Source organism: Macrotis lagotis, chromosome 1 (genome assembly GCF_037893015.1).
Source record: "Macrotis lagotis isolate mMagLag1 chromosome 1, bilby.v1.9.chrom.fasta, whole genome shotgun sequence".
Lineage (NCBI taxonomy): Eukaryota > Metazoa > Chordata > Mammalia > Peramelemorphia > Peramelidae > Macrotis > Macrotis lagotis.
The window spans coordinates 35,624,134-35,768,312 of record NC_133658.1 but is presented as its reverse complement, the minus strand read 5'-3'; the positions used below and the strand labels follow the sequence as shown (position 1 = coordinate 35,768,312).

At 39.2% G+C, this 144,179-nt stretch overlaps 1 protein-coding gene and 2 long non-coding RNA genes across 3 annotated transcripts; 1 reads left to right on the top strand and 2 right to left on the bottom strand.

The window, feature by feature from the left end:
* Positions 1 to 9,614: 9,614 nt before the first annotated feature.
* Positions 9,615 to 14,483, top strand: FOXI3 (forkhead box I3). The gene is made up of 2 exons (XM_074222580.1): positions 9,615 to 10,347; positions 13,799 to 14,483. Exons 1-2 carry the CDS (start codon positions 9,615 to 9,617, stop codon positions 14,464 to 14,466), a joined length of 1,401 nt encoding a protein of 466 aa, XP_074078681.1. The 3' UTR covers positions 14,467 to 14,483.
* Positions 14,484 to 93,280: 78,797 nt separating this feature from the next.
* Positions 93,281 to 111,263, bottom strand: LOC141513083 (uncharacterized). The gene is made up of 3 exons (XR_012475700.1): positions 111,240 to 111,263; positions 110,884 to 110,985; positions 93,281 to 94,061 (listed from the first exon to the last, which is right to left on the bottom strand). It is a non-coding gene; the product is annotated as an uncharacterized LOC141513083 (long non-coding RNA).
* Positions 111,264 to 120,522: 9,259 nt separating this feature from the next.
* Positions 120,523 to 121,008, bottom strand: LOC141513077 (uncharacterized). The gene is made up of 2 exons (XR_012475697.1): positions 120,957 to 121,008; positions 120,523 to 120,809 (listed from the first exon to the last, which is right to left on the bottom strand). It is a non-coding gene; the product is annotated as an uncharacterized LOC141513077 (long non-coding RNA).
* Positions 121,009 to 144,179: the final 23,171 nt, after the last annotated feature.

Sequence of the window (144,179 nt, the reverse complement as noted above, 5' to 3'; positions counted from 1 at the left end):
GGGAGTTCATTTATACCTTGTTCAATTTCTTTTTCTAAGATAGGGTTATTTAAATATTCTCTTTCTTCTTCTGTTAATATAAGCAATTTATATTTTTGTAAATATTTATTCATTTCACTTAGATTGTCGGTTTTACTGGCAACCAATCGGGCAAAATAACTCCTAATAATTGCTTAAATGTCATCTTCATTGGTGTTACATTCACATTTGTCAATTTTGATACTGGTAATTTATTTGTTTTTCTTTTTTAAAAAATCAAATTAACCAATGTTTTATCCATTATTACTTTCCCGTTCCCTCTCTTAAAACCAGACCCTACCTTTATTTATTAGTTCACCTATTTTTTAAACTTTCAAGTTTATTCATTTCTCTTTTGAGTTTCAGGATTTCCATTTTGGTGTCTAATTGGGGATTTTAAATTTGTTCTTTCCCCCTTTTTTTAAGTTGTATTCCCAATTCATTGACCTGTATTTTCTCTCTTTTCTTGATGCATTCATTTAGTGATATAAAATTTACCCTAAGTAATGCTTTGGCTGCAACTCACTCATTTTAGTATATTGTCCCATTGTTCTCATCCTCTTTTTTTTTAATTTTGGTTTTGGTTTTTTACAAGGTAATGGGGTTAAGTGATTTGCCCAGGGTCACACATCTAGGCAATTATTAAGTGTCTAAGGTCATATTAGAACTCAGGTCCTCCTGACTTCAGGGCTGATGCTCTATTCACTGTGCCACCTAGCTGCCTCTTGTTCTCATCCTTTTTAATGAAATTATTATTCCTTTGATTTGTTCTTTAATACATGCATTCTTTAGGGTTAAGTTATTTAGCTTCTGATTAATTTTTAATCTATACTTTCAAAGTCCTTTATTGGATGAAATTTTATTGCCTTATGTTCTGAAAAGGATGCATTTAATTTTTCTGCATTTGCTTATGAAATTTTTATGCCGTAAAACAGTGGTCAGTTATGTTGAAAGTATCATGTACAACTGAGGAAAACATATACTCCTTTCTATTTCCACTTGGTTTTCTCCAAATATTGTTATTCAGTCATTTCATGACTGAATTTGAGCTTATCTTGGATACTGGAGTAGTTTATCTTTTCCCTCTTCAAATCATTTTATAGATGAGGAAGTATAGAAGAAAATAGAGTTAAGTGACTTGCCCAACATCACCCAGCTAATGCCTGGGGTTGAATTTGAACTCAGGTCTCCCTAATTTCAGGTCTAACACTTTATCCACTTTACCACCCAGCATCCATTCTAATAATAAGAAAAATGCAAATTAAAACAGCTCTATTGTACTACTGTACACCTATCAGATTTACTAACATAAGAGGAAAGAAAAATCACTGCTGATGGGGATGTGGATGAACTGGGATGCTAATGCATCATTGATGAAACTGAGTCAGTCATTCTGGACAACAATTTGGAATTATGTCCAAAGGACTATAAAACTGTTACTAGATCTGTATCCCAAAGAGATCCACAAAAAAGGGGAAGGACTTATATAAACAAAAACTATTTATGGTAGTTCTTTTTTGTGGTATTAGAGATACACATTCTTGTAACTATTACTTGCTATAGTTCTAGAAATGCTAACAATAGCAATAAAAAGAGAAAGCAATGAAAGGCATAAAGGATAGGTAAAGAGCAGGGTACTAGATAACTAGAGTCAATTATTAAATTTTTAGTGTGAACATAGACATCTTGGAAGGAGGCAAGTTACTATAAATTAGATCCTGCTTGATCATTTTGTTAATTTCTGGATTTAAGAAAATAAGGCAGAAAATATTAATGATGTTGATTATACTTAAAAATATGTCATGTTTATATATATTTTTCTGGTTATCAAAAATTTGCCATCAAAGGTATAGCTAGGTGGCTCAGAGGATAGAGAATTCATGCTGGAGTCAAGAGAACCTGAGTTCAAATCCAGTTTCAGACAATTAATAACTTAGCTGTGTGATCCTGGACAAGTCACTTAACCCCATTGCCTTGCAAACTCTGAAAAATAAAAAAAATCAATAAGCTAGATAACCATTAAAAAAATTTTACCAGCATGCTTTTGAGTACAGAGGGATTAAAACTATTCTTATTTGCTGATGATACAACAGTTTGGAAAATTCCAGGGAAATCAGCAAAAATAATAATTAAGACAATAGCTTCAGCAAATTTGCAGGCTCAAAAATTAGAGGCATTTCTGTATGATTATAACAAAATCCAAGTGGTAATAATAAGAAAGGGAAATTGAATGAAAATAAATGCAAAATAAGATATTTGCTTATCCTATGTCTCTACAAAATACCAAAGCACACAAAAGATTGGAGAAGTGGTAGATCCTTCATTCAAGGAGGGCACCCAGGGCAGTCAAATTGTCATTTTCAATTTGATTAAGACTACCCTTTTTTGTACCCTATTATGCCCACAATAGACAAATTGCCTAATACTTCAGTTTCTTTAGCTTCTTTTTACGTGTGGTCTTCCCTCATTAGTTTGGGAGCTCATTGAAGGTAGGGACTACCTTCTGCCTTTCTTTATATCTCCAAAGTAGACCAGTGACAGGCATATGGAAGATACTTGATAACTGACATGGATACAATTGAATACTAATGTATTTTAAATAGTGATGAATATTATGAATATAAGAAAGTATGAAAAGCTTTACATGAGATGATATGGACTGAATAAGCAGAGGCAAGAAATTAATATACACAACTATAACAATGTAAAACAAAGAACCATAAAAAAAATCAAAAGGGAATGTTGCACAATTATAAAGAGCAAGCATGGTGTAATAAAAGAGATAGAAGACTGTACATAAGTGATATACATATTTTCAGACTTTTTCAATAGGTTGATTAATTATACTGAGTTGTATTCTTTTTTTGTCTTTAAATATACTATTTCTTATATTGGATAGTTATCTGAGAGGAGGAAGAGGCGTGATACTGGGGACGAGTATATTGCTTTAAAAATAATAAAAACCTTTAAAAAATAAGTCATTGGCTAAATGTTGCAACTGTCACAGCATCAATAAAAGGAGTAGTCTATTTTCTTGACCTTTGGGACTCTAATCCATAAGAAGATCTCATCTGACAGTGACCTTTGGATGGGAACTTGATGGGACCAGTGAGCTATATTTTGAGCCTAATTCCAACTTCTCTTCCCCCCAGACACTATATATATATATATATATATATATATATATATATATATATATATATATGTAGATATAGATATAGATATAGATATAGATATAGATATAGATAGATAGATAGATAGATAGATAGATATAGACACATATAGACATATAAAGACACATATAGACATATCTAGACATAGACATTGAGGGATTGTGAACCTGAGGTGTGAGAAAAATGTCTGGACTTTTGTTCTTGATATATTTTCCCAACTGAGTTTTATGGAAGTTAAATGATGTTAGATAGATAAATGGAACTGAGCACAAGTTCATTGGTGCCCCCTAATAATTTGGGGGTAATATAGCAATCAGACAGCAAAGCAGATAGCAAAGATATCTCAAATGGAGGTGTAACATGCGTGATCCAGAGAGAGAGGAACTAGATTACATATGTTACCTATTTAATTTACAGTAGGATTTGCCTTCCTGACAGAATTCTGCTAAAGCTCTTTAATATCAAACATTCTTCTCTCTTTCATGACAACCATGAGAATGAGACTGCAACATTAATGGGTCATATAGTCGCCTAACCATTCTCAAACTACCTTTAGAGAGTTTTGTGAACTTGTGACATAAGTGATCAAAGACTAAAACCCACGAGAATTTATTTGTGCATTACAATCTTCAGGTTCTATACATTTAACATAAATGTATTTAGATGTATATAACTTGAATTGACTATTCCATGTTTTGGGGGAGCTGGGGTTTCTATCTTCCTGGGGAGTAGGCTAAATGTTATTGCTGGACTGTGGTGGGATTGTGAACTAATTCAACTATTCTGGAGAACAGTATGGAACCATGACCAAAGAGCAATAAAACTGATCATACTATCTGACCCAGCAATAACAATTAGAGGTCTATATTCAAAAGTAATGTAAAAAAATGGGAAACGTTCCACATATTCAAAAATATTCATAGCACAGCTCTTTTTTTGTAGTGGCAAAGAATTGGAAATTGAAGGGATGCCCATCACTTGGGGAATGGCTGAACAAATTATGGTATATGAATGCTGTGGAGCACCACTGACCTATAAGAAAACATGAAAGGTCTGTCTTTAGAGAAGCATGGAAAGAATTATACTAACTGATGTTGACTGAAGGGAGCAGAGCCAAGAGAACATTGTACACATTCACAACAGCATTGTGAGTTGACCAGCTGGATGGATGTAGCTTTTCTCAGCAATTCAGAGATCTAAGATAACCCTGGAAGACCTATTATGGACAACACCATTGACATCCAGAGGAAAACAAGACAAAACAAAAAACCCCACAGAATCTGAATAGATACCGTGTTTACTTTTTCTAAAAAAACTTCTCTTATACTTTTACTTCTTGTCCTATGACTTTCTTTTCTATTAGTCCTAACTGCTCATATACAAAATGACTAACATGTAAACATATTAAACACAAATGAACATGTACAACTTTTACTGTGAGGGGAAGGGAATGAGAATGTAGGATGCTAGAAAAAGGTGTAATTTAAAATATTCAAGTGCATGAAAAACTTTCAAAACATGTTATTGGAAAAAATAAAATGTCAATCAAAAGTTATTGCTGGATGATCACTCCTTCACTCTCATTTCTAAGAAGGATGTTGGACATGAATTACATATTATATAACTGAACTCTAGGGATTTGATGCTCCTTTGAAGCTACTGAATAAAGCCAATTTTTTTGGTCCATAGGAAATATTTCCACCCAGAATGGGAGGGTAACAGCTTCATCTCTTGGTCAGTTTAGCTCCCCTTCCACCAATCACTTAGGGGAAAAAAATCAGAAAAAGCAAAAGTAAAATAATAATGGGAAAATTATAAAGATATTTTAGGTAAGAGAACACAAGAGAAGGAGGTGGGTGTTCTGTGAATTAAAAACAAGATGAAATCTCAGCTCAAATTAAAAAAGAACAATCTTTTGCTCAGCAAAAGGTGGGATACAGCTCTGGGAATACATGACTCCTCCCCACGAGTTAATGGCTCCAGGGCCTCTCAAATGCCCTAGTCTAGGCTTCCCCCTCTCTTTCCTTTGTCTTCTCTCCCTGATTTTCTCACCTCACTTTGGGGAATCATATTTCTCTTGCCAATACCATATACAGAGTCACAGTTATTCAGGAATTGGCCATACCTGCCCAGGGGCAGGGTTACACAACAACAAAAACTTAGAACCTATCCTATATTGTCACTATATTACCTTGACTGAGATCTCTCATCATTGGTTAACTCATAAATTTTTAGCAGGAAAATCCTAGGATAGGCAAAGTAGAAACTACTCTAAGAATGATCATTAGAAATCAGATTCCATGATTGCATTTGTGGTCCAGCTATTGATATAAATACTTTAACAAACACTCATGTGTTAATAATGTTGTGAAGTTGCTAGACTTCTTATGTACCACTTTCCAAATTATTTTCATGTGATACCAAGAGCTTCAATGGGAAACATAAATGAACTCTATAGTGAATCTTGATATTAGTGCTCACTCTGTCAGACACTGCCTAAACATTTCATAACCATTATCTCATTGGATCCTCATAACAACCTTGGGAGGTATGGGCTATTTTTATCAGCATTTTGAAGATGAGAGAACTGTCCAGAGTCACATAGTCAGGAAGTGTCTGAGGTCACATTTGAACTCTAGTCCTCTGGGTCCATTATCTGTCTTGCCACTTAGCTACAACTATTCGTTTAGAAAATAAATTCAATTGACTGACATTTCAAAGACAAAAAGAGTGCTAGTAAACAATAAAAAAAATGGGGCAGCTAGGTGGCACAGTGGATAAAGAACCGACCTTGGAGTCAGGAGTACCTGAGTAAAACCCCAAAACAAAACAAAACAATAAAAAAATGAAAGTAAATAGGTCACTAGAAGCAGCTATGAGCCATAATGGATAGAAACCTGGACCAAGAATCAAGAAAATATGGGTTAAAAACCCAACCTCAGAAATATGTTAATTGCATTAATCCTTATTAAACTTAATATCTAAAAGGAAAATGTGTGGCATGGAAGATTAGAGAAAGAATTGGAAAGTGTATTCCTAATTGTTTCAGTGACAGAATCAAGGATAGATTTTCTCCACTTAAATTTTACACTCATTGCTTAGCAAATTGCATGTTGTGAGAGTTTTTTTAAAAAAGAAATCTTTGTATTTAATTTCATTGAAAAATCTAGTAAATCTTTATTTGAGGGGAGGGAGTTCTTTCTTAATCATCTCCCACCCTGGGCAAGAAACTTCAACCCCTCTCTATACCTCAGTTTCCTTCTTTGTAATAGTACTTTCCTCCCAGGGTAGTTGTGAAAATCAATTGAGTTAAAATCTGTAGATCCCTAGATAAATGTTAGCTATTCTCATTGTCATTGAATTAATTATATATTAATTTTATAGACTTTCAAAAAGATTTTATCTCCTAATAATGATTCATTTTAGTCTGCATGAACAGAGATGCATTCTTTGATTTCCTTGTCATTTTTGTAAAAGGTTACTATAAGATTCAATTTAATTGTAAGCAATTTGCACATTTATACTTTCTACCAGTGAAATGATGGCACATAACATTCCAGTATACTTTTTTTTGCAGTTTCTTAAGCATTCTCCATTTGAGTTTTTTAAAAAGTGGGGTTTTTGTCAGAAATTAATTGAGCTTACATTAATTATAATTCGGAGCCTTTCATTCATTCATTTGTTACATTACAAGGGCAAGAGAGGAGTAGGTATCCATGGTATGAGAGAATGTCATGAGGCAAAGATACGCTAGGTGGCTCTGTTTTATTAAATGGAATTTCAGTATTGGGAAGAAAAAGATGCTATACAGAATATAAATTGATCATATAGAAGAATTAATCCTGTCTTAAACAGAAAAGACAACAATTGATAACCCCTTAAAATTACTTCCATTCATGTAGGTTGAAACACAATAATACCATTTTAAAATTACCCCCTTCTTTAACATTTGGGAGTTGTAGTAGTTCCTTTCTCCATAAAATACTCACACAAGACCATTTGCCATTCTTGAGTAAACTGTCAGCAACCCAAAATGGTTTGGAGATGATTAAACAAATAAATTCCCTTCCCTTAAAGGCAATATGCTGATCATTAAAACCAACCAGATTTTATAGATTTTAAATGCAGTTTTGTTATTCACACTGAATGCAATTGAGTAAGCAATTAATTACAAAAATTAAGCAAAGAAAAATATTTTTAATTTGATCACTGGAATTTTTAGGGAGATGCTTTCAATTCTTTAATCTGTCATGCCTCCAATTTTCCTTTTAAGACTTCTTCAATGTCTAATTAAAAAAACAATGATGAATTTGGAAAGCACCAACTTCAAATAGTCTTTCATTTGAATAAACTCAAAAGTTGTCAACCCCTTGGGAGATGTGGGAAACACATATGAAATTATTAAATCTTTTACGTAATTCCACCATATCTAATAGGTGATAGATAAAATGTTGGCAGGGATTTTAAAATTACAATGGTGCCCATCTAAATGAAGAATCCATCTTCATCTCATTCTATAAATCAAGTGCCACAAAAGACAATATAGGTCCCTTCCTTACTACACAACACATCTCATGCATAGTTTATTTAGTTTTGCTTTTCCAGAAAAAAAACACCTTATTATAAAGGTGTGCTTTTCACGTCTGCTGGCAAACTCTAAATTAGACAGTTACCTCTTTTTTCTTGATTTTGGTTTTGAATAGGTGAAATCTATTGATAAAGTCACTCATTTCAAAAGCTTACCCACACACATGTGAGAACAATTTTACTATTCAGGAATTTGGGAATATTTGAAATAATTAGACAGATTTTAAAGTTTACTGAACAGCCCGATTTCTTTCTTTGCAAACTTGAAAATGGTGAAAGGACAGAGTTTTGTCTCCCTCCAAATGAAAATGTGAAAAATGAATCCTGTCTTCTGGGTTCAGAAGGCACAACTTTTAAAACAATAGCAATTACCCTCGATTTTAAAGAGCAATGCACTCTCAGGAATCACAAGGGCCTAGGGACTTTTAGTAATGCCCTCTATGGCATTTATATCAGATGAGAAAGCGACGATTCATCAATGAGTAGAGAGGAATAAAGGGGACAGTCGTTCTGATCTCTTTTTGAAGGGGAGTATTTGCACAACTGACCTAGCAGCTGGTTTTCAAGTGTTAATCCTACCAGGAATTCGAAATAAGTGCTACATCTACTTCCACTATCAGTTGTTCAAAGGTCTCTAAAAGGACTTTCTTCTCTCTCTCTCTCTCTCTCTCTCTCTCTCTCTCTCCACTCTCTCCTCTCTTTTCTTTCTTCTCTCTTTTTTCTTTCTTTCCTTCACTTTCTTTTTTCTTTGCTTTCTTCTTTCTTTCTTTCTTTCCACTTTCCTTTTTTCTTTCTTTCCTTTGCTTTCCTTTCTCTTTTTTCTTTCTCTTTTTTTGTCTTTCTTTCCTTTGCTCTTTCTTCTTTCATCCTTTCTGTCCCCTTTCTTTCTCTTTTTCTCTTTTCTTCGCTTTTCTTTGCTCTTTCTTCTTCCTTCCTTTCCTCTTTCTTTCCTTCCTGCTTTCCTTTCTTTCTCTTTTTTCTCTTTCTTTCCTTCATTTTTCTTTCTTTTTTTCTTTCCTTTGCTCCTTCTTCCTTCCTTCCTTCCTTCCTTCCTTTCTTTTTTCTCTCTTTCCTTTGCTTTCCTTTCTTCTTTCTACCTTTCTTTCCCCTTTCTTCCTTTTTCTTTCTTTCTGTCTGTCTTTTTCTATCTTTCTTCTCTGTCTCTGTCTTCTCTGTCTCTTTCTTTGTGTCTTTCTTCTCTGTCTCTGTCTGTCTGTCTCTCTCCTCTCTCCATTTCTCTTTTCCTCTCTTTCTTACTTTCATTTTTTCTCCCTCTCTTTCCTCCTTCTTTCCTCTGTCTCTGTTTCTCTAAGGTGAAAGTGGGGGAGGGGGAATGAGAGAAGGAGAAAGCGACCCGAAGGCCCGTGGCACCTTTGTCCCCAGCACGGGGCCGGGCACACAAATTAATATCCAATTTTCCAGAACAACTTCAAGCCCTCTCCCACCGGACAGACTGCAGCCCCAGCCCCAACCCCAGCCCCAGCCCGCGAGAGCGGCAGCGGCGCGTTGCCCCCGGGCAGCCTCCGCGTCCCGAGGGGCAGGACTGGGTGCTGCTGGGGCGGTCGGGGCCGCCAGAGCCAGTCTTTCTCTCCGCGCCCCTCTGGCCCTGGGGCGGGGGGTGGGGGGGCTTCGCGGCGGAGCCCCGGGTCCCCGGGAGAGATCCGGGAGCCGCGGCCGTCTGGCGCCCAGCTCGGGGCGGGGCGGGGCGGGGCAGGGCGGGGGGCTCCGGGACCCCGCCCCCGGCCCCTCGCCGGAGGGGCGCGGCTGGGCCTGGCCCGCTATAAGGCGGCGGAGGGCGCCGGCCCGGGAGGAGCAGCGCAGCGCGCCCGTCGAGGGATGCTCTCTGCGGAGCGCCGAGGCCGGCCGCGCTCGCCCCTGGCCGCCGACATGGCCCTGTACTGCGGGGACAGCTTCAGCGTGTACCCCTCGGCGGCCGCCGCCTCCTCGGGCGCCCCGCAGGCCCCCAGGGCCCCCTACGGCCTGGCCGACTACGGGCCGCCCCCGCCGCCGCCCCCCGCCGCCGCCGCCGCCGCCGCCAACCCCTACCTCTGGCTCAACGGGGCCGCGGGCGTCGGGGGGTCCTCGGCCGCCGCCGCCGCCGCCGCCGCCGCCTACCTGAGCCCGGGGCCGCCGGCGCCGCCGCCGGGGCCCGCGTCGGGGGGCTCGGGGGGCCCCTTCCTGCCGGCGCCCCCCCCGGCCGCCGGGCCCTTCGGCTGCGCGCCCCCCCCGCGGCCCTTCGCGCCGGCCGCCGCCCCGCCGCCGCCCTCGGGCCCCGGGCCGGGCCCCGGCTCGCCGTCGGGGGCCGCGGCCGAGCTGGGCTGGCTGTCGCTGGCCGGCCAGGAGGAGCTGCTGAAGATCATGCGGCCGCCCTACTCGTACTCGGCGCTCATCGCCATGGCCATCCAGAACGCGCCCGAGCGCAAGCTGACGCTCAGCCACATCTACCAGTTCGTGGCCGAGAGCTTCCCCTTCTACAAGCGCAGCAAGGCCGGCTGGCAGAACTCCATCCGCCACAACCTCTCCCTCAACGACTGCTTCAAGAAGGTGCCCCGCGACGAGGACGACCCCGGTGGGTGCCTGGGGGGGGGCGAGGGGGCGTGGCGCCGGGCACAGGTGCCCAAGCACCTTGCGGGGGGCCGGGGCGCCCACTCCCGCGCCGGCCTCGGGGGAGGAGCGGAGGCGCCAGTGGCCTTGGAGGGGGGCAGGCTGCGGGACGAGGGGCTCCTGCGGGGGGCCGGGCGATGTGTGGGTGCCGGGGCTGCGGCCGGAGCCGCGGGGAACTCAGCATCCTGCCCCGGTAGGTGAGAAGGCGCAGGGCCTCGGAGTTGGAGCGTGCTGGGGACAAGGCTGGGGCAGTCCCTCGCCTCATCCTCTGAGCCGCCCGGCCCTGAGTGGGGGTGTTCGCTCAGAGAGGAGCTTGGAGAAGCCAGTGTTCTGGAGAGTCTGGGGGGGGGGGGGCAGGAAAAGAACCAGGGCTATTGTGGGCGGAGAGGGGCATGGAGAGGGCTCAGCTCTCCAGGGAAGGCAGAGAGGTCCACTGGCACCCAAGGGGGGGGGGGAGCCAGAGACTCAGGAAACTCAGCCTTTTTCTAGGTGAGAAGGCGAGGGCCTAGGAGTTGGAGGTGCTGGGAACAAGGCTGGGGCACCATCAGCCTCATCCTCTGGCAGACTCGTCTCTGAGTGGGGAGGCTGTACAGAAAGGAACCTGATGAAACCCCTATGTTAGGTTAAGAAATAGAAGAGGGGTTTTGAGAAAGGGAGAAAAAGATGAAGAGGCCTCTGCTCTCCAGGGAGTGGGAGAAAAGAGGGGAAGGAGCCCTTTCCAACTGGAGCTGGAAGAACGAGGAAACATTGACCACCTCACTTGCCACCCTCCCCCTAGTTTTTTTCAAAGGTAGATTAAGAAATCAACCTTGCTTAACTTTTCTAGAAGAAATAAGAAGAGAAGAGAAAAGAAATAAGGGAATATGACCTCCTCTTAACCAAGGAAAGGGGGGGGGGGAAGGCTACAGGCACCCAGTTTAAAAAAAAGTTAAAAGACGGCCCCCCCAATGCTCTTCCCATGAAGTAGGAGAGAGAAAAAAATGAGACCTCTTTTTTAATTAGAAAGAAAAGGAATCCGTTCATTGAGGAATAATGGGAATCCAGGGAATGTTATCCAGAGACTGAGTAGGGCACCTGAGGTCTCATCTAAGGGGACAGATTGGGGGGCTAGGAGTAAAACAAAGCTAGAGGTCAATACACATTAAAGGGAGAAGGGTTGGAAGAAGGGCTAGGGCTGCCATACATGGATGAAGCAGATTCTAGAGAACAGAAAAAAGCATCAACAAGGGAACTTTTTAGATATTGAATCTTGCAGGAAAAACTTTTTTTTTAAAGAAGTGATTCTGCTGAGAGGCAAAATGTGTACTGTGAAATGCTGGATTCTTGATTTAAGGCTCTGTAAATAAATTTGGCATTAGTTTTTATTGGTTATTAAGTTATTCCCCTAACATTTTGCTCAGCAAAAGTCTAGATCATAAGTCTATCCCATCCTGCCTTTTCTCCCACTCTTCCCCACCCTGAATCTACCTAAGTTTAAATTCTGTGCAGTCTGTATGAGTGCTTTCCTGATTTCTGAGCCCCAAAGAGTTAGGTGAGTTGAAGAAGCAAGTGGATGAAGGAGTTTGGAATGTTCAGAGATAAACTGCCTCCAGGAAATTGGGGAGTTTTTCTTTAATTGAATGTAAAGGGTACCTCTGACACTTAATTTTGTAATCCTGAGAATGGCACTTAATCCTATTTGCCTCAGTTTTCTCACTTGTAAACTGGAGAAAGAAATGGTAAATCTGTTCAATGTCTTTGCTAAGAAAATCCCAAATGGGACCCAAATCCCAAATGGGACCCAAAGAGTCAAATACAACCAAAAAAAATCCCCAAAAGGTACCCATGTGATTTAATCTGTGGTACCAACTTCCTGAGCATCTGAGTATAAAGACAATAAGGGAAGAGAGTGACAACTCTGGTCTCTTGGAAGACACTGGGAAAGGTGGAGTGGAAACTTGGAATAAGGGGTACTTGAGCTAATTAATTGAATCTTGAAAGAAGCTAGGGATGCTTAGAGATGGAGATGAGGAAGGGCTAGTCTAGAGGGCTAGATGGAGATTTTGGATGGAATTTTGGATGAGAGAGAGACAGAAAGTGGGGCGCTACGATTCAACCCAAAGATGCAGGATTTTGTTTAGGTACTCTGTAATTTAAGAAAGAAGTCAGCTAGCAGATCCATCTCTCTTTAGACATCAGCTGAGATTATCAGGTAGATTCCTGTGGACTTTATCTCACAGTGATTTTATGGTCCAGAATAACTGCTGGCGATCCAGTCGTAGCTGTGTGATGTGCTGTAGCTACTTTCTGTTAAAACACCTCAACACCTAAGGATTGACTCCTAGATAAAGATATAATAGGTAGCACGTTGTGTTAATATTTTGCAGAATGGGGGAAGAAAAGCACCTCAAAGCATTAGGCATATTGGAGAAGTCTTTTACACCCAGAAAATATTTATTATACACTTCTAAGCCACTAACTTAATTGATACTTCGTTTACTTATGATGGATACTGGCAAAAAAGAATTAGATGTAGGAATTGTGTATTGTCTTCATCCTTAGGAGTGAAGATTTCCATCCCTTATAACCTTGTCTGCCATAATTTCACATACTCAGAATTTAGGGGAAGAGGGAAGGATTATAGGATTTAGCAACAAATGCTGAAAATGGTTAGGAAAAACCGTAAAGAATAACATTCACTCGTCACAGAACTACTGCTTTTCGACTCCAGGCAAACTATTTCTGACCTAAATTTCAGGTCGATCATTCACAAAATGTAGATGATAAAGATTTATGTTACATCATGGGATTATTATGTGGCAAAGTGAAACAATTGTAACAGTGGAAAGAGCACTGATTTTGTAGACAGGATTTAGGTTCAAATCCTGTTTCCGGGATGAAAGTAATAATACTAACCTGCCCTGCTCAAAGGGTGGGGCCAAATTGTGTTTAGAGCAACCCCCCCCCCAGCAGGATCCTAAAGAAAGATTTTTTTTCTGAGCTGAAACTGTTCAAGAACTAGTTTGGCAAAGTTTAAAAGCATCCCAGCATCATATCTGGTGGCCAAGATGCCCAGATACCGCCTCATGGGGGCTAGAAGTATTAAAATATGGTCTGGGCTTTCAAGGAAGGAAACAGACACTGAACCTCCAATAGACTCATTCAGTCTTAGAGGAGTTCGTTCAGATTGCACATGGGAGTGCTTTATTAAAATTTATCTTAATTTGCACCTCATAATAACCTTGTGAAGTAGGGGCTGTTATTAACTCCATTTTACAGTGGAGGAAACTGAGGCAGAGGTTAAAGGGACCTAATAAGGCTCTTTCTACCTGTAGGTCTAGTGGGCCACCTCGTTCACCAATCTTGTTCGGAGGAGGTGGGGGTGCAGTGTGGGGAGAGGCTCCATCACTGACTTTTTTAATTCCTCGCTCCCACAGGGAAAGGCAACTATTGGACCCTTGATCCAAATTGTGAGAAGATGTTTGACAACGGAAACTTCAGGCGGAAGAGAAAGCGTCGTACAGAACTCAGTAGCAGCAGTAGCAGCAGTGCCTCAGTGGTGGGAGGGATCCCTAAGGCCGAAGAAGGAGGGGGCACCGTCCTGGTGAAGCCTGAAGCCGGAGACAGCCCTCCTTCGCTGCTGGGCCCCTCCCCTTCCACTCCAGAGTCTCCAGAGGAGCCCAAGAGCAGCGCCTCGCCCCCCAGCGGCCCCTTACTGTCCTCCACCCCCTGCCTCAAGTCCTTCTTCGGTGGCCTCAGTAGCGCCAGCGGCGCCGGGAGGGGCCCCCAAGCCAGACACTTGGGGCTCCCTGGCCTTCCAGCCGAGCTGTCTACGCGGGGCCTCCAGGGGGCGCAGCGGAGCGCGGTGCCAGGCTTCCCTCCGAGTTCGCTGTCCGACGTTCAGGCTGATGCCTTGCACCTGGGGAATGGCAACAGCAGCAGCGGTAGCAGTAGCATCAGCTGCAACATCAACAGCCCTCGGCCCTCCTCCTATTACAGCCCCTTCCCCAGCAGTGGGGGCCAGGGCAGCCACTTCAACCACCCATTCTACAACAGCTTCAGTGTCAACAGTCTCATTTATCCCCGAGAAGGCTCCGAGGTGTAAGTCCCTCCTTCTCTAGAGGCAAGGGGCCAAGGTAGAGGCGGGCGAGGGGGTCTTAGGTTTGTTGGGTGATGGGAGAAAAGGCTTTTAAACTTCTGAAATGTGCAATTAGAGCCAGGTGCTCTGCACAAACTGCTTCCTCTTTTCCTTCATCCCTAACAACCACTCAGCACAGGATAAGCAGGGGGCTTTGAAAATACACTGGATTAGTGACTGGAGATTTTCCTGCGGCAAAAAAGAAGACAGTCTAGAAGGAAATACTCCAACTTCCAAGACCAAAAATGAATGCATCCTGGGGGTGGGGAATAAGTAGTCCTGCCAATGTGGGTGACTTGGACTGCTGGTTGATAGGAATAACTGTTGAACGCCTTGGATCAAAAAAAAAAAAAGAATAAAGACAGGGGACTTTGTGGACTTTGTACAGTTTTATTTCTTTGAAAATGTTGCCTGAAAATCAATACCAAAGATATTACTGATTCTCAGGCTTCCTTCTGTGCTTTTATATGCTGGATTTTGAGCTTTTGTAAATATTATTTCTATATGCGATTTTATATTTGTAAATACAAGTTCTAATTTATCATTTGAACCGGGTAAATTTTATTTTTTCCTTAAAAAATAAAATGAAAATCGTTGACTACCCATGAAAGAACTTCTTCCTTTCTTTTTGTTGGATTTGCTTAGTCCTGAGTTGGGTGCTTTAGTTCTTGTAGAGATTTTAAATTCTACCAGCTTCCTTTTTCCTAGGAGTTTAGTATAGGGTAAGCACTATGAGAGTTTTGCTTTGTCTATGGTCAAGCTATCTTTATTCATCCAGTTCTTTCCCAGGAACTTAATCCAAAATTACTGGACTAAAGTTATAAACATTTTTTAACTTATTGCTAAGTAATATTTAGGTTTAGAATGCTCAATCTTACCTATTAATTATTTAAAGAAACTCAAGACCTATAAGGCAAAGTCAGTGTGGTCTGTCCCCTATATATATATATATATATATATATCCTTTTATCTCCAGGATCCTGGAGGGAGGAACTAAAGTTTTCTTCAACCATTTAAAAAGGCAGTGAGTAGAAACACATATGCTAGAAGGGAAAAGTGTTCACCTTCTGCTAAGTGGTTCTAATGACCAGCTCTGGTTCTTTTGGAATAAGAATTATATTGCATTTGTTTTTTGCAAGGCAATAGGGTTGAGTGGCTTGCCCAAGGCCACACAGCTAGGCAATTATTAAATATCTTAAGTGGGATTTGAACTCAGGTACTCCCAACTCCAGGACTGGTGCTCTATCCACTTTGCCATCTAACCGCCCCTACTATTGCATTCTTAATAAATTTATTTATACTCTGCAAAAGGCAAATAGAGATGAACATAGATAATTATATTGTTTTAGACCACCTTCATTGAAAATAGCCTTCCCATACTTCAAAAAAGCCTTTACTAAGCTCCCACTGTGTACCAGCTAAGATGCTGGGGGGGGGGGGGGGTACAAAGAAGGGTCAGAATCCCTGTCCTTAAGCTTCACACTCTAATCCTTCAGTTGGTGGACATCAATTTGTAGGTATCTACAGGATGCTTATGTTGAAGACATTACGATCATTTTCAAACTTTTGTTGATGGCTGTTCTAGCATTGGACTTTTCTTCTGGGTAATGGAGGTTCCTTTATAAGGGTCAACCTTTTAACCTCTCCCTGCCTCAATTCCCTCATTTATAAAATGAAGGAGTTGACCTGGAAGTTCATTTCCAGTTTTATCCCTGTTAATGGGAAAGGGTGGGAAAAGAGAAAATAAATCCCCTCAATCTAAAAAACTATCTGAAGTCACTAGGCTAGATGGTGAGTGGGTGGGTGACTTCTTTAGAAATCAGAACATTAAAAAGCCTTTGATCTTCAACAATGGATCTGTAGAGATTTGTCAGAATTCTGACATTTTCGTCTAAGGAACTCTGTGGGTCCAATTTAATTCTTTTCCACCCTCTCAACCCCAGCCAACCCTACCCTGTGTGATCATATAGGTGGTCACCAGATGATCACTTGGTCACATCACTTCGGGGAGCAGCCTGGGTGACTCGACTAGCCCCATCTCCTTGGTCTCCCTGCCCTTCTAGGGCACTTGGGGTCCAGGTAAGTAACCCAGGCCAACCCCCCCCATCCTGGAATTCTCTTTGCAATTCAAAGTGACTGCAGTGGGGCCAACAAAAAACTCCAAACTCAGAGTAATTTTAGAATTAAGTGGGGGGGGGGGCAATGGATGAAGGGGATGGGAACAAAAGAGCCAGGTTATCCTTTTTTTTTTTAAAAATACATACCACAGAATCTATAAATGTGGAAGTGAAAAAGAACTTAGAGGTAATTCCTGGGTTTTGCAAAGGAGGAAAATGAGGTCCAGAAAGGTTATTTGCTCAGGATCACTCAGCCATCAAGTGTCTGACACAGAATTTGAACACAGGTTTCCAGACTCTCCAATAAGCATCCTTATACCTAGGCTTTCTTTAGTACCCAAACCCAACAAAAGAAAATCAAGGGGCCAGAGAACTTAAAATCTCCAACTCAGTCTCACCTGGGGAACTGGGGTTTTTCTTTCAAACTTTTCTCCCTCTCCAAGGTTCTTAAGCCTTGTAAAAGGCACTCAGCCTCCTCTCCTTGGAGGTCAGGCTCCCTATCTTTAACAGTAGAACAGAACAGTAGGTTTCCTGCTAGTTCCTCTATTAGTCAACTGGCTTGGCCTGCAGCTGGAAGGCTCATATTTCTCTTTTCCTCTCCTCTCCAGCTTGAAATCCTTACCTGGCGGCAGGCTCTGCTTCCCTTTTGTCATGGAAAACTGCCCGACTCAAATACCTTAGAGTCCACCCTGAATGAATTCTTCAGGAATTGTGGGGGTTAGGGGGTCTCTACTACCTTGCCACCCCTCACCCAGAGGGGTTTGGCAGAGATGCCTTGGGTCCCTTCAGGGGTGGAATTGGGGGCATAAGACCTCCCCAGGAACCCTCAAAGATCTGACCCACCTGCTCTGACTAGAACTCTGGGACTAATTGAAGTATTTCATATTGATATATCACTTTATGGGTTACAGGCTATTTTCACACACATTATCTCATTTCTTTACAGCTGATGCTTTGAGGTTTGCAGAGAGTAGCTCCTTTGTTTCTTCAGATAGCTTTATTAGGAAACTGCTGTTTTTGTCATCATCATCCTCATTTTACATGTTAAAGAGCTGGAAACTTAGAAAGATGGATTCACCCAAAGACAGATTAGGAAGTGTCTGAGGTAGGATTCAAACTCTTCCAGGCTCAAAAGTAAAGTCTTCTAGAAAGCATTTTAATTTCCTATCTTTGCAGCCTCCTTATATCTTATGTCCCTCTTTTTACTCTGTGATCCTGCTACACAGGTTTACTCAAATCTGGAATGCTCTAATCCCTTGCCTCTGCCTCTTGACTTTCTTAGCCTCCTTCAATGTGATGTCCAGGCAGACTCTTTGTGACCCCTGGAGCACAGCACCTTAGACCTTTTAGACCTCCACTGTTTCTGGAAGTCTGTCCAAGCATACCGGCCAGGGGTTTTTCCTGACAAAGCTACAGGACTGGTTTACTATTTCCTTCTCCAGTGGGTCACCTTTTGTCACATCTCTCCATTATGACCCGTATATTTTTGGGTAACTGCGTGGCATACCTCATAGTTTTCTTGGTTTACAGCATTGGTTCAAGTGGATCAGCTCAAATGCCACCTTCTTGGGGAAAAAAAACCCCTTTCCTGTTCTATCTAGTAATGTTTATCTCTTTTAGATTTCTTTCATCTATTCATCTGTTTCCTTCATTAGAATGCAAGCTTCTTGAGGGCAGGCTATTTCTTCACATTTGTCTTTGTTGTAGTTTCGGTCCTTGTCACAGTGACTTTCACCTAGTAAACCTTTAATAAACGTTTATTCACTGACAGACTTCCCAAACGTTCTGTTCATTGACCTGTCTTCCTTATAGATCTCAGAAGCAAGTGTGTCAAATATCTCCTATTGTAGAGGAAGAAACAGATAAATGAACAAATATGGTAACAAATTAACCTTTTCTCATTCTCCTCAGCCTCCTGGATCCTATCTTCTGTTAGATACAGCTGTCTAACTATTATCACTTCGAATCTATTAGGTATGTGATAGAGTGATAAAGGAAGACTTGGAGCCTGAGGTGCCCTGACTTTGCAACTGGTTCTAAGTTTACTTTGGACAGGAGAGGGAAGCTGGTATAGAGAATGGAGGGCAGGTCTTGAATCAAGATCTGTATTCATATCTTGCCTGTTGAACAACTATTTGTGTGTCCATTCATATTCTCAGCACATAGTGAAGTGCCTGATATTTAGTAGGAACTTAATAAAGCTTGTTGATGACTTAATGGACATAATCCCTGAAGTAGTCCCTATCTCATAGGGATGTGGTGAAGATGCAAATGTTGTATTATTGAATGTTATTATCTTATTAATGAGCTCTCTGGGGGTGATTTCTATGACTTAGGGAGACTTTATATGGAGTATTTATTGAATATCTTCTAAGTTAGATAGAGAATGAGGGGGAAAGTTACCTTTCAACTCTCTCTTAATTTGGTTGTAAAATGTGCTAGGCACGTATTTTCAGGGAATAGATTGAGAGTGACTGTGGATATTTCTTGCTCAATAGGAAAATCATTCTAGAAGAATCACATAATCTCAGAATTGGAAACGCAGTCCATACCCAAAAAGAGTCCCTTCTCTAATATACCAGACAAACGACCATCCATCCTTGGCTTGGAGACTTCCCTCAATGAGGAAACCATTACATCCATTTCCACTTTTGTACAACTCTCAATCTTAGGACATTGTGATTTGAGAAGTTGAAAGGTTTCCATTTTGGCAAGAATGAGCTGTTATTTTGATATTGTAGTTGAAGAGAATTCTGATCTCATCCAACCCAACCAGGAACTCTTTCTTTTGGTTACAATCCTGGTGATCCTTCTACCCTTAGATCCCAAAGTTCTCACATTTGGCCTTTGTTCCTACAGTTCTGAACAATAATGGACTTATAAGGCAACCACAAACACTCTGTGACTGCAGAGGAGACAGCTTGAGATCCCTGCAGAGTGTGGCTTCTACACCAAGTTAGCTGGGCTAGGCTGACAATGATTCCTTTTGTTTGAACACATGAGTTTAAAACATGTTTTTTTCTTTCCATCTCCCACTACATCCTTTAGTTTCAAAGGTCTTAGCCAAGGGTCTAGTTCAAGAACAGACTTCAGGGGAGTCCATGAATTTTACAGAAAAAAATACATTTTTATTTTCACCAACTTCAAATGGATATTTAGCAGTTTTCTTTCATTTATGAACATTTATGCCAAACCCCTGCAGGATTAGCAGTACTATGACTTTATCATCAATAGAGATCACAGATGTTTTCATTTCCTTCTACAGTTGTGTTCATCATTTCTTTGAACTTAGACATTTTTGTACCTACTAGTACATTGAAACAAGTTCAAAGTCTTCTTGTCTACAGACTACATTTCAATATAGTTAAATTTCTCTTATTATCTTATGTATTTCACTTAATGCAAAAAGATTTTGAGAAGAGATGACAAAGGGCTCCATGAGAAAAAGAAAAAAAAAAGGTTAAAAATCCCTTTTGCCATCTAACTGGCTAAAAAAAAGCCTATCCCAAACCTCATTTCAGTCACTTCACAAAGGGCCTTCCAAATAAGCCAGAAGAATTCATTGATTTGCATTTCATTCCCTTCTCTTAAGGTCCCTCACCATAAGAAGTGGAACTCAGTCCATTTGAAGTGTGGCTCAGGGCCATATATATCTGGCTACAAGCTTTGGGTGGGGTGGATCTTTGCTTTGGATTAGCAATTTAATGTAGGGGAACTCTTTGGCAGAAGATATGGTGACAAGGAACAAGGTCATTTGAACAGTCTGTTTAGAGACAAAAAGCTATGAAGTGGCCCAATTCAGTAACTGCACATTTACCTTTATGAGGCTCATTCAAAGGTGCATACTGTGTTCGGTCAGTATATTTACAAAACACTAATCAGTTAATCTTGTGGAAGGGAGCAGGAGGAAAGCTTTTTAGTCAGTATGTTTTTTTAATAGTCAAAAGAAGGACTGAAGCAGGGTGGTAATGTGGATTCTCAACACCTTTCAGTGAATTGGGTGATTGTAAAGATGTGCTTCACTGTGGTATAATGCTTACCAAAACCTGTTTTCAAACAGCCTAAGAAAGGTTAACCTTGGGCAGCTAGGTGGTGCAGTGGATAGAGCACCAGCCCTGGAGTCAGGTGAACCTGAGTTCAAATCTGATCTCAGAAAATTAATGGTAGCTTAGCTGTGTGACCTTGGGCAAGTCACTTAACCCCACAGTCTTAAATAAAGTTGTTTTTGAAAAGGGTTAAACTTAATGCCTGCTTAGATTATCTTCATAAAAAAGTTTGTAGAGATGAAGTCAGATGACACATTGATATTTAATAAATATAATGATTTAAAAAATAATAAGGTTCACACGTTTCCATCCCTTTGGCATCCTTTCTTCTTTCAGAAACCTTGAGAATTCATCTTTAAATGCCTTCAAAATTATGGTACCTCTAATATGGTTCTCCCCTTGTACTTAGTTGCCTTTGCCCTTTTTTTTAAAAGTGTCATTTTTTCCTTCACTAGGTATCATATCTAGGTCTGGGATGATAGTGTCCAAAAAGGAAGCATTATATTGTTTTTGAGGTTAAAAAAAAGTCTTTTGCAAAAATCTTCATGAAATCTTATTTGTTTTGCCTGTATGTTGTCCTTCCAATTTCTTCCTCCAATGTTTTTGAGAGCTTTGCTTAGATCTCTGACTCATAAATCTTTTTAAAAAGAGTTTTGGATGATTTCTCATTGCTTTATAAGGCAACATTGCTCAGAATCTTTTACCCTCCTTCCACAAATGAGCATATATTCTAAACCAGAATTTCCCCTGTCTGTCATATCTCTGTGCTAGGCAGGAAAAGAAAGTATTTGTTGACTGAGGCAGTTCCTAGACTTTTGAGGGGATGGGGAGGGGGTTGCAGTGGCCTTGTTGTAGAAATAGACTTCTATTGGTTAAATTTTCTGCATGAAATTATAATAAGCAATATTGTCATTTCCTCCTTCCATTTCTCCATTTTCTCAATATAACTTAAATAGGTCAGACTGAAGTTATTTTCATTGTATAGCACATTGTCCCTCATTTTTACTCTTAATTTGTACTAACAAGATGGAACCAGCACACATGTTAAAACTATACAAGAATTTTCAAAAGATGTAACAGTAATTTTGATAACTATTCTTATGAAATGAGTTGTAAAACAGGAAAATTTATGCTGCCAAAGATATGTGCCAGTGTCATAGAGGAAGTCCAACACAGAAGTCAAGGACATCCAGATGATGAACTCAAAATATTTTTATTTTGTTGATTTTTCTTGTTTTTTGTTTTTGTTGATTTTTTTTGTTCCTTTTGTTGATTTATCAAGCACTGGAACATTACAATGTCTCCTAATTGAGATCGAGACTCACTTAAAAGAATTGTGCTCAACCATTCACAAGAAAAACCAAGTGGAGAAAATCCAGCAATATGGTATAATATGTCCAGGCAACATGTAGCTGGATAGACAACCTTGTCTGTCTCTCTGTGTGTCTATGTGTATGCACATGGTTATGTATATTTTGATATTTGTGTGATGTTTGTCCTTAGTTCTTTTGTTTTTTAGGGGTTTTTTTAGGTTTTTGTTTTTTTTTGCAAGGCAAATGGGGTTAAGTGGCTTGCCCAGGGCCACACAGCTAGGTAATTATTAAGTGTCTGAGACCAGATTTGAACCCAGGTACTCCTGACTCCAAGGCCGGTGCTTTATCCACTACACCACCTAGCCGCCCCTATCCTTAGTTCTTGAAGACCGTGACATCAGGGAGGTGATGCCATGACAAGCAAGTGAATTGGATTTGAATGAGGAGTTGCTGTGCTAAGTCACCAGCCTCACTTTCTCCTCCTGAGTCTTCTGGGTCCAGTGGCCAGATAGGAATCAGGACTGTTAGAGATGGAGGCCCTGGATGTGAGGCAATCAGGCTTAAGTGACTAACTTAAGATCTAGTAAGTGTTCAGTGTCTGAGGTTGGATTTGAACTCAAGTCTTCCTCACTTTAGAGCTGGTGTTCATCAACAACTGATGAACTATATCACCTGGCCACATACTATATAGAATGCATAGTATATATATCTGTATCTCTCTCTCTCTCTTATATACATATAAATATAAATATATTATATATATATATATATATATATAAAATATATATTACCATCTCTATCTAAATCTATTTACACCTTGGACAAACACTGCAAATGAGCCTTAGTTGGGCCCAGAATTGAAGAGTAAGAGAAGAATAAACTGAGAAATTGCCTAATACTTTTAATGACCACCGTCTTTTCCTTTAAAGAAGGGCCAATCTTTTGAATACCAACATTCTTCTGGTTGGGGCATCTAGTTGGCACAATGGATAGAATGTAGTGTCTGACCTGAAGTCCAGAAGGCTTATCTTCCTGAATACATAACTGGCTTCACGCACTAGCTGTGTCATTTCATTCTGTTTGCCTCAGTTTCCTCATCTATAAAATGAGCTAGAGAAGGAAATGGCAAATCAGTCTAGTATCTCTGTCAAGAAAACCCCACATGGGGTCATGAAGAGTTATAGACAACTGAAAGTGACTGAGCAGCAACAATATTCTTCTGGTCCTATGTGGTTGAAAAGTATGAAATGAAATTGTCTCTGGATGTTTGACGATGGCATCGCTCAAAAGGAAATGGAGAGAGATCTGTGACTGTGAACACACTGCTATACACTCCAGAAAAGGAATTTCACCAAAGAAGTGGTAGGAAGGATAGTATCAGAAAAATTCATATGAGCATAACCATGTGGAAGTCACTATGTGATAGACAATTGATAGCTATCCCTATTGGTCCATGGACAGCTACATGATTTCAAGAGAAATCAAAGAGGTACCTAGTACATTGACTAGTTGATATGATGAACTGATTGGAGGATATGACTGAAAGTTGTACAAGACAGGTTGAAATGTATGGGTTGTAATCTATCTTATAACACTTAGGGTGTTCTAAAAGTGATGTGATATTATTCTTTGCTAAGTCCTAATTGATGGGGTCCTCCTTCTTTCCTAATTTCCTTCCCAGACAATATTGGACTATTGTCAGGTTTGGATAAATTTTCCTGGAGTAGGGGTACTCCCATCCAGGCCCATATCCAGTTGCCCTGTACTATATTTGGCCACTGGACCCAGAAGACTCAGGAGGACAAAGTGAGGCTGGTGACTTAGCACAGCCCTCCCTCACTCAAATCCAATTCACTTGCTTGTCATGGCATCTCCTCCCTGATGTCACGGTCTTCGAGAACAAAGAACAAACATCACACAAACATCATGTTTACCCGTTTCCATATATCTGCTTCTTTGACCTATAAGTTTACTTTTTTCTGGAGAGTTTTCCCAGAACTCACAGTACTCTTCTTAATCTATTTCTTCCTCCACAATGAAAGTAAATGCTACATAAAGGGTTTTATTCTTTGTAATTTTTTGTTTTTCCCTACAAGCTGAGCTGTTTGAGACCTGGGGCTCTCTTCTCACCAAATTTAGTAGTCAGATTAAGAACTTAATTTAATATAGAAATGTGTTAAACATGATTGTACATATATAACCTATATCAGATTCCTTGCCATCATGGGGAAGGGGAAAGGAAGGCAGAGAGGCAGAAAAATGTGGAATTCAAAATATTACCAAAAAAAATCAATGTTGAAAACTATCTTTACATGTAACTGGAAAAATAAAAATAAAAATTTAAAATAGTTTATTGTTTAATTGAAATAGAGGTATTTTAATTCTTTTTTTAAATATTAGCTCTTCAAAATTTTTAAGATCAAATTTAAATGCTATTTTAAAAAAAAAGATCAATTCATCTCCCTTCTCAAGGTACAGAGAGAACAGGATAAATTAAATAATCAGTCTTTTCTCTTTCCGAAGATACACATTGTTAACTTGCCCTGAGCAGGATAGGCATAAAAGACACAGGTGGAGCCTTGAAGTCTGGAACTTTGAACCCTTAAATCTGTAAGGGATCATGTAGGCCACCCCCTCCCCCCTACACAAATGAGGAAACCAAATCCCAGAGACTAAAGCAACATGCTCGCAGTAACACAGCCGTAGTCAGTACCAAAGTGATGGCTGCTTCCAATACTTATTTCTCTACCCATCAATCAGATAATTAAAGCATGACTCCATTTGTGAATTCCAAAGGTAGACTCCATTTCAGAATGAGTTGAAAGGTTGAAAAACAGGTTATCTTTTTTAAACTCAATTTCCTATTTATTCCCAAGTAACAACCGAAGACTAATTATCATTGGCTTTTTCAGGTAGCACCCCAATCTGCACCCTTTACTCAGGGCTCCTAGAAAAACAAGTCTGAGCCCCTAGGGTAATCTTATGGAAAGAATTGACATACCCAGGGAAATTCAGGTTTAGCCAAATAGCTTCTCAGCAGGATTTTGCTTTGCCCAGGATAGAAAAAAAAAGCACCCTCTAATCACAAACTGTCGGAGCTGGAAGGAATCTTAGATATGATCTCGGGCTTTTCAGATGAGGAACCAGACCCAGAGGGAATAAACAGCCCATGTCTTCTTTCAAGTTTTCCTCTGAGAACCCACCTCCTCTGAGAAGCCCTCCTTTTCTAATATGCTCATCTGTTACTTCTCTTTCCATCCTCAGATGACCTTGAGTTTCTATAGAGACCTCTGACACCAAAGAGAACTTCTTTTTTGTTTTTCCATTGTCAGCACATATTGTTTAGTTAATTTTGCTCAATCAAATTAATTGAGCCAGGTAACCATAAATTCACAAATTTAGAGCAGGAAGGGATCTTAGATGAGAAAACTGAAGTGATTTGCAAGGGGGTCACCACGATAGTGTATGTTAGGGCTGGGATTTGAACTCTACTACTCAATAGAAGAGAATTCTTTTCAGTTGGAAGAAACATCATATGTCTCTCATAGTTATGATCTCATTTAATTCAATCATGTTTATTTTTTAAAATCACACGCAAAGGTAGTTTTCTACATATTTGAACTCAGGTTCTCCAATTTCCAGTCCACTCAACTAGAAGAGAAACAGATTATATGCTTTTCATTGGTATTTATAAGCTCATTCAATCCAATCATTTTTTAAAAATTATATGCAAAGATAGTTTTTTAAACACATTTGAATTCAGATCCTCAAATTTCCAGTCCAGCACTCAATTAGAAGAGAATTCTCTTCAATTAGGAAAAAAATTGACTTCAGTTAGAAGAGAAACAGATCATAAGTCTCTTATAGTTGTTTATGAGCTCATTTCATTCATTCATTTTTTCTTTCCTTTTTTTTTTAATAACATGCAAAGGTATTTTTCTACTTTTAGCCTTTTGCAAGCTTTTGAGTTCCACTTTTTTCTACCATCTTCCTTTCTTTTCTCCCTCCTCAGAGCAGTGAATAATCTGATTTAGGTTGTACATGGACATCATGTTTAACATATTTCCATATTAGTCATGTTGTGAAAGAGGAATTAGAACTAAAGGGGGAAAACATGAGGAAGAAAAAAATATAAAAGTGTTTTAAGGAGCGAGCATAGTATGCTTTGCTTCCCATTCAGATTCCATAGTATTCCCTTTGCTTGTGGATGGCATTATCCATAATTAATCTCTCAGGATTGTTCATGATCACTGAACTGCTGAGAGGCGTTGCATCGTCACATAATCCTGCTATCGATATGTACAATGTCCTCCTGGTTCTGTTCACTTCACTCAGCATCAGTTCATGCAAGTTTTTCAGGCTTTTCTAAAGTCTGTTGACTCATGTCAGTCATATTTATTGTGTCTACTGTATTCTAGGCAGTCCTACCGAGGGAATACAAGCAAAAGTCCAAGCAGTCTCTGCTTTCGAAGAGCTTACATTCTACAGAGAGAGAGATACAAGTCAACAATTGCCTGTAAGTAAAAAAAGGGATTTCCAGGGGTTGAAGGTGGGGTGAGAGAGCAGGGGGATTAATTTGGAAAGGCTTCCTATTTTTAGGACTTGACAGTTGAGATATGCTTTGAAGATACTAGGGAATTCTAATATGTAGCTACAAGGAGAGAATTTATTCCAGACATAATGGAGCATTTGTGGAAAGACACAGGTTGGGGATGGTATATCATGAATGAATGGGGGACCCCATTCAAATGTCCATGAAGAATGGATGGAGAAGAGTAATACAACATAAAACTGGAAAAAAAGTGGGGGGGGCAGTTATAGAGAACTTTTAAGGCCAAGATGGGGCTTTTCTATTTTATTATAGTCATAATAAGATATCCCTGAAGAGTTGTTGTGTTTTGTTTGTTTGTTTGTTTTTAGTTTTTGCAAGGCAGTGGGGTTAAGTGGCTTGCCCAAGGCCACACAGCTAATTATTATGTGTCTGAGGCCGAGTTTGAACTCAGGTACTTCTAAACTCCAGGACCTGTGTTCTATCCACTGTGCCACCTAGCCGCCCACCCCCCGAAGAATTTTTAAGAGAGAGAAAAGGTTTGTAAGTGGGATAGAAACTAGCAAGCAGTCATTAACCTTCTATTTGCCCAAAAGCAATTTCCTCCCCATGTTGGAGGATTTTTGCTGTCTTATGCCATGACCCTGCCCTCCAAGTCCAACATGAGGTAAAAGGAGCAAGACCTTTCACAAACCTTAGGCTTTCTATATCCTGCTGCTTGTGTCCTCTGAGGGAAGACTGTTAGAGGCCAGAAGAATGACTTCCATCTATGACTATTTTGATCTTTTGCTGCCAATCTGATCTTGCAACTTCAATATGGAGAACTTCCAGTACAAAGAAGAGTAACTTTCCCTTTGTCCTTAGACTTTCCATCTCTTGCTGAGGGAAGGGGAAAGGGAAAGTTAGTGGGTAACAGCACTGCCATTTCCTGCTGTAACCTTTCCTCTAGGAAGTGGAGTAGGGAAGCAGGTCTCCCATTTGACCATTTGATCTTGTGCCTTCCATCTTGTACAGTGCTTGTATGCCTAATAATATCTACCCTCTTCTGGCAAGCTCAATGGCGCTTTCCACTCAGTGATGATGATTCTGTCACCTGATCATACCTACACTTCTCAGTGATTCTGAAGTCATATAAGCCATCATCTAAGCCTCACTCCCTCCACTCCTTGGCCCCAAATGTCTCATTTCTATCTTCTCTCACTTCTCTAACTCTCCCATCTCAAAGTTCCAGTCAAATGTGACCAACATTTGGAATACCTATTCCTAGGCAAGAACTAGGAAAGCTCTATAAGGCAATGGCAGAAACTGCCTAGAGGGGAAAACCCAGAATGTATCCCTTGGAAGTTTTGATTACATGTAACATATGGAGAACAGAGAGAAACTAGATAATTATGATGATCACAAACCAGAGAATGAAGATCTCAAGTAGACAGAAAAGAGGATGGATAAGGAAGAGAGTAAGAGAAAGCCTCTGAAAGGAGGGAGTAAAAGAATGAAAAAGACTAGTTGAAGGGAAGGGGGAAAAAAGGAAAGTTACTTGTCTACAAAGAAATCAAGGGAGAAGAATTAAAAACCAAAATTAAAAATAGGAAAGCAAAATCCCAAGAGGAAAAGGGTGGCAAGGGAAGTGGGAGGAGGTGTTGAGAAGAGAGCCAAAGGGAATAGGACTGTCTTAAATATAAGATTAAACTAAAGGATTAAATTGAAGAATAAAATGGATTAAATTAAAGAATAAAAAGATTAAATTGAAGGAACAGGGGGCGGCTAGGTGGTGTAGTGGATAAAGCACCAGCCTTGGAGTCAGGAGTACCTGGGTTCAAATCTGGCCTCAGACACTTAATAATTACCTAGCTGTGTGGCCTTGGGCAAGCTACTTAACCCCATTTGCCTTGCAAAAACCTAAAAATAAATAAATAAATTGAAGGAACATAGTGCTTTGCAGCAGAAAAAGAGAAGCAATAAATTGGAAAAAAAATAATGCTGGAGACAAATGGAGGAAAACATAAACCTAACTCTCATAAATTTAAATATGAATACATTGAATGATCCAATAAAAAAACAGAAAAAAGTGGTAGATTGGATAGAAAGCCAGAATTCTACAATCTAGTGCTTACAAGGAATAATTTTTTTAAAAACATCAAAAACATACAAAATTAGACTAAAGGGATGGGAAAATTTTACTATGCACCAAGTGAATCAAAAAAAGTAGAAGATGCAATTATGCTATCTGACAAAAATATTGATAATATAAAAAGGAATAAACAAGAAAACTATAGTATGCTGAAAATAGCCATAGACAACAAACCAATATCTATAATAAACATATATTCTAAATCTAAGTTCACAAATGAAACATTATGAAACCTTCTATTCCTTTAATTTAATTTTATGTATCTATTCACATTTAAAGTTTAAGAGTTAGATTTATATGTAGGGATATAAACTGCTATTTGATATAAACTACTGGGAAGACTAGAAAGTGCTCACCCACATATGCTGTTCTACCTAGTTTCAACTTCATGAAATGAGATGTTTTTCTCAGGAGAAACTCATCATCTCTACCCTCAACACTATGATGCTGACTCAAGTCTTCACTGACACCACACTTTCCTCACTCTCCTTTCCCCTTTCATCAGAGGGCTGAAGGATGGAATGGATTGGCTAAACAAATTGTGGTACATGATTGTAATGAAATATTACTTTACTATATTATATTGTGATGAATACAGAGAAGTATGAAAGGATTCATATGAACTGATACAGATTGAAATATGCCAAATCAGGAAAACAATATACACTGTAAATGGAAAGAACAGCAACACACTAAAAAATGAAAGGTAAATGTAACAAAATTATAAAGATCAGTGGGATCCCAATGAAGAATTATGAGAGGGACTTCTGGCCAAGATGGTGGAGAGAAGACAGGCATAGTTCTAAAGTCTCCTGATCTTTCCCCATCTATCATATGAAACAAACCTCTTAAAAGAAATCTGACTCACAAAACCCAGAAAGAAAAGAAAGGAGAAAGAACATCTACCCCAGGATTTGTCTCTCTCAACAGCACTGGACAAATTTGAGCAGGTGAGTCTGGGCTCAGAGGGCAGATCAACCCTGGATTAGCCAGATTAGCAGCTGAATTGGAGCTGGGAGTCTGAGGGCCTGAGAGCCAGACCTGCTGGATCTGCGGTGGGGCTGGACAGCAGGGGCTTGAGTCAACTAGGGAGCAGGGGCGTGCTGACCCTCTGGAGCTTGCCAACAGAGCTGGGGGGAGAGTTCCCGTGCAGGATAGCTATGGACACCATCCCTGGGCTCCTCTGGTCTGAGGAACTCTGAGTCCACACCTCCATTGCCACTCTTCCGGGAACAAAGAATTACAGACTACTTTTGCCTCAGGCACAGGTATGTGAGAAGAACCAGCCCAGCTGACAATAGTCAGAGAGATGACCTCAGGCCAGGGCAAAGCCCACCATTGATTAAAGGGGAAAGGATTCAATAGCTCCAACTCCTCCCTTCAAGCTAAGGGAGAAGGCCTCAATCAAGGTCACAGACACTCCAGAGAAAGCAACCAGCACCTCCTACTGGCCAGCCAGAGAAATTGCACTCAGTGAGTAAAGCCTCTATTGATCCCAAGCCCCTGTGAACCAGCCCCTCCCCAACTCAAGTTCTAAGCAAAATGAAGAAAGGTCAGCAGAAAGGTGGATCCATAGAAAAATTCTTGGAAGGGAAAGACCCTAACTCAGAGAGACCTAGAACCTCTGAGGAGAATATGATCTGGTCTTCAACACAGAAAGACTTCCTTGAAGAAATAAGGAAGGAGTTTAAAAATCAACTGGAAAATTTGGGAGAGACAATTAATACCTGGCAACAAGAAAACAAATCCTTAAAAAATACAATTGGACAAATACAAAATGAGAATAATTTTCTCAGATCCTCAATTGGGCAAATGCAAAAAAGAAAATAATTCTCTCAAAACCTCAATTGGTCAAATGGAAAGCTCTTTCAAAAGTAGAATGGACCAGTTGGAAAAGGAGTTGCAAAAGGTTAATGAAGAAAACTCCTCTCTAAAAAAAAAGAATAGAGTCTGCAGAAACTAATGACTCCATGAGACAGCAAGAGCCAGTTAAACAAAACCAAAAAATAGGAAAAAATAGAAGAAAATGTAAAACACCTCATCAGCAAAACCCCTGACCTTGAGAATAGGTCGAGGAGGGGCAACCTGAAAATTATTGGACTTCCTGAAAACATTGAAGAGAAAAAAAGCCTGGACTTAATATTACAGGATCTAATGATGGAAAACTGCCCTGATATCATGGAACCAGAGGGCAAAGTAGTTATTGAAAGAATACATTGATCCCCTCCAGAAAAATATCCTAAAATGAAAACACCAAGGAATGTTGTGGCCAAATTCCAGAACTATCAGATAAAAGAGAAAATCCTGCAAGCAGCCAGAAAGAAACAATTTAAATATCAAGGAACCACAATAAGGATTACACAGGACCTGGCTGCATCAACATTAAGGCACCCAGGGGCCTGGAACAAAGAATTCCAAAAATTCCTGATGAAAAGACCAGAGCTAAATAGAAAATTTGGACATCAAACGGGAGGTTCAAGAGACACATGAAAAGGTTAAAAAGGTGGGGGGGGACAGTAAAAAAAAAATTGCTATACAATTCCAGCATGGGGAAAAAGATTCTTATAAATCTTGAAAATTGTAACTCTAACAGAGAGAATATACCTAGCCAGAAGTGATGGACATTCATGACCTATCCATGATACTGCTATCCAGTGGGATATAACTGGCTTTAACCCCACTTGGGAGAAAGACTCTAATAACTCTCAAGAATTTTAACTCTATTAGACAGAATGTACAAAGCTAGAAGTGACAGATACTCAGAATTCTCCATGACTCAGATAAAATGATCTAAAAAACACTACCTCCTTAAATAGGGGGACAGGAAGGAGACCGGAGGAGGGAGGGGATTGAATGGGGTAAATCTTTTTACACTAAGAGGTACAAAATACCTATGGTAATAGAGGGGAAGAAGGGAGGAGATGAGAAACACCTGAATCTTCTTCTCATCAGACTTGGCTTAAAGTCAACTTACACATACTTATTTAACTTAAAAAGCATCTAACCTTTCAAGGATTAAAAGGGGAAAAGGGGAGGGGGGATGGAGAAAGGGAGGGGTAGTGGGGAAAGAGGGGGAACTAACTAAGGGAAGGGAAGGGAAAAGGGGAAAAGAGAAAGGGGAAAGAAAGAGGAGGGGTGATATAGGAGGGAAAACACACTGAAGGGGGGGTATTCAGAAACAAAATACGGGGGAATATGGATAAAGGGAGGGAAGGGGGAAAAATACAAACAGAGGGAAGAAATTATGGAGGGCAATAAAGAATTAGTAATCATAACCTTGAATGTGAATGGGATGAACTCTCCCTTAAAACATAAGTGAATAGCAGAGTGGATTAAAAACCAGAATCCAACAATATGCTGCTTACAAGAAACTCATTTGAAGCAGAGAGATACATATAGAGCAAAGGTAAAAGGTTGGAGCAAAATATATTTTGCTTCAGCTGAAGTAAAAAAAGCAGGGGTAGCAATCCTTATCTTAGACAAAGTAGCAGCAAAAATAGATAGCATTAAAAGAGATAAGGAAGGAAATTTTATCCTCCTAAAAAGAATCATAGACAATAAAGTTATTTCAATACTGAATATATATGCATCTAATGGGACAGCATACAAATTCTTAGAGGAGAAGCTGAAAGACAGCAAAACTCTGCTAGTGGGAGACCTCAACCTCCCACTCTCAGATCTAGATAAATCAAATCATAAAATAAACAAGAAAGAAGTTAAGGAGGTAAACAAATTGTTAGAAAAACTACATATGGTAGACTTATGGAGGAAATTGAATGGGGATAGAGAGGAATATACCTTTTTCTCTGTAGTACATGGAACTTATACAAAAATTGACCATGTACTAGGACATAAAAACCTAATGATCAACTGCAGAAAGGCAGAAATAGTGAATACATCTTTCTCAGATCACAATGCAATAAAAGTCATATGCAATACTGGGCCAAGGAGATATAGACCCAGAACAAACTGGAAACTGAATAACCTCATTTTAAAGAATGAGTGGACCAAAAAACAAATTATAGAAAGAATTAACCATTTTATCCTAGATAATGATAATAATGAAACAACATACCAAAACCTATGGGATTCACTCAAAGCAGCTCTCAGGGGATATATTATAGCTTTAAATGCTTACATGAATAAATTGGAGAAAGAGGAAATCAATGAACTAAACACAACTAAAAAAATTAGAGAAAGAAGAAATTAAAAATTCCCAATTAAATACCCAATTAGAAATTCTAAAAATTAAAGGAGAAATTAATAAAATCAAAAGCAAAAAACTATTGAATTAATAAATAAAGCCAAAAGTTGGTATTATGAAAAAACTAATAAAATTGATAAACCCCTGGTCAATTTGATGAAAAAAAAGAAAGAAGAAAACCAAATTGCTAGTATTACAAATGAAAAAGGTGAACTCACCACCAATGAGGAGGAAATTAAAGTAATAATTTGAAATTATTTTGCCCAACTCTATGCCAATAAATTTGATAATCTAAGTGAAATGGATGAATATTTACAAAAATATAAGTTGCCCAGGTTAAATGAAGAGGAGATTAAATACCTAAACAACCCTATCTCAGAAAAAGAAATTCAACAAGCCATTATTGAACTCCCCAAGAAAAAATGTCCAGGGACTGATGGATTCACAGGTGAATTCTACCAAACATTTAAGGAACAACTGGTTCCAATTCTATATAAACTCTTTGGAAAAATAGGGAAAGATGGAATTCTGCCTCTTTTTATGAAACCAATATGGTGCTGATACCTAAACCAGGAAGAGTTAAAACAGAGAAAGAAAATTATAGACCTATCTCCCTGATGAATATAGACACAAAAATCTTAAATAAAATCTTAGCAAAACAATTACAACAAGTTATCACTAGAATAATACATTATGATCAAGTAGGATTTATCCCAGGAATGCAGGGTTGGCTCAATATTAGGAAAACTGTTAGTATACTCAATTATATCAACAACAAACCTATCAGAAATCATATGATCATATCAATAGATGCTGAAAAAACTTTTGACAAAATACAGCATCCATTCCTACTAAAAACACTAGAGAGTGTAGGAATAAATGGACTGTTCCTTAGAATAATTAGCAGTATCTATCTGAAACTATCAACAAGCATTATATTCAATGGGGTTAGGCTAGAGGCATTCCCAGTAAGATCAGGGGTGAAACAAGGGTGCCCATTATCACCACTACTATTCAATATTGTATTAGAAATGTTAACTTCAGCAATTAATTAGAGAAGAAAAAGAAATTGAAGGAATTAGAATTGGGAAGGAAGAGACAAAACTCTCACTCTTTGCAGAAGACATGATGGTCTACCTAGAGAAACCCAAGAAATCATCCAAAAAACTACTGGAAACAATTAGCAATTTTAGCAAAGTTGCAGGTTATAAAATAAGCCCTCATAAATCATCAACTTTTCTATATATGCCTAGCAAAATACAGCAGGAAGAGCTAGAAAGAGAAATCCCATTCAAAGTAACCTCAGACAATTAAAAAATACCTGGGAGTCTATTTGCCAAGACAGACTCAGAAACTTTTTGAAAACAATTATAAAACACTTCTCACACAAATTAAATCAGATTTAAATAACTGGGCAAATATGAACTGCTCATGGATAGGGAGAGCTAATATAATAAAAATGACAGTTCTACCAAAACTAAACTACCTGTTTAGTGCCCTACCAATCAAAATTCCAAAAAAATTACTTTAATGAGTTAGAAAAAATTGTAAGTAAATTCATATGGAGAAATAAAAAGTAAAGAATTCCCAGGAGCTTAATGAAAAAAAGTGCAAAAAAAGGTGGCTTAGCCCTACCTGATCTAAAATTATATTATAAAACATCAGTCATCCAAACTGTTTGGTACTGGCTAAGAAATAGAGTGGTGGGCCAGTGGAATATACTAGGTGCAAAAGCAGGAGACGATTATAGCAATCTGCTGTTTGATAAACCCAAAGAGTCCAGCTATTGGAATAAAAACTCCCTCTTTGATAAAAACTGCTGGGATAATTGGAGGTTAGTATGGCAGAAACTTAGATTCAACCAACACCTAACATCCTTTACCAAGATAAGATCCAAATGGTTACAGGACTTAGACATAAAAAACAATACTATAAGAAAATTAGAAGATCAAGGATTAGTTTACCTGTCAGATCTATAGAAAGGGGAGCAGTTTATAACTAAGGAAGAGTTGGAGAACATCACCAAAAACCAACTAGATGATTTTGATTACATTAAATTAAAATGCTTTTGCACAGATAAAACCACTGTAACCAAGATCAAAAGAAATGTAGTAAATTGGGAAACAATCTTTACAACTAATGATTCTGACAAAGGACTCATTTCTAAAATATACAGAGAACTGAGTCATATTTTTAAAACAAAAAGCCATTCCCCAATTGACAAATGGTCAAAAGATATGCAAAGGCAATTTACAGATGAGGAGATCAAAGCAATCCATAGCCTATGAAAAAAATGCTCTAAATTATTAATTATTAGAGAAATGCAAATTAAAGCTTCTCTGAGGTACCACCTCACACCTCTCAGATTGGCCAATATGACCAGAAAGGATAATGATCATTGTTGGAAGGGTTGTGGGAAATCTGGGACACTATTACACTGTTGGTGGAGCTGTGAACTCATCCAACCTTTCTGGAGAGCTATTTGGAACTACACCCAAAGGGCAACAAAAAACGAGCATACCCTTTGACCCAGCAATACCACTACTGCGTCTATACCCTGAAGAGATGATGAAAAAGGGTAAAAACTTCACTTGTACAAAAATATTTATAGCAGCCCTATTTTTGGTGGCAAAGAATTGGAAATCAAATAAATGTCCTTCAATTGGGAAATAGCTTAGCAAACTGTGGTATATGTATGTCATAGAACACTATTGTTCTATTAGACACCAGGAGGCGTGGGATTTCAGGGAAGCCTGGAGGGATTTGCATGAACTGATGCTGAATGAGATGAGCAGAACCAGAAAAACACTGTACACCCTAACAGCAACATGGGGGTGATGATCAACCTTGAAGGACTTGCTCATTCCATCAGTGCAACAATTGGGAACTATTTTGGGCTGTCTGCAAAGGAGAGTGCCATCTGTATCCAGATAAAGAGCCATGGAGTTTGAACAAAGCTCAAGGACTATTCCCTTTAATTTAGAAAAAAAATGATATCTTATTGTCTGATCTTGTTACCTCTTAGACTTCTTGTTTCTTCCTTAAGGTTATGATTTCTCTCTCATTACACTCAATTTGGATCATTGTACAACATGGAAACAAAGTAAAGACTGATAGATTGCTTTCCGTGGTGGGGTGGGGGGAGGGAAATAATATTGGGGGGAAAATGTAAAACTCAAATAATATCTTTAATAAAAAAACAATTAAAAAAGGAGTTATGAGAGAACATTTCCAATCCACTCCTTAGTGGAGGTGAGAGGTATTGTTCATGCTTTTGAACTTTTTGAATGTATCAATCTGTTGTGCTGATTTTTTTCCCTCTTTAAAAAATGCTACATGTCATATGGGATGGCTCTTAGGGTGATGGGGAAATACTGGAGTAACTATGATGATGTAAGAAATAATGTATCAATTACAACTTATTTAAAAAAAAGTTACTACTGTAATCCAAGTGAGAAATGATGAGGGCTGAACTAAGGTTGAGGTTATTTAGGTGAAGAGAGAACCAAGAAAGAGCTGTGCCATGGAAACTAGAGGGGGAGAAATGTCTAGGAGGAGGGCCTGCAATATTGTCAAAAACTGCAGAGATGCCAAGGCTGAGGATTGAGAAGAGGCTATTAGATTTGGAAGTAAAAATTTCTTGGTAGCACACCAATAGATATTATGGAAGCAAGGGTTCTTTACCTGGGAACTATGGATCCTCAAAGAATCTATGGTTAGATTTCAGGGGACCAATGAATTTGTATGGAATAGAAATTATAATTTTATTTCAATATTATTAGTTTTCCTTGTAAATCAGTATATTTTATCCACTTAAAAGTATTATTCTGGAAAGGGGTATACCCCTTATACATTGTCAAAGGAGTCCACGACACAAAACAAGTTAGGAACCCCTGTTAGATCATAGCAATAATAGACCTGAGGAAAAAAGGAGAGGAATTTATATTTGTCCATTTTTACAGGTAGGGAAACTAAGAAACAGGTTGCTTATTTCCCGAAGACAATTCTTAAATCTTTAATCTAGATGAGAACTCAGCCCTCACTATTCATAGGGATTTACTATTCATAGGATCATTTCCTATTCATAGGAAGCAACATCAGAAGTCACTGAGCCCAATTCCCTCACTTTACACCATGGGACCCACATGGTGGGGTAACTTGTTCAGGCAGGAAACTGTCAGTGGAAGAGTCAGGATTTGAATTCAAATCCGACGTCACTGTCAGCAGTTTTTCTACTGTATCACTCAGCTAATCTGGTCATTCATTTTACTTATACTCTCAGATAGATATAGATAGATAGATAGGTAGATAGGTAGATAGATAGATAGATAGATAGATAGATGAAGATGGTTCGATAGATGGATGAATGGATAGAAATAGAGATAAAAAGAAATAGTTTGATAGAGAAAAATATATAAATAGATATGAATATAGATAAATATGGAAATTGATGGATAGATATAGATACAGAGACAGATAGAGATAGAGATATAGAGAGATAATTTACTGTAGACAAATCTTTCAGACATGTCCCTTATTCTCTGAATATCAGTCTCTTGGTTGCCCTCTTTTTGTCCCCTTAGCATTGATTTTAATGAAAGGATTTTGTGTACTTTCTTTTTTACTTCTGTTTTGGTGAAATAAGACAGCAGGGGATGAGAACTAGGAGTGTCTAAGCAGCTTTCCAGAGCCATTGAGGTAGAGAAAAAGAGTTGCTGCTATAGTAAAGACCTTGGAGACCTGTGTTCTTTTGAAGAGATTAACTGCAGGCATCTGAGGGATGGATTGTTACAGCCAGAAATTATATAGCAAGTGAGGTGGAAAAATGCTCCATCTGAGACCTTGCTGAGTTGAGAACATTGCCATATGATCAGGTTGATCTGCTTGCTCACTAAATCTTAGCTTCAAAGGGTGAGGTCTGCACAGCTCCAGATCTGTCATTTTTATCCACAGTTCTTATATACTATAGAACATTCTATAGTACTTTCCTTGGAGGTCTACACTGAAGTAAGCCAGAATTTGAACCAGGGTCTTTTGATGTGAGAATCAGTCCTCTCCCCTGTATCACATTTCTTCCTCTATGTAAGATCAGTGTGATGTATCCATTTAGCATTTTACTTATTTTAGCAAGCATTTATTAAATGCCCACTATGTTCAAACCTTTGTACTAACTTCTTGAGTAAAAAGACAAAGCTGGAAGTTGTTGCTCTCAGAGAGATTATATTTTTTTTGAACCATAGGGTTTGTAGTTTATCAGTGAGGCAATAGGGAACCATTACTACTTTGTAAATAGGGGAAATGACATGCTTAGATGTATTCGTTAGATATATTCATTTGGAACTGTAGATAATAGCCAGAAGAAGGAAGAGACTAGAAGCAAGGATATCAAGTAGATAAGTTAATATAGTAGTTCAAGTGGGAGATGATTGGACCTAACTTAGGGCCAAAACTGGGAGAGTGGAGAAAAGGAAAGTATGGTCTGGTGGAAGATTCAATAAAACTGGGCAACTGATTGGATACTGAAGAAGGACAAGGTGAGACTGACTCTATGGTTATAAACCTGGGTCATTTGGAAGGATGGTGGTGCTATTGGCAGCAACTTTATAGAAAGAGGTATTTAGGGACAAGAGGATGAGTTCCATTTTGTTGAGTTTAAGATATCTAGAAAATACCAGAAGACAGCTGATGACATAATATTGGAACAATATAAACTCCTCTATCTAGTACCCAAAGTCCTTCACAATCTAACCCCAGTCTGTGTTACTAGACTGATGAAAAGAACTGATCCCATTCTTCATCTCATTTCCAGGCAAATCTGATACTCTTCTAAATTTGGAAATTTTATTCCTTATCTCTGAGCTTTTGTGTAAGCTGTCACTCATTACTAGAATGTAATTCCTTCCTATAACACTTATCTTCTTTCAAAACATAGTTCAACAGTAATGGCTCCATTTTACATTTTTTTTTGGCCCATAAAGGAAATTGTAAAATTTTTATTTAAATTTAAGTTAAACAAACATTTAAATGTTTATTTTCAGTTCCAAATTATCTGCTTCCTTCCACTCCCTCCCTCACCCATTAGGAAGGCAAGTACTATACTACAATAAGCAATAACTAAATGAAGTTGTTGAATATGCTTATATATACCACGTCCAGCCTTTCTTGAAGGCAGGGACTCTATGTCTCCATTACCAAGCAGCATCCTTGGTTATCTGTCTATCTATCTATCTATCTATCTATCTATCTATCTATCTATCTATCTTTCTATCATCTAGCTATCATCCATCTAGGTAGTTGGAGCTCAATAAATGCTTACTGGATTGAATTCAACTGGAACATTTGAGAGAGGAGAGCTGAATGTAGAGATCGGAAAGTCTTCTGCACAGAGATGATAATTGAGTATGGGAAACTGAAGATCTGGCCTTGAGAGAAGAGAGAGAGAGAGAGAGAGAGAGTATTCTTGGATATATTCAAATATATGGAGAGAGAATAGTTGAAGAACCAAGCAAAACCAACTTGGGAAATGCAGAAAAGAGTGAATATTCAGAAGGAAGAGACATCAGTGACAGATCCAAAGAGTTAAGGAAAGATTAGGACTAGAAAAGATCATTAGGTTGAACAAATAACCTCAGTTTTTCCAATGAAGAGATCATGGCTAACCCTAGAGAGAGCATTCAATAGAATAAGTCCAGACTTCACGGTGATGGTAAGGAAAAATGCAAAACAATGAGAATAGAGTCCTTTTCTAGGTATTTTATGAATATGGGATGATATTTCAAGGGGTTTATAAGGTAAGGTTTTTTTTTTAAGGATGAGAAGAGACCTCCTGTGGGAGAGGAAGTGTTGTTCCCTAGGAGAAGAGCCACCTCTTTCTAGAGATTGTAGCAAAGTAAAAGAGAAGATTTGGTGGGTGGAGTGATGCTGGAACAATCTGTCTATGTTCATCATTGACCTTTCTTTTTTCTTCTTGGGAAGATTCCAAAAGAGGACCTCTGCTGATGAAGAATAGACAGGAGAGGTTTGGAATAATTGTTCTTTAGAGAGTAGAAGGGGGAACCTAAAGGGATTACCTCCTTAAAACAAAAGGATCAATTTCAGAGGAGATTATATTATTTTATCAGATCTTGTCTGCAAACCAGATTAATGACATCCACTTGCACTAACACCCCAAGGAGCAGAAGCCTGCTGAAGGCTGAATTGGTTAACCACAATAGCTGGCACTTACATAGCTCTTTAAAGTTTACAAAGCACTTTACAAATATAGAAGTATTTTACAGATTTTACAGATAAGGAAACTGAGGTTAAGTCTCTTTGCCTAAAATCACAAAACTGAGTTGTCTGAGGTCAGATTTGGACTTCAGATCCAACTGAGTCATCTAGATGCTTTGTATTTAGTTTTTATATACTTCTATGTGTCCATATCAATTTTGTATAAAATGTAAAACTCTCGAGAGTAGGGACTTTCATTCTATGTATCTATCTTTCCAGTATTTAACACATAACATATAAGAAATGCTTAATAAATGTTAGTTGATTAATTAATTATATAATACTTCTTTAGGATATACAAATATGTTTATATTGATGTCTGTTTTCTTTCTCCAAATAAATATTTATTATTGGAAAACTATAAAAAATGTAAGCAATGCTATAAGAAATGATGAGCAGGTAGATTTCAGAAAAACGTGGAAAAACTTATATGAATTGCTGTTGACTGAAATGAGCAGAGTCAGGAGAATGTTGTACACAGTAATAGTAACACTTTGTGATGATCAACTATGAATGACTAAATTCTTTTCAACAATATAATGATCCAGGACAATTCCAAAAGACTCATGATGAAAAATGTATTTACAGTCAGAAAAATAACTGATGGGATCTGATTGAAGATCAAAGCATACTATTTTCATTATTCTAAAATGATTTTTCCCTTTTATTCTGTTTCTCCTTACATAATATGAGTAATATAGAAATGTTTTACATGATTGCACTTGTACAACCTCTATCAGATTGCTTGCCCTCTTTGAGAAGGGGAGGGGAAGGAGTAAGAAAAATCTTTCAAAGAAGGAATGTTGAAAATTATCTTTATATGTAGTTGAAAAAATATAATATTTTAAAAAGCAAATTTTTATTGATATAATTGTCTTTATATCACTTACATTTCCCCTTGTACTCCCTTCATTCTCCTTTGTTATAAAGAATAAAAAGAGGAAAAAACATTCAACAAAACTAATCAACATATTGAAAAAAAATTAACTTTTGAGGAGTCCTCTATCATGTAAGAAGGCAAGCAGATATTCCTTCTATCTCTTCTTTGGAATCAAGCTTTGTCATTTTAATTCTACAGCATTCAGTTTTGAGTCTGATTTTTTTTATATTTACATTATTATATTCATTGTACATGAAGATGGATTGATGGATTTACTTGGCAAAGAGGACTACTTCTTCATGCAAGACATAAGGGTGAAGGGGAGATAGTGGCAGAAGACATATGAATGATTTGAAATGAAGAGGAGGGGGGAGAAGAGGGAGTTTTCAACAAATAGTTGAAGTTTTTCCAATGAAATGTAAGGCAAATTCTCAGCTGAGAAACGAGAGAACCATGAAAGATTTGAGGAGTAATGAAAAGTTTTGAATGAGTTGCTTTGGTAAGTGAATAATCAATCAATTAGGGAGCTATAAATGATTCCCTCAATTTAGTGAGGAGCCAACTGAGATTGTTTAGTATAAATTTGTAGTAGACAACTTAATCCCATTGCTTTAAAGAAGTAGAATTTAAAAAACCCAAATAAAAATAATTTGTAGTGGACAAAGTTGGAACAGTTGCAGGACGTTCTCTGCTTGTATTTATTAAGGTAGGAGAGCAGGCAGTATGGTGGAACTGATCCAAGACTGAGGATTATCAGCAGGGAAAGCTCTTCAATAGGATAAAAGAACGAGGAATTCTAGAGAAGACAGTAGAAAGCTGAACCAGTTCATCAAAGAGTCAAGATGAACATGAGAAGAAGGTGTAGCTAGTACATGGGTGGAAGTCTAGGGGGGAACAGAGGGGACAAGGTTTGGGAGATCTTGTAGATGGAGAAGAATTTGGAATGTTGTATTTGTGAGTGATGGCAAGATAAGGGTATGATCACCTCTTTCTATGTGGCAGAGGCAAATGGAAGAGGAAGTCATAGAAAGTATGTCAAAGAGATGAGGGCAAGAACTGAAGAGGTGAGCTGGGCACTGGTCTCATTGAGGAAAGAACAGGAGTGTTCTGGAGATCATTAGACAACGTATGGGGACTGAGTGAATCTTAAAGCTGAAATGCTACTACTGAGTGATGGTGGTAGAAGGATAATTGACAACGGGGTATGGAATATTCCAATCCCTCCACCTCAAACAATGAATGAATCATGTTAGAAAAAGTTGCTGGAATGTGAACTTCTGTTATGAGTAGGGAGACAGGTCTCAGTGAGAGCCAGAAGATAGAGAGGGTAAGAAATAGTTTTAATATGAAAGCTAGTTTCAGAGGCCACAGTGGTAGTAGTGGGAATCTTTAGAGTGGGACATTTGGTTAGGACTATAAGGATAATGATAGTAAGAGATACAGACAATTAGGTTTAAATGATGATTTTAGGTATTCAGAATCACTTATGACCAGGGACTTTGCTAAGCATTGAGGATTGAGTGTTAGTAGGTTATCAATGAGAAGTTAGGAGGCACACTAGATAAAGGTTGTCAGTTCAAATTCATCCCCAGACACTAGTTATTTGACCTTGGGCATGTCATTTAACCTATTTGCTTCAATTTCTTCATGTGTAAAATGAGATGGAGATTGAGAAGGTGAACTACTCTAGTATCTTTGCCAAGAAAATCCCAAAAAGTGTTCACAAAGAGTTGGATATGATTAAAAAAGACTAAATAGCAGGTTATCAGTTTCTCTTAGAGTTTGACCTTAGGGTGAAATATTCTCAGGGACTTGGAAAGTTCAAGTCTCCCAAGGCAGGAGACCAGGTTAGAGACTTAATGGATATTTCTCTTCTTCCCTGGAAGGGAGGAGTAGGGTGCTATAAGGAATGCAGTTTCTCTCCTCTTCCACCAAAAGACAAGAGATCATGCAAAAAGATCTGACTGGATCAAATATGTCCTTTCTTGCCCCAAAGGCAAAAGACTGGTGATTGATAAGATAACATCCCTCCTTTTCCCTCTGAGGCTAGAGACAAGATAGGAGATGTCCCTCTCCCCTCTTAGTACTTGAAGAGGACCAAAATGACATCACTCTGTTGGGCTCAAGGTTGAGTGTGTCCAATTGTTACTTATCAGTCCAATATGAGACCAGAAACCTCTACCACAGGTTGGGCACAAATAATTCATATGAACATTTGTGATGGAAATCTCTCTAAATTTGTGCACCATTTATTTCTTTTTTGAGTTACTGCAATTTTGTTTTACTCATAAGCACAACACATTCGTTGATGTGGGCAAGTCTTCCTGGATAGTCTTATGTCAGTGTTTCCCATGTCTCACAATCAATTCCAAAATTTTCAGAGAGACCTTGAGAGTGTCAATGTATCATTTCTTCTGACCTCCCTATGGGCACTTCCCTTGTTCCAGCTTTCTTTTCTTTTTTTTTTTAAGTTTTATTTATTCAAGGCAATGGGGTTAAGTGACATGCCTAAGGTCACCCAGAGGTAATTAATTATTAAGTGTCTGAGGCCAAATTTGAATTCAGGTCTCACTGACTCCAGGGCTAGTGCTCTATCCACGGCACCACCTAGCTGCCCTTCTTGTTCTAATTTTCCATAAAATAGACTTTAAGGCAGATATGCATTTGGCATTTAAACAACATGGCCAGCCCATCAGAGTTGAGTTCTCTGCAGTAGAATTTCTCAGTGTCCATTATCTCTTCCTGCCAGGGGATCTTCAACATCCTCCTAAGATAGTTCGAATGGAAGCAGTTCAATTTTCTGACATGGCATTGATTTCGATGTCCAGGTTTCACAGGCATTCAATGAAGTCAGTGCAATGGCTTTGTAGACCTTCAGTTTGGTAGGCAGCCTAATAGCCCTTCTCTCCCACCCTTTTTTTTACAGCCTCCCAAACACGGTTAGCTCTGGCAATATATCCATCAATATCACCATCTATATGCACATGCCCAGAAAAGTATCAAGGGAAGTGAACTTACTCACAGCATTCAAAATTTCTTCATTTCCTGTAAATGGTTCCATGAATGGACACTGTGGTGCTTGCTGGTAGAGAATCTCTGTTTGATTGTCAGGTCAAAATTAGCAGAAACAGCAGAGAATCAACCCATAATCTGTTGCATCTCAGTTTCAGAAGCTTCAAGGAATGCAAAATCATCTGTGGATAAAAACTCAAAAACTCACTTTTCCACTAGTAGATTTTTCCAATGAAATAGTTTACCATCAGTAAGGTAACTGACCCCGATACTGTTTTCATACTCATTGAAGGTATCTGACATCCTGGAGGTAAACATCATGCTAAAAAGCAAGGGAGCTGCCCTGCTTCCATCTCTCCTCACCCCAAAGGGCAGGAGACTAATGCAGAGGGATTGTGTTCATCCTTCTCTGACAATAGACTGGAGACCAAATGGGTGTTGTGGAGCAATGGACTGATGTCCTCTCTTCTCCAGGAGCAAAAGACAACTTGCTACTCTGATTTCTTCAGACTTTGCCTGGTTTGTGAGAAGAGAATTACCCTCTACAACAGCCCTAAATTTTGTCCTGAGAAGCCCAATCTCTATAAGATAGTACCATAAGCCTGGAGGCCCTGAATTAAGTTCTTTTGATGCAGTTGGGACCACCATATATAAGCCTGGAAGTTCTCTCCCGACTTTGGTTAATGTGATTACAGAAGGTTCAAATACCACAATAATGAGCTAATAATGTAATGTAAAGAATCCCCCTACAACTTCATTTATTGTATAGTCTTTCTTAGTACTGTTTGACTCTTCTTGGCCCCTTTTGGATTTTTTTTTGGCAAAACTACTGGAGCAGTTTGCTATTTCCTTCTCTACCTCAATTTATCCAAGAGATAATAGAGGCAAACATGATTAAGTGACTTGCCCAGGTTTACACAGCTTGTAAGTGAAATTGAATTTGAACTCACATCTTCCTGACTCCAGCCCTGGTGCTCATTGTGCAACGTCACTACCCTGTAACTCCATTACGTATTTAAAAAATTGAGATCTTTGTAGGGTTTGGGCCATTGAAAGAAGGCAAATGATATACATGAAACATCTGGTAACTAACTGAAATAATTGGACAAATTTCTATAAAAATTAGTCAGTATAAACCTAATCCAGTCCAGTGAGAAGAGCTCCAAGTTCTAGAGTTAGTTAATCAACCCTTGCAAGGGAATTGTTCATGGGGGAAGAAATTCTCTCTCTCTCTCTCTCTCTCTCTTTTCCCTTCTCTCTCTTCCTTCTTTTCCTCTTTCTCCCATATCCCAATTGACCATCAAAAGACACATGACCAATTATCCAAACCAGTAAACATTTATTAAGATGTCTGCTGTGTGGCAGACAATGCAAGGTGCTGGGGATATAATTATTAAAAAGAAAGAAGTCCATGTCCTCAAGGAGTTTACAATCTAATGGGAGGAGAGAACATACATAAGGAGGCACGGAGGCAGGGTAGGGACAGGAAACTAGGGGACATGTTTCATGGCATTGGAACCTTGGCAGGGCAGCAGATAGAGTAAGTTGAAGAGTTCAGCTTCTGCCCTCTATAAAGGAAGGTATTGGGAGGAGCTTGGCATCCCTATATTCTTCCAATCAGAGGGAAGAAGTCAAGGTTTGCGCTAGTAACCAGGGATGAGACAATTAGAGAGGATGACCATGACCTAGGTGGGGCAACTTGCTCTGTGGAGCTCAAACTGGGTCTTTCTGACTCCAGCCCTGATGCTCATTGTGCACCCTCACTACCCTACAATTCCATAGCTTGTTCTATGCCCTGGACCTAGGCAGGACAGCAGATGCAGAGTGTAGTGTAGTGACCAAGAGCAGTGAATCTAGTTTGGATCTCAGAGGCTGGACCAGTGAGACAGCTCATCTGCCCAGGAGCCAAGTACCATAAGGAGAAGAAGGAATGTGGAAAGATAAAAACCCAAGAAAAGAGGCAGCTTCTCCAGCCATGATCTCAGGCACTAGGGATGTCTGTTAGTAATGGGTACAAGAAAAGACTTCTAGGCATCAAGAACTAGGAGTTGAATGAATGACTCCTTTTGCTCCCTGCATATCCTATAAGGAGGTCAGGATTATGAATCATTGAGTAAGTGGAGGGAAGGAAACTGTCTATAAAAAGACCTCCAAAGAGGGAAGGGGTTAGTTTGTGAAAGGCTCTAAAAGCCAGCCAGAGGATTTTATGCTTGATTCTAGAGATGACTGGGAGCCATTGGGGTTTATTGAGTAAGGGAGTGACATGGTTAGACTTGAACTTTAGGGAGATGACTTAACATCTGGAGAGGGGGGACAGAAAAGAAAGACTTGAGGTTGGAAGATGAACCAGAAGGCTATTGACATTGTCTAGGAGTGAAGTCATGAGGGCCTGCCCAAGGGTGATGGCAGTGTCAGAGGAGAGAAGGAACCATTTAGAGAAGTTGGTGAAGGTATGAGAGATAATGGGATGATATCTAGGTTATGATCTTAGGTGACTGAGATGATGGTGGCATCCTTCACAGTAATAGAGAAGTTAGGAGGAGGGGAAGGCTTTGGGGCAAGGATAATGAGCTTAGTTTTGAACATGTTGAGTTTAAACTATTTATGAGACACAGTTTGAGGTAGGAGACTGAAAGTCAGGAGATTAGGGCTTAATGAATAGATCTGAGTACCATCTGTATAAAGATGATCATTAAATTCAAGGCAGCTGATGAAATCAGCAAGTGAAATAGTGTAGGACAGAGCCTGGGGGAAAACTAATGGCTGGTGGGTACACTTAAAAAGAAAAGCTGTAGCAAAGGAGACTGAAAATAATAACAGTAGGCATTGTATTACAGTTTGTAGGTGGAATGTAGGAGTTGAACTCAGGGCTTTGTGATTCCAGGGCCAGCATTCTGGCTAGTATTCAGCAGCAGCATAATATTTGTCCCTCCTTTTATTTTTTATTTTTTTTTCAAGGCAATGGCTTGCCCAAGGTTACACAGCTAGGTAATTATTAAATGTCTGAGGTCGGATTTGAACTCAGGTCCTCCTGATTCCAGCACCGGTGCTCTCTCTATTGTACCACCTAGCTACCCCGTCCTTCCTTCTTGAAGATGACCAGGTCATCAGGGAGGTGACACCATGACAAACAAATGAACTGGATTTGAGTGTGAGGGAATGCTGTTTAAGTTACCAGCCTCACTTTCTCCAGAACCATCTGAGTTCAGTGGCCAGATATGAATCAGGATGATTGGAAATAACCCTGGATGTGACTTGCCTGGGTCACACAACTAGTAAGTGTCTGAGATCAGATTTGAACTCAGGATTCCTGACTCTTGGCTCTGCACTTCTCTCAAGGAGAAGAAAGATATAAAGGGAAAGGTATTTCAGTTTTTTCAGCAATTCTTGTGTGAAAAGAGAGTTATTTTTTGGTAATCAAAGAATTTTTGTGTGGAACAGTGACATATGCTAAAATGCTTTACAATTTGGTCTTGATTTAGCAAACTAATTTTTATATTTATGCCTATGTCTAACTAAGAATGTTCCTTCTTGAATCTCTGGAGTCTATTTTAGAGGGTGCACCTTTAAGATACTACTACTACTACTACTACTACTACCACTACTACTACTACTACTATTGGTAGTAGTAGTAGCTGGCATTTACATAGGGTTTTTTGTTGGAGTAAATGACTTGCCCAAGGTCACACAACTAATAAATATCAAGTGTTTGAAGCCAGAGGGCTAGTATTCTGTCCACTGTACCACCTAGCTGCCCCCCACATAGGGCTGTAACATCACAAAGTGCTTTGTCTACTTTGATGGGAAGATGGGATTGATTTTAATGTTAACCACACCACTGACTCTTGGGACTGGGAAGCTGATATCTTGAAACCAGCATTGCCCAATATGAGCATTTATTTTGCTTGATTCTACTTTTATAAAAAATGAGAACATTTGGAATGATACTAGTAGTAGAAATAATAAAATTTAAAGTTTGCAAAATGCTTTATAAATATTGTATTTGATCTTCAATAATCCTGGGAGCTATGCATAATTATTATTCCCATTTTTCAGATAGAGAGACTGAAGCTGACTGAAATGGATTGGTTTACTTGGGTCACACACAGCTTGTCAAACTCAGCTTTTTCTTATTTTGGATCCTGGGCTCTCCCCACTGTGCCATCTGTCTATGAACTGGACTGGGCTACCTCTTAGCTCATTTTCACTTCTAAATATAACTGCAGTAATACTGTACCTTCTACTTTTATTGTTAAAATTTTGACCAATATCATTTGTTGGCCCAGTTTTATAGATCTAGACTTAGCTAGGTATTGAAGTTAATAGAATGTTGGATTTAGAGACAGGAAGATCTGAGTTCAGATCCAACCTCAGAAGGGCAAGTCCCTAAACCTCAGTCTATTTTAGTTTCTTCAACTGTAAAATGGAGATAATAATCCATCTCCTACAGCTACTGTTAGTAAAAAACGATATATTTGTAAAGTGTTTTGCTATATCCTTCTCTTCTTTCTCCTCCTGATCTTTGTCCTCCCCTTCTTCTCTTCCACTTTCTTCTCTTCTTCCTCCTGATCTTTGTTTTACTTTTTTCTCCTCCATCTTCACCTCCTTTTCCTCTTACTGTTTGTTTTCCCTTCTCCTCTTTTTCTTCCTTCTATTCCTCCTCTTCCTCCTGATCTTTGTCCTCCCCTTCTTCTCTTCCACCTTCTTCCCTTTCTTCTCTTCCTCCTCTTGGTCTTTGCCTCTTGTTTCTCTCCTCCTCTTCCTTCTCCTCCTGCTGTGTGTTGGCCCCTTCTCCTCTTCTTTACCTTCCCCTTCTTCTCTACCTCCTCCTCCTCCTCCTCTCCTTTTCTTCCTCCTTTTCCTTCTCTTTCATTAAGTAGTCCTAATGGCATTACAATATCATTACCATTCTTCATCAAGGTTGGATTGAATTACCTCTACAGTAACTCCACCTGGGACTCTCTATCCTCTATTTAAGGCTGTGATTTCATCAGTTCGGGCAATTTTGCTAATACTTATATTCAGGCTTCAGTTGCATTAACTGGTCAGACAAACACAAAAAGATGACCGGTAGCCAATCTTTTGGAGGAGGAAATGACAAAACATTATGGTATCTTTGCCAGTTCAGTCCAGTCATTTTTTTCAAGTCCCGTCCATTTAGGGTTTTCTTGGTCAAGATAGTGGAGTGATTTTACCATTTCCTTTTCTAGTTCATTTTACAGATAAGGAAACTGGGGCAAACTGGGTGAAGTGACTTACCCAGGATCATTCATCTAGGAAGAGTCTAATATCAGATCTGACTTTAGGAAGATGAGTCTTCCTGATTCCAGGTGTGGCATTCTATCCACTGTGCCATTTAGCTGTCTTCCCTTATTTATCTGCTATAGAACTTGCTTCTATATGTTTGCTTGTTGTCTTCCACATTAGATTGTGAGTTCCTTGAGAGTAGGGGTTTTCTTTTGCCCTTTAGTACCCCCCCCCTTAGCACAGTGGCTGTCACATAGGTCCTTTATGTTGATTGATCAATATTAGACAGTCTAACTATCAGTAATGGGACTCTTTGGCAAATGGACAAATGAGATGGGCTGAGTGAAGGAGCTGTGGAAGTTGGCTACCCATTTACATTATAAAGTTCTCTCTAAATTAGAGGAATGGATATTCTTTTTCGATTCTCCCAGAACAAAAGTCTTAAAAGTCTTTATCATCAACAGATCTTTCTTTGGTTTATCCTTTGGCTCTTTTTTGGCCATCACCTCTGGTCTTGTAGGGGATTGACTGGCTAATGTAAGGCATTTATGGGACTGTCTTGATTTTATTTTTTATTTATTTATTTCTTTTTTACAAGGCATTGGGGTCAAGTGGCTTGCCCAAGGCCACACAGCTAGGTAATTATTAAGCGTCTGAGAATGGATTTGAACTCAGGTCGTCCTGACTCCAGGGCTGGTGCTCTATCCACTGCACCACCTAGCTGCCCCTGCTTGTCTTGATTTTAAAACAAGGATCTTTCTTGTTCTTCTTAGGGGTGTCAGAAAGACTGCTGAAGATCTAGATCTCTCTCATTCATTCATTCATTCATTCATTCTTTCATTCTTCCATCCATTCATTCTGAGTCAAGCCATATCAGTATGAATTTGTAAAATACTAGAATTGCAGAATGTTTCTTTGTTAAAGAAACTACCAATAAGCCATGTGTTGCATCCTGAGCCATCACCATTAGTCCTAACATTTGTCCTTAGCACTGGACTTTGCTGACAGAAAGAGAGAGTGAAGTGGATGACTTTGGGCCACTCTGCTTCACTTCAAGGCTAATTCAAGACGTCACCATGATGTCACGGATCTTCTTCAGAAACAAAGGATGAACAATGACCTGGGAGGAACTAAGAATAATAATGCGGCTGAGCAAGGCTTATCTTTGGAAAGGCAAGAGATTTCTCCTGGCTGTGTTTATTTCACCAGTGATCTCACTAGTCTTCAAAATCAAAGGATAAGTGATGGCCTAGGAGAGAAAGGAGAGAGAAGAGAGAGAACAGCAAAGCAAATGAGCAAGGTTTATCCTTGGCCAGTGAAGAGATTTAGCTTGACTGTGTTTGCTGCGCTGTATTCTCCTTGGTCTTCTTCGAAAACAAAGAATGAAAAACAAATACAAAACCAAGAATGAATGACGGCCTAGGAGAGAAAGGAGAGAGGAGAGAGAGAACAGCAAAGCCAATGAGTAAGCCTTCTCCTTGGAGAGGAAAGAGAATGGCAGAGCAGAGAGGAGAGTGCGCCAACTTAGAATCAGGTTTGGGTTTGACACTTGCTGGTTTGTGACACGTTGTTATTGTTCGGACATTCAGTTGTGTTCTATGGACTAGCACACCAGACCTGTCCTGTCCTCCACTCTCTCTCAGAAACAAAAGACCCCTCGCTTCCCTTACAGCTCCAAGTTCCTACGATGGATCACGAGGTTGAGTCAAGAATGGTGAAAGGAGCTAAATAGAATCCAGTATGATTTTAATTCAACAAGTAATTATATGCAAGGCCTGGGAGGATAGAAAGAAAAACAGATAAATGTATCTCTCCTTCAAGAAACTTACAATCGATGGTTGGAATGGAACATTGACCAGATTAAGGACAAGGTGCCATCTTTATATGACTTCCTCCCGTTCCATACTCTCTGAAATCCTAGGCAAAGCCACTCTGTGGAATACATTTACATAGTAATAACAACAGTGATAGCAAGCATTTATATAATGCTTACTGTGCAGGCAATATGCTCAGTGTTTTACAATCATTCTCTCACTTGGTCCTCATCAGGAGAAAAGTGTTTAACAAATTCTTATTTCCTTCCCTTCCAGGAATGAGAGGATAGATAGCCTAAGCACAGAGGGGATGACGGAATAGATCACTTTAGCTAGCATGTAGAATGCTAATAATTATAATAATGATGATGATAGCATTTATATAAATAAAGTTATATAAATAAAGTTACATAAATGCTATCATCATCATTATTATAATTATTGAAGCAAAATGTTTCATAAATATTGTAGTTAATCCTCACAATAACCTGAAGAACTAGTTGCTATAATTATCCTCATTTTACAGATGAGGAAACTGAGGCAGTCAGACTCCAGTAACTTGCCCAGGGTCACAAAGCTACTAAGTGTCTGAGGTCAGATTTGAACTCAGGGCTTCCTGCCTGGAGGGCCAGCACTCTATCCATCATGCCACCAAGCTGTCTTGGTGCCAGAATAAATGAAGGGGAGAAGTAAGAAAGACATCTAGATAAGTAGGTGAAGAGTGGGAAGGGTATGAAGGAGGTAAAAATTGGATCTGAGACAAGAAGGAAGCCAGAAAAGCCAGGAGGCAGAGGTGAGGAGCTATCCCAGGCACAAATGACAGCCATGAAAAGCCAAGGAATTAGAAGATTAGAGCATCTCATGCAGGAACCTACAAGGAGAATTGAGTGTTTCTGGATCATCAGAACTTTGGAGGGGTACAAAGTATAAGAAGACTTATAGGTAGGAAAGAGTCAGGATAGGAGGGGCCTTAAAAGTCGGAGTATCTTATATTTGATGTCATTGGTAATAGGGAGCCACTGGAGTTTATTGAGTAGAGGAGTTGACATAAGACCTATATTTTAGGAAGATTTCTCTAGTAATTGAGTGGAAGGTGGATTAAATTGGGGAGAGTTGAGGGAGGGAAATCAACTAGCTGGTTACTGCAGGAATGCAGGGAGAGGAGGGTCCATACTGGGATGGTGGCTCCGAGAGAGGAAATAAAGGAAATACATAGGAGAAATGTTGTCAAGATGGAGATGATGGAAGCTGGCTTTGTGGATTGGATATGTGAGATGAACCAGAGTGAGGATTTGAAGTGGACCCCTAGGGTGTGAGTCTTGGGGGACTGGGAGAACGATTATATCCTCCACAGTGTTTGGGAGTTCTGCTGAAGTTGATTGATTAGGCAACTAGCATGGCCAGAGATGTGATAAAGGAGATCAATTTAGCAACCGTGGGGAGGACAGACTAGAGAGGGAAGAGGTAAGTCAAGGATACTGAGAAAGAGAATGTTGCAATTAGAAATGTGAAAACTTTAACTAAGATAGTAATTATATCACGGGAGAGAAGGAATCAGATGCAAAAAGATGTTGTGAAGGTGGAAGTCACAAAATATGGCAATTAATTGGCAAATGAAGGCATAGAAGAGGTCCAGTATAATCTAAGTTTAGGAACCTAGGAGACTAGAAAGATAGTGATGCCCTCTGAAAGAAATAAGACTTATATTTTAGAAATCTAGGAAATTTTGGAAGAAGAGAATGTTTAGTGAGAAAAATGATGAATTAAGTCTTAGACAGGTTGAGTTTAAGATGCCTAGGGGACTTCCATCTGAAATGTCCAGCTGAAGATAGGTAGTGGGGGACTGATGAATGGAGTAGAAACTATAGAGATCAGGAGCCATATGAATAAAGATAATACTTAAAGCCTTGGGAGCTGATGAGGCTCCTAAAAGATAATGTGTAGAGAGAGAGAGAGAGGAGGTCTAGGACACAATCTCAGAGTATACCCTATCTGGATGGATGGCACATGGATGATAGGTAGAGGATGATTAGGTAGAGGGAGAGAATGGTGTCTTGAAAACCCAAAGAGGAGAAGAGCCTACAGTGTGAAATGTAGCAGATGGAGAAGAATGAAGGTTGGTAAGATATGATCAGATCTGGAATTAAAAGATTGTGGGTAATTATGGAGAGAACTGTTTCACTTGAGTAATTACAAGGGTTGAGAAATGAGAAGAGAAAAAGTGATGATAATGATAGAAAATAAATTATTTTCAAACAGTTTGACTGAGAAAGGGAGGAAAGAGTTAGATTTACAACCTGAGGGGATAGTAGTTCTAGTAAAAGATTTTTTTGTTTTTGTTTTTAAGGGTGTAGCATTTAAAAAAAAATTTGAGTATGCTTGAAGGTGGTAGGGAAGGGAGTTAGTTGTTTGGTCATTTCAGTCTGACTCCTCCTGACCCCATTTGGGGTTTTCTTGGCAAAGATATGGAAAGGTTTGCCATTTCCTTTCCAACTCATTTTATAGATGAGGAAACTGAGGCAAACAGGGTTCAGTGACTTGCCTAGGGTCACATGGCTAATAAATGTCTGAGGTCAGATTTGAGATGAGGCACTCTATTATAGTGCTTCCTAGTTGCTCCAAGGAACTAGTATATAGAAAAAAATCAAACATTTAAGAGAGAGAATGATTGATGATGATGCAATCCATTAAAGAAGAAGGGAGGGAATATTAGTCTGGGCAAGGAGGAGGACCATTTCTATTTCAGAAGGAAAGGAGGAGATGGGAGGTATTGAGAAAGGGAAACGAAGAGAGAGGGAGAAGAGAGTGCAGAGAAATTTGTTTCACTTTCAAAAATACTTTTAACCACTAACTTCTGAAAAGCATCATACTGGGTGCTAGAGAATATAGAGTTGAAACAACTCATAATTCCTTCCATGAAGGAGCTTAGAAAAAAGTGCTAGAGTTCCCCACCTGTTACTGGCTTCTAACCACTAAGTAAATAAGTAGAAAGAAGAGAGGTAGGTGAATAGACAGACACTAAAAAAAAAGAACTGAAACTACAATGGAAAATGAATCAGTGAGTTCATCAATATGAATGTTCCTTCTAATGATGCAGATCACAGAGCCTAGTCACTTCTCCTCATCCTGCATAACACTTTTTTGTATCTTTTCTATAAGCTCCTATAAGTGGAGTTCCACTATTCTATAAGAAATCATGAGGGATGGGATTTTGGAAAAGCCTGGAAAGACTTGCATGAATTAATGTGGAAAGAAATGAGCAGAACCAGAACATTATGCACACTAACAACAACATGGGGTGATGATTAACTATGATGGCTCTGGTCATTTCAGCAATACAATAATCAAAGACAGTTTTAAAAGATTTATGATGGGAAATGCCATTCATCTCCAGGAAAGGAACTGTGGAGACCAACACTTATTGTCTCCAATTTTTAAAAGTTGGCTTATGTAATGTCACTTTTTCTCCCTAATGGCTTTTTTTATTCCATTTGGATCTGATCCTTCTCTCACAAAATGATCAATATCAATCTATTGTTTAGCCTGGTTATAAATGTAGAACCCTTAGCAAATTGCTTTCTGTTGGGGGAGAGGGGAAGGAAGAGAGGGAGGGAGAAAAATGTAAAACTCAAAAGCTTACCAAAAAAAGATTGGCAGAACTACCATTGCATGTTGTTGGAAAAGCAAATAATTAAAATATTAAAACAAACAAACAAACAAAAAAGTGCTAGAGTTCCCTACCTGTTACTGGCTTCTAAGCACTAGATAGGTAAGTAGAAAGAAGAGAGGTAGGTGAACAGATAGACAGACAGATAGATGGATGGATGGATAAACAAATATAGACAGAAAGATGAATAGACAGAAAATGGACAGATAGATGGATGAACAGACAAATAGATAGATGATTAGATAAATATATAGATATACAGAGAAACAGATAGATAGGTGGAAAGACAAATAGATGGATGAATAGATAAACAGATGGACAACAGAGAGACAGATTGATGGATTGAGACAGACAGATGAATAGATGAACAGAGACAGATAGATGGATGGACAAACATAAATAGAGAAATGGACAGACAGTTGATAGACAGAAAGACAGACAGATGAGTGCACAGCTAGACAGATAGATGAACAGAAAGATTCAGATGGATGAACAGAATTAATGTACTACAGAGCAAAAATAATGAGCAGAATAGAAAAATATGAAATCTATAATGGCAAGCCTCACCAAGGAAACAAAAGAGAGAACAGTAGATTGGAAATGAAAATTTATAGAGTTGAAAGACAATCTAGAATAAGAAAAACATTAAAAAAACAAAAACATTAAAAGAAATATATCTACTAGGCAAGCAAAACATAGATCTTGAATGCAGGGTGTTTAGAGACAACTTAGAGGTCTCCCGGAAGACCAAGACAGAACAAAAATCTTAACAATCTGACTGAAAATAAAGGAGAGAATAGAAGAGACCTGTCCAGAACTTCTGCAAATAGGAAATTAAAGTCTACTGGAAAGAATACACAGCTCGATCATCTCCAGAAAAAAACCCTCAGGGCTGCAAATTCCAAGACTCACAGTGGCTAAACTGAGTAATTGTTCAGAAGCAACAAGTCCTGCAAGCCTTCAGAAGAAAGAACTTCAGATACAAAGTAAAGGCTATCTGAATCATATTTGGCAGTCACTAGCAAAAGGAGGAAGGAATGGCATAATCTGTTGTAAAAAGTAAAAAAACGGGGTGGCTAGGTGGCACAGTAAAACACCGGCCCTGGAATCAGGAGTACCTGGGTTCAAATCTAGTCTCAAACACTTAATAATGACCTAGCTGTGTGGCCTTGGGCAAGCCACTTAACCCCATCTGCCTTGCAAAAACCTAAAAAAAAAAAAAAGTAAAGCCCAGGGTGACCCATCCTGAAAAGCTGAGTCTAACCATATCAAACAAAAAATGGATGCTTCAAAATAAAGAAGAGTTTGAAACATTTAAAAAGATAATAAGAACAGAAGAGGTTATTTGCATCTCAAACACACCAAACAGCAGAAAAAGTGAATAAATGCAGATAGCAACAGCAACCGTGACAAAAGAAATGGCAGCAAGATACTTCTTTATAAATGTACACAAAGAGACAGGGATGAAGGAGGAAATCTGGGAGAGGCATCAGTAAAAAATGGGCAGGGGGAGGTATTACAGACAGAAACTAGCAACACCCTGCCTACAGATGAATGCTTCTTTGTGGGACTACATTATAATATGGGAGGGTAAAAGGAAAGAATAGAGCAACAAGAGAATAGAGAGGAGTGAGTGATGTGCTGGGGTCAGATTAAGGCCTAGTAAAGAGGGAAGAGTAACTTCTGTGGTCTCAGAAGGAAAAGAGTTTATAGGAGAGTAGATCAAGAGGAGGAGGAAAGGTGAATGGGGAGGAAAGAAAGGAGACATTATTTTGGAACTAAAAGGGACATCCACAGAAGAATATTCTTTTATTTTTTTTAAAAGATTTTATTTATTTTGAGTTTTACAATTTTTCCCCTAATCTTACTTCCCCCCGCCCCCAGAAGGCAGTCTGTTAGTCTTTACATTGTTTACATTGATCCAAATTGAATGTGATGAGAGAGAAATCATATCCTTAAGGAAGAAACATAAAGTAAAAGAGACAGCAAGATCAGACAATAAGATATCAGGTTCTTTTTTCTAAATTAAAGGGAATAGTCCTTGGTCTTTGTTCAGACTCCACAGTTCTTGCTCTGGAATCAGATGGTATTCTCTATCGAAGACAACTCTAAATTGTTCCTGATTGTTGCACTGATGGAATGAGGGAGTCCATCAAGGTTAATCATTGCCCCTGTGCTGCTGTTAGGGTGTACAGTGTTTTTCTGGTTCTGCTCAATGTCAGTTCATGCAGATCCCTCCAGGCTTCCCTGAATTCCCATCCCTCCTGGTTTCTAATAAAACAATAGTGTTCCATGACATACATATACCACAGTTTGCTAAGCCATTCCCCAGTTGAAGGATATTCACTTAATTACCATTTTTTTTTTGTCACCACAAACAGGGCTGCTATGAATATGTTTGTACAAGTGATGTTTTTACCCTTTTTCATCATCACTTCAGGGTATAGGCCCAGTAGTGGTATTCCTGGATCAAAGGGTATGCACACTTTTGTTGCCCTTTGGGCATAGTTCCAGACTGTGCTTCAGAAAGGTTGGAGAAGTTCATAGCTCCATCAACAATGTATTAGTGTCCCAGATTTCCCACAACCCTTCCAACAATGATCATTGTCCTTTCTGGTCACATTGGCCAGTCTGAGAGGTGTGAGGTGGTACCTCAGAGATGCTTTAATTTGCATTTCTCTAATAAGTAATGATTTAGAGCAATTTTTCATATGACCATAGATCGCTTTGATCTCTTCATCTGTAAATTGCCTTTGCATATCCTTTGACGACTTGTCAATTGGGGAATGGCTTTTTTTAAAAATTTGACTCAGTTCTCTGTATATTTTAGAAAAGAGTCCTTTGTCAGAAATACTAGTTGTAAAGATTGTTTCCCAGTTTACTACATTTCTTTTGATTTTTGGTTACAGTGGTTTTGTCTGTGCAAAAGCTTTTTAATTTAATGTAATCAAAATGATCTAGTTTGCTTTTAGTGATGTTCTCCATCTCTTTCTTAGTCATAAACTGCTCCCCTTTCCGTAGATCTGACAGCAAAACTACTCCTTGGTCTCACAAAAGAATATTCTTATGGGTAAAGAAAGATGAGAACATTCCACATTACACTGGATGAGACCCTGGGGTTTAGATGCCTGAAAAGTCGACTCATTGTAGGAGGTGGCGGTGTGGGGGGTGGGGGTGGGGAGAATTAGAAGCCCCTAACAGCAACTGGCACCTGGAGGAATAGGAAAGCATGCATGCTGAAAAGAGATTTCCAGGCAAATGTAGAAAAACAAAAGTTCAGCGAGAGAGTATAGGTCTCTGGGGAAGGGGGGAAGTGTTTTACCAAGGGATAGCATCTTCTACACCTGCAATGATTTCCATTGTCCTGAGAGTGAGGCACAGTACAAAAGGAGAATCCATTGGATAAGGCCTGTAAGACCATGACATAAAGTGCAAGGAGAAAAGAACCTCAAATGAATACTTTAGAAGTTTTGATTGAAAGAAGACTCTAGAGAAAAGAGAGAGACCAGATATTGGGTCTTGGAATCAGAGGACAGGGTCTAGAGAGCAAGAGAAAATGGATAATGAAGAGGATAAAAGAAATTCTTTTTTTAAAAGGAGACAAAAAAAGGAATTTTTAAAATGCAATTAATAGATAGGATTAGTCTAAGAGAAGAAAAGGTAGGGAAATCTCCCTGGTTAGCTAAAGGGGAAAAAGAAGGGGTAGAAATAAATAGATCACTAAATAAAATCGGGAGGAACTCATAAGCAAAATCTTAAAGGGGAAAGGGGTAAAAAATGAAAAGAGGGAATGGGATAAGGAGAAGAGAATCAGTGGGAGCAGGATCACCTTGAAAGGTAAATAAACATAAAGTAACTGAAGAAACTATAATATGTTTATAGCAGAAGAGTAGAGGAAATCATAACTTGGAAAAAATCCTCATTTTTGGAGATAGATGCAGAATATATAATTTCATAATTTTAATTGGAATGAATTTGTCCAATACAGTGAAGAAGAATGACATAAATTGGTAATAATAAAATTGCTAGAAATAGTCAATAAAATTAAGAACTGCATTTTTTTAAAAAAAAGACTAATGCAATTGATAAACCTTAGCTAATCTGAATAAAAGCAGCAAATCAAATCAATAAAATGGCAAATAAACAAGTTGAATCACAGCAAAGCCAGAAGAAATAACAGTCATTATCAGACCTCAGGATATGTAGCTATACACTAGCAAAACTGAGAGCAAAAAGAAATGGAGGGATACATTCACAAATATAAAATATTCAAACTATCAGAGAGAGATCTTAAATAATCCAATCTCAAAAAGTGATATAGATCGAGTTGCAAAGGAATTACTAAAAGAAAAAAAAAACTCCAGGAGAATTCTATCAAAATTTTAAAAATAGTACCTATACATTGCAAAATTATTCTCAAAACTGAGAAAGAACATTACCAAAATCCTTTTCTAAGACATGTATATTCTTAATACTTAAACATAGAAAAAACTATAATATTATTAATGAATACTGACTCAAACATTTTAAACAAAATCCTATCAGATTATAGCAATTTATTCAAGAAATCATTCTTTATAATCAAAGGATGCAAGAATGATTCAACATTAGGAAAACAATGAACATAATTTATCATATTAAAACCCAAGATATCCCAAATCATATGGTCGTCTCAATAGGTGCAGAAAATGCTTACAAAACAGAACACTAATTTAGCCTAAAAATTCTTCAAAATATAGTTACAGGGCAGCTAGATAACTTGGTGGATAAAGTGCTGGTCCTGAAGTCAGGAAGACTCTTTTACGAGAGTTCAAATCTGGCCTCAGATACTTTATTAGCTAGGCAAACTATGACCCCATTTGCCTCAGTTTCTCATTTGTAAATATGAATATGAAATGACAAACCACTTTTGTATCTTTTACTAAGAAAACCCCAAATGGGATTATGAAGAATTGGACATGACTAGAACAAATGAAGAACAAAACAGACATAGAGAGATCTTTAAAAAATACCATTATAAAAGCATCTTTCTAAAAAGCATCATATACAATGGAGACATACTAGAAACTTTCCTAATAGATGAGGAGTAAAGCAAAGATGCCCATTTCTCCTTATCATTATTTGACATAGTTCTGGAAATAGCATCAGCAATTAGTATTAGAAATTAGAAATAGCAATAACATAAGAGAAAGAATAAAAATATGTAAAGATAAGATAAAACTATTCCTTTTTTCTGCTCATATGATTTACTTGGAAAATCCCAGGGACTCAGGAAATATAGTAATTGAGATAATAACCTGAGCAAAGTTTCAGGCTACAAAATAAATCCTCAAAAATCAACAGTATCTCTATATAATAAAAACAAAATACAAGAAACAATAATAGAAAAGGAAATCCCATTCCAGATAACTCCAAAATGCATAAACTACCTCCCAAAGCACAAAAAAACCCTATACAGATTCATTTACAGAGTACTTCTTTTTTTCCGGTTCTCAATTGATATTTTATTTTTCCATTACATCTTATGAAAGTTTTTCAACATGCATCCTCAAGCTTATGCATATTTTTAAGTAACATAATTTCTTTCCACCCTTCTTTCCCACCCCTTTCCCTCCGTGGTGAAAAGTCTGGTAAATAATGTATATACACATTTGTGTTCAACATGTTTACAGATTAGTCATTTTCTTCATGAGGAATTAAGATTAAGGGAAAAGAAAGAAAATCATAAGAGAAAAATTTTTTTAAAGTGAATCTATTGTTTATTCAGATTCTTTAGGGTTTTTCATTTTATTTTTCTCCAGAACACTTCTTTAAAGAATTAAAGGACAACTTATATAGTTGGAGGAATATTCCGCATTCATAGCTAAATTGTGCCAATATAATAGAAATGACAATACTACTAAAATTCATTTATACTTTTAATTAAAATTACCAAGAGAACATGTTGAAGAACTTGATAAATAATAACAATTCATTTGGGCAAAGGAAAGATCTAGAACATTAAGGGAAATGATAATAAGAAATAAAGCTGAAGAGGGTACAGTAGTTTCAAACTTCAACAATATCATAAAGTGGCAGTTATCATTAAGAACAGAGAGAAAAATCAATGGAATAGATTAGGTAAGGGAGATTCAGAAACAAAAACTCAATAACTCAGTGTTTGATAAGGTAGAAAGCATAAACTCTCTAGGAAAACCTCACTATTTATAAAAAGGCTGGGAAACTGACAAGCAGTCTGGCAGAAATTAGGTTTAGACCCACATCTTAAACCACATTCCACAATACTTTGTAAAATGAATATTTATATTTGTTATTTATTCTTGTTTTGTCCAAATAATGTTTTTGTATATACATTAGTAAAATATTCTTGTTTAAGAGTAAACATAATACCCCCCTACCCTCCAAAAAATATAGACCCATATGAGCAATAAAGTAAAGGGGAGATAAAAAATTAATTAAAATTAAAAATAATAATAGTAGTAGTAGTAGGTATGACCAGGTGGTGCAGTGGATGGAGCATCAGCCCTGGAGCCAGGAGCACCAGAGCCCAAATCTGGCCCCAGACACCCAACTATCAATCATCCAGCTGTGTGACCCCATGCAAGCCACCCCAACCCCACTGCCCTACAAAAACCAAAAAAAAAAAAGACCCAAAATAAAATAAAATAGTAATAGTAATAGTAGGGGTGGTTGGGTGGCAGACAGATCACTGGCCCTTAAGCCAGGAGCACCTAGGTCCATATCCGGCCTCAGACACCAACAATCACCCAGCTGTGTGGCCCCAGGCAGGCCACCCAGCCCCATTTGCCCTGCAACCCCCCCCAAAAAAATGATAATAAAAAATGTGCTTCTGTCTGTATTCCAACACCACCAGCTCTGTCACAGGTGGATCACATGGATCACATTCTTTATAAGTCCATCACAAAAGTTACTTCCATATTTTTCCACTGTTGCCATAAAATGAACATTTATCCAAAGAATTGCAAAGTATTCACAACCTCAAGAAAAAAATGTTTCAAATCTTTAATAATAAGAATTAAAATAAAAACAACTCAGACCATGCAAATTGGCAAAAGTGACAAAAAAATGGCAATAGGCAATGTTGGAGGAATATGGAAAGCTAGGTACACTAATACGTTGTTGATGGAGCTGCGGAATAGTAATTTTTTTTCTTATTCAAGCCAGTGAACTCTCTGAAATATATCAACAAACCCTTTGTGGAAGGGGAATCAGAACAAGGAATATGGTTTTACACAGACTAATAGAATAAATCTGAGATATATTCACCTTTGGATAACTTATTTTAAGAAGAATATTATCAGAAGAAGGTGACCAAGATGTCGACAATCCTGTGATTCATGTCAGATAGTACCTGACTCATAAGAATCTTGAATGAAGTTATCAGGGATTTTTAACATAAAGAAGAGGAAAAGACAGGTAATAGGAGGCCTACCTTTAAGTATTTGAAGGATTGTAATATAGTTGATGATTAGACCAGACTTCTTGGTCCCAGAGGGAAGGAATGAAAAGTAATGAGTGGAAGTTTCAGAGAAATGGATTTAGGTTTCCGAATGATTAAAACTGTCTAAAAGGCTTGGAATGGCTGGCAAGCTGGTGAATTTTCCATTTTTGGAAAACTTTGACACTTGTCTGGGTTGTTTGAGAAGAAATTTTTGTTCAAATGTGGGTTGGACTTGAACTCTGAGATCTTATTCAACTCTAAGATCTTGTGATTATGTGCCTTACCCATAACCACACACTTAGTAAGCCAGAATTTGAACCCAGTACTCATTCTAGGTCCATCCCAACTTCCATTATACCATACTATATCAAGTTGTCTATCTGTAGGGATCTTATGTATAAAGTTCAAAGAAAATTAGGTAACCTTATTTAATAGTAACTATAATAGTTCCTTTGTGAAGTCTCATGGAAAGGTGCTGTTGGCCTATGTAGCACATCATACTGAGACTCAGAGACCAGGGTTTGAGTTTGAGCTCCACCACAGATTTACTGTGTGAGCTATTTCCTTGAATATCTATTGGGTATTGAAGGATGTATATGAAGCACAGAAGATTTAGTAGTCCCTGTAAGTACTTGTATATGGATTACTCAGAGGTTATTACTATGTTCCTGCTTCTAATTTCCTAGATAGCTTGGAGACAATGTTCTCAACATTTTAGATATCATCCATGCTACCCCCAATTCTGAGAGAGAAAGACTTCTCTCCTATCTTATAGTCTTCTAGATGACCATCTAGTATTTTTGCATGAGCTCTTACTGAGTTTGGAAACTACCTCTGACCTGTGCATCCCATTTCAATTCAAACTTTCCTTTGCCACTCTCTACTAACCACTGGGAATTACTTACTGTCCAAAAAATTAGATTGTATTTTGTCATTCCACCAGGCTTTTTCAGTGAAAGAGGGGAGACTGTTGGTTTCCTTTTGAGAGTCTAACCAGTTTCTACAGAAACGACCAATCTAAAAAAGAATAACAGGGGAAAAGCATGTAAAGAAAATTCTCCTGGAATGTCCTTAAATAGATGAGTCGAGGTCCAGCCAGAGATTTTGAGCTCCTAGGATTATGATTGCATCCCTCCCCGCCCACAGTCCTAGCTTAGGTATGATTCTCAATCCCTAGGTTCCAGTTTTTTCCACCTCTTGCCTGATGTTCTGTTTCACCTATGCCAAATTCCTCTGGAATGGATAGATTATTGGTTTCAGACTCAGAGGACATGGGTCGCAATACTGGTTCTAACTATACTGCTATATACTACCAACATACTAACAGATTACTTTCTCTCTGGAAGTCTCATTTTTTTTATGATTGGATTATAAGAGACTGATTGAAATTAAGTGCAGTGTCATATAATAGTAAATATATGAGGTAAGATTTGAACTCAGATCTTTCTGACTCAAAGTCCAGTACTTCATTTACCATGCCACTTATCCACCTTTGAGATCCCTTCTAGCTCTAAATCCATAATCCTGTGATCTTATTACCTCTAATATTCCTTCCAGTTACAAACCCTCCCCTTCCAAATATTTTATTATTTTAAACATTTATTGAAAATTTTTATTGAGTTTCAAATTCTTCCCTCCTTCCAAACCTCCTCCATCTAATGAGAAGGTAACCAGTTCCAAATCTTATAATCTTAATTTTAGGCAACTAAGATAACATAAAATTTCTGGTCTTCAAGCACACATTTGTGGTAAAACAACTCCTCTTTTATGGGTAGAAATTTTATTATTACTATTGGTTTAAGGTTATTTTAAAATTTTGATTCTGAATGGTTCAAAGTCACCAATCCTCTGAGCTGTGAACTTCATATGCAAATCAGCAAATTAAAACTAGTCAGAGTGCTGGGGAAGTAGCAACTAACTCTGAAGAGTGTGAAATAAAATATTGTTTGATCCCAGACAAGTGTCACTCTCTCCAGGAATGAATGTTGGCTACCAGTGTTCTCATATAAGAAGCCATGACTTGATGAAAGGTAGCTGAGTGATTCCTTAGGAGCTTTGAGGCTGAAAAAGGAAAAAAAATGTCTTTTCACAGCCACTGAGTACTAGAAAATCACAGGGAAGAATGACTACTCTTTAAATAGTAGTGATATTTAGAGATATGACTTTTGTCAAGGATGAGATATTAGTTACAGGAAATAATGCTCTCCTTTATCTAAAGGGAAAACCAGAGTCATCTACATCTAGGCTGTTGGCTGGAATATAGAAATAGGTAAATAATGAGATGCTAAGGACAGCATCACTTAGTTTTACCAAGATTAGAGTTTCTCAACTTGGGGATCATTTACAAAATTGTGTTTTAAATGTTTTGATAACTATATTTCAATATAATGGGTTTCTTCTATAATAATGTATATTTTGTTTTAGCATTTTTAAAAACATTTATTTGAAAAGGAGTTCTAGGGTTCACTAGATTCCCAAAGAAGTCCATGGCAAACAAAAAACCCTTCTCATAGATAGTCTCTATTCTTCTGAAATCTGGGATTTTATGTTTCTATATTTTAGGAATAGAGACTGGATTTGTGATTTCATTGATATAAGGGTTCATTCAGTAGGATGAGGAACTCCCTCTGCCATAGCATATTGACTCATCCACTGTGACATTCAGTCTTAGAGAATTATCTAGAACAATGAGAGGTTAAGTGATATTGTATTTTCAGGATCACAAAGTCTGTGTACAAGAGGTATGATCTGAACCTGACCTTGAGGTTAATTATCTGCCATTTTATCTTTTATTTATTTTGTTTTCTTATCTTCCTCCTTAATTCTCCACTAAGGCTTTAGGCCCTGACCTTGAATCTCAGTTAAATTAAAAAGAAAAGAGTTTTGGGGATATCTATTGAGATTTAGTTAGAGATAGGGGTTTCACCTGTGATTTTTGGCACTGGAATTCTCAGGTGAGGAAATATCCTTCACCCACAAAGGGTTGGCACTATTCTGCAACATATTTTCCTAGAGAATTGTCCAGACTAGAGATATCAATCAAATTCAGCCACAACACTCCAGAATGAAGCTCAGACCAGTTTAAACTAGAATAGGGAACTATTTAACAAAATAAATAAAAATAAAGTACAACATAGAGAAGATTAATTTGTGGTTTTCTAAGTCAATATGGGGAAGGAAAGATCTATTTGAGTTTTATACCATTGACCTAGACCCTGGAGAGAGTGAGTTGCCTAGGGTCATACCCCAAACTTTCATCAGAGACTAGATTTGGGCTTAGTTATTTTTGGCTAAAAAGATGATCTTGACATTAAAATTCAGTAGGTGATTTGGAACTGACTAAATGTAATAGGAAAGATAAGATGGCTCCTTTGGAACTCATCAGAATCTGTTCCCCATCTTTTAGGGTAGTTTTAAAAGTTATTGGTATTTTTTTACTTTCTGCCATCCTTCCTCACTGTGACCTCCAGTTGTATCTCCCATCATTTCTTTCCCAGGACATCATTCCTCCACCCACTGCATTCTCCTTCCTCCTTTATCTCAGCCCATTGGTGAATAAGTTTAATCTACACTGTCTTCTGGTGAATAAGTTTAATCTACACTGTCTTCTTCTCTTGAATACTTTCCCCCCTTATGTTATTGCCAGTCTTGCCTTGCCAATCCCCAACCTTGGTTTGTTCCCACCACGCACTGCCTTCAGTCCTACTGGTGCAATGATGAATGAAAGTGAAGAAAATCACAAGACTGAGCTGACTGGATTCACTATAAATTTTGCTGCATAATATTACTGAACCCTCACCAGACAAGGCAATCCTTGTACACCTACCTCCCTAATTGATTCCTCTCTCACTCACTATAGAGCCTCTCCCAAACCTTCTCATCCCTCCTCAAACCTTGAGAACTTGGTCTCATGTGTCTCTAAAAAAATGGAAGTGATTCCCTTCATTCTTTTCCCCAGAGATCTTCTGTAGTTTTTTCCTCCTTCACTCCCATCTCACAAGAAGAGGTGGTCATTCTCCTTGGCAAGGTAAACCCCGTGATCTCATTCCCTCCCATCTTCTCCAGCAGACTGCCCCCTTTGTTATCCTAATTCTCACTTAACCTCATTCTCTCCCTGTCTTCTGACTGCTTCCCTGCTTCCCGCATACACACACAGGTCTCCTCATCCCCCAAAACCTCTCACAAGGTCCATCCACCCCTGCTGTCCATCAGCCTTTATCTCTCCTTCCTTTCTTGGTTAAGTTCCTTGAGAAGGTCATCTACAATCACTCCCTCTACTTCTTTCTATTTCACTTTCTTCTTAACTCTTTACAATCTGACTTCCAGTCTCACTATTCAACCAAAATTGCTCCCTCTGAAGTTCCCAGTGATCTTTTAATTGCCAAATCAAATGATATTTTCTCCATTCTCATCCTTCTTGATCTCTCTCTCTTTTCCTTGACACTCTCTCTTTTTATTAGCCTCTTTGATAGTACTGTCTCACTGACCCTTTTTAGTCTCCTTTTTTTTTGGGGGGGGGGTTTGCAAGGCAATGGGGTTAAGTGGCTTGCCCAAGATCACACAGCTAGGTCATTATTAAGTGTCTGAGACCGGATTTGAACCCAGGTACTCCTGACTCCAGGGCCGGTGCTCTATCCACTGCACCACCTAGCCACCCCCTTTTTAGTCTCCTTTGCTGAATTTTTATTTTATTTGACTGACTTTGTCCCCCAAGACTCTGTCCTGGGCCCATTTCTATTTTTCTACCATACCATTTCATTTGGTGATCTTATCAGCGCTTACAGACTCAATTATCATTTATGGTTCTCATATTTATTTATCTAGTCTTAATTAAGTGTGATCGTAACTGATTGCTTAATAAATGTTTTTTACCTCAACTTGACCAGATTTGGTCCTGAAGAAGTGCTAGGAAAATTCTGAACTGTGCTTTGTGGAGGTGAAAAATTATGTACAACAGTCTCTTACCCTCCATTCATTGCTAAAGTGATTTTCCTAAAGTGCAACTCTCCTAATATATAAACTCCCATGACTCCCTATTACTTTCAGGATCAAATATAAAGCCTCCTGCTTGTCTTTTAAAGCTCTCTATGACCTGGCCATTTCTTACAGTTTATTTCTTTTCATGTACTCTTCAGTTCATAAATACTGTTTTTTTTTTATCTTGAACATTATTCTGGGTCTCCTCACTCCGTGCCTTTTCACTGATTGCCCCTCGACCCTACAATGCTTTCCCTCCTCACTTTCACCTGCTGGTTTTCCTGGTTTACTCAATTCTAACCCTGAGCAGGGGATTACAGATTCTGGCAAATGGCAAACAATTAATAAATGCTTGATAACTGACTGGAAATGAATAAAAACAGAAATTTATTTAAAAAGTAGTTTCAGCAAAAACAACCAATTCTACTATAAAACACAGTGTTCTACTCCCATAATTTTTCACCTCCACAAAGGACAGTGTCAGAATTTGCCTAGCACTTCTTCAGGACCAAATCTGGTCAAGTTGAGGTAAAAAGCATTTATTCAATGATCAGTACAATGACACAGTGGATCATTTTAATTAATTTGCTTCTTTCCATTTATATCATTCAAGTTGCTGAGGAAATTGTTTTTCTCTTTCTGCTTACTTGACTTTGCATCAGTTCATAAGTCTTTCCAAGCTTCTTGGAATTCTTCATGCTAGTTATTTCTTAGAGGGTAGTAATATCTCATGATATTCATGTAATGCAACTTGTTTTGCCGTCCCCTAAGAATTGATTTATAGACTTTAAGATTTTCTCAGTATCTCCTTGTATATTCACATGTGTTATGTCATGTGATCCTCTCTGGTAATCTCCATTTACAGGTATGAGAGAAGTTAAGTGACTTTTTCAGGATCATGGGGCCATAGAATCTGAAGCAAAATTCAAACTCAGATCATCCTGATTCCAAGCCTTATCCATCATATCTCCTAACTGCTGTTGTCTCTCACACAGATTTTGCCACCTGGAGCAGTCAATCCTGAAACATTCAAACTATTCTGAAATTCAGGTTCATGACATCTTATATTAACTCAGTTTCTGCATCTGTAAAAGTAGCTCATATTGGGGCAGCTAGGTGGTGTAGTGGATAAAGCACCAGCCTTGGAGTCAGGAGTACCTGGGTTCAAATCTGGTCTCAGACACTTAATAATGACCTAGCTGTGTGGCCTTGGGCAAGCCACTTAACCCATTTGCCTTGCAAAAACCTAAAAAAAAGTAGCTCATATTTACTTATGTCCTAGGAGCATTATTGGAATTCGAATCTGGAAGGGCTTTGGATTCTTTACATAATTTACATCATTGTTAGAGTAAGAGAAACCAAAGTGATTTCCATCCTGTATGGTTTGACTTATACTGAGTAAAGCACATACCATGTTACCACTTATTTGGACAACTGGAAGAGTCTCCAGTGGTTCTTGTCTTGGGTCTCTCTCCTCCATGATCTGCCTCAATGATATCCTTTCTCTGCTGACCTTTCTAGCCTCCCCATTTTATGTTCCAGATCTTCTCAGATTTGTATGCCCTTGTCTTCAATGTATAAGCTCTCCCCTAGCTGTATGTTGAAATTCTCCATTTAAGTAAAGGCTCAACTTGATTGCATCATCCTGGATAGACTTTTCCCCCAATCCCCCCCTAGCCCTTCCAGCTCTCCAACTAAAAGTTGACTCTTCCTCCTCAAATTTCATAGTCTCAGATTTGGGAGGAACCTCAGAAATCTCCTGAATAAGCCTCTCTCTATATATATATATCCAACAAGTGTCAGAAACCATCTGGGTCTGCTTGCTAGGGGAATCCTTTCTTTACAGAACCAACCTTATAAAATATCAGGGATGGAAGGAACTCCAAAGTCTTCTAGTTTGACCTATACTTGCACCTCAATATCCCCTTATCATTAACAAGTGGTCATCATTAAGCTTCTGCTTGGAGACTTCCAATTTGGGAGAGCCCTCCCAACCATTCTCATCCATCCTTCATTCAGCCAACAGAGTGATTTTCCTAAAGTGCAGATTTGACTTTTCATCTCCATACTCAATCTAATTATAACCATTGCTAGGGTGGGGGTGGGGGGGCAGATTTACAAGATAACTCCATTATATATTTTAAAACAATAGCAAATCATACATAACAGATCTGCAATATGCAAACATCTTTTTTAATTGTACTGTGCTATGGAAATGCTTAATTTCATGCAAATTAAAAATTAAATAATAAAAATAAAAATAAATCAAAGACTCTCTATTGCCTCCAGAATCAAATACAAAATCCTCTGTTTAATGTTCAAAGTCCTTCCTTATCTAGCTTCCCTTCTCCTTAATTATTTCTGATTGATCCTGTCTATAGTTTATTTGTAGATAATGGTTTTGTTGTGGTCTCTCATTAGACTAGGAGGCCCTCAAAAGACAGGAGCCTTTCTTTGTACTCCAGTACTGAGTCCACTGCTTAGCCCAAAGTGAGACTTACATATTTACGGGCTCTTGTAACACTGAAAAAAATTCTCCTCTATCCCACTTCACCTCACATTACCTAGATGTCTTCTTAGCTAGTTCCTCTCTCTTTCAGTCCTACCTCATATGAAGAGGTGGCTATTCTCCTCAGCAAGGAAAACCCCTCTAAGTGCACAGGTGATCTCATTCCATTCAGTCTTGAGGATCTAATTCTTAGGAAGTGTTTCCTAAACAAACTTCTACAACTTTCCCATGTTGGTCCTAGTTTTGGCCTCTGGATAAACTAATCCCTCTTCCAATGGACAGCAGTCCAAATACCGGAGGATTGCTATTGATCATGTCTGACCAAGGGCTCTCTTCTTTGGGCTAATCATCCCCCCAGTTCCTTCAAATTATTCTGTGGATATGACTTTGGAGTCCATTTCTTCTGGATATTCTTTCTCTTATCCATGTTCCTTCTAAACTGTGTCTAGAATGCAAAATACTATAGGTAAAGTCTTCTCCTTTTCTTTTTGGCTCAGTGGGTAGAGTTTTGGTCTTGGAATCAGAAGATTTGAGTTCAAATCCTACCTAAGTCCTTTAACAAGTTGTGTGACTGGTTTCAGTTTCTTCATCCATAAAATAAGAATAACAGCAGCACCTACTTCTGAGGTTGTTGTGAGGGCAAAACTAAATATTTTTAAAGTGTTTTGCACATCTTACAGTGTTTGGTAGGTTCTAGCCATTGTAAACAAATGCAACCTTGACATATGTATATATTTCTATATTATAGATAGATATGAATATGTATATGTATATATATATATATATGGAGAGAGAGAGAGAGAGAGAGAGAGAGAGAGAGAGAGAGAGAGAGAGAGTATTCATGCTATTCCAGCTTCCCTATCAAATTGACTGCGAGATTCTTGAGTGTTTAGACTAGGCATTTTTCCCTTTCATTTTTTTATCCCTAGAAACTAGCCCAGTGTGTAGTACAAAAGAGACACTCAAAAATACTTTAATTGCTCATACCAAGATTTACCAAGATATGATCAAAATGAATACATAACCTAGATATTAAGAGTTTACATAAAAATCAGAACATTGAACATATTACTTAATATACTTGTGGATAGGTGAATAATTTATGGATAAACAAGAGTTTGAGAGCAAAAATAGGTGGAAAATGCACAATTTTGATTATATTAAATTGATTTTTTTGTTTTACAAAAATAAAAAAATTAACCAAGATTAGAAGGAAAGCAGAAAATTGCAGGAAAAAAATTTTATAGACAGTTTATCAGATAAAGGTCTCATATCTAAAATACAGAACTTTGTCAAATTTATGAAAATGCATCATTTCCCAGCTGATAAATAATCAAAAATATGAACAGTTTTCCAATAAAAAAATCAATACAATTTATAGCCATATTAAATTCTCTAAATCATTATTGATAAAAGAAATGCAAATTAGAACAACCTTGAGAGGTTATTTTATATCTACCAGTTTGGCTAAACTTATAGAAGGGGAAAGTGACAAATATTGAAGGGAATGTAGAAATATTGGGACACTAATTCATTGTTGGAATTGTAAAATGATTTAGTCATTTTGAAAAACAATCTGGAATTATACCCCAAAAGTTATTCACTTATACCCTTTTACCCAGCAAGACCAATACTTGGTGTATTTCTAAAGAAGATTATGGGAAAATGAAAATAACATATGTTCTGAACTGTTTATAGCACCTGTCTTTGTGGTGACAAAGGACTGAAAATTGTGGGAATGTCCACCAACTGGGGGAATGACTGGACAAATTGTGGTAGAAGATTGTGATAGAATACTATTGTGCCAAAAGAAATGATGAGCTCCATGATTTTAGAAAAGCATGGAAATATTTGTACAAAATAATGAAAAGTGAAATGAGCAGAACCAAGAGAGCATGGTATACAGTAATAATAATAATTATAATAATAATATTGTTTTTAAGAATGACTTTGAATGAATAGGTTACTTTGTCTATTATTATTCATTAATATTAATATATACAATAAAATATATTATATATAATAAAATTATATATAATAATTAATTAATTGTTAAAGGACATATGAAGAAGATGCTGTCTGTATTGAGAAAGAATTGATAAATAGAAATATGTATAGGATAATTTTATATATGTGTGTTTCTAATGGTAACCATGGTAGGGGGGAGAAAAAAAGAACAAATATTTACATAATAATTTGGTTGTATATTTGAAAGGAATAGCAAGTTGCACATAGTAGATTTGCAGTTTCATGTAAAATCTTTTTTTGTCATACTGTGTTATGGAAATGCTTGTTTTATTCCATAAGTTAAAAATAAAATTAAAAAGTACATTATTGAATTGCAATCTCTTGGAATATACAGGCAGGCTACCTTAAACATCTTGATGGTGGATCTTGGCATCATTTTTCTCCTTTCTCCATTTTTCCCTTTCTAACCTGTCTTCTGTATAAAGGCAAAGCCCCTCTTTTGCCCCTCTCAGCTTACAGCTAAGTGATGTTAGTAAGATTTCCTAAGGTTGAGGAAGACTTCCCTTTGCCAATCCCAGATTTTTCTGCAGATTCTCAAAGGGCCCATGTTAACTCTTCCCTACAGGAAACTTCATTCTGACATTCTTAAGGGTGTGTGTGTGTGTGTGTGTGTGTGTGTGTGTGAAATTTGAGAAATTTCACAGATAAGATCTATTCCTAATAGCCCCTAAAGCTTTCTTTAACTCCACCTTTTGTAAACCCCAGATAGCAGAAGGTGGAGGGGATTGATTAATGCAGAGAGCTCTGGGAATCTTCTTTACAGGTTTCTTGAGAAAGTGACCATCTCTCAGCCACTCATTTCCACAATGGAGATATGGGACCCTATGCTGCAGGACCATTTTCATCAGACATAATATATCATATATATAATACAAATATAATAGATAATACAGGTATAATAAATGATCTTTAATTGAGAATGCTTTTTTAAAGCATATCCTGAATACATCATAGATAGAAAGCTAGAACAGATTTTAAAGACCACTGTAACCAGCTTCTTTCATTTTAAAAATTAGGGAACTGAGTCACCACTATCTTATGTCTGAAAGGAAGACTCAAACCCAGGTCTTCCTGGTTCTATGTTCCTCACTACCCCCCCCCCCAAAACCCTCTCCACCCCGACCTTAGCTCCTCTGGTCGATAACTCCACACCCAGTTGTGATATAATTTCTCTTGAAGAGAGTTAAGTACAATTTTACCTGGACTTGGAGTCAGGAAAATCTGGGTGGGTTCAAATGATTATTAATGATAATTTTAGTCATTGTTCAATTGTTTCAGTTGTATACAACTCTCCTTGATTCCAGGTGGAATTTTCTTGGCAAAGATACTGAAGTGGTTTGTCATTTTTTTCTCCAGTCCATTTTATATATGAGGAAACTGAGGCAAACAGGGTTAAATGAATAACCAGGGTAACACAACTAGGAAGTGTCTGAGGTCAGACTTGAATTTAGGAAGATGAGGTTTTCTGTCTCTAAGTGGTATTCTATCCCCTCTGCCACCTAATTGTCCATTAATGACATTAACTAGCATTTATGTAGCTCTTTAAGAGATGCAAAATGTTTTATATACAATATCTCATTTAATCATTCAAACAACTCTGGGAGGTAGGTGCCTTTATTATGTTCATTTTATAGATGAGGAAACTGAGGCAAAGAGGCAAAGTGATTTATTCATGTCATAAAGCAAGTGAGGCTATAGTTACAGTTAAGCTTCTTGTCTCTCCCTGTGTTCTAACCACTGAACCGTCTGGTTAACTATCACAGACTTTTTGTAAAAAAGAGTTGGCCCCTGAAATAGTCCTTGGCAGAAGCTCAGTATTTCCATTGGTGGAGGCATGACTTTTCTAGAGCTAGCTCAGAAGAGCTCTCCATCAGATTGTTAATCAGCAAATGACAAATCTAGGCTTGGTTTATTGTTGATTTCTCAGACTTAAGAGAGTGATGGATAAAATGTTAATAATGCAAATTAAATTTGAAAGTGTACCTGGGGCACCTCTCAAGCATCTTCCCCCTCTTCCCCAAAGCTGGTTGTGAACCACCTTATCAGCAATCCACTGGTGAGAAGATGGTACATTCCAGATATGGGGGTCAACTTGAACAAAGTCACAGGGACAAGGGGTGGAATGTGCAAGGAAACCAACTGTTTGAAAAATACAGTGTTAAGGAGATGAACAAACACTAGGTAGAACAGGCACACTCCTGATTGAAATTGTGGAAGCTGATGAGGCCAACAAGAGAAGAGAGGAACCCCAGAACAGAACTTTATAAGATGTCCAGGAGATGAAAAGGTAGAAGAGAAGGGGGAAGAAGACAAAAGAGAATAAGCATGTACTATCTGAACTCATTTTATTTTTATGTCCTGGGAGGTAGGTGCTATTACCAGCTCTATTTTACAGTAGAGGAAATTGAGGCAGAAAGAGGTTAAGTGGGTCACATATCTATGGACTATGATCCAGCAAGGGCTGTCAGGTGGCAACGTGAATAGAATGCCAGTCTAAGACTGAGCATTGTCTGACTGGAGTCAGAAAGGCTCATCTTCCTGAGTTCCAACCTGACCTTAGACCACTATTAATTGTGTGACCTTGAGCAAGTCACTTCACCCTCCTTATCTCAGTTTCCTCTCCTATAATAGGAGCTGGAGAAGAAAATGGCAGACTACTCCAGTCTCTTCGTCTAGAAAACCCCAAGTAGGGTCACAAAGAGTTGCACATGAACAGCAAAGGAAACTAATTCTATTCAATTCCCCTTGTGAATCCAATCCAATCCAATCCATTTATATAATGCCTACTGTATACAAGATGTTATGCTAGATACTGGAGAATCAAAGACAAAAGGGGAAAAAAAAGAGGTCCTGCCCTAGAGGATCTTGCATTTTACTGGGGATAGAGGTGAGAGAATATAACACATCAAATACATACAAAAATTCCATTTCCCTTCTTCATGTGCATAAGTATTCCTCTGTGTCTGAAAGCTACTCCCCTCCTCATCTCCCATTTAGGAATTCCCAGCATCCTCAGCCATCTGATCCAGTTTCTGGATTTTAAGGAAAGTGTCTTAATAATAGTTCAGTTCTCTTTCTGTTTCTGCTATTCAGTTGCTCCAGTGTGTTCATGATTGAAGCTAAAAATGACCCTTTTGTCCATATTCACTTTAGGGCTTCTCCCAAGCTCCTGGATACAGACATTCATTACCACCCTTCCCTTAGCATACCTTAGAATCTCAAGTGGGGCAACAGACATAAATGCCACCTAACCAGTCTCTTCACTGCAGGGGAACCCAGGGAAGAATAGAGCCTCTCTCTGTTGGAGACTTGTTTGTTTTGCAATTAGCAAAGGATGAAGGGGCCCTTTTCTGATTTTTAAAAAAATTTTGCTTGGAGGCCCAGAATTTAATCATTGGTCTTTGGATGAATAAATACTTAGGAAAATTGGGATAGACTTGGTGACCCCAGGAACCTTTTTCTTACCCTTCCCTCCTTTTTGCTTCTTCTCTATGTCCTTTAGCTAACTTACCACTTTAGTCCCATTTCTTTCCTTTCCTTCTTACTATCTTCCCATCCCTTTCTTTCCTGTCTCTTCAAACTGAATTTATTTCACTCTGGATGTCATCAAGTTTTTTTTTTCCTTTTTCTTAAGCTCATAGTCTCACACTCTCAGTGTTGGAAAAGGACTGAGTGGTCATTTAATCAAACCTCATCATTTTATAAATGAAGAAACAGGTCCAAAGTCAGAGGAAGTTTGGTATGGTGGAAAGAGAACTGGCAGGATCTAATCCTAGCTCCCGTACTCTTTCGTGTGTGACCTTGGGCAAGTTATTGAATCTCATTTATGCTCAGTTTCCACATCTATATAAAATGAGCCAGGTTGGACTAGATGATCTTCGAGGTCCATTCTAGGTCTATGAATAAGTCACTTATTCTCTTAGTGCCTCAGTTTCCACAATTGTGAAATGACCAGATGACCTCTGAGGCCCCTTCCAGTTTTAGATCTAGGATCCTAAGAATAGATGAGTGAGTCAGCCAGTAGGTAAATGGTTTTGAAGGCAGATCGGGGCAGGGCAGAGCAGCCCACAACTCCTCCCTCCTCCCCCCTCCAACATTCTCCTGCAGGCACCCCTGCCCCTTAATTGTTTTCTCTGTATAAAAGAGGGATCAGAACAAAACCATTCCTTTCTTCTTCTTCTTCCTTACATCATCTCTCCGGCACCTGGGGAGCCTAGGTGTGCTAGGGCTGAGCGTAACATGTGTGATGATGGGTTACATGCAGCACATCCCACTGAGACCTAAATCCCCTCCAGGTTTAGGAAGATTTTCCAAAGCTTAACTATATTTCTAATTGTCCTGCCACCTGTATTGAAACACAGAGTATGTGTTAATCTCAAATTCTTTTCTGTTTCCATAATCTTGGTAAAGTTTCCTGCATTCAAACAATAAATCCAATTAGGAGCCAAATTGACTTCTAAATTCCAGACAACCAAAAAATTACTGAAACATTTTTTAAAGGGGGGGGTAGGGAGTGGATAAATGATTGCATGCAACCGATTCCATCCCCACCCCTTCTGGCCATCACTCCTTGGACTGATCCATGTTTGACCCAAAGCCTGGTGTTACATGGGTCTTAAGAATGTTTCTTCTTTTGTCATGTTATTAGCTTTGAATCATTTCAGAGGGCTTGATTTTTAAAGGCCTTCACCAAGATGTTATCTGTGTGACTCAAGGGAATGGTTTTGGCCCCTAGGCAGAGTTCCTTGAGTCATGTAGCTAGGTGGCTAGACCACCAGCGATTTAAGCAGGAAGATCTGAGATCAAATCTAACCTCAGAGACATAATGGCTGTGTGATCTTAGGTAAGACATCTAACCTCAGTTTGCCTCAGTTTCCTCACCTGTAAAATGGGGATAATAATAGCAGCTATCTCCCAGGGTTGTTAAGGATCAATAAATAAGATAATACTGATGTAATCCTTAGCACAGAGCCTGCCTGGAACATACGAAGTTCTCTCTCTCTCTCTCTCTTGTTCGTCCTTAGTTTTCAAAGAGGACCATGGCAAGGAAGTGATACCATGACATAGAATTGAATTGGACTTAAATGAAGGAAGGTTGTACACAGTTGTTAACCTCACTTTGTCCTCCACAACTATCTAGGTCCAGTGGTCAAATATAGATTAGGATTACTGGAGATGGCTCTGGATACAATGGGAGAGCTTGGCCTCTCTCTCTCTCTCTCTCTGTGTGTGTGTGTGTGTGTGTGTGTGTGTGTCTAGATTATATAACCTATCTATCTATCTATCTATCTATCTATCTATCTATCTATCTATATATCTCCAGATTATCTAATCTATCTATCTGTCTATCTTAGTTATTATTAAAGGATTTATGATTTCATGGGCATGGGGATAGCTGGCACAGTTGTGGATGACTCTAAATCAATTAAAGCTTAAGATTCTCTTCTTCTTGGTGGAAAATAATGTCCTGCTCCTGAGTTGGGGGGGGGGGGGTTGTTGGAAGCAGGAAAGTTCTAGTCTCTTCAGTCTTCTTGAGTCCTCTTCAAGCTTTGAATTACTTCAGGTGACAATCACTGCAGGTATATCTGACTTCCAACTTTGAGAGAGAAGGTGGTAGATGCCAACCCCACTTCAGGTTGTTGAAAGAAAAGTCTCTGGGAAGACATGAGAAGAGTTATTCCTTGCTTTTTTTGTGGGAGGGTTTCCCCTTGCTGAGATCTGTGATATATAACCTCTCTGATAAATGGGTTTGTTTGCCACTTGCTTTTTGTGTTCATTGTGGAACTGGTATTTGGTGAGAAAGGAGTCAAACCTTGAATATAAAGCTTAAGGTCCTAAACTAATAAGAGTCCCCAATAATGAAACAGTAACCAGAAGTTTTACATTGAACCTGAAAAACATATCCCCCCAGACTAACAATATTTAAAGAGCAGATAGATATAATCCTCTCTCCTCTCTCTCTCTCTCTCTCTCAGAGGAGAAGGAGTGGAGCAGAAGATGTCTCTTCTGTCTCCCTTGGATCCATGAATAGAGCATTGGTCTTGGAATCAGGAGGACAGTCAAGTTCAACACTTGACTCTTACTGTGTGACCTTGGGCAAGTCACTTAATCCTGATTACCTCACATGCACTGGCATCTCCGGTAGTCCTGATTCATATCTGGCCACTGGACTCAGATGACTCCAAATCCAATTCATGTGCTTGTCATGATATCACCTCCCCGATGTCATGGTCTTCTTCAAATATGAAGGACAGGGGCAGCTAGGTGGCACAGTGGATAGAACACTGGCCTGGAGTTAGGAGGACCTAGGTCCAAACCTGGTCTCAGACACTTAATAATTACCTAGCTGTGTGACCTTGGGCAAGTCACTTAACCCCACTGCCTTACTGAAAGAAAATATTATTAACATTATAGTGACATCCTTGTTGTTACATATAGGGGGACATGTGGGACCTCACCGTATATTTATTAAGCTTCCACTCAATCAGTCAATAAATATTTATTAAGCACCAAATATGGCCAAACACTTTGCTAAGCACCAGGGATGAAAATATTAATAAGATAGTCCTTGCCTTCAGGAAGCTTGCTCTCTGGGAAGGTTTAAAATCTCACAGCTGCTTACTAACTACGTGACCTAGGACATAAAACTGCCTTGGCTGTTCTGTGTCCACCCCCAGACTAGTCAGTTTAGGACACGAACCCCCCTACAGTCTTGCTGATTGAGTATTAAACACAGGACTTCAGGCCAAATCTGAATTACCTTTGAACCCCATGTTTATTGCTCCCCAAGAGACTGAACAGAAGAATTCTCCCTTCCTGCCCACTCTACCCTGCGTCAGGTTCCATCACTTTTCTGGCTTCTGCTCTGAGCCCTTAACTTGCAGAAGTTTTTCCTACTCCAACCCATGCTGCTTATCACAAACTTCCCTAAATGCTTCTCCAGCTTCAGTTTCATTCACTACCTCTTTTACCCTCAAGCCTTCTCTGATTCTTTTGATCTCCAGTTTTTCTACCCATTCTTTGCTTCCTATCCCCTCACCCACCCATCCCAGCACTCTGGGTCTTCTCCCTCCTTCCCCTTCCTTCCCTATTGTTTCCTTTGCAGTCTTCACTCTGGGGCAACATAGAATTAGCATCTCAAAACCCACATTTCCATCCATGTACTTAAAGATAACATTTCTGGGTCCAGTTTATTCAGAAAGGGGTCCAGGCTTAATGGAGGAAGGAGAATTAACTCAGGACTGAGCATTTTCATCCAATTGATCAACTATATTAAGGGTCAGCTTAAGCTTTCAATGGAAGAGGTTGAGTTTCAATCCAGTTTCTTGCTGTGTGACCCTGAGCAAGTCATGTCCCTGAGCCTCGGTGGCATCATCTGAAACGTGCCTTCTACTTGACTAGGGCGTTGTGCGGATTAACCAGGATCTGTATTGGATCATGTGTGTTCTGTTTGGTGCCTTCTCCATGGATGGGGCATGGGACGGAGAGAGGGGACATTTTGAACTGGAAAGAAAAAGTAGAAATGAACTCTTCTTCAATAAAAAGCCTGATGATAGATAGATAGATAGATAGATAGAGAGATAGATAGATAGATAAAGATAGATAAAGATAGATAGATAGATAGAGAGAGAGATAGAGAGATAGAGAGATAAAGATAGATAAAGATAGATAGATATAGGTAGGCAGACAGAGTGAGATAGAGAGATAGATAAAGATAGATAGATATAGGTAGGCAGACAGAGTGAGATAGATAGATAGGTAGATAGATATAGATAGAAAGATAGATAGATAGATGATAGATATAGCACTTTACCAACCTTAAAGGGCTATTATACAGATTTTCATATATCACACTCACACATATATATTATAATATATATATTTATGTTCATAAAGCTATATGCATGCATGCACACATATGTTCACCACTCTAAACACTTGTATATGTATACATATCACCAAGTTGATATCATATATACAGATATGAATGCATTGCATATTTAATGTGAATATATACTTATGTGTGTATATATGCCCCTTTAAGCCACATCAGTTAGTGTTTATATGCATTATATTACATTATATTTAATATATTATATTAAAATTATCTTAAAGCGGTACACAAGATATATATGAGTATGTCTACATCATAAATGCACATGCACAGATCACATACATATACATATTTATGCACTGTATGCATCTACAGAATTATATATCACTTTAAGCTTAATGAAGTATAATCTCATCTTTTTTAAATCACAGAAGAGAATATAGGTATGTGACGACTCTGGAGGAGTCATTTAGCAGAGCACTCCCTCACTCCAATTCAATTTGTGTGCTTGCCATGGCATCACTACCACTGATGTCATGGTCTTCTTTGAGAATGTGAGAATGACGGATAGACATTATTAGTGTGTGTGTGTGTGTGTGTGTGTGTGTGTGGTTTCCACAGTAGTCACATGCTCCCAAAGGCAGGGACGGACTGTTTCGCTATTGGGTTTGTTATTGTGCCTGTGTTGGTTTGGGGAGTGCTGGTAATTCCACTTCTCAGGTAACTGTCGTTTTTCATAGTGGATAAAGTGCTGGATTTACAATCAAGTAAGATCTGAGTTTGAATCCTGCCTCAGACACTCTGAGAACTGTTTTGAACATTTCACTTAATCTCTGTGCCTCAGTTGTCCTATCTGTAAAATTAGGGAGGTCAACCTTGAAGACCTCTGCAGATACTCCCAATTCTATATTTGAATCGATGATTCTGTGATTCAATTTTCCTGTCTTCTCTCCTTGCTTAACTTCCCTCTTTTCCTCCATCTCAGAATGCTAAACTTCCTTCAAGATTAAGCTCAAGTACAAACTTACAGAAAGCCTTCTCTACCCCCTCCCCCACCTGCTGGATCCTTCTCTAGGGTTATCTTCCACCTATTCTGTATATATCTTGTATCTAATCATGTATATTCGAATGTGAGTTCATCAAGGACAGAATCTGTTTGTCCTTTGGCTTTGTATCCTTAACATGTTGTTGTTCAGTTGTGTCTCGATTTTTTGTGACCCCATGGACCAGAGAACACCAGGTCCTTCTACCTTGCACTACCTCTTGAAATCTGTCTAGGCTCATATTCATTGCTTCCATGACTATCTATCCATCTCATCCTCTGCCACTCCATTCTCCTTATGCCTTCAATCATTCCCAACATCAAATTTTCCAATGAATTCTGACTTATTATGTGACCAAAGATTGTAAACTTCAGCTTCAGTATTTGTTTCTGCTTTTTTACAAGGTAGGTGGTACAATGGATAGAGCACTGGCCCAGGAGTCAGGAGGACCTGAGTTCAAATCTGACCTCAGACACTTAATAATAATTACCTGTGTGACCTTGGGCAAGTCACATAACCCCATTGCTTTGCAAAAAAAAAAAACCCAAAAAACCGAAAGATAATGGGGTTAAGTGATTTGCTCAAGGTTACACAGCTAGGTAATTATTAAGTGTCTGAGGCCAGAATTGAATTCAGCTCCTTCTGACACCAGAACTAGTCCTCTGTCCATTGCACCATCTAGCTTTCCCTCAGCTTCAGTATTTGACCTCCAAATGAAAAATGTGAATTAATTTTTTTAAGGATTGACTGATGCTCTCCAAGATACTCCTGAAAGTCTTTTCCAGCACCACAATTTGAAAATATTAATTCTATGGTAATTAGTTTTCCTTATAGTCCAATTCTCATGTCTTACATTGCTGCTGGTAAAAACCTTGGCTTTGACTATATGAACTTTTATCAGCAGAAGTTTGCTTTTTTAGTTTCAACCTTCCTTCATTTAAATCCAATTCACATGTAAGTCATGGCATCACTTCCAGATGTCATGGTCCTCCTCAAAAATGAAGGGCAAACAACAGCAGCATGCTGTTCAAATTTGTTCAAACTTTCCTTCCCAGGTGCTAACATCTTTTAATTTCATAGCTACTCACTGTCTTCAAAGATCTTAGAATCCAGGGATAATGTTTGCCCTTCATTCTTTTTTTTGAATTTTTATTTATTTAAGATAATGGGGTTAAGTGACTTGCCCAAGGTCACACAGCTAGGCAATTATTAAGTGTCTAAGGCTGGATTTGAGCTCAGGTCCTCCTGAGTCAATGCTCTATCCACTGTACCACTTGGCTGCCCCTACCCTTCATTCTTGAAGAAAACTATGACTTGAGAGAAGGGGTGCTCTGCTAAGTCACCAGCCTTACTTGCTCCTTTAGAGCCACCTGGGTCCAGTAACCCAGAAATGGGTCAGGACTGGCCCTGGATAGAAAATGTAGCATTGCTTTCTTTTCCTTCCCATATTAGTCTGGAAGTGATGGCACCAGTTGCCAAGATCTTAGTTGCTTGGGTTTTTTTTTAAATTAAGCTTCAAACCAGCTTTTATACAATCATCTTTCATCCTCATCAAGAGACTTTTTAAGTCTTCTTCACTTTCTGAATAGTTTCCTCTACATAGTTGAGATTATTGTTATTTCTCCCTGGAAACTTAATTCTGATTTTTGATTTACTCTGGGATTTCATGTGATAAATTCTGCATATAGGGCAACTAGATTGTGGACACTGGATAGAGTTCTAGACCTAGAGTTAAGAAGAATTATTTTCATGAGTTCAAATCTTGGGTCAGACATTTCCTGGCTGTTTGACTGTGGACAACTCCCTTGATACTGCTTGCCTCAATTTCCTCATCTGTAAAATGAACTGGAGTCAGAAATGATAAACTACTCCAGTATCTTTGCCAAGAAAATTCCAAATAGGGTCACAAAGAGTCAAAGTGAATGAAAAATGACTGAATACCAATTAAAAATTCTGCATATAAGCTAAATAAATATACAGCCTTGTCTCAATGTTAAATCAATCAGTTGATCAATATTCATTTCTATTACTTCTTGACTTCATATAGGTGCCTCAGGAAATAAGATGATGTGATATCCCCTTCTCTTTTTGCAACATTTTGTTGTGATGTACACAGTCAATGTCTTAAGTGTAGTCAATGAAGCAGAAGTAGATGTTTTTCTGGAATTCTCTTGCTTTCTTCACAATCCAGAAAATGGTGGCAATTTGGTCTCTTGTTCCTCTGCCTCTTTGAAAACCAGTCTTCTCTTCTGATAATCCTGGGTTCATATTCAACATATTGTTGAAGTCTAGCTTGTAGAATCTTTTTTTTTTAGGTTTTTGCAAGGCAGATAGGTTTAAGTGGCTTGCCCACAGCTAGATAATTATGAAGTGTCTGAGGCCTGATTTGAACTCAGGTACTCCTGACTCTAGGGCTGGTGCTCTATCCTAGCTGCCCTTAGCTTGTAAGATCTTAAGCATAACCTTGCTTGGGTTTGAAGTAAGCACAATTGTTTAGTGATTTGAACATTCCTTGGTTTGTCCATCTTTAGGAATGGGACATAAATGGATCTTTTTCTATTTAGTGGCCACTGTTGAGTTTTCCAAATTTGCTCATATAGTAAGTGCAGCATGTTGACAGTATCATCTTTTAGGATGGAATTCTATCACCTCAACTAGTCTTGTTGTTGGCAGTGTTTCCTAAGGCCCACTTGACTTAATTCTCTAGGATGTCTGACTCTAGATCAATAACCATATCATGGTTATGGGTGATGTTAACATCTTTCTTTCTTGTATAGCTCTGTATATTTTTGCCATCTCTTCTTAATCTCTTCTACTTCTGTTAAGTCCCTAAAATATTTGCCATGCCTATTTTTTCATGAAATGTTCCTTTGATGTCTCCAGTTTTCTAGAAGAAATCTCTTTTTTCCATTCTATTGTTTTCTTCTATTTCTTTGGATCCCTCACTTAAGAAAATGTTCTTATCTTATCTTTCTATTCTCTGGAATTCTGCATCACTAGATATGTCTTTTCCTTTCTCCTTTCCTTTTTGCTTTCCACACTCTTTCCTCAGTTATTTGAAAACTCTCATCAGATAGCCATTTTGCTTTCTTGCTCTTCTTTTTCTTTGATATGTTTTAGCTGTTCTCTCCAGTACAAGATTGAGAATCTCTGTTCAAAGTTTTTCAAGCACTCTATCTAATAGATCTATTCCTTTGATTTATTCATCACTTTATTCCCTTTCATGAATTCTACAATCCAACTAATTTTCTGGAATCATATCAATTATCATTTTAATATTGTGCATGGAGTTGTTTTGGGTTTTTTTTGGCAAAGATACTGGTGTGGTTTGTCATTTCCTTCTCCAGTGGATCATCTTTTGTATGAATTTTCCACTAGGACCTGTTCATCTTGGGTAAAACAGTATCACATAACTCGTAGATTCATTAAGCAACCCCTCTACCACAACAAGTCATTGATCTAGAAGGAGAAGCTTGGAAAGAGTGGGTACTTAATAAATGTTTGCTGATTGAATAATAAATTAGAAATCAGGACTTCCATTATTCATCTCTGAAAATTATTGAAGGAGAGTGAGATGACTCAGGATACCAAGTTGCATTAGGGGTAACTCCCCCAGTGATCAAGGTCTTGATGCATGTGGTTAAGATCATTTATCATTTATTTATTTAGCAAAAGAACCTAATCAGAACAGCCTTACTTAGTATACATCAGTCAAGCAATGGCAGCCACCAGAACAAGTGGAAAATCACTTTAGAGGAGGAGGAATAGTCAGGTAGAAGCAATAATGCAATTAATCACCTTATTTAAAGGAAAAGACACCTTCTAGAAAACCAGCCAGTAGCGTAATATGTTCTTGGGGTCAATGGATGGACTTTAAATTGATATCATTGTATATGACAGTTTTGAGGACAGTGTGATATAATTGTACTCTAGATCTGGAGTCAGCTGAGCATGGAATAAGTGTCTAGTTCATGCCAGTCAGTTAATTAATCACTGGGGATTCAAAGAAAGGTAAAACCAGTTAGTGCCCTCAAGGAACTCCCATTCTAAAGAAAGACAATATGCAAACAATTAGATATACAGAAGATAAATAAGTAAAGTATATGGGAGGTAATCTCAGAAAGAAGGGGAGGAAGGACCAGGAATTTCTAGACTTCATTGAGTTGAATATGACATGTTTGGACCTACTTTTTAGGACGATCATTTTAACAGCCAAGTGAAAGATGGGTAAAGGAGGGAGAAACTGATGCCAGGGAACAATTAGAAGGCCAGTTAGAAGACATGGATTTAAATCTTGGCTCTTCCCTTTGATATCAGAATGACCTAGAGCAAGTCACATTGACTTACCTGTAAAATGAATGGGTTGAATTAGATAATTTTTAAAAAGTTCATCCAACTTCAACATACTAAGATTGTATGACAATTTCATTGTTTTGGAGATTCTAACTGGACCAGAGCCAAACCAATATTTGATAGAATTAAACTGAGCTAGATTAAACTATAGACTTCCCTGCTCAAAGAGGTTGCATTTATCAATAGCTTTACTTTTTTGGTGACATCCATCCTATTGTTTGACTCTCTTCTCCAAAGGCAGTTTGCTTAATAAAAGTTATTTTAACTTAGGTAAATTTTGAATAGTTTTATTTTGAGTTTTTCACAACAAGCTGGAGGGGCGTAAAATTCAGGATAGCCATGAGTTTCAGTTCTTTGGGTAGGATCTGGTCCATTGTTTAGTAGTGAACAAATCACTTCATTTGTCTTGGATCTTCTCAGTTCTTGTATCTTTAAATAGAGTGATAAAAATAACTACCATAGATTTATCATTTCCCATATTTTATTTCATTTGATTCTTTCAGCAAGTAGGGAAGTAGTTGGGCATTATTATTCCCATTTTATAAATGAGGACTCCAAGACTTAAAGACTTGCCCAAAATAGTACCACTAATAAAATAAGAGTTGGGATTTGAACTCCATTCTTCTAATTCCAAATCCATTGCATGGGTCTTCTGCTCCTGTAAATTCCCTTAGAGGTTTGAGCACTAAATAACTCAAGAGAATTTTTAATACCTTTTCAGAAGCAATAAAGTAATCTTCTGTTCCTAAGTATCAGAAACTTTTGACAAAGTTTTTTAGCCAGAAACAAAATAGTACCAAAGCATTCAGCTTTTGGGAGGTGCTCATCGCCACAGGATACAGAGGTAAAGCTGATACACAAATGCTTGGATGTTGGTGGGTTGAGGTTGTGAAGGGAGGTTCCCTATGCCTCAAATTAAAGGGGAGTTTGTGCAACATACCGTCTTTTTGAGTCAGGGCCAGGGTCACTGTTGGGCTGAGGTAACATTAATTATTTTTCCGCTTGTCGGATTCCATGAAAAGGATGTGAAAATGGCCTGTTTGTGAAAGAGGGCAGGGCAAGGTTCTGAGCTGATTATGTCAAACACATTCAAAACCTTCTTGGCTCAGAAGATTGTGATCAACAAAGCATAGCTGGCATCTGCACCCATTTCAGGAGGAAGCTCTTCAGGCTCTGTGAGCTCTGAGGGGCAAGAAAAGGCAATGTTAACCCTATGGTGGCTGGACCCATTCAGCCCTAAAATTCTTGAGGCCTCATCACAGGTGAGAGAAACTCTACAAAGACACCATCTCTAACGGGGAGGGGAGGGTGCTAAGGATCCTAGTCTTTGAGGTTTTCTCTTGAGATAATGGTTTTGGTCATGTAACTAGGTCAGACTGATAATAATAATAGTTCACATATTTATAGTTATGGTGAAGGGATGCATGGATAGGAAACTGAACTATATGGAGAATTTCTGATTGAGAAGGAATGAGTCTTTACAGTGGACTGAAGAAGGCTTGGGGCTCTTGGCCAATCCTGATCTGCAGAAAAACTGAAAATGTATTGATTAGCCCCAGGCATGTTGACTGGGCAGTCTCACAAAAGAGATCTCATCCTCCTTTTGAGGAATCAGAAGCCCCAGGTAACAGAAGATAACTCCACTGGTTGCCTGGGGGAAGTGCAACTAGCCTCTTCTGGGAGGAGGAGCTGTGAGAGATAGTCTAGTCTAGTTAGGATACAGCCTGAGGCATGGGAGTAATCCTAGGAGAATGAGCTGTCTGGGAAGTATTCTCTTTTCCACTAGTGTGGGCACAATTGCCAACTAATATCCATTGTGGGAGGACTCAGATAATAATTTTATGACTATGACTTCATAACTTTATACTTTGCTTTGCTTAAACCATTTTTACTGCCTTAAACTTGAAGTTTTTACTTAAAATAATTTTAATATTAATTAATATTAAATAAACTTAATAATTTTATATTTAAAATACAATTTTAAATTTGGTCATTTTATATATGATTCCTGTCTGGTCAGTAGAATATGAGATTATTTGAGAAAAATGGGTCATATTTACACAACTATGATTAATCAAACTCTGCATATGGTTGCTGATGAATTTAGAGTTGGGGGCATGGGGAGCTCATGCTTCATAATGATTTATGGTTTTTATTTAGTTTTGTTTTGTTTTTGCTTTATGGTTCAAAATGACTTTTTCTTACAATAATCCTGCAAGCACATAATGCATAGATAACAGAAAGCATTTCTACCGCATCCCTGTTCTAAGTTCCATCTTAGTGTCAGAGATCAGATGAGATATTTGCATAGTCAAGATTTGAAAATTGTGCTACATGTTACAGTCACAAAAGGTGTTGTTTAATTAGACTCAGATTTAGAGGCCTTAGATGAGGATATCTAGTTCAAATGTCTCATTTTACCGATAAGGAAACTGAGGTGCAGAGAAGATCATGATTTGTACAACAATATCATACAGTGATAGAATTAAGTATTCAAACCTGAATGTAGATTCCAAATTCAGTGATTATCCCACTACACAATTCTGTCTACTTACAGAGGACCTAAGGGTGATAGCTAGCTCTGCTAATTAATTATCTCAATAGCTGTGTGAGACTTTGGACAAATCATTTGTGCTCTCTGCGTCTGGAAAGTAGCAGAGGTGAAGAAGGAATGCATTGGAGATGTGGGATGTTCAGGTAGTGCAAGAAGAACAGAATTAAATTAAGCTAAACTAGCCATCAACAAATAGCAAATACATATCAAATGAAGTCCAAGTTAATACAAGAAATGATAAGGAACTAATTTCTCATATGCACTAAGGAGAGAAAAGGAGATGATGGGATTCAGTTGAAGTCTAAATTCACATTTAACCACTGGGAAGCCACTATTCAAGGAATCAAGTATTAATTACTGATTGAAGGTCATGGTAGTTGTGAACAATGGGTTTGGAGGGGAAGACTTGGGCATCAGAACCAAGCAACAGAAATACAAAATCTAGGTTGGATGTGTCAAATGGAAGTCAGGAGAGTTGGAGAGAGTTACCATACTGAAAGGATGATGGAAACAAAATTGTTAAGGCTAGATTTGGTTGTGCATGCCCTGCTTCTGGAGAGATGGAAGCTAGCTCGTGGTCTGAGCTTTGGAATTCTGAGCTTCAGGAGGGTTAAAGTTCCACACTGTGGGATATCAACATGATGAACCCCAGGAGTACACAACCACCAGGTTGCCTATGTAGGAGTGAACTAGTCCAAGTTAGAAATAGCAAGGCAAAGCTTCTGTGCTGATCCATGGGATCAAGCCTGTATGTAGCTGATGGATGGAAGGCAATGGAAGAGAGGAAGGAAGGAAGAAGAGAAGAAGAAAGGAAGTAGGGTGGGAGGGAAGGAAGGAAGGAAGGAAGGTAGATGATGAGAAGGAAGATGGAAGAGAGGAAGGAAGAGGGGAGAAAGTGAAAAAGGACTGGAGTAAGAGAGGAAAGAGGAAGGAAAAAGAAAGGAAGGAGGGAGGAAGGAAGAAAGGAGGAAGAGAGGGAAAAAGGAATTAGGGAGGGAAAGAAGGCAGAAGATGAAAAAAAGACAAAAGGAAGGGAGAAGAAAGTGAGAAAGAAAGGAAGAAAAGAGGAAGGAAGAACGAGAGGAAGAAAGGAGGAAGAGAGGAAGAAAGGAACTAGGAAATGAAGAAAGGAGGGATGAAGAGGAGGATGGAAGAAATGAAGGGAGGAAGAGAGGGAAGAGGGAAAAGAGGAAGGAAGAGAGGAAAGAGGAGGAAAGGGAGGAAAGAGGGAGTAAGAAAGGTGGAAAGGAGGGTGATAAAGAGGAATTAAAGATAATTGTTTGGAAGATTGCTTGTTAAGTTGATTCTGGGCTAGAATTCTGTCATACATAGAAATGGTTCTGGGAAGAACCAAGACAGTAAAGGATATGCCAGGGTCAAGGATATCAGAGAGGTTAGTTTGAGTATAAGTAGTGGATATCCAAGGAAGGACAACATGCTATGCACCTATATGCTCACACATAGCATCCTTTGAACAGCAACATCTAGTCATAATATTTTAATATGTAAAGGATGTATGATTCTGTTAATTTGGATAACTCCCAGTGTGAGAATTTCAGTCTGTCTATGCCATAAGACCAGTACTGATCACTTAAACTGCTCACTCTATTTCTCCTGCCAAAAATACCACCAATCCAACCTTCCAACCTTGTATATGTCACAGAGTTATGTTTTCTTTCACTTGAAAAGAGGTTTGAGGTTTTTCCCCACAGGAGGAAACTTTCAAAGATAATATAGGTGGACACAGTAAGGAGATTCTGTTCTACAGGTAAATAATAAAGCTGAGAATCATTCAGACAAATGAGTTATTTAACAATTCCAAAACGAACAGGGTTCAAGTCTCTCAGTAGCCAAGAACTCAGAAATTTGGTTTTTATCCAGTTAATATGTACTTTGGAGGGAATGAAAAAATAGGATGAAAGGATTAAGACACCTGGTTTCTTACTGGAGGAGGGGATCAGGAGACAGAGAAGTGAGGGTGAGGGTGAGGGTTGATTGGAGGGAACTGAGATACAATTAGGAGACATTGAAGAGAGAAGGAAAAAAAGAGTTGTTTTGTGACATTCTTTAACTTAGGTGACTCTTGGGAGGGGGAGGAGTAATCTTGTGACTTCTCCAAACTCAGATGACTTTGAGACAACTTCACAAAATGGTAGATAAAAGCAAAATGAAGTCACTATTGCTATTTCAATATTACATTAATTAGAATGATGATGCATCAGGGACTGAGGGGAAATTCCTTGCTTTGTCCATATTTTCATCCACAAATAACTAGTGAAAGAGGACCTGGGTACAGAGGAGTGGCAACACATCCACCAACAAAGAAATCCCAAACTGGAAAGACCCGGAAGTCAAGCCCTCCCTGCTCAGCCTTGGGCTGACTAGCATCTGCCATGAGGGGCTTATCTTCTCTAGTCCTGGGGAATTTTGATTTACTTCAGGTAATTAATTTCTTCCTGTTTAAATTCCTATAAATCATTCTCCAGCTGACTAATAAATACAATATTCAGAGTGACCAAAATGTTTTGATATCTCCTGGGGAAAAATCATCATTCTACCTCACCCTCCTTTCCTTAGCATTCTGGTGAAACTTATAGACAATTTCTCAGAATGAGTTTTTAAAATGATAAAACACATAGAATTTAAAAGAAACCAACTATTTTGAAATAGTGATGTGCACATTTTTAAAAAAAAGGTTCACAGGTCCCAAATTAAGACCCTAAGCTGGTATCTGGATAGACTGACCAATTTTCCCAACTTCTATATGGGCTGGAGTATTGATAAGACATTCAGGGTTGGTGGTCATTGATTTCTTTTATATAAAGAGAAGTGAAGGGAGAGATGATACATGATTTCTTGTTCACAGATGATGGTACTCTCAATGTAGCCTTCGAAGCTTGAGATACTACAAAGTATGGATCAATTTTCTGCTGCTTATACTAATCTTGATCTAACAATTAACTCCAATTAAACACAGGCATGCAAGATGCTCAAATTTAGATAATTTACCACAAATGTCCATACGGGCCATTTGTGCTTAACCTGTGGTAGAGTATCAGTCTGATCAGCCACAGTTAGATACACTGTAACTGGACTCAATCATAGACAACAAGCATAAAAAGGAGTAGACAATAGGATTAACAGTGGAGAGGATAAAAGGGTGAAGGGGTACAGTTTGATGCATATTAGCATCTTTTGACCTATAGGAGCAGGAAATGATTTATCTATCTATAGTTCTTTCCCCATGAAAGAAAAAGGAAGAGATAGATTCCGGGGGGGAGCTATTCACTTGGACACAGAAGCAGGGTCAAGTCTTCTATGTCCTCTTGGATTGTTTCATTGATCATTTCCCTTATCAGGGGAATAAACAATATCATAAGCCCCACAGTCTATACTTCGAAAATAGTCTATAATAATATAATAAAAGTGGTTTAGCAGAATCACTCTGAAGAGATAATTTGGGAGATCAAAATGTGTGGGCATCCCACATCTCCTCCACATGGTGCCAAGTATGAAGAAAGTCAGGCAAGATTCCAAGTCTACTTCTTTCCCCTCCTTTCTTATTTGTCTTTCTCCCAGAATTCTCTGCAATTTGCATCAGTCCCAGTTCCAACATGTCACTGGGTGATGGAGGCCGGATGACGTCTCCATGGGCTACATATGCTTAGATACATATTGATGCAACTTCCTGTTCACTTAAAGATGATTATAAAGGTCTGGCCATGTTGGATCAGGGCTCTCCAAATCAGGAGATGGCCAAGATTTTCCCATGATTCACCCCACCCTACCCTAATTTTCCTAGGCATTGTTTTATGTGGCTCAGATTCAAGATTGGAGCAAAAAACAAATGAAACATTTATAGTTGATCTAGAAATTATCAAAAGCTTTACTTAGCCAAAGCAGAGAAAGGATAATCAGTGAGGATAAAGAGTAGATTTCCATTTGGTATAAGCTTGTGTTAGTCATGCTGGTCTGCTCATCAGAAGCCTTAGTGGGGAGCAATGACTTCTCAGGCCCTGGGTTTTGTATCTAGGCCAACAGAAGTGGTGTAAATGATCCCAAGTTTAGTTGCCTCAACCAATTAGATCTCCAAGATGGTTTGAAGAGAAAACTAACCTAGTCTGATTGGAGAAGCTGCTGAGGATGTTGCTCCTACTACATCTTGGCTCTCTAGAGTGTAGAAAGCACTCCCCCCATTCCCCACCTCAGGAGAAGTCAGACTAATAACAAATTAGTAAGATGTTGATCAGGTTTCAGGAAAGTAAAGGTGGGAAAGCTTCCAAAGCCAGCTTTCCTTCCAGGTTCCATGCCTCCTACAAGGCCACTGTCCCCATACAGTCAGGATCCTACCCCTGGGGAGAAATCCAGGGAGGCAAGGCATAAGAACGAGGCTGGAGTAATCTTGCCCATCAATCCCTATTCTTCACCGCAGGTGTTCAAGGAGTTCACACATTTATGAATAATAATGAATTCTCACATATTTATAGAAGTTTTAAGGTTTGTAAAATATGTATATATGCATGACCTTCATTGGTCTTACAACAATCTGGAGAGGTAGGTCTGCAAGCATTATTCCCATTTTACAGATAAAGAAGGTACACAGCATGATGTAGTAGAGAGTAGTGTTGAAGACCTGGGTTCAAATTTTCTCTCTAACACAGATTGATTCTGTGACCTTTGGTAAGTAAGTCATAGCCTCTCAACGCCTAGAAACCTACCACCATAAATTGTGGAAAAGGTGATGATCTGCATTGATAGGAGGTGTTTCCTTCTTATTTCAAAGAGATCAGAGACCTGACCTAAAAAAACCCAAAGAGGATGCTAAACATAGGAGATGAGGTCTTCCATCTTCCTATCTTTTTGATGACTATCTCCCCGACCTGGTGGGTTTTCTCTTCTGAGCTCCACTTACAGGCTTCCATTTCAAAATTCAATTCAAATCCCATTATGAAAGAAGTCTTTCTTTATCCTCCCCCCTCCCCAACTCCTAATGCATTACATACATTAGAACTATATATATATATACAAGAAAGAACTATATACATACAAGATTTCTCTGAGAAATCCTCAGTTTGTCTTGGGCTTATCTTGAATTCTTTGAGTATTTTCTCCCAGCAGTTAATTTAGTGTCTGCTTAATAAATGCTTAGGGAACTTAGGGGGAGGCTAGGTGGCACAGTGGATAGAGCACCAGTCCTGGAGTCAGGAGTACCTGGGTTCAGTCTCAGACAATTAATAATGACCTAGGTGTGTGGCCTTGGGCAAGTCACTTAACCCCATTTGCCTTGCAAAAACCTTTAAAAAATAAATAAATGCTTAGGGAAGCTAGGTAGTACAGTGGTTAGGAAACAGCCTCTGAAGTCAGGAGGACCTGAGTTCAAATCTAGCCTCAGATACTTGATTCTAACTAGCTATGTGACCTTGGACAAGTCATTTGACCTTGACTTCCTAAAATCCAGGGCCCATCTCTAGGCATCTTGATTCATATCTGGTCACCAAACTTAAACTCAGATGGCTCCAGAAGAGAAAGTGAGGCTGGTAACTTTGCACAACACCCTCCCCCCCTCCTTATTTAAATCCAATTCATATGCCTGTCATGGTGTCACCTCCCTAATGTGATGGTCTTCTTTGGGATAAACATCATCAATAAATACTTGTTAAGTGACTTACCCAAGTGGGCTAATATGGTTTATAACCATCAAAGCTGAGATCTAATAGATAAACACATCATTTATTAACCCCCCACTTATATATAAACATATGTAAGCTTTATCAGGTGCTGGCAATACAAATACAAATTTAAAAAATAAAAGACTCTGGTTTGAAGTAGCTTACAGTTTAACAGAAGAATATAACACATTTTTTTGGTGGTGGGAGTGGGGAGGCTGGGGAGTACTCTTGGGGGCTTTATAGAAAAGTCCAGAGCATCAGACTAGGAGTGGAGCTGAATGAGAGGTGAGCTCTATGAATTCCTTAAGTGACATTTCTGGAAATGACCTCAAAGTCACAGGGAATCCCAGGGGTGGGAGCATCTCCAATGTAAAGAGGCTTCTGGGGAAGAGGTAAAAATGTCCAGAGTCAAGATCAGAATGAGAAGAATTTCTGCCTTCCAGTCCAACACTTTGTACTCTGCCCCTTGGAGCCTCCAGTGTGGCCTGGCCCCTTGATGCCCGCCCAGGACGTATGCGGAGCAGAAGACAGAAGACAGAAGATGCTTGCCAAAGCGCGGCATCAGAGACCCAGGTACCAATTAAGCCAGGATAAATAGCCATTATGATGAAGGCCTGACAGCATCCAGAGACCACAGTCTGCTCCTCGGCACCTGCTTATTTCCCATTGATCCTCTCTGGGCTACGGCCTTGCCTTCTTTCTGTAGCTTCCCAAATAACAGCCTGGCAAAGCCCCGTGCTAAGAGGTGGCCTCTGAAGAGAATCCGCTTAGGTCTTCCTGTCTTTTTCATCTGTAAGACCTGCCAGGGGAAGCTTTAATTACGGGTCTGAGATTTCCCTGTTTCCCTGCCTTTGCAGACAATGGATGGATCAACAGATGCCTTTCTGAAATCAGACAAAAAAAAGGTTTTAAGATCAGGAGGATCCAGGTCTCAGTTTGGTTTAAAATGATGGGGGAAGGTGTTGGCAGGCCTTGGACAGGGGTACGAGAAGGCGGGGACTATTGAATTTCTCAGGTATGCTCAAAATCTGTAACCATAAGTACAGGTTGCGTTATGAGGGTTCTTTCCCTCATAATTCAATTTCCCTCATTATTCAATATGCATTTATTTATTTATTTTTGCAAGGCAAGTGGGGTTAAGTGGCTTGCCCAAGGCCGCACAGCTAGGTCATGATTAAGTGTCTAAGGCCAGATTTGAACTCAGGTACTCCTGACTCCAGGGCCAGTGCTCTATCCACTATGCCATCAATACACATTTATTAAAAGCACCTATTGTAGATAAACACTCTTGTAGGCTCTGAAAACACAAAGGCCAAAATGAAATAGTCCCTGCCCTCAAGCAGCTTATGTTCTCTTGGGGATCGGGAAAGGGAATAGTCCACGAATGTCATTAATTGCTATACATCTCTCTCTTGACTATTCAAATCATTATTACTTTACTTCAAAGTTTAGAATATAATAAAAATAATAATTCATATAGCACTTTAAACACATTATCTCCTTTTATTCTCACAAAAGCCTTGGGGGGGGTAGATTCTATTACAATCTCCATGATATAACTGATTGTGATGGAAGACTATTGTGTTTGCTGGGGCTAGTTGGGTGAATAGGAGTAAGATCTGGAGTCAAGAAGACCCCTCTTCCTGAGTTCAAATCTGATCTCAGACACTTCCTAACTCTTGATCCTGAGTCACTTAACATGGTTTGCCTCAGTTTCCTCATCTGAAAATGAACTGGAGAAGGAAATGATAAACTACTCTGATATCTCTGCCAAGAAAACCCCAATGGAGTCATGAAGAATTGGGCATAACTGAACAACAAGATTATACAGAAGAGGAAACTGGGATAGTGACTTGCTCAGGGACCCACGGCTAGTAAGTATGTGAGACAGATCTTCCTGACTTCTGTTCTTTTCTTTATCCATTCTAGCATCTGGTTGCCATGATGATTTAAATATTGAATAAAATCATGATGGTTTAAAGTAGGGTTCTTTAACTATTTTGTGTTAAAGAGTCTTTGGAAATTTTCTGACACTGATAGACCTCTACTCAAAGTAATCTTTTGAAATGCATAAAATAAAATACATAGCATTACAAAGGAAATCAATTATATTGAAATATAGTTATCAAATTTTGTTTTTGTTTTTTTAGGTTTTTGCAAGGCAAATGGGGTTAAGTGGCTTGCCCAAGGACACACAGCTAGGTAATTATTAAGTGTCTGAGACCGGATTTGAACTCAGGTACTCCTGACTCCAAGGCCAGTGCTTTATCCACTACACCACCTAGCCGCCCCTATCAAAATTGTTTTTAAAAGAAAACAAATTCATGGGCTGCAGGTTAAGAACTCTTGGATTAGGTGATGTCTAAATTACCTTTCCCCATGAGAATATAAACTCCTGGGGCGGCTAGGTGGCCCAATGGATATAGCATCGGTCCTGGAGTCAGGAGTATCTGAGTTCAAATCTGGCCTCAGACACTTAATAATTACCTAGCTGTGTGGCCTTAGGCAAGCCACTTAACCCCATTGTCTTGCAAAAATTAAAAAAGAATATGAACTCCTTGAGGGCAGTGATTTTTCTTTAAATTTCCATTGGTCAGCCTGGGATAGATAGTAAGTGTTTAATAAATATTTGTTGACTTAACTATATCCTATGATCCTCTCTGAGCCTCATATTCCCCATCAGAAAAATTATGGGGATGGGAATCATTAACTTGATTGAACCTTAAGCTTTCCCCTAGCCCCAAAATTTGAAATACGGTATTTGAAATATTTGAAACATCATTTGAAAATGGTTGGTATTCAAGATGGATGACTTGATATTCCAAAGGTCTCTCTCTGGAAAAGACCAGAGTGCCATGAACTTGGGATGCCTCTGGAATATATTGATTTGTGCACTCTGCATATTGGATTGGTCCCAGTCCTCTATCTTGAGTCTCTAGAGCAGAGTGGACTTTTTACTACCCTTGAGCCTCCAAATTGAAGCCATCTGATCTTCCTGGAATGAAGTACAGAGAATTTCAGACTTCAGGGACCTTAAAAGTTTGTATGGTCACTGCTGGCATTCTCTACTTGCCTACCTGTATTTGCATTGGCTTTTCTATAGAACCCCCTTTTTTGAGTTCTCACACCCTCCTGGCCATGTTTTTGCATAGTACTATGGACTTTGTGAAGATAGTTACTTTAATTTGGGTTTTTTTGTTGTTTTTAATGTTTTCCTCATTACTAGGTTGGGTGCCCTATTTTAGGTCTTTTCTGGGGAATGTGTGAACATTGGGCCCCTCTGCAGCCATCTTAATCATAAATTGATATAAGCATTCATTATGTGGCTATTATTAGTCAGACACTCTGCTAAATAGTGGGGTACAAACAATAAAATGGCAGGAGATCTGGATTAATCCAGGAGTCATAATAACTAGTTAGGAAATTGAATTAGCATGTCAGACTGGATGGAAAGCCAAATCTCTCTGTACTCCCTCTCCCAATAATCTCGGCATCTGGTGAAAAAACTGGGGAACCATCCCAATCCCAAGGTACTCCTCCCTGTGATTTCTCAACTTTCTAGAATTTATAGTTCCTGACCGAAAAAAGAGGCCCCAGTCTGTTTCCTTCTATGACCTGTGGAAATCCTCCAATCTCCTCAAAGAAGTGGAAGGATGATAGAATTGTAAAATCATAGATTTAGAGCTAGAAGGGACTGAAGAGATGATTTAGTCCCACATACACATTTTCAGATGAAGAAATTGAAATGTAGAGAAATGTGACTCTTTGCCCAAGCACACACAGGCAATAAGTGACTTAACTAGGATTTGAACCCAATACCAGGGATCAATCCAGGATAATCAGGAGGATGAGATAATTTGGAGATGATTAGGCAAAGCAAAGCATTCAAAAAGGGTAAAACACTTGATATGGGTTTTGGGGAGGGAAGGCAGTTGTATTTTGCTATGTTTAACTCAGTGACTACAGAAAAATGAATTTCTTATGAATTAATAACATTGAGTCAAACAAGAATGGGGGGTTCCATTGGACTGGCATCTGAAATAGTCAGCCACTTGGTGGGCAAAATGATAAACAACATTCCCTTGCTGGTTCATGATAAAAGTGACATTGTCTTTCATAAGGATTGTAGATATAGGACACCTGCCAGATGTGGGCTGCCATTGTGTATTTTTTTAATTTAATTTAAATTTTGTTTTTTAATCAATTACACATAGACAAAATTTTTTAACACTTAAAATAAATTTGAGTTTCAATGCTCTCCTTCCCTCCTTTCTTCCCTCCTTGAGAAGGCAAGCAATTTGATGCAAATCATAGTTGTGTGGTCATGCAGAACATTTCCAAGTAAAGCATGTTGCAAAAGAAAATACAGACCAAAAAGACCCAAGAGTAATAAAGTTTAAAAAAGAAGTATGCTTCAATCTGAAATTAGACTCCATCAATTTTTTCTCTGGGAGCAGGTAACATTTTTAAATTATAAGTTCTTTGGAACTGTCTTGGATCTTTGTTTTGCTGAGAATAAGTAAGTGCTTCATAGTTGATCACCATGCAATATTGTTACAGTGTATGATGTTTTTCTGATTCTGCTCATTTTACAGGTGACATTTCCATCAGTTCATGGAATTCTTCCTAGGATTTTCTGAAAGCATCCTACTCCTCAATTCTTACAGCACAATAGTATTCCTTCACAATCAAATATGACATTTTTTCAGTAATTCCCCAATTGATGGATATCCCCTTAATTTCCAGTTCTTTGCCATTACCAAAAAGAGTTACTACAAATGGATTTGGACCAAGAGATCTCTTTTCTTTGCTTTTAATCTCTTTGGGGTACAAACCTAGGAGTGATATTGTTGTGTCAAAAGGTATGTACAGTTTTATATCTTTTAGGGGATAGTTCCAAATTGCTTTCCAGAATAGTTGGATCAGGTCATAACCCCACCAACAATGCATTAGCTTGTTCTGTCATTCACTTGTGCCCTAATCTTTGAGATCCCATTTGAAATGGTTTTCTTGGTAAAGATACTAGAGTGGTTTGCCATTTCTTTTTCCTGTTCATTTTACAGATGAGGAAACTGAGGCAAACAGAGTTAAGTGACTTGTCCAAGGTCACATAGCTAGTAAATACGTGAGGCTGGATTTGAACTCATTTCTTCCTGACTCTTGACTCAGCAGTCTATCCATTGCAACAGGTAACTGCATTAGTGCATCAGTGTCCCTATTTTTTCCACATCCTCATCAATATTTGTCATTTTCCTTTTCTGTCACATTAGCCAGTCTAATAGGCATGAAATGGTACTTCAGAGTTGTTGTAATTTGCATTTCCCTTATCAAAAGTGATTCAGATGATTTTTTTTCATGCAGTTATTGATAATTTTGATTTCTTCTTGTGAAAATTCCCTGTTCATGTCCTTTGACCCTTTATCAATTGGGGAATGACTTGTATTCTTTTTTTTTTTTATGTTTTTGCAAGGCAAATGGGGTTAAGTGGCTTGCCCAAGGCCACACAGCTAGGTAATTATTAAGTGTCTGAGACTAGATTTGAACCCAGGTACTCCTGACTCCAGGGTCAGTGCTCTATACACTGCCCCCCTTAGCTGCCTCATCTTGTATTCTTATAAATTTGATTCTGTTCTCTATATATTTGAGAATGAGGTTTTTTAATAAGATAAACTTTCTATAGGAAAATTTCTCCTCTCCAATTTCCTACTTTCCTTTTAATCTTAGCTGTTTCCCAAGGAATTATTTAGCATCTACTATGTGCTAAGCTTCCTGGGGATACAAGGAAAGTAAAAAAAACCACAGCCCCTACATTTAAGAAGCACAGGGTCCATGAGGGAGATAATATACAAACCACAGACCATGTCCAAAAAAAAAGGTAATAGACAGGATACGTTGGAGATGATCCTAGAGGGAAGGCCCAAAGACATGCATTCCAAGTTCCGGAGAACAGCTTGCCAGCCTTCTACATTTATGAGCTTACAGATATATGTTATACAAATGAAAACAAAAGTCATATCAAGAATGACAAGAAGTGGTAGATAGGTTGCTCAATGGATAGAGCACCGGCCCTGGCGTCAGGAGTCCCTGAGTTCAAATCTGGCCTCAGACACTTAATAATTACCTAGCTGTGTGGCCTTGGGCAAGCCACTTAACACCATTGCCTTGCAAAAACTAAAAGAAAAAAAAAAGAAAGAAAGAAAAGAAGAACAAAGAAATGTGATAGTTTATTATTGAATTGGTACAAGATTCCTTCTTGTGAAGTTTTAGAAACAGGAGTAGATTTAGAGTTGAGCATCTTGAGTTCAAATAGTGGAGCACAAGTCTAGAACTTGGGAGGAGCTTAGTTCAAATCTGACCTCAGACATTTACTAGTTCATATTTACCAAATCTCTGCTTTCCTCAGTTTCCTCATCTATAAAATGGAGAAATAATAGCAGGTTGTTGTAAGGATCAAATGAGATTATAAATGAAAAGTTCTTAGCATGGTATCCAACATGTAGCAGAAGCTATAGAAATGTTTCCTATTACTATTACTATTATTATTATTATTATTATTATTATTATTATTACTACCACCTATAAGATCTGGAACAATTATCAACTCCTCTGAGCCTCAGTTTCCTTCTCAGTAAAAGGAATGAGTTAAGCTTACTGACCTCTAATGTCCCTTCTGACTCTCAATCTAAGGATCCTATCTATTCCCCAGTCTTCAGGAATTTTTCAGTTGAAAAGCAAATATTCCTGGGCTGGAAATAGCCTGTAGCTCTATTTTTTGCCAGCTATGTGGGTTCTCTTGTGAGGAACTTCCTGTACAAATACTTATCAAGACCTTCTCTGGAATGTCTGTGCTTTAACAGAGAAGTTAAAGGACTTGCCCAGGGTCATTCAACCTGAGGGGGGAGGGGAAGGAAAGAGGAGAGAGAGAAAATAGACAGACAGACAGACACAGAGACAGAGACAGACACAGAAACAGAGAGAGAGACAGAGAGAGGAGAGAGAGAGAGAGAGAGAGAGAGAGAGAGAGAGAGAGAGAGAGAGAGAGAGACAGAGACAGAGACAGAGACAGAGAGAAGAGAGCTGAGAGTTGAAATCCTCAATTCTGGCCTCAAATTAAATTGATCAGATGGCTTTTCTGGATGCTGAAAATCCTGTGAGGCAGCCAGGGGAAGGATACCTAGCAGGAAGTTACCCTAAGAAAGAGAAGAGATGAAAAGAGGGACTCAGAAAAGGGAAAGAGGGAAGAAACCACCAGAAATCTCTCTCCAGGACTTCAGTTGGGGCTGACCTAATAGGAAGAAGAACAGGGCAAAGAATGGAAGGTAGCCTCCTTATCTTCTACAATTCCCCACCCTGGACTATCAGGCTGCTCTCCTTACCATTCTGGAACGCCCTTTCCTTCTGCTTATCTAAGTCCTACCCATTCCTCTAAGTCTTGTTCAAGAAAGTCTCCTCCAGAAAGACTTCAAAACTAGAAGGAACCTCCATCATGACCAAGTTCAACCCCTTCTTCCAGATAAGGGCACTAAGGCACAAAGAATTGAGGTGACTTAGCCATGATCAGCCACCTAGAAAATGTCTGAGGTGGAATTTGAACCCAGGTCTGACTCCTAGTCCAGTTCCCTATTCACTATATTCCTGATGCCAAACTCAAGTGGAATTGCATTTGGATTATATATCAACTTAGAAAACTGAAATAAACATCATTTTTATTTTATTTTATTGTATTGTATTGTAGTGTATTGTATTTTTATTTATGTAATTATTAAATATCTCTCAATTACATTTTAATCTGGTCTACTGCCACAGTGTGTGAGACCCCTCTGTCCTATACTGTACTGCCAATGTAGTTGCCATTTAGTCTGTCATCTTTCTATTCGAAAGTTGTTAATGGTGACATTAATTCTCTCTGATCTCTCCTTCTGAATTCTAATAACTCTTATTTTGAGGATCACATCATTGGCATTTTGACTCCTTCTGTTGCCCAATTAATCCATGTGTATTTGTTGTCCTTACAATCATAGTATCTTATAAAATGGGATGATTGTTTTTTTACATTTCTAATTTTTTATTTCATACATTTACAGTATTATTTTTGAGGAGACTATAGGTTTCACCTGACTGCCAAAATAATTCATAATAAGCACAAAATTTCTAAGACAGATCATCAACAGTAACAAAATAAATGGAAAGTGAATGTTGCTAAATTACAAAAAAGATAAGATAGGAGAAAACACGCCCTACCATATTTTTGCAGGAGTTGGGGTGTGATGTTCTTTGGTAATAAAACATTGCATATATTGTAAGATCTTTTAAATGTATTGATCGGTTTTGTTGACTTTTTTTAATCTCAGTGTCCTTTTTTCCCCTTCATGGAGAAGAGGGAGGGATACAGTTTAAAATGTAAGATAAAAGTTATTTTTATATTGCAAATATGATTAGAATTATTTCTAAAACATTGAAGCAAGGGGTGATTAGGTGGCGTAGTAGATAAAGCACCGGCCTTGAAGTCAGGAGTACCTGGGTTCAAATGCAACCTCAGACACTTAATTACCTAGCTGTGTGGCCTTGGGCAAGCCACTTAACCCCATTTGCCTTGCAAAAACCTAAAAAAAAAAATTGAAGCAAACCCAACTTTTGGCTAATATGGGTGTCATCACAGTGTCTCTCCATATACTTACTCTTTTTTTATTTTATTAAAATACTTTTTTCATTTTTCTAACTACATGCAACGATAGCTTTCAATAATCATATTTTTGCAAGGCTATAAGTTTTATATTTTTCTCCCTCCCTCCTTTTCCTTTCTCTTCCCCCTGAGGGAAAGCAATCTAATATAGGCTATACCCATATAACCATGCTAAACATAGATCCATATTAATCATGGTGTAAAAGAAGAATCAAATCCAAACATTCATATTGGCCAATCTGATAGGTGTGAGGGAGTACCTCGAGTTATTTTAATTTGCATTTTTCTAATCAATTAAATGGTTAGAGATAAAAGTAAAATTAGGAAAAGTCTGGAACTTATAGAATCTTCAGCTGTATTCTTAAAATGGGATGTTTGTAAAGTATTTGCAAATCTTAAAGTGATACATCATCATCATCATCATCATCACTGTCATCACCACCACCACCACCATCACTATCACCATCATCATTTTCTTTGAGACAAGAACAGTAATGAATACATGAAATCTAATGGGTTCCATTATTTAGAGGATTAGGTTTGTCATGAGAAAAAGGTCTGATTTTACTGCTAAGGTCAGACAGGTTTCAGTTTGCAAACCCAGTTCTCAAGAAACTGATTTCCTCCCAAGGATTTGGACTGCTGTCAGGGTGTGTCAAAATGTAGAATTTAGTCCAACCCCTGGTTTTATGTAGTCTATACTAGCAAGGTTTTTATTTAAAATCTAGAGGCATAAGATGACTTGTCTACTCTTTGGTGCAGTAGAGTGCCAGCCCTGGAGTCAGGAGAACCTGAGTTCAAATCCGGTCTCAGACACTTGACTCTTACTAGCTGTGTGATCTTGGGCAAGTCACTTAACCCTGATTGCCTGGCAACCAGGGCCATCTACAGTCATGCTGTTTCATATCTGACCACCAGACCTGGATGGCTCTGGAGGAGAAAGTGAGGTTGGGGACTTAGCACAACCCCTTTATACGAATCAAATTCATATGCATGTCATGGCATCACCTCCCTGATGTCATGGTCTTCTTCAACAACAAAGGACAACATCAAGGTGTCATATTTTAATAAAATAAATTTAAAAATAGCAGTAATAGCTAGTATTTATAGTGCTTTAAAGTTTTCAAAATGTTTTATATATTATCTCATTTGAACATTACAATAACCTAGGAGGTAGGTGCTCTTATATACACTTTACAGATAAGTAAATGGAGGCATTAGAAGGTTAAGTGACTTGCCCAGGGTCACAAAGCTCAGATTCTAAATTGAGTCTTCCTGATTCCAACTATACATCTAGCAACATTAGAAAATATATACTTATAAGGAAGGTTTAAAGAAATAAGCAATAAGAAACATTTAGACACTTTTCTTACATAATCCTTAGTTGATGATCATAAATTTAGAGACTGAAAGAATCTTAGAAGTCATTGGATCCACACTTTGATTTTTTTCTTATATATGTATGAGTGTTTATCTACCTTGGATTCTTTGTTTCTTTAAATATTTTCCAAATATATGTAAAACTTCATTCAACATTATTTTTAAAAAGTTTGAGTTCCAAATGTTTTCCTTCCCTCCTGTCCCTCCAAAGCTCTGAGCTATGGAAACATCCCAAGGAAGTCTCCCTGGCAGTGCCACCTGACCCTCATGCCTTGCAATACCCCATTCTCTTCATGAGATTTAAGGGGAGAGGTAGTATGGAAAAGACAGTGGAATTATCTTTGAAATCAGCTGTGGGTTCCTCTAGCCTTTGATATAGCTATGTGGTCTTGGGCAAATCAGTTAATCTCTCATTGCATCCCTCCTGAACTCTATGAGAGGATGTTCTTTCCTCCCTTCTTTCTTCTCTCCATTCATCCTTCACACAACTTGCCCAAGAGATAGTCCCATCACTTCTACCCCTTCAGTATCCTGCTTTGCCTCTAGGACAAATCCCAAAGGTTTCTACAATTTAATGTACTTCGCCATTTGACTCCAGCTTCTTTTCCCTACTTTACTCTTCCATTGTTCATTGGCTTCATCACATCTCCATCTCTGCTCCCCATGCTTTCTTCCCTCTGCCTCTTAGAATCCCTAGAAGTCTTTACAGTTCAACTCATGAGCCAGCCTCCAATGGGAGGCCATTCTTGATCCCCATCAAGTGCTGGTAATATCTCCCCTTGCCCCCTACATATGACATTCACGTGTTTGTTTTGTATGTTTTTTCATTTCCTTGTAAGAATATGTGTTTCTCTGTTAGAATGTTAGAATCTCTCTTTGATGAGAGGGTCCTGGCTTATTGGCTTTGTTCCTCCAGTGCCTAGGACATTGCCAGGTACAAGTAGGGATGGCAACTAGATTTCTGATTTCATTGGTATGAGGAATTCTAGGGGGGAAAAAACAACTCCCTATACCAGAGGTATCACTCTGGGGTCCACATGGATGTACAAATAGATTTCAGGAGATAAGGGAACTTGGAAGAAAAACATTGCATCTTTATTTTTGCTAATTTTCTGAAATTTAGATTCTGAATTAATTTCTGGGGTTTGAAATAAAAGTCCTTACTCTTTTTTTTTAGGTTTTTTTTGCAAGGCAAACGGGGTTAAGTGGCTTGCCCAAGGCCACACAGCTAGGTAATTATTAAGTGTCTGAGACCGGATTTGAACCCAGGTCTTCCTGACTCCAAGGCTGGTGCTTTATCTACTCCGCCACTTAGCTGCCCCAAAAGTCCTTACTCTTAAGGAGTTCACAGACACATTATTCTGAGAAAGGGGTTCAGGTAGGTGGCAAGATGGATAGAGAGTTGGACTTAGAATCAGGAAGATCCAAATTCAAATCCTGTCACAAACTCTTACTAGTGTATGACCCTGGATGAGTCACTTAACCTTTGTCTGCCTCAGTTTCCCCATCTAAAAAAACAATAATAATAATAATAATAATAATAGCAGATCTTATGGATATAGCAAATCAAATGAGATTGTTTTGCAAAGCTTATGCTATATACATGCATGTTATGTATATTTTATATAAATATATATAATATACATAAAGCTCACATATATACACACAAACACACAAAACTAGGTGAACTGTTCATTTGAATATAACCATTCCTCTAGAAAAAAGTGGTTGACTTTTGAGTTTCACAACTTGGAGTTGTGAAAACTTTTGACTTTTACCAGAATTGTTTTCTAAAAGGACCAGTCCTTAAAAAAAATAGCCAAAACTTCCCTCTTCCCAAGTATCCTATTACTATTGGAGGCATTGCCAATCTGCCTCAAAACCCAGACTTACTGAAAACTCCATACAGAGGCTCAAAGTCTCTGTGTTAAATTCAACTGCTCCCTCATGTTTACTACACATATCTAATCCATCTCCAAATTTCATGGTTTCTGCCCTTTCCCTTCTTCCATACACATCATCCATAACCCTAACTTGATTCCTGTCCTCCTTCCTCCAACTTCAAGTCTCCTCGTTCCAATTCTTCCTCTGTCCCCTGGATAATTTTTTAAAGGGTATCTTTGATTATGTCAATCCCTCCTTAAGCCCCAGGGACTCCCTGTTACTTCAAGGGTCAAATATAAGCTTTTTCCAAGATCCATCCATACTGATCTAACTTGTATTTCCTTGAATACAACAGTCACCTCCTTTCTCCATTACACCTTTTTTATTAGTTGTCTTCCATGCCTATAATGCTATGCCTTCTAAGTATATTTTTGAATATATGCAGAATAATTTTTTAAAAGATAGTAGAAGCAAAGAAATTACACCCAAGTTAGTTTGGGAGGAAAAGCAGAAATGGAGGTGGGGAGGGAGGGTTGATTAATCAAGTCCCAAGGCTTGGTTTTGAGCCCAGAGAGCAAACTGGGGCATCATGCCTACCTCCAATCCAATGGCAATACTTGGCTAAAAAGAGAACAAACTCTTCACCCTTGTAGTAATGCCTGAGGACCCTGGGCTGTTTCTTGCCTCTCCTCTGTCCTGGGATGGTGAGTCTGTCATGAATGCACAGCAGTGCTCCTTGCTGTCCTTTCTTCCAATTATCAAATTATCCCATGGACAAAAGGTATTTGGACCTTGGGAGCCCCTCTCAGTTTGTGGTAGGACTAATTCATTAGCAGGACTCCCAGAGGAATGTGGCCAACATTCCCTCTAATTGGACCTGACTGCCCAAGAATGACTCCGGCCCCTGGCCAGATCACACTGTCACTTATGGAGCATAATAAGCAGCTACTCCTGGCCCCTGGGTCTACAGGGAAACAGTCCTTAGTAATGAACTTGGAAGGCTTATTGTTGTTGTCTGGAAAAAGGAGAAAAGAAAGAAAGAAAAAAGACAGTCCATCTATTGTCAGAGAGTTCAAATATGGGTCCCTTTGGGTCTGACAATAAAAGGAAGAAAGAAGGGTCAAGGAGGTGGGGAAGGCTAAGGGAATAGAGGTGATTTGGAAGAGAGGAGGATCACATTGGAGGATAAGTCTGGTAGACTCTGCAACAGATGCTGAGCTCACCACACTTCAATCACCAGATGGGCAAGATTCACCTTGTGCCACTTATCTCCTGAAGAGAGTCCTCCTGCCCATTGAATCACCTATCCAGTGATGTGGTCAAACTCTAAAAGTTTGAAACTGGAAGAAAACTTAAGGTTAATTTTAATTAATAATCTTCATCCTCATAATTTTATTAATTAGGAAACTGAAAATCAGAGAGAATCATAGATTTAGTCAGGTCAATAGGCATTTATTAAGTGCTCACTGTGTGCCAGGGCTAAACACTTAGAATACAAATACAAGCAGAGAGTCTATCCAAATGGAGGATGTGATCTTAGACAATCTCTAGACCAGAGGTTCATGGACCATGAAGTCCATGAAATTATATATATAATATTTAAATATTTATTGCTGATACAAAATAAATAAATAAATAATATATAAATAAATATATAAATGATATAAATGATATAAATGATATAAATATATATAAATATAAAAATAATATAAAATAAATAAATAATATTTAAATATTTCCCACATATGTGTAAAAAAACCTTTTTGAGTTCTAAATTCTCTCTCTCCCTCTAGCCCCTTCCCTACATATTGAGAAGGCAAGCAATATGATATCTATTTACATATGAAGTCATGGAGAACATACTTCCATATTAGCCATGTTGCCAAAAAAAAAAGCATGATAGGGGTGGCTAGGTGGCGTAGTGGATAAAGCATTATCTAAAACTTATCTGTGGCTGGGGGTGCTCCCTCTGAATCTTGCCTTAATCCACTCCCTTGTCCAATTCCCTTAATCAGAACCCACACTAAGGGTAAACAAAACAGTTTGGGATTTAACCAACTCATACTCATTCAGTTTTTATTTATATACTCTGAAATAAATAAATCTCTATTTTAAATAAATAAATCATTTATATACTCTGTCTTATCATCCACTAGTCCCATTCTTTTCACTGACTCTTTCTTCTCATTCTCCACATCCACTTAACAACTGTTCCTTCCTCTGACATCTCTCACCTGGGACTGGTTGCAAGCCACACTCTGCAGCTGACTATCTGCATTAGAAGATCCTGACTACTCTTACTTGGGGGGGGGGGGTATTGAGGGATGGGGAAGAATCCACAACTACCAGTCAAGACAGGCCCTCCTCAGCTCAGTCTCACAGCTGGTCTCTGTTTGAACTCTGGGAAGGAATAAGTATCTTTGAGGAAGCCCTCAGTTCCATTATGGGTGTCTCTATAGATTTCCATTTCAACAAAACAATTTTTCTATTGGCGTTTAATTTCATAGTCTCTCTGAAACTATATATCTTAAGTCGTTTTATTGGTAGCTCAGGAAATTCATTAGAAGAGAAGCTAAAATCCAAAAATTCAATATGAACAATTCCAAGATTTGTTTATAGTTTATTTTTAAGCAATAATATACTCAAGTGACTAATGCATTTGAAGGGAGGGATGGTTTGCTTCAGTTGTTACATTTCACAGTTCTAGGTTACCAAGAAAAATTTTTCAGTGAGTTTTTTTTTTAACTAGAAAACCATTTGTTTTCCTGGAGACACACGTCTAAGTCGATTGAATGTCTATAAGACCGTTAAGAAGAGGTGCCAACCAACATTTGTTAATGACTTATTATGTATCAGCAGGGCTTAGTTCTAGTAAGTGCTATGGCATTCTGTGTTTAGACCTGGAATAGGTACTGGAGATACACAGATAAAAACCAAAGACCGTTCTTGCCTGCAAGGAACTTCCATTTTGCTAGGGAGGACTGGCAGAGGGATGCAAGGCAATTTGAAGAAGTAAAGAGGAAGAGCAAAAGAGGAGGGGAAATTTTTTTTAAAGGCTTTAGTTGGAAAAAGCCTTGAAGGAAACATTATTCTGAGAGGAAGAGATGAGGAGGGAGAATATTCCAGGCATGAAAGACAGTCTTTTAGGATATAGAGAATGGAGGTGAAATGACAAATTTGAGGAAAGGCAGTAAGTTGGATTGGTTGGAACAAAGAAAATGTTGAAGGGGATTAATGATCAACAAATCCAGAGAGTTAGGTTGAAAATCAACTAGGAAGGATTTAGAAAACTAGATTGTTTAGGGGTGGCTAGGTGGTGCAGTGGATAGAGCACCGGCCCTGGAGTCAGGAGGACCTGAGTTCAAATCTGTTCTCTGACACTTAATTACCTAGTTGTGTGGCCTTGGGCAAGCCACTTAACTCCATTGCCTTGCAAAAAAAAACCTAAAAAAAGGAAACTAGGCTGTTTGTATTATTTTTATTAAGTTTCTTCAGCTGTAAAATGAGGAAAAGCGACTGGAGAATGTCTAAGGTCCCTCCTTGAGTTAATGATCTTTGAGTCTATGATGCTTCAGACCAGTGAATTGGATTTGAGTGAGGGGATGCTGTGCTAAGTCACTAGCTTCACTTTCTTCTCTAGAGCCATCTAGATCCAGTGGTCAGATATGAAACACAACTGAAGATGACCCTGGAGTGGGGGTAATTAAGGTTAAGTGACTTGCCTAGGGTCATAGTAACTGACTAGTAAATGCTAAGAATCTGAGGTTGGATTTGAATTCAAGTCCTCCAGCCTCAAGAGCTGATGCAGCACTGATTTAGATTTAGTTGGGGACAGAAGATATGGAGTCCCAAGAAATGGACAAATCAAATTGGGAGAACCAAACAGTTAAACAATATTCTGTCTGGTTTTATGTTTTGTTTTGTTTTGTTGCAAGGCAAATGGGGTTAAGTGGCTTGCTCAAGGCCACACAGCTAGGTAATTATTAAGTGTCTGAGGTCACATTTGAACTCAGGTCCTCCTGACTCCAGGACCAGTGCTCTATCCATGGCACCACCTAGCCACCCTATGTTTTTCTTTTTGTTAAAACATTGGTGTAAATTAAACCTAAATTAACAACATCCCTGCAATTTATAGTCTTCCTTGACAAGAGCATAGAGGGATTAAGCTCCAACATGATACAGTTAATATTTGGAAGGACTTGAATTGAATTCTTCCTAATTCGAAGACCAGATCACAACTGCCTCCCATTAAATTCAGTTCAACAAGCTTTGGTTTTGTTTTCCATAACTTCATATTTATTATGTGTTTTGTATTTCTTTTCTTTTCAGTGGAAGGGGGAGCTGTGAAGGGAGGGAGCGAATCTGGAGCTGAATGTAAAATAAAATTGAATTTAAAAAAAAATCACAAAACATTTGTGCCTGCCGAATGTAGAACAATTAGTTGAATGAGGGTACTGGAGGAAGAAATCCCAGATTGGAGGAGTAGTGTATTATATGAGAAGAGATCCAGAACACTGGATGCTTATCTTGGAGAAGAGGGAGAGATGTAAGACATTGGCTAGATGTATAAATAGAATGATGAGAGCAGCAAAGGACAGATGGATGTCTTCTGGATCCATTTCTGCCACTTAGTAGACATGTATCATGGAAAAGTCACTTCAGTAACTCTGGACCTCAGTTTCTAAATCTGTAAAATGGGAATGATAAAACTTCTGGACAATTAGAGCTATTCCAAAGTAGATTTGATGGATTAAGTTAATTTGGCCTCCATATCCAGTCCAGTCAAAAGTTAACCCAAACAGATAGTGGGCACCAAGTCATCCCGATATTTAAAGCTCCTCATGGTATGACTCCATTGATGACAACCAACCAGGCAGCTCCAACTCTTGAATGATAAATCAGGATGCAAGTAACCTGTCCCAGTGGGTCCATGTTGAGCCAAATGGCTTCTGTTTGGCTAGTTTATACTGTTTCCTTTCAAAGGGGAAGAAGAGAAAAAGGAAGCTCATTTTGGGGGATAATTAGCTGGATGAGCAGCTCCAGGTAAGACTTTGAAGCTCTGATTATCTAAGTCTAGGTATTTGAGGATTTAAGCCTAGAAGGGACCACCTAATCCAAATACTTTATTTTGAAGATAAGGAAATTGACTCTCAGAGAGATAAAATGACTTGCCCAAAGTCTCAGAAGCCTTAGATCCTTGATTTAAGGTCCTTGGAGTTTCATAGATTTATAGATCTGAAAGGAACCACAGAAACCACAGAAAGGAATCTCTTTTGAGTCCCCCCCCTCCATTTTACAGATTTTACAGGACCTGGTAAGGTTAAGTGACTTGTCCAAGATTAGAAAGGTAGTAAGCATTAGAATGAGTTTGGACTCCTTTTGTTTCTATCTTTCGAGCTTCTCTCTTCCTAATTTCTTCAGTCAGACTGAATATTAGTGTTTATTACTTATTTCAATTCCCTTTATTAGTCATAATAATAGGGGAAGCCATATCTGCCTGAATGAATGAACCCTCCCTGCCCTTAAATCAGAAATTTTCATTTAAGTCATTAATTACTACTATTACTACTGCTAGCACAAGTCAATTCAACTTTATGATTTAACTGTCTACACCTTGCTACCTCCTGAGGAATGTAATGATTTAAAAAAAAAACCCCACCAGTTCCAACCCTTAAGGAATTTTCTTTCTCCTGGGGAACTCAACTTTTGCATAGATAAGTAAATACAAGATACTTTGAAGAAAGCAGTGAATAGAGTACCTTGCCTGGAGTCACCTTTGTACAAATCCAACCTCAGACATGTACTTGCTGTATGTATGATCCTGGGCAAGTCACTTAGACCACACCTCCATTTTTTTTTATCTGTAAAATGATCAAATGAGATAGTTACAAAATGCTTGGCAAACCTCAAATTGTCTATGCATGCTGTCTATTATTATTAGTTAATTCTAGTTATATTGTTCCAAGCTTAAAAAAGCTTAAAACTGCAATCAGACTTCTGGGTCACTCCCTGTTTTCTCCTTGTACATCACAGAGCATGTGTGCCTCTTTCCTACTTTATGCTACTCTCCTGAACAGAGAGGCAGAGATGGATAGGGGTTAGAATGCAGGGATACCATTTTTAGGTTCTGATCCTGAAGCTCCTTTCTTTTTGCCTTCTCTATGTCTCATTTTCTGTAAAACAAAAATTATAAAACCTTTAGTCCCTATCTCAGAGTTGTTGCTGGGTTAAATGCTTTTATATTCACTTTTTTCACTGTTCACAAGGCCCCATTTTACAGTTGAAGAAACTGAGGCATGGGGTGGTTAAGTGATATATCACACTGCAAATGTGTGTAGCCCTGATCCTAGACTGAAAGCTGGAAAGGATCTCAAAATCCAATATCTTCGGCTTACAGATGAGGAAACTCAACTTAGGAAGGGAAAATGTGTTTTCCAAATTCACAGCAACTTATTGGCAGAGCTGGAACCCCAACCCACATCTTCAAATTTTCAATTCAATTCTCTTTCACATCTCATTCACCTTCCTCCCCAAGAATCCCTGGTCCTGTACTTCCTGAGGGTCTAATCTTACTATGTACCAGTTTGAAAATCTATCCCCCTAGAAAAGGAGGTCAAATTTTTCTTCTAGAAATTCATCTCTTTTATCAAAACTTCACCAAGACTGGTAACAAAAACCAGAGAAGTGAAGGTTTTCCCTATAGAGTAGGAGTAATGGGTATGTCATCACCTCTTGGTTGGACTTAAGAGGTACCAAGATATTTCTACCTCTATCTTCTTCCATAGCCTCTTCCAAAGCAGAAATGAAGACTGGTTTTTCCATTAATCTATTTTTTTTAATTAAAGAAAAATAAAACCTTGCCTCTAAGAGGTTCCACATGATCCTCCATTGAAACCTTAGCATGGATTTTTGAGCAAATTAGAAAAAGTATTGAGTAGGTCCCAAAGGAATAAGTTGAACACAGGGCAGTTGTATTAGGATGGCAGATGGGAGAGGGTAAGCCTTGGGTACCAGGGGCTGGTAATGGCATAAGTTGGCATTTCCCTTAGTCAAGGAGGGCAGGTTCACATGGATAGTCCTGGACAGCACTCTGTACTGGTGGGAGATTGGCCTTGAGGAAACCATATATATGGAATAACAAGAGGGGCACTGACCTGGAAGCTGAAGCCATCCAAATTTTTCCAATTCTTTCTCTAGGACCTTGGGCAAGTTACCTCTTTGGGCCTCAGTCTCCTTAGAGAGCTTTCTTGATAAGATTATAAAGTAAGCCATTGCGAAAGTTTGCATGTGCCCCCTTCAGTTTGAGAGGACTTGGGCACTTGATTCATGACCTGTACACACCTCCTTGAGGGTCAGTGATTAAGGGTTGGTTTGATTACCTTAGATTATTAGAGATTAATAACCTGTGTTGTTGTTGGGCTCTTTTTCGGTTATGTCCAATTCTTCATGATCTCATTTAGGATTTTCTTGGCAAAGATACTGGAGTGCTTTACCATTTCCTTCTCCAGTTCAATTTACAGGAAAATATGGTCAAGTGACTTATCCAGAGTCACACAGCCACTAAGCAACCAAGGCCAAATTTAAACTCAGGAAGATGAGTCTTCTTGACTCCAGGCCTGGGATTCTGTCTACTGTACTCATCTTTAAAAAGGGGTCAGAGGTCCTGGAAGATAGGAAAGAGAGAACTAGAGAGGAGCTGAGTTGGCTAGGATCCATGAATAGTTTTGGTACCTTTGGAGAGGGACTAGAAGTCTGTTTTTGCAAGGGGGCTTACCTTTACAGCTCAAGATGTAGGTATCAGTTAATAAACATTTATTATTGGCTATTATTAAACATTTAATATCAATAAACATTTATTGAGCAACTGTGTTAAACCCTGGGGATGGAAGAGGCAAAAAAAAAAATCTCTGCCCTCAAGGAGCTTACAATCTAATGGGGAGACAACAGGCAAACAAACATATGCAAAACAAAGTATAGACAGGATATTAGGGAATAATGAACAGAGAGAATTACAATTAAGTGGGGCTGGAGAAGACTTCCAGTACAGGTAGAATTTTTAGTTGCAACTTAAAGGAAGCCAGGGAGGTCAACATTCTTCTTGGGGGCATGATGAGCATTCCAGGAATGTGGAATAGTTAAAGAAAATGCCAGGAGCAGAGAGATGGCAGGTCTTGTTCATGGAACAACTGTCAGTAACCCAGTGTCACTGGATCATAGATTATGCCTCAGGGAGTAAGGTTTGAGAAGATAGAAAGGGACTAGGTTATAAAGGACTTTGAAGGCCAAACAGATCATCTTTCACTTGCTCCTGGGGGCAATAGGGAGCCACTGTAGTTTATCGAGTTAGGGGTGTAACATGGCTAGATTTATGCTTTGGGAAAATCCTTTGGTGGCTGAAAGAAGGCTGAATTGGAGTGGGGAGAGTTTTGAGGTAAGGAGATCCACCAGTAGCTTGTTGCCATAGTCCAGGCCTGATATGATGGGGACACTATCCAAAGAGAAGTGGGGCAAATTGGAGAGATGTTATGAAGCTAGAAAGGCAAGATGTGACAACAGATTGGATTTAGGAGGTGAAAGTGAGTGGGCATCAGTATTCAGCAGGAGCTGCTGAAGAGAGTAGAATTTAGCTGAATAGAGAAGGGACAGTGCTGAATTTTTAGAGAATCCCTAGACTACCCTCCTTGATGGAGGTAGGAGCATTCTCTGGACAAATTCTATTTCTGAATGTATTTTCTAGCTCTAAGAGGGTATAGAGATGGAGAGAAAATATCATCTTACTTGACAATATTGTACATATGATCCTGATTGACCTCTATGTGAATCTGCTGGAATGCTTTCTTTCAAGTACCTAAGAGAGTTCAGGAAGGCATCTTCTTTGGCCCTTGGGTGAAACTGTCTCAACTGTCCCCAGCACCTTTGGGGGACAAACTGAGTCTCTCATTCTTATCTCTCCAATTTAAGGGAAAATGTAAAGAAGGCAATAATTCCATTCTCACTACTGATGGTCAAAAGTGAGTAACTCAAACCAATTGAACTTGTTTGGCATGGGATGTTAGGGTTAGGGTTGACTTATTCTGGGGCAACTGGATGGAGCAGTAGATAGAGCATTGGCTCTGAAGTCAGGAGAACCTGAGTTCAAATCTGGCATCAGACACTTAATAATTATCTAGTTGTGTGACCTTGGGCAAGTCATTTAACCCCATTGCCTTGCAAAAACAACAACAACAAAAAGAATTGACTTATTCCCATGTATCCTGATTTCCATGGCTCTAAGAAACCACTTACTAAGTAACTTAGAAGTCTAGGTGACCTCTCCATGACCACAAGGTTAAGAACAGTCAGAATTGAGAATTGAGTTTTTCTCAATCCGAGTCATCACTGTGCCAATGCTGCCTCTTCCAGACCATATATTAAAAAAAAAGATCAAAGTCATCTAGACCAACTCTAACTTTACAAATGAGAAATTGAGTCCTTCATGGACTGAGTGACTTACCCTGGTCACAGGGTAATATATGTTGGAGCATGAGGGGCAGTTAGTTGGCAAAGTGGATAGAGCACCACTTCATGAAAGTATCTTCTTTGGTCCTTGGGTGGAGCTATCTCAACCATGAAATGGAGTTAGGAGGACCTGAGTTCAAATCCAACTTCAGATATTTAATACTTGCTAGCTGTGGGACCTTGGACAAGCCACTTAACCCCATTGTGTTGGCTAAAAAAAGAGTCAGAGCAAAAATTTGAACCCATCATTCAAAAATCTAGGGATCTTTCCATTGTACCACCATGGCTTTCTCCTATCTCTGATTTTGGTGGGTTTTGGGTTTTTTTTTTTTAGTATTCCTAGTATTTGGCACAGTAGATGTTGAATACTTGATTCTCCTCTTCCTCCACCCCACTAAGCCTGGCCCAGTGGCTCCCTTCTGGAAGTCCTGGGGAGGCTGAGGCTGGTGAGTTGTCTAAGTTCTGGATTCCGAGCTACAGTGGAACTGAAGCTAGTTGGGTCCCTGCCCCTGGGATGTGGGGCCACCAAGGAGGGAGCAAATTGTCCCATGTCACAAATGAAGCAACTGTTGCTTGCTGACCTCCACAGGCTACCTACCCATGAGTGGTTTCTGTACTGGGTGGAAATGGGGAGACCCAGTCTCAGAAAAACAAACAAAAATCAACTCATCCAAAAGCAGGCCCCAGCCAACAACAGGAAAAGAGGCGTCTCTAGGACTTGCCTGGGCTGGCCAGTGACAGCACAACTCGGGAAGACACTGAGGCATGTGGTAATGGAGACCTAAAACATCAAACAGCTTAGTTACAACAGATGTAAGTCAGGGGACCCAACAGGTGTATAACAGTCAGCACCAGCTTGAGGCTGTGGTACTGGCTGGGCAGCCCAGAGTCCTCCACCCTTTCAGCACTGAGCCCGTATTAACCTGGATGCCCCAGGGGCTTGGCCCAGGATGGAGGAGTCTCTCTGGGAGGTTTCTGCATCCCTTGGCATGCCACCAATCTGCCAGCAATCACCAAGTAGTTCCCTTCTGCATTTAAGAGCTTTTTAAAAGACGGAGGCCTGAGCAAAGCAGCTTGTCGGGGGCACCATCTGATCCCAGGCCTGTTGGAGCCTGTGAAAAGAGAATCCAGACGGGAGTCGGCATGGCTATTAGGGGGAAAAGGGCTGGATGTGAAAACGAGAGGCTTGGTTTTGGATCTCAGTTTAGATGGTAGCTCACACAGAAGTCACTTGGCCTTTCAGGGCCTCAGTTTCCTTATCTGTAAAATGTTCATAATACAAGGTTCTTGTATGGAAAGTGCTTTTTGAAATTTAAAGGGTTATATAGTTCAGTATTGGTATAGTTGCGAAGACATGAAATATTGGGTAAAAGAAGATACCATTTATGAGAATATGAATGAGAAGGAAAGATAATAAAATGTCAGGGGTAAAGCTAACAGTCATCAATGAAAAAAATGATCTTTCTGAGAACTTATATTCACAAGACAAGAAAGAGGATAAATGAATTGGATATGCAATTTAAAAAATTCCCAGAAAACTCAACAGCTCATTCATCCCTCCCCTCCAAAAAAAAAGCAAAAAAGAGGAAATCTTGGAAAATAGAGGAGAAATAAATAAAAGGGAAGACAAAAGGACTTTGGAATGAATAAAACTAAGAATGGCTTTCTTCAAAATCCTATCTCTTACACTGGAATATGGTTACTATGTGATCCTGGGCAGGTCAACTCTTTCATCTGCCATTTCTTGATCTGTAAAATGGGGACAAATAATAGCACATGGAGTTGTGGAAGGATAGAACCAAGTGAGATGGTATCTGTAAATACTTTGGCAAACCTTAAGGAGTAATGTATGTGCTAGCTTAAATGTATAATTGATTATGACATTTCTGGTCTCCATCCCCTTGATTGGGGTCCAGCAATAGCCAACTGGAAAGGTTGGTCTCCCATCAGTCTTTCAGTCAAGTTCAAAGTAAAATGAAGAAAGAAAGAATTCTCATCCCCAAATGACTCTGGTGCCAGTCTTTGGTTGGACTTCATGCTAGTTAAACTTTGTGGTTATCCATTAGTGATTCAGAACTCCACCCCCACCCCCACTCTAAATAATAATGTTTATCTCATTTTATCTTCACAACAACCCTGGGAGGTAGGTGCTATTTTTAACTGTTTTACAGATGATGGAACTGAGGTAGCCAGAAGTGAAGGGACTTGCCCAGGGTCACTTGACCATTAAGCATTTAGACCCTAGATTTAGTCTGCATGGGCAACTTCCAGGATTCACAATATCCATTCATCAATGGGCAACTTCTTTGCAATTGATCATCTCTGAGAAATATTTGAAGGTACTTTGTTCATATATATATATATATGTGTGTGTGTGTGTGTGTGTGTGTGTGTACATATATATGTATATATATATGTATATATATACATACATATATATATATATATATCTCTATATCAAGGCAGGACTTGAAACTAGATTTTTCTTTCTATAAAGTTGTAGCAGTAGCCTCATCTGTTTAATATTATATGAATGAAAGGTAAATAGCTGGACCATGCAAGATGAAGGGAACTAGGAGGTAGTATAGTGCAAATAATCATGGTTCTAGATTAAAATCCTGATTCTTCTATCACTTTTCTCAAATGACCTAGCTGTAAAATGAGTCACATGATCTCTAAAGGAATTTTCAGTTCTCCAAAGCCATGGGTCCAGGGTTCAGATTTGGATCAGATCAACTGGAGATGGCCCTAGATGTGAGGTAATTAGGCTTAAATGACTTGCCCAAGGTCACACAGCTAATGACAGTTGAGTGTCTGAGGCTGGATTTGTACTCCTGTCCTCTTGACTCCAAGGCCAGTGCTCGATCCACTGTGCCACCTATTTGCCCCTTGCCTTGATGATATGGGAAATACTAGACTCTAAAAGGTCAAAAGTCTCCCTTGATCACCAGCTATTCTGATCTTATGATATAAGGCCACTGGGCTCTCACAGGAGAGTGAGAATGGTGGTCTTTGCACAATATCTCCTCACTTTAATCAATCTTCTCTGCAAGTTATGATATAACTTTCCTGATGCCATGGTCTTCAGAAATGAGGACAATTACTACTACTACTAACTACCAGCCAGTTAGTACAAAAATACAGCTGGTGACAGGTTGCTAGGGAGCTAGATTGGGGACGATGAACTAGCTTCTACTTGGGGATACAGATAAGTGGGGTCAACACATTCCAGAAGCACCTGATGGTGCCCATTTGAAAAGGAGTAGCCACCAGAGGTGGGATCAGTTTTCATCACTAGTTAGAGAAAACCCAGAAATCTTGGGGGAGGTAGGAGGGAGGTGACTGGAGGAATGAGGAGGAGCCAAGTGCTAGGGAGAGGGGAAGGATGGAGAAGTGCCAGGAGGTTAAAATTGACTGTCTCACCCAGAATCTCTAGGCTTGCCCTTTGTCGAGTTTTAGGGCTTTGAATTCCCTCCACCTTTTTTCCCTTTGGAGAATGCCTAGCTCAGAGGACAACTCAGGGATTGTTTTCTCCAGGAAGCCCTTCTGGGCTTCTCCCTTTCATTTCTGCCCCCCCCCCCCCGCACCTCCACCCCCACTGATATAAGTCCTTACTCCCTTTAAAAATGATTCTGTGTAAGGTTTCCTTCAGTGTAAGTTCCTCCAGAGCAGGGGATATTTTGTTTTCATCTGTGTACCAATGTCTAGCACATTTCACATAGTAGGTGCTTACTAATAACAATAACAGTGGCTAACTTTTATGTAGTGCTATAAAGTTTGCAGAAAACTTCACAAGTGGGCGTCTAGGTGGCACAGTGGATAGAGCACTGGCCCTGGAGTCAGGAGTACCTGGCTTCAAATTCAGTCTCAGACACTTGATAATGACCTAGCTGTGTGGCCTTGGGCAAGCCACTTAACCCCATTTGCCTTGCAAAACCTAAAACAAAAACAAAAACAAAAACTTCACAAGTATTATCTCTAACTAAAATGCCTACTGTGTGCCAGACACTCTGCAAAGTATTATCTTATTGGGTCCTTAAAATAACCCTGGGAAGTAGGAGTTATTATAATTTTTTAAAGCTATTTATATAGTACCTACTACGCAGCAAGCACTCTGTTAAATGATTTGGAGCCAAGATCAAACAAACAAAAAAGAGGGCCAATGTCTGCCCTTAAGTTGCTTTTCTTCTACTGGAGGTGGCAGGAGTTGGGGGGAGGATTCAAGTAGTAGGAATGTAGCAGCACATGCTCCATTCCTAGAAGGCTCAACAAAGGATGCCTTGGGGAAACCTTGAGAGGCTGCTAGAGTGTTCTAGAATCAGAATCTCTCAAGGTAATACAAAGTATCCATAAAAAAATGCCAAGACAGGGATGGCTAGGTGGCACAGTGGATAGACCACCCACCCTGGAGTCAGGAGTACCTGAGTTCAAATCCGACCTCGGATACTTAATATAATTACCTAGCTGTGTGGTCTTGGGCAAGCCACTTAACCCCATTGCCTTGCAAAAACATAAAAAAAAATGCCAATACATTCCAAAGAACTACATTAACACCTGAGATACACCAGGAAGGGTCTCTTGTAAGAGAAAGCACATTAACCAGGGTTGTAGGGAGCGGAGAGGCAGAGGTGAGGAGACAGGGCATCCCAGAAAGAAGAATAAAAGATTTCTCTCTCATCACATTCAACTTAGCTCAATGTATACCATGGAAACAATGTAAAGACTCACAGACTGCCTTCTGTGGGGGGTGGGGGAGGGAAGCAAGAATGGGGGGAAAATTGTAAAATTCAAAATAAATAAAATCTTCTTTTATAAAAACAACAAAAAAGAAAGGAATAAAAGGAAAGACCTGGAATAGGGAGATGGGGCATCATGAAAGAGGAGCATAGAAGTAGGAAAATGTCAGCAATAATCATAGTAACTCAAATTTCTAGAGCGTTTTAAAGCATTCAAAGTATTTTCCTCACAACTCTTCAAAAGTAGATAACTGGAAGTTTTATTGTTTCCATTTTATGAATGAGGAAACTGAGGCACACCGCCAAGCAATGACCAAGTAGGACTTCTAACTTCCAAGTCTTGTGCTCTTCCCATTCATTTAGGATGAGCCTGATGCTGATCCTACCAAATCCACTACTAGAGACCAGCTAGGTGGCACAGTGAATAGAGCATCAATCCTGGAGTCAGGAGGATCTGAGTTCAAATTTGACCTCAGATACCACTTAGCTGTGTGACTTAGGACAAGTCACTTAACTCAGATTGCCTCAAACCCTGGGCCATCTCCAGTCTTCCTGTTTCATATCTTGGTCATTGGAGGAGAAGTGAGGCTGGTGACTTAGCATAGCACCCCCTCTTTTTATTTATTTATTTAGTTAGTTAGTTTAAGTGGCTTGCCCAAGGCCACACAGCTAGGTCATTATTAAGTGTCTGAGGCCGGATTTGAGCCCAGGTACTCCTGACTCCAGGGCTGGTGTTTTATCCACTGTGCCACCTAGCCACCCCAGCACCCCCTCTTTTAATCCAATGCATGTGCTTGTCATAGCATCACCTCCCTGAAGTCATGGTCTTCTTCAAGCTTGAAGGACAAACATCATCTACACATATCTTAGACCTCTTTTTGTCCATCTGGCTAGAGTACTGAACTTAGAGTTAGGAAAATAGGAGTTCAAATCTCACCTAAGACATTTTCTAGCTATGTAACCTAGGCTAGGCATATCATTTACCCTTTCCAGCCTCAGTTTCCTTGTCTGCAAAATGAGAACATCTACTTGTTTCTCTATTATTTTTTTGAAATACTTGTAAAGATAGTTTTCAACATTCACTCTTTTGAGATTCACATTTTTCTCCCTCCCTCCCCTCACACCCAGTAATCTGAGATTAGTTGTGCGTGCACAATTACAACATTTACTTTCATAGGGTTGTTGACAATTTCTCCAGGCTCAGTTTCCCCACCTTCAAAATGGGGCAATAAATAATAACAATAAACAAATAAACAGTAATATCCCCTTCCTAGGGTTACTGTGCTTGCCCTCTACAAATTCTAGTTATGATGATGACCTCCAAAGGTTTGGGGGGTTGGTTTTTGATTGGCTTTGGTCTCCCTACTGGAAGCTTCTCTGTCTGGCATTGTTGCACCCCAGACAGATCTGGGGTTTCAGCTGTTATTGTTCCCACAGCTTGAAGTTGTGCCCTGGGGAGAGAGAGAGAGAGAGTGTGTGTGTGTGTGTGTGTGTGTGTGTGTGTGTGTGTGTGTGTGTGTGTGTGTGTGTGTGTGTGTGTGTGTGTGTGTGTGTGTGTGTGTGTGCGCGCAGGACAATGCGCAGCAGCGTCCCCTTACCTGCCCGCAGCCCTCCCAGCCCCCCATCCTGGAGCACCTGTGGGAGCCGCGGTCTTTGTCAGTTGCTCCGCTCCCCCTCCCACCTCCACGTGTCCCCGCCCCCTGGCACACACTCAGCCAATGCCAGCCCCGGCCTCCACTCTGGCCCCGCCCCGCCCGCAGTCCTGCCTCCCTTTCTCAGCCAGCTTGGGGGAGGGACTTTCCCTGGCAGCTGCCTCCCTCGCCTGTGTGGCTTCCCCTCGGGGGCGCAGCTGGCAGGGACGCTGCCCAGGCTTGCTCTGGATCCTGTGAGGAGGGGGAGCCGGGAGAGGAGGGGCTGGAGTGGGTAGGGGGAAAGCGGGGATGAGGAAGGGAAGGCATCTCCAAACTATCCTGAGTCAGCCTAGGGAAGGGTTGGGCGGACGTCGGGCCCAGGACATCTTACCTGAGCACAGAAAGAAAAGCCTGACCACACCGGACTTGGAGCTAGAAGACTAGTCTCAAGTTCCCGGTAACTGCCCTCCTTTCTTCATCTGTTAATGAAGAAGTCAAAATTGACAACCATAAAACTCCCTTCCATCTCTGGATGTGGGATACCATGATCTAATTTATCCCCATTTCACAGAGGAAGCAGGAGGCAGCATTTGAATTCAGGTCTCTAAAAGTCTAGCACTCCACCCATTGCTCTATACCTCCTTTCCAGCTTCAGGGAAATCCTGACTTCAAGTCAATGATCATTCTAATGGGAATATTGGCATCTGTTATTGGGGATGGAACTCTAGTGGAGAGGCTAATGATCTTCATTCTCCTCCGAAGGACAACAAAAGAAGAGAAGAGGCAGTGTCCTTTTGACACAGAACTGGTAGTGATGGCTATCACCATGCCCAAGATAAAGGCTACCTCTGATCATATATCATAACTTGTTCAACCATCCTTCAATGGATGAGCATCTCCTCAATTTCCAGGTCTTTGCCGCTACAAAAAGAGCTGCTATAAATATTTTTGTACATGTGAGTCTTTTCCCATTTTTTTTTTGAGCTCTTTGGGATACTTTAGTAGTGGTATTGCTAGATCTAAAATATACACAACTCATTACCCTTTGGGCATAGTTCCAAATTGTTGTCCAGAATGATTGATTCAGTTTACACCTCCACCACTATTGCTTTAGAGTTCCACATTGTCTCCAACATTGAGTGTTTTCCTTTTTTTAACCATCTTAGTCAATTTGATAGTTGTGAGGCAATGCGTTAATGTTGTTCTGGTTTGCATTTCACCAATCAGTAATGATTTGGAGCATTTTTTCACATGACTATAGATGGTTCTAATTTTTTTTTCATCTGAAAACTGACTGTTCATATCTTTAATCATTTATCAGTTAAAGTATGACTTGTAATCTTATGAATTTCACTCAATTTACTATATATTTTAGAGATGAATCCTTTATCGCTGGCTGTGAAAATTGTTGCCCAGTTTTTTGCATTCCTTCTAATCTTGGCTGCATTGGTTTTGTTTGTGCAAAACTTTTAACATTTAATATAGTTGAAATCCTCCATTTTGAGGTTTATAATATTCTTTGTCTCTTGTTTGGTCATAAACTTCTCCTCTCTTCATAGAGCTGACAGGTTATTTCTTGTTCCCTTATTGGTCTGTGGTGTTCCCCTTTAAATCTAAATCCTGTAACCCATTTCAAACTTATTTTGGTATAGGATGTGAGATGCCTAGTTTTTGCCATACCATTTTCCAGTTTTGTCAAATAGTGACTTCTTATCCCAGAAGTTAGAGTCTTTGGGTCTATCAAACAGTAGATTACTATAGTCATTTACTATTGCTTCTTTTGTGACATATATTCCACTGATCCTCTTCTCTATTTCTTAGACAGTATTGGACAATTTTGGTGGCTGCCACTTTACAATATAGTTTTAGATCTTTTACAGCTAGACTACCTTCCTTTGCATTTTTTTTCATTAGATCCCTTGATATTCTTGACCTTTTATTGCTCCAGATAAATTTCGTTACTTTTTCCTAGCTCTGTAAAATAGGTCTTGTTGGTAGTTTGATTGGTATGGTATTGAATAAGTAATTTGAGTAGAATTGTCATTTTTATCATAATAGTTCTGCCTAACCATGAACAATTGACATTTTCCCATTTTCTTTTAAGAACTGACTTCATTTGTGTAAAAAGTATTTTGTAATTGTGTTCATTCTGAGTTTATCTTGGAAGGTAGATTCCTAAGTATTTTATGTGGACAGAAGAAATTAGTACGAATGATCACTTGATGAAATGTACTTACTCTGCATTTTCCCTTTTCTCACCACTCAGAACTGTTTTATTCAAAAATGGCTGACCTCTACAAACTCTAGATTGGTGAATAGTATAGGATTCCAGTTTCCCTTGACTGTGCTATATAAAACCCCAGAGACCCTAACCTCCTTGGGTTATTCAGAACCAGATCATTGAGTTCTGAATAACCTGGAACTGTCCATCATGGTGCTTCTTCACCCCCTTGGATTAGTATTTATACCAAGACTAGGGTGGTGAAGAGACAGTTGGGAAGGTGTGTTTTCATCAAACCAACTGGAGATCTTGTGCCAACAATAAAGCCATGAGATCTAACCTGGAGTTGTGGCTAGCAGGTTGATCTTACCGTCAGAAAAAAACCCGAGTTTAAACTTGCTTATGGTCACATACTACATGTGTAGCCATTGACAAATCATTTAACCTCTAAGCACTCCCAGACAACTCTAAGACTGTTAGAAACAAGTTGAGATCAGCACCAGAAGGAGTTTCCACATTGGATGATGATGCTGTTGTTTGTCCTTTGTTTTCAAAGAAAACCATGACATCAAGGAGGTGATGTCATAACATATATGTGAATTGGATTTGAGTGAGGCGGATGCTGTGTTAAATCAACAGCCTCACTGTCTCCTCCAGAGCCATCTGGGTCCAGTGTCCAGATATGACTTAGGAGATTACTCTGAATGTGAGGCAATAAGGGATAAGTGACTTGCCCAAAATCACACAACTAATAAGTATCTGAGGTCAAATTTGAACTCAGGATCTCCTGACTTTAGGGTTGGCACTCTACTCACTGTACCATCTAGCTGTCCTCCCACATTGGATATTCTTTTTCTTTTAGTTTTTTTTGCAAGGCAATTGGGTTAAGTGGCTTGCCCAAGGTCACACAGCTAGGTAACTATTAAGTGTCTGAGGCCAGATTTGAACTCAGGTACTCCTGATTCTAGGTCCCATGCTCTATCCACTGTGCCACCTAGCCACCCCCACATTGGATATTCTTCACATGGAAGAAATAACAGGTCTAGTTCACTGACCTTGACCTTGACCCTCCCTGCTCCAACAGTCCATAATTTGATCAATTGGATATGAAGTTCCAACTACTCTAAAATCCAGGACTAGGCTAGTAGAAAGTCAAAATGAAAACAAAAGAATCTTGTTTCTTCTCTGTAAGAGAGAACTAAAAGAAAGCACTACTTAGGAGTGGGAATGAAAAAGTAAGGGTGAAATAACTTTCACCCAAAACAATGATGTAAGGAATGAGGTGTGAAGAGCCATGTCATCTGCAGAGAGATGGTGAAGTCAATTTGTAAAACAGGGACAGCCAAGAGAGGACAGTGCATGAAGCAACATGAGACTATAGTCATAACTTGTCCATTCTGTTCAGAGTTTGGCTCTTGGCATTCTCTCGAACCATATTAAAATGGGTAGACTGCAATAATAACAAAAGCTCGCATTTGCATGGATGCTTGTAAAACACTTTTTATATATTAACTCAGCTGATCCCCACAATAACCCTGTGAGGAGGGTCCAGTAATTATTTCCATTTTATAATTGAGGAAACAGGCTGGAGTAGGTTTGCTGATTTGCCCATTGTCATTCATCTAGGAACAGTCGGAGGCAAGATTTGAACTTTGATCCTTCTGACTTAGGATCTAGTGCTACTACTCCTAGATGCCTACAGTGGATACTTCAAGGGAGGAAGGTTTAGTGTAAGGGAAAAGGGAAACTGGACTGGGAGGTGGTCTTTGGAGGAAAGCTACTCTTCCCCTCTCTATCTGTCTCCATGGCAGTGACAACACAAGGCTACCCAATTCCTGATATTTCCATGGTAGTTTCAAGGTTTTCAGAGCACCGGAAGTCCATCTTATTGATATTCACAGTATACTAGTGAGGCTGGTAAAAAGTTCATCTGGGGGGTGGCTAGGTGGCGCAGTGGATAAAGCACCGGCCCTGGAGTCAGGAGTACCTGGGTTCAAATCCAGTTTCAGACACTTAATAATTACCTAGCCGTGTGGCCTTGGGCAAGCCACTTAACCCCATTTGCCTTGCAAAAACCAAAAAAATAAAAAAAATAAAAAGTCCATCTGGCACATGTGGTACAGTGGATGGTGCAATGAACCAAGTTCAAATCTTCCTTTGGACACTTATAAAATCATAGACTTAGAGTTGTGAGGGACTTCAGTGGCTCTGCAATTCAATCTCCCATTTTTACAGAGGAGGAAACTGAGGACTAGGGAAGTTTAGGGACCTGTCAAAGATCAACACAGTGGAATCTGGACTCTAAAACCATTTCTTTTTCAACTTACCCCAAAGCCTCCATTTATTAACTGTATCATTTAACCTCTCTTCAACTCGGTTTCCACATATGTAAATGAGGATGACAGCCCTTAGCTCCCAAGGTTGTGAGGATACAAAAAAGATAATGTAGGGAAAATGAGTTTTCTATATGTTACAGATGAGACTACCTGAGACTGAGAGATATTAAGGTACTTCCCCAGTGTCACACAGTAGCATCTACCTCCCAGGGGTATTAAGGTAGAGTGAGATAATATAGACAAACTGTAAGATATTACTCAAATTTCAGTGATTATTACTATAGAGATTATCATCTACATTTTATGGATGAGGAAACTGAGACTCAGAGATGTTAGGGACTTCCCCAGGGTCACCCAGTAAGTTTCTGAAGTGTTAAACAAGTAACCAACCAGGGCTCTTTCATGGTTTTCTGTTTATTTGGTTTTTGTTTTTCCAGCATGGGGAGGTTCAGTAATGATGTGTTTCATCCCATCTATTCTGGTGAAAATTGGGTCTCACCATCTCAGGAGAACAGAGTGGAGAGAGGTCAACAGAGTTTGATTAGATAAGCTCCCCCCGACCCCAAAATAAGCCCTGGGTCTAGTGGGGTGCTCTCTCCATCCTAGTCGCTGCCCATGGGCAAACCTCTGTTCTATTCAGGAGAGAATGTGCGAGAAATGACAATTCAACAGCCTTTTATCTATCAAGGAATAGTGTGCCAATCAGAGAACCTGATATAACAGAAGAAACCCTAGAAAGCTTTCTTGGCCCAGAATAGATGAAATTCCATATTTGCTTGGTTTGCCTTGATTTCCTTTATGTTCCCCAAACTTTGCCTAATGCCTATTACATGGTTCATTGCTTAATGTTTTTTTATTCATTCGCATCTAGCAATAGAAACTGTGGGGTCCATTTTCCAACCAGGTGTTCCCCTTTAGTTTTAGCTTCCTAGCCCTGAGGAACTGTGAGGTTGTCTTTCTAATGCTATTGGCTCAGTCGCCTCTCCACCCCCATTCTGATCATAATCATCAGTTCATTCCTCCATTATGTCATTGAGTGACCTCATGATAGGGTCCCCTCCATCATTTACCCATTAGATTTTATGGAAGGATATTTGCTGAGAAGATGTAGCAAGAACTGCAATTACAAAGGAAGAGATGGGACAAGTCTTCCTTGTACAATCTTAGCCCTTAGGGAGAATAGTTAATCCTAGCTGTTCACCTTATGAAGTTCACTTCCAAATGCAATTTTGCTCAGAGGTGGAGTGACTCCTTTTCTTGCAGAATATTACTTTGGTCTTTGTTTTATTGTTGTTTGTCCTTTGTTCTCCAAGAAGACCATGGCATCAGGGAGGTGATGCCAGGACAAGCACATGAATTAGATTTGAGTTGGGGGGGGTGTGCTATCTGGGTCCAGTGGCCAGATATGAATCAGGAAGTCTGGAGATGGCCCTGGATATGAGGCAATCAGGATTAAATGACTTGCCCAAGGTCACACAGTAATAAATGTTAAGTGATTGAGGCTGGATTCAAGCTCCTCTCCTCCTGACTCCAAGGCCAGTGCTCTATCCACTATACTACCTAGCTGCCCTACCTAGCTGATCTTTGTGTGGATGGATGGATGGATGGATGGATGGATGCCAGTGATATGAATAGAGTTTTGGACTTTAAATCAAGAAGACTGTGGTTCAGATCCTACTCTATGTGATGCTTGGTAAGTTACTTAATGTCTGTTGTCCTTAGTTTCCTCATCAGTAAAATGATAGGGTAGACTTATAAGTCTTCCACAGGACTAAATGTTTGATCCTATAAAACAGGTTATGTTAGTACCAATACTCTATACCCTCACCCTTGCTACCCCTTATAAACTCTGTTCCCTTATACATACATCTTTCCTTTCTCTTTCTTTCTCTCTCCTTCCCCTCTATGCCTTTCTCTGTTTCTCTTTTTTTCCTTCTTTTCTCACATATGCACATCTCATTCCCCCCCCCCCCCATACACAACACCCAGGGTACACCCTTCTACTCTGAGTTGAGACCAGAAAGTAAGGAATTTCAAAATGAAGAATGTTCCTTTTTCTGAGTCTAAACCAAATCAAAAATGGGAGTTTGAGGTTCACTTAGGCACAAAGAATGAAATTCAGTTTTGTGTATGTCTTTCCCAGACACATGATGTCCTAAAATGCTCTTGGGAACAGGAAGCTGAGCTTAACATTAACTTTAGCATTCCACCACCACACACCTGTCACTCTGGGGACCCCCCACCCCAGCCCCTTTAGGCACAGTCTGACCCAAGGGCTTCTGTGGTGGGAAAGGGTGGAACCTTGGCAACCCAAATCCTTGTAAGAACATGCCAACTAGACCTCCAACTAGAGGGCCCACCAGGGAAGAGAAGTGTAAGCCAATGAGTGTGTAAAGATTCCACTCAAAGAACAAGAGAAAGAGGAGGTGGTGGGAGAGAAGGGAGGGAAGAGACAGAGAATGAGGTACATAAACAGACTTTCCTTGATTAGAAATCTTGGATTCCTGGTCCCTCTCTCCCAGGGACAGACTAGAGCAGAATGGCCAAAGGGACCTCAGATACATCTGACCAACCCCAACTGAAAGGAATCCTTCTTACCTATACCTCCAAAGGGGCCACTTCACCTCTGCTTACAACCCCTCAGTAGCAAGAAGCTTGAACCAGTCCAGTCCAGTTTAGGAAGACTTCTCCATACATTAAATTTAAATTTACCTTTTGAAAAATTCCACCCATTGCTCCTGATTTCACCCCCCACCCTCCAGGGACCAAGTCAAAGAAGTCTAATCTCTTTCCCACGTGATGGCTCTTACAGTATCTCCTGGATTCACTTCTTTGTCCCCATCTCCACTGCCCCCACAGCAGTGCTTATCTACTGTCTGAATTAACCATTGTGGCTGAGGGATGCTGGGAAAGTTCTTTAACCTCTGTGTGCCTCAGTTTCCTCATTTCTAAATTAAATTAGACTTTATAACCTTCAAGATTAGTAACTGGTCTTCCTAACTCCAGCCTCTTCAGCTCTGGGTCCAGTAGAACGCTACTAACAGACTGTCCTTCCTAGACAGGACAGCCAGGTGAAGCAGGGGTAGAACCCTAACCCTGAGGTCAGGAGAACCCGAGTACAAATCGGACCTCAGACGCTTCCTAGCTGTGTGACCTGCACCCTGACTGCCTCACAACAAGGGCCATCTCCAGTCCTCCTGAGTCCATATCTGCCCACTGGACCTGGATGGCTCTGGAGGAGAAAGTGAGACTGGGGACTTAGCACAGCCCCCCCTCAATCCAATTCATGTGCATGTCAGATGAAGGACAGTGGGGCGGCTAGGTGGCACAGTGGATAGAGCACCGGTTCTGGAGTCAGGAGTACCTGAGTTCAAATCCAGCCTCAGACACTTAATAATTACTCAGCTGTGTGGCCTTGGGCAAGCCACTTAACCCCATTGCCTTACAAAAAAAAAAACCCTATATAAAAAAAGAGAGAATGAAGGATAAACATCAACATCATCCTTCCTAAATACCAATTTGACTCATCACACTGCTCCCCCCACCCCCCACCCACGTGATGTCCCCAGAGAGTGGCAGGATTGCCCCCTCCCAACTGCTGGATGCCATGTGGACAATAAAGAGTATTTGTAGGTTACTTTAGGGGAGTATTTCTCAAAGTGTGGTTCAAGGACACCAAAGGAGTCCCTAAGATCCTTTCAGAGGATATACAAGGTCAAAATTATTTTCATAAATGTTACAAAGGTATTTTGATTTCTAATATGCTAAACAGTGATAGCTATAATTCATATGAAAGTCTTTGAGAGAGGTCCTCAATTGTTTTTAAGAGAGTAAAGGGATCCTGAGACCAATATTTAAGAACTACTGCTTTAAAGTTTGCAAAGCTCTCATGAATATTATCTTAGTTATTCTTATAATAACTCTGGGGATTAGGTATTATCATTATTATTCCCATTTTGCAAGTGAGGAAACAGAGGCAGAGAGTGATTAAGTGATTACTTTCTCAAGTTCACACTAGCTAGGAAGTGTCTGATGCAGGATTTGAATTCAGATTGTTCTGATTTCATGTGCAAAGCTGAGTCATTTATTGCCACAAACTATAGAACTGATATTCCTAAAGTATTGGTCTGATTATATCATTCCCTTATTAAAAAAAAAAATCTGGGGCAGCTGGGTGGTGTAGTGGATAGAACACCAGGCCTGGAGTCAGGAGGACCTGAGTTCAAACCTAGCCTCAGACACTTAATAATTGCCTAGCTGTGTGACCTTGGGCGAGTCACTCTTAACTCCATTGTCTTAAATAAATAAAATTTAAAAAAATCTTCGGAGGCTCCCTCATGCTTCTAAAACTTCATTTTCTTTTTTGTTTGTTGATTTTTGCAAAGCAATAGGGTTAAATGACTTGCCTAAGGTCACACAGCTAAGCAAGTATTAAGTCTCTGAAGTCAAATTTGAACTCAGGTCCTCCTGACTCCAGGGCTGGTGCTCTATCCACTGCACCTAGCTGCCCCTAGAACCCCCATTCTCTTTTCAGACTAATTTCATATTTTTCTCACTCCTTGCCCCCCTGAGCACATCTTATTCCAGGTACCTCCTCAGGTTATTTATAACTCCATTGGAGTTGCCTTACTACAAACTGGTCACCCTTTCCAACCCCAGTTTCAGATCCAATTTGAGTCTTGGGACCCTCCGGGATGCGAGTTATACAGATGAGCAAACTTTCATTCTCTCTGTTACCTCCCTCCTTTTTGTTCTTGCCTCTTCAACTATAGCTTGTTTTATTTCTTTTATCCCTTTTAAAAGTCATATGGAAACCCAAGGACAAAACCCAGGTGTATGAACTGGTCACAGATACCTCAGCTACCTCTGAAGTGAAATGAAGCAGTCAGAGGGAGTACCCTGGATCAGGGGAGTTCACACACCATCAGCTCTTCAGTCTTCTTTCATTGATCTCCTGTGATTTCTTGGCTCTAAGGAACTTCTATGGAAGTTGTTTCTAGCAATGTACAGCTGTCACTGTTATGCAATTTATAGTCTTAGAGACTTGTTTGGGCTCCAGTGTCCCATGATTTCTTCCAGGTTACTTAGGCATTAATTGGTGGAGCCTCAACCTGAACCCATGGAATTCTATTCTACTATAGTCATATGGTATCCCAAGGTTCTCAGTCTCTCTACAGAAAGGTGAACCGTCAGTGAAAAGGAAGATGGTACTAAAAATCAATGTGAATATAAGGTACAGTAGGCTGGGTCCAAGCAGATTCCAGCAGTGGGTGGTAGGGAGAACAAGTCTTTTAATCCAGGGTATTGGATATAGGAGGCAGGGTGGTATGGTTTCTTTTTTTTAAATTTTATTTATTTAAGGCAATGGGATTAAGTGACTTGCCCAAGGTCACACAGCTAGGCAATTAAGTGTCTGAGGTCAGATTTGAACTCACATCCTCCTGACTCCAGGGCTGGTGCTCTATCCACTGCACCACCTAGGTGCCCCCAATGGTATGGTTTCTATAGGGACTAGGAGTCTTTGGAGTCTCAATGGAGGATGTGTTTTTTGGGGAGTTCACTAAGGTGAGATTGTGCATTGTTTGAAGTCCTATGGTGGTTATGGTTCATGTCCTTAGGAAAGGATAATCAATAGGGCTCTACTGGGCAACAATGAAGCTCAGGCCTGGATCTAACATCTATAACCCTCTACTAATAACTCATCCCCTTCATGCCTTAGATTTGTTTTTGTTTCTTGTCTTTATTTCCTTATTTATTTACTGCCCCAGTTCTTTTATGATGATGAAGAGGCAATACTAGGCTAGAGATAAAAACACTGGGGATCCCACTCCAGCAAGAGTTTCCACAAGTCATCTGGTTAAAGGATTCAGTCTAAGCTCTTACCTTTCTTATTATGCTTTCTGTATTGACCATCACATGATGTAAACTGGCCTCCCATGGCTGAGACTCTTATAAAAACCTCTTAGCTTTTTAGGAAAAAAATCCTGCCCTAAGGCAGCAGGGAACATTAATGGAATCTTTTGTGATCTTTGCAGGAGTGAATGTTGGTCATTGCAGATACCACTTTATCTGATCATAATCTTTTAGCATTCCATCTTTCCTTTACCTTATTACCCTTAACCTTGTTCTCTATCCACTGTGACCTCCATTCCCTCCACCCTTCATTTTTTTCCCCTGCAGGATTCTTGGCTCTTCCTTATCCAGAGTTCTTGGTGAACTAATTCTACCCTTCCTTATTTAGACTTCTTGATGAATGAGTCTTACTCTGCCCTGTGCTTTGCTCCTGAATCTCTTGCTCTGGTCTTATCTCCTTCCCAGTTTGCCAATCATCAATGCTGAATTATTCCCATAATTCTTTTCTACTGCTCCTTTCGCCTGGGTTCTCACTTTCACTTACGCTGCCATCCTGCTCTTTGCTAACTGATTTGCTGTCTTACTATCCAAAGCAACTTTCCCAAACTTTCTAGTCTTCTTCTCATTCCCATGCTGCCACCTTCCCCTCACCCTTCTCCCTGTTAAATACTCTGCTTCATATTTCACCAGAAAATCAAGATTATTCCCTTAAAGATTCCTTTTTTCCTTTCCTCATATATCACTCAGGCCTTTCCCTTCACTATTTGCTCCTTTACCCCATCTCGCATGAAGAGGTGGCCCTTCTCCTTGCCAAGTACTCTACCTGTACCAGTGATCACATCCCAACTGATCTCTAACTGATTGCCCTCTCTAACATTCCTTCTTTCTATTAGCTTCAATCTTCTTATTTCCCCTTCTTACAGGGGTTCTTAACCTGGCATATTTTTTTTTGTTGTTGTTTTTTTGCAAGTCAATGGGGTTAAATGACTTGCCCAAGGTCAAACAGCTAGGTAATTATTAAGTTTCTGAGGCTGGATTCCTCCTGACTCCAGGACTAGTGCTCTATCCACTGTACCACCTAGTTTCCGCCCCCCCATGAATTTTTTTCAAAGCAATGGGGTTAAGTGGCTTGCCCAAAGTCACACAGCTAGGTAATTATTAAGTGTCTGAGGCTGGATTTGAACTCAGGTAATCCTGATTCCAGGGTTGATGCTCTATCCACTGTGCCACCCAGCTGCACCCCATGAAATAATTTTTGAAAAATATTTTCATTACTGTATTTTAACATAATTGATTTCCCTTATAATCCTATGTATTTCATTTATGAAATTAAAAATATTATTCGGAAAGGGGTTCTTAACCTTAAATGGTTAAGAATCTCTGGCCTTTACAAATATAAGCTTCATGAGGACAAGGATTGTCTTCATTTCTGTATTTTTTTTCTTCACAACACAGTAATTAATACATTGTAAACCTTTAATAATTTCCCCCCCATTCATTCATTTATTCATTCATTCATGCATGCATGCAGAGGTTGGAAGGTGGGAAGAGATAAGGGTGGACTGATATTTTCCATAGTCAGAATTGACTGGAATTCCTGGCATATCCTGGGGAATTAAGGAAGATTTCTTAGCAATAGGACTCCACCTCAACTGGGTGGGAGTTTCCCTTCTCCCTCCAAAAACATCTCTGCTTCTTATGGTTTCTGGGAGAAAGAGAAACATCTGGATGCTACTAAAAATCCCACCTACTTGGGTCTTTTCATGGCTGCAAGAACAGCATAACTCATATTCATTTCTTTACCCAGAGCCTTTTTCTAATTGTCTGTGTGTTCAACAGAAAGAAGGTGGGGAGTATCCATGGGGAGTGGAGGTGGGAAGGAGTAAGATTCTTACTATGGAAATTCCCTTTTTGGTATTACTCTTCTTCAAACTCGCAAGGAGAAGGCAAGTCAAAGGGAACTCATGGTGGGAGGGGATACAAGTTTTACCTTTATTGGGGTAACTTAGAAACAAACAAAGGGGAGGGAATCTTAATATAGACAAATGAATAAAGGAACGAAGCAATTGAAAAGGAGAGGGAGATGAATCAGAGAATGGAAGGAGAAAATAAGAGAGAGACAATGTGGCTGCCAGGCTAGACTCAGGGTCAGCAAGAGTTGGGTTCATGTCCTGCCTCTGATATGAAATATAATAGCTGTGTGAGAGTTATTGGCGTCTGAAACTACAGATGGGTAAATAGTTCATCTGCATCATTGGAGAGTTTCTATATTAAGAATTCTCCACTTAGATGAAATCTCAGGTTGACCTTAAGAAAGGAGAAGAAGGGAAAGGAGAAAGAGAAGAGGAAGAAGAAGGAGGAGGAGAAGGAGAAGGAGGAGAACAAGGAGTAGTAATAAGAGGAGAATGGAGAGGAGGAGAAGGGGAAGAAGGAGGAAGAGGAGGCAAAGAAGAAAAAGAAAGAAAAGAGAGAAGGAAGGAAAGCAGGAAATGGAGGAAGAGGAGCTGAAGAAGATCAGCAAATGTAGCCCTATTTAGAGAGAAGGGTTAAACATTTGCCTTCTTTTCCGAGGATACCCTATAGGTAAGCAGTAAATCCAAGCAGTCCTTGGATTTGAACTCACCTCATCCTAAACCTGAGGGGGACCCTAAGGACCATTTCTCCTAAGATTTCTCCCCAGCCAACCAAAACTCCAGATACTAGGATTCCTTCCCTGGCTCCATTCCCTTCCCCCTCCTGGCAGCCAGGCTGGGCTTTTCAGCCTTTAATGTCCCCATCTTCTTAGTCAGCACAAAAGCTCTCTCTTCTCTTCCAATGCTATCCTGCCCCCTCTCCTTCCAGTCAACATTTCTTTAGCCTTAATCCCTTAAACCTCCCTTGAAATGGCGTCAAAGCAATAAAGAGCTAGTTCTTGGTTCGGGTTTCTCCCACTGGCTTTGTTCTCCCTAAACCTGCTCTCAGATTGCAGTCCAGAAGGTCTTTGTGGGAGAAGAGACTCATCCCATTCATGCTAATGAGATCACCTAGGGCGGGAGATCCTGCCAGGTAGGGTGTTGGGTCACAAGACTAACTGTCTGTCTGGAAGCTTCCTGGGAAGGGAAGCTAGACTCTGACTTAGAAAAGGGCTCTTTTTCAACTCTGATTTCCTTTGGGCATGAAATTGAAGTCCTTGGATCCCAGTTGAAAGGACCTTCAAGATCACTTTAATCCTCCTCCCCCTTTCTCAGAGTGAGGGTCTCCTCTATTAACAAATCCAGTAAGGGACCATCTAGCACCTACACTAAGATCTCCAAAAATCTCAAACCCATTCCATTTTCTAAGTAGTTCTAAGGAGATAGTGTGGATCAAATGAACTCCCAATTTTTTGGAGCTGGCTTCACTTGATTTCTCTGGGTTTCAGTTTCTCTTTTTTGTAAAACAAGACCTCTAAGGTCCCTCTAACCCATCACACACACACACACACACACACACACACACACACACACACACACACAATCCCAATAATTTATAGCTGGAATTTAGATAGAACTGTAAACTTTCAAAACACTTTCTATGTATCATCTCATTTTATCCTGGCAACAATGGGGTGAGGGAGAACGTACTATAATTATTTCCATTTTACAGATGAGGAAACTGAGGCAAACAGTGTTTAAGTGACTTGCTTAGGGTCACACAGTAAGTATATGAGGCAGGATTTGTCTTCCTGACTTGAAGTAAACTGTTGTAACCTACTAAACCATCTAAGTGATGGTTTCTTCTTGCACTGAAATCTGTTTTCCTATAATCTCCATTTGTTAGAAGAGCCACAGTTAACAATTTGTGTACTGGATCAGCACACAACACTATTGCTAAGGGAGTGGAAGGGAGTAGTAGGTAGACCATGGTAGGGAAGAAACACAGTATGAATATGAGGGAGAGGAGAAGGAAGGAAGTGAGCCAACTCACTCATTTTAAATTATTCTTAATTATGTGACCTGGGTAAAAGTTCCTTGTGTCCCAACTTACTTATGCCTCCGTTTACCATCCTCTAGAACCCAGAAAAATAATCCTAATGCTTCTTCTACATATCAGATCCTCAAATGTGTGAAGAACAGAACTATGGACCTTCCTAAATCTTCTTTGGAATAAATCGCCCTATTTCCTTTAACTGACATTATTCTAAAACCTCACACTATGATCCTGGTTACTGAATAGGAAATCACTAGAATCTTGAATGGAGACATTCCAGTAGCAATTGTGGTATTGATTTGATCTTGATTGTCTAGGCCAGGTTGTAACTACAGTCCAGGATGCAGATTGGAATGAAATGAAATATTTGTAGACTACCCAACACAGGGGTTCTTAATCTGGGATCCATTAACTTGTTCTAAAAAAATATTTTGGTAACAGTATTTTGATATAATTAGTTTTCTTTGTAAGCATATATGTTTTAATGTCTTTAGAATCATTATTCTGAGTAGGGGTTCATAAAATTCACCAGAATGCCTTAGGAGTCCATGGAAATAAAAAGTTTAAGGACCTGAGATTTAACAATAAAAAAAAATTAACAATTTCATGAAAAGGACATTCATCAAGGATGTAGTTGGGCACTTTTTGCCTTCACATTTGTTATGGTGATATGACCAATGAATAGTGTATCAAACCCTGATCTGTTGTGAGCAAAAGGAAGGCACACCAAAGGTACCAGTTTTAATCTCCTCATCTTTAGTTGACAGGTTTCCTTTAGATTTAAGTCTCAAGAACCTTTTCATTCCCTTTTAGAGAAACTAGCCTGGGTTTCTCCTTTCACACCTAGATGCTTCCTTATTTCCTGGTGTATGTCCTAAAGACAACAAATGATGTGCATTAGGAGCTCAGGAGAACTCCCAGGATTGGGTCTATAGCTCTGGAAGGAATCTGTGTAGATGTGGTGACTGAATATTGCCAAAGGAAGGAATGGAAGAAAAGCAATGGACAGACCCTCAAGGTCACATTCATGTTCAGAAAAAAGGAGACAAATCAGTGAAAGAGCTAGAAAGGAACCATTTAGAGAGAAAGAAGTAGGAAAATTTTTAGAAAAATACAATGTCTGTGACATTGAGGCAGGAAGGAATAGCTAGTCATTTCCTCTACTTTAGAATCAGGAAATCTCAGAACTAGGAGAAAGAAGAATTTTACTAATCAATCAAACAATAAGCACTTATTAAACATTTTCTATATACCCAAAATGATTCTAAATACTGGAGATAAAAATGCAAAGATAAAATCATTCATACTTTCAAGAAGTAGTGGTCATTTTAAAAGTTTTAATTCAATCCTCAATCTGGTAAAGGAATAAAGGAATCTCTCTCTCTCTCTCTCTCTCTCTCTCTCTCTCTCTCTCTCTGTGTGTGTGTGTGTGTGTGTGTGTGTTATCCTTGTGCAATTATGTAAAACATTACCATATCAGTCATTTTGTACAAGAAGACTCAAATAAAAGGAAAAAATGAATGCAAGAAAGTGAAAAAAAAAGCATGCTTCAGTCTGTATGCAATCAATATTAGTCCTTTCGAGTTAGATAGTATACTTCATCATGAGTCCTTTGGGATTGTCTTAGATTCTTGTATTGCCAAGAATAGCTAAGTTATTCACGTTTCTTCATCATTTGTCATTGCTGTTACTATGTACAATGTTCTCCTGGTCTACTCACTTCACTTTGCATCAATTCATATCTTTCCAGGTTTTTCTGAAATCATCCTGCTTATCTTTTCTTACAGCACAATAATATTCCATTACAATTGTATACCACAGCTTGTTTAACCAAAGGGAATCTCTTTCACAATCTCCTGAGGGGTTCTCCTCCTCTGGGTATAGAATATTCTTCTCTTTAGGAGGCAACACATTATATTTTTAGACAGTTCTCTTAAGAAATTTTGCTGATATGGAGATAAATGCCAGCTCCTTTATGTGGTCCCAAGAGTTTGAAGGATTATTGTGAGGTTCAGATGAGATAATATTTGTAAAAAGGCTAACCATGGTCCCTGGAACATAGGAGGAATTTAACAAATGTATATTCTTTCCCCTGTTCTTTCTGTCTCGGGGATGCTGACTATTTCATCTGTTGCCCTCTGTTCTCTCTCCCACTGATTCCGTCATGATATCTAATAGTTCACCATCTCTCCTCACTCTTTTGGCTGTAGGTCTTAGAAATACTTCTTAAAGTGAATGTATTTTATGCTGAATGCTAACACATTGACTTACTATTAACACTAATTAGTTTTGTGACAGGAATTAGTTTATCAGCGTAGGAGAGAACAAGGATGGGTTAGTTGTAAGACATCTAAGTTTTGATGGGGCATCTAGACCACATAGTGAAATAGAATATAGCACTCTGAATCAGGAAGTTCTAAGTTCCAAGTCTAACTTAGACACTAATTTTATGCCTTGGAAAATTCACTTAATGTGCCTCTGCCTCAGTTTCCTCATTTATAAAATGAGGATGATAATAGGAGTTGTGGGAATAGGAGAATCTATGCAATGTGCATTGCAAACCTTGAAGCTGAAATAAATGTTAACTATTCTTTCTTTTTCTTCTTTTTTTGTCTATTTCTTCTTCTCCTCATTATTAGTATTAAAAGTTCTGAGCATCTGGCATTGGTGGGAAGAGATTTTAGGGATGGACGTAGGAAGGATATACATATTGGGGCCTGAGATTAGGCATGCTAGGTTGGTTCTTGTCCTTTGTTATTGAAGAAGACCAAAAGGACATCACTATGTTTGAGACAAATGATAGTGTATCTGACCATGGATTTCAGACCAATACAAACTTGGAATGCTCAACGACAGGCTGGGCACAAATAGTTCATGTGAACACCTGAGGTGGGTACTCTAAACTTATGGATGTCCTGTTTCCTTACAGCTGTTTCAATTCTGCCTTCCTCATAGAGTGCATCACCTTCACTGATGAGGGCACACCCATGCCTGTCTCCCATGCTGTACATACAGTGTCTCCCATACTGTAAATCAATTCTAAAGTTCTTAAGAGAGAACTTCAGAGTGTCTCGGTATTGCGTCTTTTGGCTCCCTTGTGAGTCTTTGCCCTATGTGAGTTCTCCATAAAACAGATTTTTTTGGTAAGCACATGTCTAACATTCTAACAATGTGTCCAGCCCATCATAGTTGCACTCTCTATAGTAATGTTGTAATACTAGGCAGTTTAGCTGGAGAAAGAACCTGAGTGTCTGGTATCCTCTCCTGCCAGGTGATCTTCACAATCTTCCTAAGACAATTTAAATGGAAATGATTCAGTTTCCTGACATGGCACTAGTAAGCTATCCAGGTTTCATGGACATATAGCCATGAGGTCTGCACAAAGGCTCTCTAGACCTTCAGTTTGGTAGTGAGTCTGATACCCCTTCTCTCCCATACTTTCAGAGACTTTTGGAGTCTCCCACATACTGAGCTAGCTCTGGCAAATGTGAGTGTCAACTCATTGTCCATGTGTACCTCCTTGGAAAGGACACTGCCAAGGTAAGTGAACTTGTCCACAGTACTCAAAACTTCTCCATTTGCTGTCATCAATGGTTCCACATATGGATGATGTGGTGCTGGCTGATGGAGCACCTGGGTTTTCTTGGTCTTCATTGTTATACCAAAATGAGCACAAGCAGCAGAGAATCGATCCATCTTTTGTTGCATCTCAGCTTCAGAGGCTGCATTAAGTGTATAATCATCTTCAAACAGAAGACCAGGCACCAATCCTCCCTTCACTTTGGTCTTGGCTTTTCAAGTTGAAGAATCTGGCATCAGTGTAGTTACGTTCATCCTCAGTGAAAGTGTTTGAGAGCATGGCTGAAAAAATCATGCTAAAAAGTAAGGGGGTAAAGGCACATCCTTCTTTGACTCCATCGATGACTGGGAAACCCCAACAGCATCATTCACTGTCCAGAACCTGGGCATGCATGCCATCATGAAAGTGATGTACAATACTGATGAACACCTTTGGGCACCCAACTTTGACATAATTCTCTACAAACCCTCATGACTAAGAGTACCAAAGACCTTGGTCAGATGAGGCTTCCAAAGAAGAGGCAAATGTGGAAGAAGGGGAAGTCTTGAATGCCAACTGCTCTTGTAGCATCCTACTGATGCTGGAATAACCACTCAGAGACACAATAACTTTTAATGTTGAACCCTCCAGCTTCTTCCCCAGATGGGTTTCCTCTTTTCAAATCAAGTCAATAATCATTTATCATGCCTATTCTATGCCAGTCTCTGTGCTAGGAACTGAGAATATAATAAAAAATGAAACAGTTCCTTCCCTCAAGAGCTCCCAGTCTAACAGGGAGAGACAACATACAAACATCTGTTTATAAACAAGCAATGGACATGATAAATTCAAAATAATCAACAGATGTTTGACTAAATAAGATGAGAAAAGGCTTCCTGCAGAAGGTGCAATTTTGGGTAGGGTTTGAAGGAACTCAGAGAAGGTAGGAGATGGAGAGGAAGAGGAAGAACATTGTGGACAGTTAGGAAAGGCATGGATTTGGAAAGTGGAGTATCTTGTGTGAGAACCAGAAAGAAGACTGTATCAAAGAGTTTGTGGAGGAGAGTATAGTTTAAGAAGACTGGAGAGGTGAGGAGCCAGGATGTGAAGAACTTTCAAAGCCAATATTTATGAAGCAGCTGTTACCTGCCAGACACTGTGCTAAGGCCTGGAAATACCAAAAAAGAGACGAAAGAAAGTCCCTACCTGCAAAGAGGTACAATCTACACTTACATGCAAACAAATATATACATGCAAACAAATCTATACAAACATGCAAATATATACAAACAAGCTATACACAGGAGAAAGAAGAAATATCTCTTCCTATTCAGTTAGTGACTTCTAGAACTCCCTTGAATTTAATTAGAAAAGGAATGTTGGGAAAGGCCTACAGTAAAAGAAGAACTAATTGGTATTTAAAGGAAATCAGGGAAGTCAGTAGGTGGAGAGGAGGAAGGAGAACATTATTCCAGGTAAGAGGAATAGCTAGGAAAAAATGCCTAGAGCTAAGAGATGGAGAGTTTTCTTTGTGGAACAGCCAGGAGGTCAGTGTCATAGGATCAAAGAGAATGGTTTGGGGAATAAAACTTAAAAAGACAGCAAAGATAGGAGGGGCCAGGTTATTAAGGACTTTGAATGACAAACAGGGTTTTGTATTTGTTCCTGGAGGCAATAGGGAACCACTGGAGTTTATTGTGTAGACCTGATGGGGCTTGTATTTTGGGAAAATCACTTTGGAGGCTGATGGGAGGATAGTAGTGAGAGACTGGAGGAAGGCAGATCTACCAGCAGCTATCTCAATAAGGAAATAAGGTTCTATATCAGGATAGGGATGTTAGAGGAAAGAAAGGGACACATTTGAGAGAATTGCAAAGGAGAAATCAACTGGTCTTGCTAACAGCTTGAATGAGAAGATGGGTGAGAAATTGAGGAGTCAAAGATGACTCCTACTTTAGAGCTTGATGGACTCAGAAAATGGTGTTGTCTCAATAGTTATAAGGAAGATAAGAAGGAGAATATAGAAGGAAAAAAACTGTGGAAGTCAGCAGAGAGATTGGGTCAAGAAAGATAAATTAAGAATCTTTAGCATAGAGATGGCAATTAAATCCATGGGAGTTATTAAAGTCACTAAGTGAAATAGCACAGAAGAAGAGAAGAAGATCTAGGACAGAAATCTGAGAGACACCTCAAGGTTAAAGGTTAGAAGGTGGGATCTGACTGAGGATCCAGCACAGAAGGAGTGGTCAGATATGTAGAAGGAGACTGAGGAGAGAGTGGTGTCCTGAAAACCTAGAGAAATGAGAGCACTGAGGTGGAGAAAGTGATTCACTTTCAAGCATTCAGGCTTTAGAGAGGTCAAGGAGAATGAGGATTGAGAAAAGGCCATTAGATCTGGCAACTAAAGATCATTAGCAACTTTGGAAAGAGAAATTTTTTTAATTCATTTATTTATTTTCCAATTATATACAAAGGCAGTTTTCATCATCCCTTTACAATCTTTTGAGTTCCACATTTCTTACTACCCTCCCTTGCCTCTCCTCTCCTTATAGTAGCAAACAATTTGATATAGGTTGTGCATGTACAATTGTGATTAACATATTTTCCTATTAGTCATGTTGTGAAAGAAGAATTAGAACTAAGGTGGGGGGGACCATGAGAAAGAAAGAAAAACATAAAAGTTTTCAGAAGTGAATATAGTATGCTTTGCTCTGCATTCAGAAGCCATAGTTTTTTCTCTAGATGTGGATGACATTTTCCTTAATAGGTCTCTCAGAACTGTCCTTAATCACTAAACTGCTGAGAGAAGTTGTTTCTGTCATAGTTGAGCATCTCACAGTGTTGTTGTTAATGTGTACAATGTTCTCTTGGTTCCTGCTCGCTTCACTCAGCCTCAGCTCATACAAGTCTTTCCATGCTTTTCTGAAGTCAGGCCACTCATGATTTCTTATAGAACAATAGTATTCCAAAACATTCTTATACCATAGTTTGTTCAGTCAGTCCCATTGATGGGCATTATAAGAAGTATTTCACAAAATTTCACAAATACATCTATTTGTTAACATTAACTTTCCAATGTCCTTCTCCTTCCTTATCCCTTTTAATTAAATCTAATTTTGCTTTAGCCTTGTTTGAGGTCAGGATTGCTACCCCTGATTTTTTTTTCTTCAATTGAAGTATAATATATTCTGCTCCAACCTTTTACCTTTACCCTATGTTTATCTCTCTGTTTCATGTGTGTTTCTTGTAAAAAAAAAAAGCATATTATATGATTTCGGTTTTTAATTCATTCTGCTATCCACTTGCATTTTACGAGAGTTTATCCCATACACATTCACAGTTAAGATTATTAATTATGTATTTCTCTCTATCCTAGCTTGCCCTCTTTGTACTTTTCTCCCTCCTTTCCTTTTTTCCCCTCCTCACTACTGTTTTGCTTCTAATTCTGCATTTCTTTTTTTCTTTTTCTTTTTTTTTTTTTTTTTTTTTAGGTTTTTGCAAGGCAAAGGGGGTTAAGTGGCTTGCCCAAGGCCACATAGCTAGTCTGAGGTCGGATTTGAACTCCGGTACTCTGACTCCAGGGCCGGTGCTCTATCCACTACACCACCTAGCTGCCCCTTAATTCTGCATTTCTCAATCTGCCCTCTCTTCTACCAGTTCTCTTACTTTTCTTCTCTTTTTCCTATTTTATTTTACCTTTACCTTTACCTTTGCTTTTATTTTCTCTCTCTCTTTTATCAGTCTCATCTTTTCCTTTTTCTTTTCTCTCCTCCTTCCCTATAGGGTAGAATACATTTATAAATCTATTTGGGAATGTTCCTTTGTTTAAGTCAAATCTGTTTTGACTAAGATTTACTCAGTGCTCACACCCTCCCTTCTTTCTCTTTGCTATAATAGATCTTTTGTACCTTATCATGTGGTGTTATTTGTCATCTAATGCCTTCTTCTCCAGGGATAATCCTCTTTTTCATGTCTTAATTGTTTTATACCTCTCTTGTATTCACACCCTCTGTCAAAGTGTACTCCTCTTACCTATCCTGATAGAAGTATAATTCTCAAGAGTTGAACATTTATCACTGAATTGAGGGCACCATTCTTCCCAATGGGGGTTAGAGACTGAATTTAAGACAAGTATAAAATGAAAGACTCACAGTCAGATGGTTAGATTCATTAGCCCTCTTGCCTCCAAAGGGTAGGGATTAGTCAGAAAAAGGGGTAGCACTAGATGGAAGTAAAATCTATCTTGGTAGATTTTAACACTTCCTCTAAGGGTATTTTTCTTCTTTAGCTACCATAAGGCTTCAACTAGATTTTCTTGGGTTGCCCCACAAGCTCCAAAACATCTTTTTACATCTTTTACAACTGCTATTCTCTTCAAGGATTCAACGGTAGGCTATTTAGAAACTTTTTCTACAGAATCTTTTGAGGCTTACAAGATCAATCCATTCTCAGGAAGTTACAGCTATCCATATCAACTGTCAGAAGCTCTCACCAGGAAGGGGGCTGTCTTTCTTAGCGATGGACATTACCGGTTATTATTTGGCCAAATTCTTGCTAAGTCACCACGGGAGTGGTCCTGGCACCCCACCATTGCCTCTAGGAATCCTTATTTTCCCTGCTCAAAGATGTCAACTCTGGAGGAAAATTTTATATTGATTATGAAGATAATAGGTAGTCACTGGAATTTATTGAGTAGGCAAGTAACATGATCACAGATGTTTTTCAGGAAAATGAATTTGACAGCTGAGTGGAGCATGGACCTTTCCCCCCCAGCTCACTGTCACTAATTCCCTCTTCCTCATCCCCATGAAAACAGAAATATTTTCCCCTTTCTTTTTTTTTTTTTTTTTTTGCAGGGCAAATGGGGTTAAGTGGCTTGCCCAAGGCCACACAGCTAGGTCATTATTAAGTGTCTGAGACCAGATTTGAACCCAGGTACTCTTGACTCCAGGGCTGGTGCTTTATCCACTACACCACCTAGCCACCCCCTTCCCCTTTATTTTCAAGGATGGGTGATAAACCCCCTTTCTCTTAAATTCCTAAAACATCAATCTAGAGCTGCAAGGGACTTCAGAAGTCATTTGGTCCACACCTCCCATTCTATAAACAAGGGGCTGAGACACATCAAGTTATGCCAAAGATCATATAAGTAATAAATAGCACAGCCCAGGATTTGACTAAAGACCCATAATTCCAATTTCAGCAGGAAAATTCTTTTCATAGCACAATACTGTTCCTCAGCTGAGACAAAATTATGATTTAAAGATCTCACT

What these genes read in the sequence shown, in the direction of transcription:
- FOXI3 (XM_074222580.1), top strand. Translation starts at nt 9,615, where the DNA reads ATGCTCTCTGCGGAGCGCCGAGGCCGGCCGCGCTCGCCCCTGGCCGCC. An exon ending in CCGCGACGAGGACGACCCCG is followed by an intron (nt 10,348 to 13,798) that starts GTGGGTGCCTGG and finishes TCGCTCCCACAG; the next exon opens with GGAAAGGCAACTATTGGACC.